At 46.2% G+C, this 144,179-nt stretch overlaps 2 protein-coding genes across 3 annotated transcripts; both read left to right on the top strand.

Moving 5' to 3' along the window:
* The first annotated feature begins 7,763 nt into the window (after positions 1-7,763).
* Positions 7,764-16,163, top strand: VAMP3 (vesicle associated membrane protein 3). The gene is made up of 5 exons (XM_088458917.1): positions 7,764-7,909; positions 8,111-8,237; positions 9,737-9,895; positions 11,274-11,325; positions 13,270-16,163. The coding sequence occupies exons 1-5, from the start codon at positions 7,764-7,766 to the stop codon at positions 13,287-13,289; spliced, it is 504 nt and encodes a 167-aa protein (XP_088315043.1). The 3' UTR covers positions 13,290-16,163.
* Positions 16,164-37,302: 21,139 nt separating this feature from the next.
* PER3 (period circadian regulator 3) lies at positions 37,303-83,634 on the top strand. 2 transcript variants are annotated; one of them, XM_088458920.1, is made up of 22 exons: positions 37,303-37,569; positions 48,478-49,018; positions 50,474-50,625; positions 52,121-52,236; positions 53,398-53,599; positions 55,336-55,384; positions 62,239-62,378; positions 62,820-62,898; positions 63,398-63,504; positions 64,479-64,635; positions 64,861-64,966; positions 67,670-67,798; positions 69,274-69,400; positions 69,627-69,771; positions 71,684-71,808; positions 75,949-76,152; positions 77,068-77,325; positions 78,887-79,635; positions 79,899-80,091; positions 81,406-81,583; positions 81,720-81,870; positions 83,027-83,634. In XM_088458920.1, the coding sequence occupies exons 2-22, from the start codon at positions 48,726-48,728 to the stop codon at positions 83,189-83,191; spliced, it is 3,825 nt and encodes a 1,274-aa protein (XP_088315046.1). In that variant the 5' UTR covers positions 37,303-37,569; positions 48,478-48,725; the 3' UTR covers positions 83,192-83,634. The 2 variants fall into 2 exon arrangements, with proteins under 2 accessions (XP_088315046.1, XP_088315047.1); XM_088458921.1 differs by lacking the exon at positions 75,949-76,152.
* The last annotated feature ends 60,545 nt before the right edge of the window (positions 83,635-144,179 follow it).

Raw genomic sequence — 144,179 nt, 5'->3', positions numbered from 1 at the left:
ATGGGGGAGGGTTCGGGGGGGATTTGCTGCAGGACGGAACGGCAGAGTAATATGGGGGCCTATTAAGGGGTTTTTTTTTTTGTTTTGTTTTTTCATAAAATTATGTAGAAACATCAGTTCATTATATTATGTGTAGGAGATTACAGACCGCAGTCTCCATTATTATCAATAAGGTCTACGGTCTGACCCCTATGTACCAAACCAAGAGTTTGGCACATTTTGTTTATGCCATCCTCAGACGGTGTAATGTGCTGTACGTCTATGGAGGCATAGTCACATGTTGGGGGGGGAATCTCCTGCAACCCTCCTTCTGCATTCGCAGTGTCAGATTCCCCCGAGGAGTTTTTCGATAAAGTGAGAGAATCCTCCGATATCCTGGGGATGTCACTCGCAGGGACATCCATTATCGTTACTGTTGTCCCTTAGTGCTTAGATGGGGTATATTTTGTTTCAAAAGAATGTCCTGCTGCGATGAGGACTAGTAATAATTGCCACAGGAGACCCGTCAGGCATTCGGCCGCAGCAGCGATTACACTGCATGATATGGCTGACCAATTATCGGATCACTCGGGCATATTGGAGGAGGTTTCATGCCCCCGACTGACTCATCATCAGTTGCAGACATACACTGTGCAGTTATCCGCCCGATGCGGCGATAATCTGCTGCTAGGACCAATAATTGCAGGATGTATGCCTGGCCTTAAGGCCCCCATACATCAGCAATCTGAAAACCACAATTGAACAATTTGAAGATTTATTGCCCAATCTTAGGATTTCCCAATCGAGCAATCTGCACCCATTCACTACAGATCTTTTTCAGTGATTTGCAGATCGATTGCAGAAAACACAGATCTGGCAATCTTGAAAGGCCCATCATTTTGTTAGAAACTGTCTGCAAATCTGCTGATCATGTCCATACACTAGCAATCTACAGCCCCAATCGATCTGTGAAATCCAACAGGTTGGACAATCTGATTAAACAAGTCCAATCCCTTTTTGGTTGCAATCTGTGAAGCCCATACATTGCAGATTTTTATACTCAATCGATTGCAAATTGCACGATTGCTGCAATCCATCTCTGATGTATGGGGGCCTTTAGGCACAGTGATTTGTAATCTTGGATGTGTGATTTCCTGCTGTGGAGATGTTAATGCAGAAACACGAGGGTGGAGGAGCATAGAAAATCACCTTACTGTTTTTGTGTGTGTGCGAGCGCGTCTTTCTTTTACCATTAAAGTTGATGACAGTCGATCATTTCCGTGTACTACACCAATCCTCCCAGCAGAGGGCGATCAGAGGTATAAAACCTCGCTGTCTCCTGTTGCGATAGCAGATGAGGAAGTTATAATAACATTGTAGAATGTAGATTTTTATTAAACCGAAGTTAATCTAATGACTCACTAGTGAAGAATATCTCGGCGTAACTAAGAGGGCTGTAAAGTAATTGTATGGGATAATATATGAAAGTTTGACACTTGTTTTATTCATTGTATAGGATTTTTGTCTATTAAATTGCACTTTCACATACCCATGGCTGTTACGGCGGATAATTTATGCAGTCAGGCGAGACAGAGCTGCAGCTTATTGCAGCAGTGGCGGAGAGCCGAAGTTAAACATACATGATACTTAGAAGGCTGCACAATACAATTAGTAGGATGGTCGCAGTGTCCCCTAAGCCGCAGCATGATCGGGGGGCGGGGAAGGCATGACGACGGCCGGCGTTACAGAAAAAGGAGACTTTCCGGGCCCCATTTACCGGGTGTGCTGCAGCCAGCAAGGATGTAGCTTCACTGGCCCCGGAGGCATGAAAACACGCTGAGTAACCTGAGTGTTACTGAGATGACCGATGTTTATGCAGATGATCACAGGTTGTGTCTTCGGGTGCAGCTGTGGATCAGAGAAGCCGGCAGTAAGATTCTTTCTACCACAGATGCCTCCTGCTTTTACATATATCCGCACAGCAGCTGCGTCCGTCTATGACTCATGGCGCCTATAGTCCTACTCGTGTGTGTGTGTGTGTGTGTGTGTGTGTACCATGTCATTCAGTTCTATGTTCCCCCTGTGTTTAAAACTTGTGTTTCTCAGGGTGCCATACACAGGACTCAACAGAAGTGTCACCAGATGCACAGATTTTATCTCCAAAAAGTGTTGTGCCCCCATATCCCAAATATTTGTATACTTTATACAGCACGCTTAAAGGCGCAGTATGTTAGGAGTGCGGGCTGCTACCGCTGACACAGGTACAAAAAAGATTCCAACTAAAGAGAAAAAGATTGTCTCGTAGTGCACATACATAAGTTGTAGAACATAACTTTTATTTCTCGTATACATATTTAAAAAAAAAAACCCAATATAAAATCAGACGGGGATGCAGTCTGGACACCGGCAGGCGCTATACCTCCCGCCGATATCCCGGCGTGGAAATCCCGACACACCGAACGAAGGGAAGCTGGGTGACTTAGTTCTAACTACGGGGGGAGGGTTAGGTTTAGGCACCACTAAGGGAGGGGTAGGGTAGGGGGAGGGTTAGTGTCCTTACCAGCCCCAGTTGGGATTTGCCTCCTTCGGTCTTCTGCTGTCTGTATATGATCCGGCGACTATTCTGCCGCCGGTATTACATACCAATTCCATCAGACGGATATAGAGAATGAGTGATAGAAAAAATATAGAAGTGATTAAAAATGTCTGTGCACTTGTACCTGCCTCCCAGTTATTATTTTTAAGTAACTTCTTATATGTAGAGAGGAGGAGAATATGTTCCCTATATATGATGTATTTTTGTGTACAGGGGTCCGAGTAGATTATTAAAGTGTTAAAAATTACTTTCTCCCCCTAATACGGGAAATCTCCTTTAGAATTGGTACAGCGGTATCTGTGCTTTGTTACTACACCAGCAGAGAACTAAGCAGCACAAGAAATAATCATTTCTACCTATTCAATTTATTCTCTGTTCAAGGGAAATCTATGTAAATAATAAGGATGTTGTAAACCATAAATAATTGAGACATATACAACTTATTTTACTTTTCCATCATTATCTCCCTTACCATTATGAAGCAGAGTAACACATCTGGTCAATATCCATCTTTTCGTACACTGGACTCAAACAGTCAACCTCATACGCCAGTCAGACACCTAACACACATGGGGGTCAATCCTATTAGATGCGAGCAGTTTTAACGACAAACCGGTACTGCAAATTGCATTTGAATCCAATTTCAAACTCTCATTCCATTATTTTAGGGGAATTTACATGTGTGCTTCATACATATACATACATATATAAAATTTATATATTTCACACTGAGCAGGGGAAGTGGGAAATTCTTTATTTCAAGCTAAAAATGTCAGGTGATTTTCTGTAAAAAGGGTTTCATGATGTGGGACAGGTATGTGGAGGTGTAAATGATGGGGGACAGGTACGGGGAGGTGTAAAGGATGGGGGACAGGTACGGGGAGGTGTAAAGGATGGGGGACAGGTACGGGGAGGTGTAAAGGATGAGAGAGGGGGTTTTGAACTTGTAGATGTAAGCTAAAGTGTGTTTTATCTATTTATTAATATATATTAAGATAAATCTGTGAGAAATTAAAGACTTCCTAAAGTGTCATCTCTCTAACTAAACACTGTTGGGTGGCTGGACTGGGTATGTGATTGTGAAAGGGAGTATTCTTGGGAAGGGGGTTTAGGCTGACCAGTACCTGGATAGGTCATTACAAGCGGTGAGGTCAGGAGATGCTGACCACTCCTCTGTCACTGCTAAGGCATCTGCTGTCCTGGGAACTGCTCCATAAACTACAGCTGTGCATGAAATACATCAATAAGGACCAATGGTGGGAATGGGTGAGAGGTGTCGGTAAGATCCTTGTGCATTTCACAGTAGATGTAGTTAGTGTTCCGGTGGATGAGAATGCCGGCTAATGAAATCCTGGCATCAGAAGCCTGACCCGGGACTAAAGATACTGACGCCAGTCTAGATCCTGATGCCACAATCTCGACAGCCGCCATCCCGATGAAAGGTACTCTGGGGCGTCTTAGCTGTTATAGGGGGGGTGTTTAGGTTAAGGCACCACGGATTGAGTTAAGCTTTGAGAGGGGGGGAGGTTCACAAGCTGTAGCTGTGTCCTCGCTGCTTGTACAAACCCTAATGTGCTTTAGGTCAACTCTATGCGTACTGAAGGATCTCTATATACCACCGAGGACTCTCTCCATTCTAGGTGCTGTATTGTTTCTTCAGTGTGTGTACGTTTTATACTTCAAGTACCTTTTTTATTGTAAACGAGTATATGCGGTAATAACCTGTTACTGCACCTGCAATAAACTGTACAATGTTCCTGAAAAGAACACGTGGGTTTGGGAAGGATAGACAGGGAGACCTGGTCATTTACATATGGAACAATCTGCACTGTACTTGGCTTTGTTTCAGCAGGTGAATAAAGCTCCTATGCAGTGACCTAATACTCTGAGTGCAGAGTGACTCATTAGTGTACTGTACTTCTGTGCAGGGTAGAAGGAGTCCTGCATCTCATTACCAGTTGATAAGAGAGGATTGGTTTCATAGGAGCCATAGGTGACCTGAGGTCATTACGTACATGCCAGTCCCTCAGCGCCCTTGGCGGGACGCTGGTGTCCGCGCCTCCATACGCAGCCCTTCTGGCAATTTTTAGCTGGTTTAGGCAGCATCTGATCCGGACTGACAGACCGGTGGTGATCATTATCTGATGGGTTGTGCTGGATTTATTTTCCTAGTATCCTGAATGAATAGACATCATTTAAAATACAGTATTTATTGTATGGGTGTTTTTTATTTATGTTTTAAAAAGAAAATATTTAGGAAGTTACAGTATATGGTCCATTCATAACAGCAGTCAGCTGATGCTGTTTGAAATAAATGATCTTAATGGTGCATACACACGATCAGATTTTTTCTTCAGATATGGACGATAACGATTTAAAAATCGTTCAGTCGTTCATATCTGAAGGAAAATCGTTCATATCTGACATGCCTGAACGATGGACGATCAACGATGCGCGTTCCCGTTTGTCAGATAACGATATCTGACATCTGATGGGTTTGCAGTCAGACTTGGACGATTCCATTCATTTTAATGCAGTCAAAAATCGTTCAAATCGTTCAAAACTTTGGTCAAATCGTCCAAATCGTTCAAATCGTTTAATCGTTCAGTCGTTCATCTGACAAATCTAACAAGTCTGACAAATCTGACCGTGTGTACGCTCCATTATACTGTAAGTACAGAATAGCTGCCTGGGTGTGCATGTATCTCCAGGCCACATTACCCAGGGGTTAGAAAAGACTGATGGCTTAGCCCTAAATACGTAGTTTACTTCTTGGTAGTAATTGTGGCACCATCTACTGATGAACAGGTCAGATGTAGGCAGCATCCCCGGGTATTGGCACGTTTTCCATTATCGGTCCAGTTCACCAAATACCTGTCTGCTTCCTTTTGTAGTGAATATATTCACCTGGATGACCCAACAATATGGCGTCCTCCACTGTATATAGTTAGCGGGCTCACATAGCATTGGCGCTATTCCTACTTCCGTTCATTTGTTTCCTAGTGATTAAGAGAAAACAAGAACTTGGCCATAATAATGTTAGATATTTCTTTGCTGATATTTCTGCCTTTGTTTTCTGGGGGTAATTTTATCATAGAAGTAAACCGGATGTATGGAAGACGGGCGGTGCTACGAGCATCATCTGCCGGGCTATGGTTTTGTAACTCTGCTCAGTACATTTGGTTTTTAACCACTGTGCCAGCAGATACCTTCCCTTAGGGCAGGGATGGGGAACCTCCTGCCCAGAGGCCTTATAAGGCCCCTCTGTATCATTTGGTCTGGCCCTCAGAGCTTTTATCTGCTAGCCTGATTTGGCTAGCAGGGTGCCTAGAATGGTACCCTGCAGCCAGAATCTATGCAGCAGTAGCGTTCCCGCTAGGCTGTTTTAGCGGGGCGCGGCGCCCTGCCCTCCTTCTGGAGGGCAAAAATCACCCTGCCCTCACAGCCTGCGGGAGCCGTTCTCACCCGCGGGACGCAGTGTCCCGCAGGTGGAGAAACATGCGGTGACCCGGTCACCGCCGGAGAATAGACGCCGGGCGCATGCGCCCGGCATCTATTCTCCCTGTCTGCAGGGCTTGGGGGCTGCCCGGCGTGTCCGTAAGTGCCGGGCACGCCCCCAAGAGTGACGAAAAGGGGACGCGTCTTATAGACATGCCCCCTTTTCCGATGACCACGCCCCCTTCTCGGCCGCCCTCTCTAGCTCCGGCGCCCTGCCTCCCGCTGGAGCTAGAGGGAACACTACAGCAGTGCTACTTGGAGCATCCTTACAGCTCCCCAGAACATCCTCAGGATTCTTCGGGCATTGCTGTAATCACTGGCGATTGTGGCCCCGCCCCCATGTGACGTCATGCGGAGGGGGCGTGGCCTAAACCAGACCCGCAAATAATGTTATATATATCAAATTGGCCCTCGGCAGAAAAAAGGTTCCCCACCCCTGCCTTAGGGTATACAGTATAAGAGCGTACAGTCAGTGCATGCGGCTGTTATGTAACTGGGGTGTATTACACGCTGTATTGACGCGGCCTGTCAGTGTGGAGGTGTGGCTGAGAACAGTATGCTTGTCATGTAGCTTTTATCATTGCTGCAATGTGTTATATTGAATTGATAAATAACATTAGACATGAGTTCCTAGCATTCCTCCAGACCAGTGATACTTGCATGTTGTAGGCACAGATGTTACAGTAGACTATGGAACTAGTGATCTCTGCGAGGCCTAGGGCGCTGGCCTTATTGGTGCAATAATCAGCCGTGTTCAGCTATTTCTACTTTCTTTGTGTGTGTGTGTGTGTGTGTGTGTGTGTGTGTGTGTGTGTGTGTGCGCGCGCGCCCTGTATAATTTCTGGATGTACTGTTAATGCGGTTTAGCCAATGCAATGTGAGGCCGGGTACACATTAGGTATTTTATTGGACGATATGTCGTTTTGAGGCGAATTGGAACGACATATCATCCACATCACATAGTGTGTACGTCCGGTCACGTGTTTCATTCATCACATTGTCTCCTTTCATGTGCTGCGCGTCAGATTGGAAGATGTCGTGAGCGATGTGGTGTATGCCGTGCAGTGTGTACGCTCTACCGGAAGACTACGAGTTATATTGGTCCAATCTTTCCTCTGAAGACGTCACCCTGAACTGCCAGTGATCTTTTAAAGATGGTTGTATTGTGTGTGTACAGGAACAACGATAAATCGTCTGCGACCCAACAATACGATATATGGAGCCGTCGTTTGGAGGATTGCATAGCATGTACGCACTATATCGTTTGTTCTGGGATGAAGGAAAATTGGAACGACCATCGGGATGTGTACCCGACCTTAGTGTGGTTGCTAAAGGCAGAACATGTAGACTCTACACAGATTTACATAAAGCGCCGATATCTGCTGCATCGTATGGTCTTTGCGCTGAGCGTTGAATATGCCAAAGGTCTAGATCCCCCTGTTGTGAAGGATTATTATATGTAGCATATCTGGAGGAGTAGTTAATGGGGTCACAGGGGGTGCCCAGCTTGAATGTATTGTGTGTGTGTGTGTGTGTGTGTGTGTAGGGGGGGGACAGGACAAGGGCAGTGTACTGTAGGTGCACTATAGTATGCTGTGTATTTCTCGTGCAATCATTTACTAGGCATTGTAAGGTGTGATGTTGTTACCTGCTAATGGGACTGATTCAGGCCTTTCGAGGTGGGGGAGGCATGTTGCCCCTGTTTGAGACGTGCCAGTGTCTGCGCCTTCTGCCGCAGCTTCACTTGCCCCAGCCTGAGGGTTTACTCAGACGAATACAGACCGTGAAAGCGGGACCTCACGATCCTTATGACTTTTTGGGTTTTAAGCAGGAGATGTCAGAAAAGTTACTTTAAGCCGAAGTGAGCGCAAGTAATCCCATGCAGTGGATCACTGAAGCTGAGACTCCTCCTGCTGCTGCATAGCATACAACTCTGAATCGGGCCCAATGTGAATAAGTCCTCCCCCTAATCCTGTTTTAAGCACAATTTTACACCCATTTGTAAAGTCCTTTTTTAAGCTGATCTTGCTTGGACAGTCAGTTGATACACAGGAGGCTGCACCTTCTAATCTCTTCTGGTTCTTTCAGGTCGTCACCTGCAGCGCCCGGCGATGGCGCTAACAGTAACAGGCGCCTCCAGCAGACGCAAGCTCAGGTCAATGAGGTGAGCCGCTCGTGTATGTGATCACCATTGTAATAACCGTTAACCCCTCTCCTACCAGTAGGGTTGCCACCTCACCCCTTTAATAAGGGGCACATGAATTACGGAGATTCTGTGGCTGGCTGACTTCAAGTCTCCGTTTCATCTAGTTTTATTTCAGCCACAGGACCTGTGTAATTCATGTGTCCCTTTTATTAAAGGGATGATCTGTCAGGTCTACCTGCCGTCACACATTGGCACAGCAGCGTCCTTTTCCAGACGCTTCCTTCATCATTTACATGTAATAGATCACGATGGTTGAGCACTGGCCGCCATGCTGGGGTTAATCTGTCTGACGTGTATTCATTCAGCGGATTTGCTTTGCCAGGCTGGGACGGGCATTGTCACGCTGCAAGCCTCACCACAGCAGTGTTCACAGACCTACTTCTGAGCAGGCTCTTTATCTCGCCTAATAAACGCGCAGGTTTGTCAGATCGGGCACGCAGCGAATTGGTTTCTAGAACGCACTTATTTTTGGAAAATCCTTTGTCCAAATGCTTATTTATTTTTAGCTCTGAATGAGATGAAACAAATCCATTTTCAGTCTTTAAAGTTTATTTTCACTTTTTTCTTTTTTAATGTCCTGTCCCTCGAATGACTATTTTCCTTTCCGCACGCTGTGCTGCAGATGAGCGTATTGATTTGGGTGGGTGGTGTGCGTTTTTAAAGAATGGATAGCCCCATTCATAATTTTAACGGTGGGTTTGTTTTTTTGTTTTGTTTTTCTGTTCCATTCATTTATTTTATTTTTTTTCTGACAGTCATTCATATGTATTGCTGCTTACAATGGGTGGAAGGCCCGTTCAAATCTCCATGACTCCTGCTTTCTGCTTTAGTAGAAATTTGGGCAAAGCGATTGAACTTGTGAGCCGAAGAGGCCATTAGTCCATCTCTATTAACCCTTTCTGTGCCACAAAGCAAAAAAATAAATTTCAAAAAGTGGGAAAAAAAAAAAGTTTGCTTTATAGTGTTCATTCTAGCACCCTGCACCTGTCACAACCCTTTTCCTACCTGAGGTGTTGCTCTATGCTCTGGTGCTTCTAGCACACTCTGGTCTGCATCTCAGCAGTTTGTTGCATCAGCTCAGTGTGCTAGAAGCACCAGAGCAGAGTGACACAACAGGCAGGAAAGAGCAACTTTGCGGGTTGTGACAGGTGCAGGGTGCTAGAATGAACACTGCTTTACACTAATGTACGTTGGACTTCACAACGCAACATGACCCCTAGATCACAAAACCTTCACACAGACAGCTAATGGTACATAAGGCCGTCTGATAGAGGGAGGAGAACCGTTTTTATGGGGGATTTTTATTTTATCCCCCCCTCCGTGATAAATATTTGAAGAACCCTACATTGTAATTGCAATTTGTGCAGTAGTGTTACATTGATCAATACTGCATGAGTGTGCTTTATGTCATTCAGATAATGTGTTTTATGATATTCTGTACACGCATGTAATGTTAGGTAGTGGACATCATGAGAGTCAACGTGGACAAAGTCCTGGAGAGAGATCAGAAATTGTCCGACCTGGACGATCGGGCCGATGCGTTGCAGGCCGGAGCTTCGCAGTTTGAGACCAGCGCTGCCAAGCTGAAGAGGAAATACTGGTGGAAGAACTGCAAGGTGAGGAGAGCTCTGCCCAGGCTTCTCAGTTCATATAAAAGTGATTATTAATGAGGGAATCTGCAAATGTACAATATATTCTCCGCAACATTAGTGTTGGTTATGATGTCTGCAGTGTAACTGTTCACCCATCAATTAAAATTGCAGTAATTGACATTAGAATTATCATCAGTTAATTCAGAGACCGTCGATGGCTTAGTGAGATGACCCATACAAAATGATAGTATAATAAATACACTTTCCAAAGTGACATCACATACACACAACCACACACAGTGACATCACATACACATAACCACACACAGTGACATCACATACACATAACCACACAAAGTGGGCAGGCTCAGCATTTTGTGACGGTCACAGTGACTGATGACACTGCAGGAATAGGAGGGCTCAATCTTGGTGGTGGGCTATGGCATATGAGGGACAAATGACCCAACAGGAAGTGGGCAGGCTCTGTCTTGGTGGTGGTTTATTGCACGAGTGACTGATGAAGGCACAGGAAGTGGGCAGGCTTGGTCTTGCTGGTAGTTTATGGCACAAGCAACCGATGACACCACACAAAGTGGGCAGGCTCTGTCTTGGTGGTGGTTTATGGCACAAGTAACCGATGAAACCACAGGAAGTGTGCAGGCCTGGTCTTGGTAGTGGTTTATGGCACGAGTGACTGTTGAAAGCACAGGAAGTGGGCAGGCCTGGTCTTGGTAGTGGTCTATGGCACGCGTGACTGATGAAACCACAGGAAGTGGGCAGGTTTGGTCTTGGTGGTGGTTTACGGCACAAGTAACCGATGAAACCACAGGAAGTGTGCAGGCCTGGTCTTGGTAGTGGTTTATGGCACGAGTGACTGCTGAAACCACAGGAAGTGTGCAGGCCTGGTCTTGGTAGTGGTTTATGGCACGAGTGACTGATGAAACCACAGGAAGTGGGCAGGCCTGGTCTTGGTAGTGGTTTATGGCACGAGTGACTGATGAAACCACAGGAAGTGGGCAGGCCTGGTCTTGGTGGTGGTTTATGGCACGAGTGACTGATGAAACCACAGGAAGTGTGCAGGCCTGGTCTTGGTAGTGGTTTATGGCACGAGTGACTGATGAAACCACAGGAAGTGGGCAGGCTTGGTCTTGGTGGCGATCTCTGCCACATAAATAAGTGAACAGATGACATCACCTGAAAACATTGAAATTCTCAATCTGTTGTAGATCAGGGGCTGCATGTTGGTAGGGATCTAGTTCATAGCTGGGACACTATAGGACATCAATAAAAGTGTTGCTGATGTCTCACTAGCTCTAAATTAAGTGATGAAGTAATGTATCCATGCACAGTACAATATACCGTAGCTAGCCTCAGCAGTAATCCTCTTTTCTTCTCTTCCTAGATGTGGGCAATACTAATAGCGGTAATTGTGGTAATAATTATCATTATTATTGGTGAGTATCTTCCTGTCACTACATGCTGCTTTATGTATGTATATCTGTAACGGGTTTGTGTCTGCACTGAATTGATTAGTCGGGGGGGATAAAATGGTGAAATGGTGTCTTATGTTTGACCATCTCTAGCGCAGGCTAAATATCTAGGGTCTGATTCTGACCCGGACAGATCCCGAGGAGATCTGCAAATTGCGTATGCGCCGTAGCATTTAATCACAGACTGCACTTGCACCGCACCATACATTTGCGCACGGACGGAGAATGCAAGTGCGGACGGATTGATCCATGCGTTGACGTAAATGGGTGGTAACTGGGCGGTGACCATGCTATCGCAAGGAACTGAGCGGTCTCGTGGGAGTGTCGTAGGCATTAATGCCGATGTCCGTGCTTGTACGTAGCGTGCGAGATGGGGTTCCCGATTTCATATTGATCTCTTGCCCCTGGCATGGAGTGGGTCGGTGAATCCCTATACTAATGGTGACTGCTGCAGGCGGAAAAACAGAGGGCGGGCCTGCTTTCCGCATGCAGGCGCACGGTTACTCGCCATACGCTGGCGGATACACTCATCGCCGTACGGTTGTAAGTGGGCTGCCGTGAGCGCATGAAAATGCGGCCGGGTTGTGTCCAACTCCGAATTGGGTCCCTAGTCCTTTCCCCATAGGTGCTCGAGCAGGTGTAAGCAACCTGGGGTGTGAGAATAAGCTGGGTATAGTAGTTCGACAACGACTGAAGGATCACAGGTTGCCGGATTCTGTGTTCGGGGCTTGGCGTTCCTTTTCTTGTGGGTTTTTCATTTCATTGCATTAAATATAAACTGATTGCTGAGAGTGTTCTCTGACAACCCATTGTATGCTGTTCTACCACTGGCTGATGTGGTGCCTTGTAGTTGAATAGTTCCCCAAAGTCTTAAGCTGCATACACACGTAAAGATTTTCTGTCCAACCATCCAACTAGTTGATTGGTTGGAATGAAAATCTGGTAAGGTATGGGAGTAACTGATGATCAGCAATTTGCTCCTAAATGCCAGAAAACTGATGGAAATGGTCGTCAGACAAGTTTGTTAAATGTTTGATCTAAACAATTTGTTCAAACAACATTTTTTTTGTCCATTTTCTGGCATTTGGGAGCAAATTGCTGATTGTCATTTGCTTTCATACCTTACCAGGTTTTCATTCCAACCAATCAACTAGTTGGATGGTTGAACAGAAAATCTTTACGTGTGTATGCAGCTTTAGGATGGCCAAATGGTCAGCAAATATCGGCCTGTTCATCCAATTATCGGCTGGTTAGGCCCATCGTCATACGGCCACACCCGAGCACCAATTGTCTGTCTGTCGGGCATGAAAAATCTTTCAGCCTACCGAACAGATGTGATAATTAGTGCTCCGATGTACTCTCCATCAGACAAACCATTATCTTATTCTACGACAGTGTTTCCCATCTCCAGTCCTCAGCGACCACTAACAGTGCATGTTTTCCAGATCTCCTAGTTGGTGAGATACTGAGGGGATATGTAAAACGTGCACTGTTAGGGGTCTCGAAGCACTGGGGGTTTGCAGTTTCCGATAAATGGTGTGTCTGTCTGGTGAGTTTGATCTGACAATGTATGGTCAGCATTACATATACATAATTATAGTGCTCTGGGCAATAGGCAAGGATATGATAGCTTCTATAAAAAATCCATTACCAACTGCCTACTAATGGCTTCAGGTGGCTTCAAGCCTCAATTGCTTTGTGTTCTAAAACGTTCGCTGATCTGATAGACATCCGTTTGGTACTGCTGGCAAATCCGGCTAGCTGGTAACCACATCTGACCTTGCATTGGTGGTGGTTGTTCATTGGGTTTTATGTCTGATAAATGGGAGACCAGCTGTGCTTGGGGCTTTATATTTCCCTCTGTCTTTTTTGTATATATTGAACTCTTTTGTCCTTAATGTTTTGTAGTGTGGTCTACGACAGGCTGAAGATGGATGTCGCCTGAAGCTGAGCAGTGATGAGCGAGTGTACTCTTTATCTTCTCTTGTCCTTTTAGTAGTTTAGGGCTCGTTTTTCTCTTGTTTGGTGTATAAGTGCCTTTACTGAGATATTTTGAACACTTATGATTTTACTTTTTTTTTTTTTTTTTTTTATGTAACAAACCACATTTGCACAGTCCTGAATATAACATTAGCGACTTTATTACTTTTTAAGTTCACCCTTTTCTGGGTCTGTAAAGATTTTCTGTATACATTGAGACTTACATCGTGCAATTGTACTACTGTATAGGCGCCTATGAATTCTTATGAGACTAATCAGGCTTAATGCGAGCCTGCCTTTTTTTCCTAAAAGATTTAACAAGGCTGCTATTCATACTAAAATAACATTCAGATGGTAAAATCTCAGAACATTCCAAAAATCTGCCCCTCGTTGCCTTGACTCTCCTTGATTTGATCGTTGCAAAATAGACTTAAGTTCTTAAATTGTAGGTTTTGTCCCTTTCTGGCTAGATATAATACCAAACGTCAAATGCCTTTTCACAATGGGCACGTTGGTCCGGTTTTTGCTCAGTAACTAGGCCAGGTTTTCCGCCCTTCTTCAGAAGAGTTGTCGTTAATGTAGGTTATTTAAAATGTAAAACACTGGTTGCTCACAACCTAGTGCATGATGCTGCCTTACTATGAGCTGATGAAATAACATGGGTTCTGTAACGTAGGGGGTCTATGTACTAAGTCTCGGAGAGAGACAAAGTGGATGGTGATAAAGTACCAACCAGTCTGCTCCTAACTGACCGTTTTCCAACACGGGCTGTAAAGTGACAGCAGCTGATTGGTTGGTACTTTATCCCCGTCCACTTTCTCACTCGCCAAGGTTTAGTACATAGGCTCCATAATAACTGTCGCAACACTTGCCAAGATCTGCACACTCGCCTTGTATAGGATGTTATGTACCAAAGTCCACTAAACACACACGATTACACACGCTCACTTTTTTTAATAGTTTTATATAAACTAACTTGAAGAGTGTGTAGTTTTTTATATATATTTTTTTTTTGCCCTTTTAAGCTGCATTTAACATTAGCACCTTGTGAATATGGGCTTGTTTGTTGCCAAATACATGTTCTTTATACAAGTACAAGGTCCATTGCTTTAGAAGGCTGATGCTGAAAGCAGATTACTCCTATTTAAAGCCATTTCTTTTTAAAACGCACAAAACTTTTTTTCCTGTGTAAATACAAAGTACCCCTTTATTCCCACCGTTCCTTTCGGGCATGGCGTAACTCTGGCTAATACAAGTGCCTTCACTGCCCAAACGTCCTATCGAAAATCTGCTCAGGCTCAAATGACGGATCCAACTAAAACTGAGAACAGAATAGTTTATGAAGGCGTTGTGTGATTGATGCAGCGATGTTCCCCCCCTATGAGTCATGAGCCGTTCATCCCATCTACAGGGGTCTCTGCATTCTCTAAAAGGTCCCATTCCACCTTCTGTTGAGGTCAGACTCTATGGTGACAAATAGTGACACCTTCCATGTCCCGTTAAGTGTATCTTCCTAGCGTCAGAAAGTGGTACTGTTCTAAATGGTCTGTCCCCTATTGGCTTAGCAGTGTTACTGAAAGTTCCCCCCCCCCCATAAAAAAAGTTAACTCCTTTGTCAGCCAAGACTTTCAATATTCAATATCATCTGTCCATAATATTATTTACTGCGGTTTGATTCAGGATTCTAAACCTAATGATAGTGTAACAGTAAATGTTCTGCACAATTCCACACGATGGGGTGTTTATCTGACCGCACCATTGCTGGAAATAGTGACTAATGCAGAAGTGAACGGCTCCTGTTGCCATCCTCAGTAACGGTCATGCTGGCTTGTCGTTTTACTTGTATCCAAGGCTACCTGCAAAGGCAGATTATTTAGCTGTTTGCTGCTTTTAGCTAATGGTGCTTGGACCAGTGCCTTCCTCTGAAACCATTATCAACCATTTCATAAATACATCTTTTTTTTTTTTCAGACAAAATATTGCAACTTCTCAATTGTTTTAGAAAGTGGGTTTTCTGCCATAAGTGCCTTGCACCAATAAGTGCCTGTAACTGCTCTTCTACTTGTGAATATTTAGTTGCCAAAGAAAAGGGGTGCGCTGGTTTTATCAATCTTATTTTGGCAGGTGTGTATAGCAGAATACACTTACTGAGCACGTATACACACCATTGAGCTCACACAGTGTATTATCTTCTAAGAGGTAGGAGGTCTCACCATGTGCTGGAGGGCGTTTAAACATGATTTTAGATTTAAGTGACTTCAGTGTCTCAGCCTTCTTTACAAGGTTCAGTGGTGACTAATTAGTACATCAGATTAATTCTTCATATCCTAGCTCTAGAGGGCTATATTTACGAAGCCAGCCGCCACTTCTCGGCGGGTTGGAGCTGAAAATTTTAAGCAGAACTGAGTGTAAACCCAGCGTAACGTACACTGAATATTAGTGCCGCTTTAAATCTTCAGCTCCAACCCGCCAAGAAGCTACGGTTTGCCGCTTCGTAAATATAGTTAGAGACTTGGTATCGGTTTTCGGGGAGGTGGGGTGGCTTAGGAAACTCTTATTTGGCATAGGCAACACCTGCCTATAAGTTGAACTAAAAGGGCTCCCAATCTTTGTTATAGTCGGAGCACCCACTTCGATCTCCTTTTGGTGGTTTTAGAAAGTTAATGTGGTGATAAAGCTGCTGGTAGAACCTTTAATCTGTGATTTTTGATACCCTTTTTTTTTTCATGAATGCAGGTCATTTCCTGTTTGCATATTTTATGTCTAAATTGTTGTTGTTGACTAACCTGCTTTTTGTTGTAATAAAGTCATTTCTGCAGTTATTGGTGTGTTCCCTGCTTACTTTCATATTCCAGTGTGTGTTTATAATGCTATTATTAATCTATAATGGGACATGAATCTCAGTTGTTACTCCGCACAATGGCTGATTTTGTTCTTGGCACAAAGGAGGTTCTAAGTGTTTACAGCGTCGCAGCTCAGACGGCGGTCGCCTCTGACACTGTATTCACATGGGTGTATTATTCTTTGTACACTAGAGGTGTCCGCTAGACTGCAGTACACAAACGTGCACCTAAGTGAGTGGCGTGTGCAGATGTGGGGCTTTTTTGGGGGTTGGGGGAGGAGAGTTACCAAGCCTTCTAAAGAGGACAAGAAGCCACTTAGATTCTAGATGTCGTATCTAGTAAATTCCATAAAATGACATCTGGGATCTGATTGGTTATCCACTTGATGAATTGCCCCATTAGTGTTGCAGGGCAAGGATCCTCCTCCATCTCCACGTCCCCCCTCCCCTGTACCCACCCTTGTTGCACATGTATCCCTTTTCCATGGTTTAACTAAAAAAAATAAAACAAACAAAAGGAGAAAAAAACAAAACCATTGGAACGAGATGATAAACGCAGGTCCGGAGTTAAGTTATATCGGGCTGCTCCTATTGGATGAAGTTAGGCCCTGATTCAGAGCCGGACGCTCTGACCAGAGCGCTCGCTCTGAATCAGGGCCCACCTCCATAAATATGGAGCGTCCTCCTGGACGCTCGTATAGCTGTGGGTCACCACCCACGGCCTATACGAGCGTGCAGGATGATGGTCGCGATGGTCTTGACCATCGCCAGTGCGAGCAGAAGCCTGCGGTTGAGTTTCTCAACCGCAAGGCCAGGAGTGATTTTGGCTCTATCAGCCAAAATCACTCCCACTGACATCAGTGGGGCCGGCTTCTGACGGTAGGCGTTCCCACGCCCCCCGGCACGCCCACCAAAGGGAGCGTGCTGTCAATCAACATCGACAGCACGCCCCCTTTGATCAGACACAACGAGCGAAGGAAAGTCCTTCGCTCGTCGCGTCTCGCGCATGCGCACGACGGAGCTCCCTCCGTCGTGCGCATGCGCAGTGCACACCATCGACCCACTTGCGAGCGGACAGCCGCTCGCGAGTGGGTCTGAATCAGGCCCTTAATGCGGGGCACGGTCTGTGTATTATTGTGGATTCCCTATAGTGTCGCTCACAGCTATCTATGGATTACGTAAAGTCTCTGATAACAAAGGGGTGTGTATAAATTTAGAAATGAAAAGGAAAATCCCTACTGCTGTATGTAATTCTCTCGTCTTTTGCATCAGTATATCTCAGGCTCTAACCGTCGCGTTCTGTTCTCAGTGTGATCTTATGCAGCACAGGATAAATAGATGACTGACCATCATTCTTTCATAACGGAGCTTTCTTGCTTCTCCCCTCTTGACACTAAGCGCTACCAATAGCATTTGTTTGCTTAAAATACGAGGGCTGATTGAAAAGTACTGAGACTGATATATTTTTTTTTTTATTCAGAATTAGAGAGAACCCCACAGGACCTGAACATTTTTTCTTTTTCAAAGTAGCGTCCTTCATATTCAAAAGGATGGGTACCTTCACATTTAATACATTTTTTGCAGAGTTTCAACAACGATTCAAAGACGTGCAGTAGACGGTTCTGTGACATCACCTTTAGCGTTGCAGCTGTGACATTTTCACTTCATCTGTTGAGAACTCTGCGTAGTTTTTTTTTTTTTTTGTTCTTGGTTGGGAATCCCTAGAAATCACAGGGTGCTGAGTCCGGGCTATATGGAGGGTGTGCCAGTGCTGTCCCATTAATTTCAGTCAGTGCTGCCTGTGCAACAGCAGCAATCATGTGGTCGGGCATTGTTTTTGGAGCAAAAACCACTGTTTCTTCTTCCTCCACTATGGGCACAGGGATCACTTTGGGTATAGCCTGGAGAGGGAGAGTCTGGCCACCAAATAGTTACTGATTTTATTCCCAGCAGCCCTCTGGCTCCCTCTCCACCATACCCAGCCAACAGTTTTAGTTTAATGCCGAGCAGGAGTGGGCACCATTTTGTGGGTGCTGCTTTTTAGTGGCCCCCTGTTATTTTTTATTTTATTTATTCTACAAACATTTTCTATAACATAGAGTGGGCAGTGCAGGGCGTCCATTGCCGCTATAACGACCCTAGCCCCGGTGGCGGCAGCATGGGCGACTGGGTTGGTGACTTCTGCCATGGGTCTCTGGGAGGGAACATTACACCACTGCTCCCAGAGCCCGCAGCCAGACACTGACGGGGGCAGGTATGAGCCGTTCCCTGCTTGCAAGGAGCCACATGCTCGTTGCTTAACACCGCCGGTGTGGAGACCACCGGTGGTGCTGGTAATGTTGGTCTTGGATGTCCCCAATCCATACACTAGACCACCAGGGCACCGACCAACAGGACACTGCTGTCAGCGATGAGGACTATGCCCGTGGGGTCCACACCAGAGGGGGGGAGTAGGGATTTTCCTCTTAGCCCATCCCCCCTGCACCTGGGCGAGCTCGCTCATAGCGGACAGCCTGTCCCAGTGTGTTCTCCATCTCCAGCTCTCACTTGAGCTAGTCTGGTATACATGTAACGCCTTCCTGCTCTATTTAGGGCTGGTTTGTTGATCTCTATTATTGCTCTTTGGTTCTGTACCTTGAATGTTGTTGTGTGCAGCATTCCTTAGGTACTTTATATTTATGTCCTAATAATTTGTGGATATATATATATATATATATATATATATATATAATGAGGCAGGGAGTGATCGCTAGGGCCTCTCATAACCATGTTACCGAGATACTGTTCTGGCTCCAGAGTTCCCGAAGCTCTCATATTGCTAGCTCCAACAGTACAGTGGAAGTTTCCACTTTTTTTTTTTTTCCCCATCTTTCCTCCCCCTGTTCATGCTCCACAAATCGCAGTTGAAAGGGAGCACGGTGTTCCACGTGGCTTGGCTTGGCCATGGCGGACGTAGTATGCAGCTCTTTCCGCCTCTTAAGGTGCATACACACGTAACTATTTTGTAACCAACGATTTTCTGTCAAGATTTTCCCTTCAAAAAATCGTTCACTTCTTCAAGTGTAATGAATGATTTTTACAACGATGAATAAAAATGTTCCTTCCCTTAATGAAAATCGTTATGATGGACGATGAACTACAAACGGGAGCGCGCTTGAGCGATTGTTCATCGTTATAACTCAGAAACTGTACGATTTTTTTTTTGTAACGATAACGACGTCGTTAACTACAAATCGTTCAAAAAATCGTTACGTGTGTATGCACCTTTTTGTCTGTGCTTAATGGGCCTTTCTCGAAGGTCTGTTTTTGGTCTCAGACCGAACTTCCACCTCGCTTTGCCGAAGTCGCTCTTTATCACCTGTCCTAAAAAGATCGTTTCTACTTCAGGGTCCATAGGGTATCCACAGGATACCTTGGGGTATAGGTGATGACATCAGGCACCATAGAGTTAAGTTTTCAGCCTCCCAGGATGCACTAGGGTCCCCCTCCTATACCCCGAGCCAAGGCATCTCAGTTTCGTTGGTGCCCGGCTCGGAGTCGGATGCACCTGTTTAGAGGGGGCTAAGGATAGCCCCTGAAGTTTTCTACAAGGCAGCTGTGGCTGCACATCTGGAGGTACAGCATGGACAGTCATTCTTGACGTCCATGCTGTCTTCCCTACACCCCCGCCGGTACCAGAAAGCCGGTACTGATCCGGGGATGCTGGTAGGCATCTGGGGTCACAGCTAGCGGTGACCCCAGATGTTTGGGACCATGGCCGGACTTAAGGGGGACAGCAGGTAAGCAGCAGGGTCCCGTGGTGGGTCCCTGCTGGAACATGGTCCGGAGTCCCCAGGCAGGGGGCTCCCTGGGGACTGGCTGCAGCATGGAGCCAGGTTACGGACCTGCGCTTCCACTACCCGCCTGGGACGGTAGCACTGCGGCGTCCCAGGGGTTAATTGCATGCCAGGGGAGCGCGCCTTCCCTGTACACAGCCGGCGTCTCCCCCGCTGCACACAGCCCTCTCTGCACCTGCCGATTGGCCCTGTGGCAGTGCTCCTCCCCCAGGCCGGGCACCTCTCTGCTACTCGGTGGCCATCTTTTATGGAAGCATACCTCTCCTCCGCTGGAACAGGCCCTGTGTCTGCGTAGTTGAGGATCAGCGCTGATAATGCAGGGATTGATTTCTTTGCATTGTATGTGACTGCTGCTAGCGTCTGCTGCCTGTACTTTCACTTTCTACCGTCAGCCTTTTCACTGTCCCTGCTCTTCTTCTGCTAAAGCCCTTGCGGTGCGGTGATTGCAGGGCGGTTCTCTCACTATACTAACGCGTATCAGTGAGAGGGGCCACATACTTGCCATCATGTCTGAGAGTGATTTTCCTCTCCAGCTTCTGTGTACTACGTGTAAGGTACCTTTAGCAGAGGGGGGAGGGTAGCGCAGAGGGGCTATGTCGGCAGTGTTTTTTATTGACTTGGCCAATTACTCTCTCGGCTCCGGTACAGGAACAGCCCTGGGCTTGTTTCGCTAAAGCGCTTACAACCCTAGTGGGCCAGTTAGCTCCGCAACCTGCGTTCCCTCAGATGGGATTGTCCCAGCAGTCAGTGGTGTCGTCACCCGTGCAGGGGTTCCCGAGACAACTGATGGTACCCCACAGTCTCCCTATTTCCCCTCCTCAGGTCTCTCAAGAGCCTGTATGGGTTAATTCTCTGACAAGTTCTGTGCAGCATTTGTCAGACATGTTACAAGGGGAGTCTGTGTTGCGGCCTCACAAGCGGCCGGTGGCGTCTCTGTCCACTCCTTATGAGGATGACGAGGGGACGACCGATGATGGGGAGATTCTGGATCTGTCGAACCAAGAACCTCTCCGTACTAAAGAGTCGGACGCTAAGTCTAAGGTTTATATACCTGGCCTTATTCGTGCAGTCCGCACAGCTTTAGTTATTGAGGATGGTGAACCTCCGGTATCAAAATCCAAATATGCTTTTTTTCAAAGATGTTAAGGGTGACGCCACAGTGTTTCCTCTTTCGGGTCAATTGGTGGACCACCTAGAGGAAGCGTGGAAACAGCCAGGCAAATGGTATCAGCCTCAAAGGCGTTTAGCAGTGGCGTATCCGTTTGCGGACAATTATTTTGCCGAGTGGGAATCTCCGCCACAGGTGGATTCCCATGTAACACGCCTGGTCCGAAGTGCCACGTTGCCCATGCCCTCCATGTCCTCCTTAAAGGATGCCACGGACCGTAAGGTGGAAATCTGCCTAAAGTCCGTTTATTCCCTTGCGGGGGGGGGGGGGGGGGGCAGCTAGGCCGGCTATGGCCATTTGTTGGGTTGCCAGAGCTATGGAGCGCTGGGCAGATACATTAGAGGCGTCCTTTGATTCCGACTGTTCGGCTGAACAGACCGAGTTGATAGGCAATCTCAGGGATTCGGACACTTATATTAATGAAGCGGCTTTGGATATCAGTACCCTGACCTCACGGATTTCTTCGGCTGCTGTGGCGGCTCGTCGCACGTTATGGTTGCGATCTTGGAAGGCTGACGCTGATTCCAAAAAGGGCCTGGAAGCCTTGCCCTTTAACGGAGAAGTCCTATTTGGTCCAGATCTGGACAAAATTGTGGCCACGCTGGCGGCAGCCAAATCAGCATGTCTCCCGTCTGCTGCAGTTCCGTCCAGCTCAGGTACGTCGTCCTTTCGGCCTTACAGGGCCCAGGGTAGGCCTAAAGCACAATCTTTTCCCCGACAGGCTGGCCCCAAAAAATCGGCCAAGCCCCGGAAGCAGGCCTGGAGTACCTAAGCCAGATGACAAGCCTGCGGCCTGACGGTCCGGGCCTCCCTTTGGGGGATCCCAAAGTGGGAGGCCGCCTGATGCAGTTCGCCCAGTGTTGGTCGGTCACCACGACGGACACTTGGGTTCTCGAGGTGGTTTCTCACGGGTACGCCCTCTCCTTCCGGCACAGACCCCCGTCTCGATTCTTCACCACGGGTCTACCATCAGACCGGAACAAAGCCTTGGAACTGCGGAAAGTTTTGCACACTATGCTCCAGGCTGGAGTTATAGTGCCTGTTCCATTCTCCCAGAAGGGCCAGGGTTTCTATTTCAATCTCTTTTTGGTGCAGAAACCCAATGGGTGGTATCGTCCGATACTCAACCTCAGAGCTCTCAACAAGTCTTTGCGGGTACCGAAGTTTCGGATGGAGACCCTGCGGTCCATCATTCTGGCGCTGGAACCTGGGGACTATATGGTGTCGTTGGACATACAGGACGCTTACCTGCATGTCCCTATTCTTTTGCGCCATCAACAGTTCCTCAGGTTTGCAATCCGCAACAACCACTTTCAGTTCCGGGCATTGCCTTTTGGCCTGGCGACAGCACCGCGTGTTTTCACCAAGGTGATGGCGGTCATGGCGGCTTTCCTGCGGCTGCAGGGAGTCCGCATGTTACCATACTTGGACGACCTTCTCTTGGTGGCAGGATCTCCAGAGCTCCTTCTGCGCCACTTGGACCTGACCATTGCGGTACTGCAACGGCACGGCTGGTTGATAAACTGGCAGAAGTCCACACTGATCCCGTCTCAGCGGATTCTGCACCTCGGAGCCTTATTAGACTCCGGACAGCAGAGGATCTTTGTGACGGGGGAAAAGATCTCTGCCTTGCAGTTGAGGGTGCGCAGTTGTCTGCAGAGCCGCCGGGTGTCTCTGCACTCGGCTATGAGGTTACTGGGCTCCATGGTGTCGGTATTCGACATGGTGGAATATGCCCAGTTTCACTCCAGACCTCTACAGCATCGGATCCTGTCCAAATGGAATGGACTGCCTCAGTCTCTAAAATACCAGACGATAGTGCTCACTCCGGAGGTTCGCCTGTCCCTAGCCTGGTGGTTGCAGACGACCCATCTCAACAAGGGTCGTCAGTTCTGGGTGGCGAATTGGGTCCTGTTGACAACGGACGCCAGTCTTCGGGGCTGGGGAGCAGTTTCGGGTCCACACTTGTTTCAGGACAGGTGGACTCAGGCAGAGGCAGAGCTTCCCATAAACACTTTGGAGCTCCGCGCGGTATTCAGTGATCTCCAGCAGGCACATCGGGTTCTCCAGGGTCGCCCGGTGCAGGTCCAGTCGGACAACGCTACCACCGTGGCCTACATAAATCGGCAGGGAGGAACCCGAAGTCGGGCGGCTCTCGTAGAGGTGTCCCGAATCCTGGTATGGGTGGAGCGCAATCTCCCGGCCATATCAGCGGTATTCATCCCGGGAGTGCTGAATTGGGAGGCAGACTTTCTCAGTCACCAGGACGTTCATCTGGGGGAATGGTCTCTGCACCCGGACGTCTTTCAACTGCTAGTGGACAGGTGGGGTCTTCCAGAGATCGACCTCATGGTGTCCCGGCACAACAACAAGTTGCCGGTGTATGGGTCTCGCACAAGAGACGAAAAGGCGTCTCTGGTGGATGCTCTGTCCGTCCAGTGTTCCGGTTCACTTATCTTTTTCCTCCGGTTTCCCTTCCGAGAGTAATCCGGAAATTCAAACAGGAAGGAGGGACGCTCCTGTTGATAGCTCCCGCTTGGCCCAGACGGCACTGGTTCTCAGACCCTCAGGGTCTGTCCGTGGACAGTCCTCTGCGGTTGCCGCTGCGTCCGGACCTTCTGTCTCAGGGTCCCTGTCTTCATCCGGACCTGACTCGGCTGTCTTTGACGGCGTGGCTGTTGAGACGGCCATGTTAAGGTCCAGGGGTTTCTCCAGCTCTGTAGTGCGAACCATGCTCAGAGCTTGGAAACCGTCTTCCGTGAGAATATACCATCGCGTGTGGCATACGTTCTTCCAGTGGTGTAGACCGAGAGGTTATGCACCTAGGGAATTTTGTCTGTCTAGAGTGATAGCCTTCCTACAAGCGGGACTCGACCATGGGCTTCGCCTTGCTTCTTTGAAGGTGCAGGTTTCTGCCCTGTCTGTCTGGTTCCATCATAGGATTGCTACAATCCCTGATGTGCGCACCTTTATGCAGGGCGTTTTGCGCATTCAGCCACCCTTTGTGGCACCTTGGGATTTGGCTGTGGTCCTGAGGGCTCTCCAGGGACCGCCGTTTGAACCACTGGGATCAGTGGAACTTTAAATGGCTAACAGCTAAGACTGTTTTCCTTCTGGCCATCGCTTCGGCCAGACGTGTTTCTGATTTAGGGGCTCTTTCTTGTAGACCCCCTTTCTTGATTTTTCATGGGAACAGGGCAGTGCTGCGCACTCGTCCTGAATTTTTGCCCAAAGTTGTTTCCTGGTTTCACATTAACTAAGAAATCGTTGTGCCGGCCTTTAACTCACCTGGTCTTTCAGTGGGTGAAGCCACTTTGGATGTGGTGCGGGCCTTAAGAACCTATGTTGACCGCACTTCTTCATTTAGGAAGTCGGATGCCTTGTTTGTCCCTTGTGGCTTCCGTAAAAAGGGTTGGCCTGCTTCCAAACAAACTTTGGCAGCTTGGATCCGTATGGCCATTTCAGAAGCTTATCTTCATGAGGGCCTGCTGGTTCCATCCTCTGTGAGGGCTCATTCCACTAGGTCTGTGAGTCCCTCGTGGGCAGCACGACGTTGTGCCTCTGCAGTCCAGATCTGCAAGGCTGCCACGTGGTTCTCTGTCCATACCTTTGTGAGGTATTGTGCGTTTGACACCTTTGCCTCTCAGGATGCTTCCTTCGGGCAGCGGATTCTCCTTTCAGCACAGGAGCGTCCCCACCCTTAAAGGATACTGCTTTGGGACATCCCCAAGGTATCCTGTGGATACCCTATGGACCCTGAAGTAGAAAATATGAGATAGGGTAAGAACTTACCCTTGTTATCTCTATTTCTACGACGTCCATAGGGTTCCACAGGACTCCCGCCCTGTCGCACCTGTGCTGCAGATGGGCTTTACTCTGGTCACCGGTTTTTCCATCTCCCTCTGGTGAGAATGTGATTCTTGTGTGTGTCCAGATCTTCTTTCTCCTCTGGCCTATGGCTTGGTACGTAACTGAGATGCCTTGGCTCGGGGGCGGGGTATAGGAGGGGGACCCTAGTGCATCCTGGGAGGCTGAAAGCTTTAACTCTATGGTGCCCGATGCCTGACGTCATCACCTATACCCAAGGTATCCTGTGGAACCCTATGGACTTCGTAGAAATAGAGATAACAAGGGTAAGTTCTTACCATATCTCATATTATTTTGCTAAGTGGGAATCCCCACCACAGGTGGATTCTCATGTGACACGCCTAGTCCGAAGTGCCACGTTGCCCATGTCCTCCTTAAAGGATGCCACGGACCGTAAGGTGGAAATCTGCCTGAAGTCCATTTATTCCCTCACGGGGGGGGGGCAGCCAGGCCGGCTATGGCCATTTATTGGGTAGCCAGAGCTATGGAGCGCTGGGCTGATAGTTTGGAGGCGTCTTTCGATTCCGACTGTTCGGTTGAACAGACAGAGTTGATAGGCAATCTCCAGGATTCGGCCACTTACATTAATGAAGCGGCTTTAGATATCAGTACCCTGACTTCTCGGGTTTCTTCGGCAGCTGTGGCAGCTCGTCGCACCTTATGGTTGCGATCTTGGAAGGCGGACGCTGATTCCAAAAACTGTTTGGAAGCATTGCCTTTTAATGGAGAAGTCCTATTTGGTCCGTATCTGGTTCCTCAGGTTTGCAATCTGCAATGATCACTTCCAGTTCCGGGTGTTACCTTTTGGCCTGGCAACAGCACCACATGTGTTCACCAAGGTTATGGCGGTCATGGAGGCTTCCCTGCGGCTGCAGGGAGTCCGCATGTTGCCGTACCTAGACGACCTTCTGTTGGTGGCAGGATCTCCGGAGCTCCTTCTACACCATTTGGATCTGACGATTGCAGTACTGCAACGGCACGGCTGGTTGATAAACTGGCAAAAGTCCACCCTGATCCCGTCTCAGAGGATTCTGCACCTCGGAGCCTTGTTGGACTCCAGTCAGCAGAGGATCTTTCTGACGGGGGGGAAAAGATCTCTGCCTTGCAGTTGAGGGTGCGCAGTTGTCTGCAGAGTCGCCGTGTGTCTCTTCACTTGGCTATGAGGTTACTTGGCTCCATTGTGTCCGTATTCGACATGGTGGAATATGCCCAGTTTCACTCCAGACCTCTGCAGCAATTGATCCTTTCCAAATGGAATGGACTGCCTCAGAGTCTCAAGTCCCAGACGATGGTGCTCACTCCGGAGGTTCGCCTGTCCCTTGCCTGGTGGTTGCAAACGACCCATCTCAACAAGGGTCGTCAGTTTTGGGTGGCGAACTGGGTCCTATTGACGACGGACGCCAGTCTTCGGGGCTGGGGAGCGGTCTCGGGTCCACACTTGTTCCAGGGCAGATGGACTCAGGCGGAAAAGGAGCTTCCGATAAACATCTTTGAACTCCGCGCCGATTTCAATGCTCTCCAGCAGGCCCATCGGGTTCTCCACGGTCATCCCGTGCAGGTCCAGTCGGACAACGCCACCACCGTGGCCTACATAAATCGGCAAGGAGGAACCCGAAGTCGGGCGGTCGTACAGGTGTCCCACATCCTGATCTGGGCGGAGCGCAATCTCCCGTCCATATCAGCGGTATTCATCCCGGGAGTCCTCAGCTGAGAGGCCGACTTTCTCAGTCGCCAGGACGTTCATCCGGGGGAATGGTCTCTGCACCAGGACGTCTTTCAACTTCTGGTGGACAGGTGGGGTCTTCCAGAGATCTACCTCATGGCGTCACAGCACAACAACAAGTTGCCGGTGTACGGGTCTCGCACAAGAGACGAAAAGGCGTCTCTGCTGGATGCTCTGTCCGTCCAGTGGACGTTCCGGTTTGCCTATCTCTTTCCTCCATTTTCCCTTCTTCCACGGGTAATCCGGAAATTCAAACAGGAAGGAGGAACGCTCCTGTTGATAGCTCCCGCGTGGCCCAGACGGCACTGGTTCTCAGACCTTCAGGGTCTGTCCATGAACATCCCTCTGCGGTTGCCGTTACGACCGGACCTACTGTCACAGGGTCCTTGTCTTCACCCGGACCTGACTCGGCTGTCTTTGACGGTGTGGCTGTTGAGACGGCCATGTTAAGGTCCAGGGGGTTTTCCAGCTCTGTAGTACGCACTATGCTGAGAGCTCGGAAACAGTCTTCTGCAAGAATATACCATCGTGTGTGGCATACGTTCTTCTAATTGTGTCGACCGAGAGGTTATGCACCTCGGGAGTTCCGTCTGTCTAGAGTGCTAGCCTTCCTACAGGCGGGACTAGACCATGGGCTTCGCCTTGCCTCTTTGAAGGTGCAGGTGTCTGCCCTGTCTGGTTGCAAGGTGTTCTTAGAATTCAGCCGCCATTTGTTCCACCGGTGGCGCCTTGGGATTTAGCTGTGGTCCTGAGGGCTCTCCAGGGACCGCCGTTTGAACCACTGGGCTCAGTGGATCTTAAATGGCTGACAGCTAAAACAATTTTCCTTCTGGCCATCGCTTCAGCCAGACGTGTTTCTGATTTAGGGGCTCTCTCTTGTAGACCCCCTTTCTTGATTTTTCATGGGAACAGGGCGGTGCTGCGCACTCGTCCTGATTTTCTTCCTAAAGTTGTTTGCCGTTTTCATATCAACGAGGAAATCGTTGTGCCGGCTTTTAACTCACCTGACCTGTCGGTGGGTGAGGTCACTTTGGACGTTGTGCGGGCCTTAAGGATTTATGTTGACCGACTTCCTAAACGAAGAAGTGCGGACGCCTTGTTTGTCCTCTATGGCTTCTGTAAAAAGGGTTGGCCTACTTTGGCAGCTTGGATCTGTATGGCCATTTCAGAAGCTTATCTTCATGAAGGCCTGCCGGTTCCATCCTCTGTGAGGGCTCATTCCACTAGGTCTGTGGGTCCTTCGTGGGCAGCTCGACGTGGTGCCTCTGCAGTCCAGATCTGCAAGGCTGCCACGTGGTCCTCGGTCCATACTTTTGTGAGGTATTACGCGTTTGACACCTTTGCCTCTCAGGATGCTTCCTTCGGGCGGCGGATTCTCCTTTCAGCACTGGAGCGTCCCCACCCTTGAAGGATACTGCTTTGGGACATCCCCAAGGTATCCTGTGGATACCCTATGGACCCAGAAGTAGAAAATATGAGATATGGTAAGAACTTACCTTTGTTATCTCTATTTCTACGAAGTCCATAGGGTTCCACAGGACTCCCGCCCTGTCGCACCTGTGCTGCAGATGGTCACCGGTTTTTCCGTCTCCCTCTGGTGAGAATGTGATTCTTGTGTGTGTGTCCAGATCTTTCTTCTCTCTCTTTCTTCTCCTCCTCTGGCCTATGGCTTGGTACGTAACTGAGATGCCTTGGCTCGGGGGCGGGGTATAGGAGGGGGACCCTAGTGCATCCTGGGAGGATGAAAACTTAACTCTATGGTGGCCGATGCCTGACGTCATCACCTATACCCTACGGTATCCTGTGCAACCCTATGGACTTCGTAGAAATAGAGATAACAAAGGTAAGTTCTTACCATATCTCATATTTTTTTGTTGTTTTCTTTTCCAGAGAGATCTGTTGTACCCTGTTACATGCCGAGTGGCCAACTTCAGTCAGAATTTCTTACCGAATAAGAGGACCTTGGGGAGTTTGGTTGGAAGCTTCTTCCCCCGATCATTTCAGCTATTTTGAATCCCCTTTTCTGCAAATTGCGGCCTTTGGCCCTCTTCCTGGGGATACAGGTCTCAGACCTGTCGTTTCTCCTCCAACAACTACTTCCGCGCCTACCAGAGGTTCGGATGTTTTTAGGGCGTCCTCTGTGTGCTATCACCATTTGTTCTTACCAGATGGCTCCTTCAAACCTTTCCTTGGTTCTTTGGACTCTTCAGTAAGTTCCCTTAGGAGTTCTTGATTCCTTGTTTGTGGTGCACATTGCCCATTCATTGGTTCACCGGGACAGCTGTCTTACTACTTGCCATTGCTTTGAGTGGTGGGTGTCTGTTTGAGCGCCTTGTCTTGTCACTCCCCCTCTCTGATCTTATCCTTAGATAGGGACATTCTGTGGCCTCGCTTGTTTTCCGCGTTCCGGAATCCTCACCAGAGGACGCATCTAGGAATGTAGGTAATTTTTCCATGTACCAACCCAGAGATCAGTTTCTCTGTGGTCCTCAAAATGGTATGATTTTTCACAAGCGGTGCTAGCCGGTTTCTGAACAGATTATCCTAGTGGCCCTGTTTGCTAGCTGCCACTTTCTGTGGCGGATCTCCTGCCCCTGCTGTGGGGACTGCTCATTACACTAGGTCAGTGGGAGACTCGGCGTGGTGTTTCTGAGGTACAACTGCCATGTGGTTATCTACCCACACTTTTTTTTTTTTTTTTATTGTATTATTCGTTTTTTCAAAGTGCTTTTTCGGGGTGTCTCATGTTATGTTTTTTTTTTTGTTTGTTTTTTTTAGCATTACTTTGATGCAATTAGCGTCAAAGGGGGTGTAAAAAGGGTTGAGGGGGGGTCGCCACAATTTTGCACCACAAAACCCCAATTCTGCACTTTTTTCCGCAGGGTGTCCATTGGCAAAACTTTTCCGCTTATTACAAGGCGCAAACTTTTCGCACCAGCAAAAAGTCGGACAAATTTGAACACAGGGATAAGTTGAATCGTCGAAAATTACGTCATCGGCGAAAAAGTTTCCAAATTGAAGACGGCCCTCAGTCACAAAACATTGAGTTGGAGCCCAGCGTATAGGGAGGTGACGGTGACATGGTATGCAGACATACAGGATTCCGGGGATAGCGGCTGCCAGGCAGTACAAACTGCGGCATGAAGGGCCCAATAGTGAAACCAATGTGCCCATTGCTAGTAGTGTGCCGCTCAAGAGGGCATGGACAGCGCTTTTTTGGGATTGGTGTTACAGGTCGCTATATCATACCGGTATGCGCAGAAGCGTCCTTGCGTAACTACCATCGATTCTAAGTCGCCAGATTTCTGCCTTTTGCCTTGTTCATTGTATATTTTCTGATGCTATGAAGCAAATTATCTTTGTTACAAAGTAACTATTTGACAAACGTAAGCAAAATATTCTGTCACTAGCACACCGGGTATTGCCCTGGCGTTTAATCCCTTACAGGCAGTCTTTTGCTTTTTTATTGATAAAAGGAACTTGCTCCGGAATGTGTTCCACGATGGGTGACAGCAAATTTGCAGGTATAGAACCACTTCTGACCCGTTTCGCTCTGGTATAGGGAGCTTTATCAAAGAGACAATAAAGAATATTTGGTCTCATTTAGACCAGGACGCAAGCGCCGATGCGCTCGCAACCGGAGCTCTCTACAAAAGGGGCGGCTGTCGATGTTGATTGACAGCTCACCCCGTTTTGTAGGTGGGCTGGAGGGGTGGTTTCAAAAATGGAGGCGTTCCTTAAGGATGTCAGTGGGGAGCTTCCTGCTCGATCAGAGCAGGAAGCTCCCTGGGGCTTGCGGTTGCCGAGACCCAACCATTGGGTCTCGTCGAAAGCCCAGATGGTCACAATGGTGTTCACCATCGCGACCATCAACCTGGTCAGTCGCTAAGCTGTGGGTGGTAACCCACAGCTTAGCTAGAAACCAGGAGGCCGCACCAAAAAAAAAGGAAGCGGCCGCCCTCCTTCAAAGAGAACGATCGCTTCTTGCGACTGCCTCTGAATGAGGGCCATTGTTCTGATGGTATTGGGGTATTTAGCTTTTCTAACTCGATGCTGGAGATAATCACAATATTGCCACCAGTTGCCCATGTGCTGCCTCGGTCTTGTAGCACCTAAGGGTACACCGGACCCTATGCAGGCACCCAAGCCGCATAGTGGTTGATATGGCCCTGCCGTACAATTAGGGATGGCCATTGACGGTTAATGGCTGATGTCGAATGTTTATCCCATCGATGGCGGGAGAACTAGATGGAGGGAAACCATTGATGGAAAGTATAGCTGTCCTTGCAAGTTATATCCCCGGCATCTAGGAGAAGTCTTTCACAGCAGTGGAAGACTTCCCCAGGGCAAGCTGACACAGCGTCAGCTTCCGGGATTGGCTGGGGGCTGCGGCGGAGAGATCGAAATATCTGTCTCTTGCCCCTGGAACCTCCATAGGCTTACAGTAGTTTACACCATCTGAAGATGGTGTAAACTACCTGTGCTAAACTTTTAATAGCTTCCCTTTTTAGAGTTTAGTACATAGGGGTTAGATCGTAGTCCCCATTGATAATAATGGGGACTGCGATTTTGAAGTGCTAATTAGCACTTTGATGGGGATTTCTGTGAAATAATCTGCATTGTGCTATTAGTACATAGCAACAATACATAAAATCAGTGGCGTCCCTCCCCGCTGTTCAGGGAGGGATGCCATGCCGCCAAAAAGGGGGTGTGGCCTCTCGGAGGGGGCGTGGCCTTGCTAACGTGACATGGCATCGCTGTCCAAACCCTGGCCCGTGCTGTGGGTATCATCACTCGGGTGGTGGGGGATGCTGGCTCCCTCACTGTGACAGGAGCAGGGTGCTGCACTTAATGTCACTGAGGGGGAGCCTGCACCTTGGTGCAACCCCTCAGCAGGTGACACCCGGATGTGCCCCGCATCCCCCTTGTGATGCCACTGCATAAAATTATGCAGAAGCTGCAGTTTCTGCATAATTTTATGTACAAAACAGCTTGATACATAGGCCCATCACACTGCTTCCTATCTCTTTCCCAAGTTGCAGCAGTGTAATTACTAGTACAGCTTGATGTTATACACCTCTGCACTGTGTAACAGCCTTCAGGGCTGTCATTTCTAGGTGAAAATAATCTAATTTGGTTCTGCGTAAGATACAGTCAGGTGGTTTGAATATCAATATTCTTTGTAATGCTTTAATATAAAGCATTTAGTCTATCACATAGAACTGAAAACTATACATCTGGCATCATCGGACTATCATGAATGGGAAATTAGCTATTGTAATGTATCTAGAGCGGAAATAATCATTCAAATCATCTACAAATGATAGGAGGATAAGTGTTATAAAATGACTGGGATAGCCCTCACATAATACACTGAATGTGCTTTGTGTTATAAATCCGGATCTCAATTATTACACTACGCAACAGGAGGTGAGTGTCACTTATCTATTCAGCATGCTCCTCTTCACACAAAAACAAAACTATTAAAATAACATAAAACCAAAGCAAAATATCATCCAGAGGGACACAATTCTGGCATAAAACATCAAACAAGCACAACCTTTACATACAGTCAGCTACTAGACTTTAGGGAGTATGGGCCTGATTCAGAGCCACTCGTAAGAGGCAGCTCGTTCGCTCTGAGCAATGTTTGCCCAACTGCGCATGCGTACGGATCGTTATACGCATGCGCGAACCAGTCAGTGCGGCCGAAATTCATGTGCTCGCAAAATAGCGAATGCCTGCTAATTTGAGTGACAGAAAGAGGCGTATGTGGGTGGTAACAGGGGAAGGTGCTTGAAAACGGGGAGTGGAGATCCGATCGCAGGCGTGCTTAAAGGTCAAAACGGGCGTTTTATGGGTGTGCATATTTAAAACAGCAGCGTCATTAACCACGTCACTGGGCTATTTTATAGCCAGAACTGCTCGCAAAATTGTGGTAGCAAAAACCAACCACAAGAATAGCGAGCAGTTCATACGCTGTACGATGTACTCGATTAATCTAATAAATAGCGGACATGACGTATGGTGCGAGCGGCCAGGGGGCGTTTTTATCAAATAAACAAGCGTATGTTTTGCGCGCTCGTTCAGACTTAGAGGTGGGAACAGACTGCAATTTACGAAGGGATCATTTGAATAGCCACCCCTTGTTTTTGAACGAACGACCGCAAATAGCGAACGGCTCTGAATCAGGCCCTATATTTGCTAAAGTGCAGGTTTTTAGAAGTTGAGATGTTGCCCATAGTAACCAATCAATTCTAGCTATTATCTTCTAGAAGGTGCTAAATAAATGATATCCAGGGCCAAATGTAATAGGGTGTCTGTTTTGGTAAAGTGCCAGTTTGGTGCTAAACTCGCAATTTTTCACAACTCTCCAATAACCAGCCCCGGGCTTTATAAAGCCTGTTCTGGTTCTAAAAATACAGGGGCCAAAATGCGTAGGGGGCCCCTGTATATTAAGAACCAGCACAGGGCTTTGTTGAGCTGGTCCTGGAAAATCAGGGGACAAAACAAGTAGGGGGTCCCCTGAAAATTCCAGAACCAGCACCGAACTCTTTCTAGCGGGGGGATAATGCCACAGCCAGGGAAAACCTTTCACCGGTTTCCCCGGCCAAAGCATTATCCCTGACCGCTAGTCAGTCCAGGCCGGGGATCCCTGGGGAGTTGGGGGACCCCCCCAATAAAGGGGTACCCCTCTCCAAGCCCGGGGCTATCCCCGACACCCTAGGGCGGTGGGTGCCGGGTTGATAGTGTAAAAATAAAGTTTGCATATTGTCTTTAGTTTCACGGTGTATGTTTGTTTATTTACGTATTTCTTTAGTTGTAGAACCACAAGTACCAGCAGGCCTTCCCTGCATGCTGGTATTTGGAGAACCACAAATACCAGCATGCGGGGCATTACGGGCCCGCTAGCACTTGTAGTTCCACAACTAAAGAAATACGTAAATAAACAAACATACACCGTGAAAGTAAAAATGTAATAAAACATACATGCACACTCACACATACTCACCTAGTATCTGAAGTAATCCATAGGGGTGTACCTGAAAAAAACAAAAAACACTCACCTCTCCTATGCGTCAATCACGTCCACTGGCAATCCAGGGGTTAAAATAAAAAAACCGCAAAAACCCGATCCATGCCGGACACAGCAAAGGTATGTGTGTACACATACCTTTGCTCCGCGTAAATGACCAGGGGCACACGTGTGCCCCGTCAGTGAAGGAGCCGCCAGCCAATCAGGGAGCATCTCCGTCGGAGCAGCTCCCTGATTAGCTGAATGCGGCCAGCCTGTGTCTCCCATAGACTTCTATGGTGACAATTCCCTATAGAAGTCTATGCAGGGAGCCGCTACATCGTAACCGCAAGATTGAGGTTAATCTTGTGGTTACATCAATGATTGGCTGGCGGCCCCTTCACTGACGGGGCACACGTGTGCCCCGGTCATTTATGCGGAGCAAAGGTATGTGTACACACATACCTTTGCTGTGTCCGGCATGGATCGGTTTTTTTGCGTTTTTTTATTTTAACCCCTGGATTGCCTACTTGGACAAGTGGACGTGATCGACGCATAGGAGAGGTGAGTATGTTTTTTTTATTTTCAGGTACACCCCTATGGATTACTTTGGTACTAGGTGAGTATGTGTGAGTGTGCATGTATGTTTTATTAAAATTTTACTTTCACGGTGTATGTTTGTTTATTTACGTATTTCTTTAGTTGTGGAACTACAAGTGCCAGCTGGCCCGTAATGCCCCGCATGCTGGTATTTGTGGTTCTCCAAATACCAGTATGCAGGGAAGGCTTGCTGGTACCTGTGATTCTACAACTAAAGACAATATGCAAACTTTATTTTTACACTTTACACTATCAACCCGGCACCCACCACCCTAGTGTGCCGGGGATAGCCCCGGGCTATCAGTCTAGGCCTAGGGTACCCTGGAGAGGGGTACCCCTTTATTTGGGGGGTACCCAACTCCCCAGGGATCCCCGGCCTGGACTGACTAGTGGTCAGGGATAATGCTTTGGCCGTGGAAACCGGTGAAAGGTTTTCCCTGGCTAGAAAGAGTTTGGTGCTGGTTCTGGAATTTTCAGGCGACCCCTACTCGTTTTGTCCCCTGATTTTCCAGAACCAGCTCAACAAAGCCCTGTGCTGGTTCTTAATATACAGGGGCCCCCTACGCATTTTGGCCCCTGTATTTTTAGAACCAGAACAGGCTTTATAAAGCCCGGGGCTGGTTATGCTTTTGGGGAGGGGGTGCACGTTTTGTTTTGTTGGTTTTTTTTTACACACACACACACACGCCATCACGGATCTCACTGATCTGTGATGGCTTCTCTAAAACTCGCACCTTTTAATGCTACTCGCATTAAAAGGTGTCAGTTTACATAGTCCTAAACTCGCAAATGCAGTAGCCTCGAGCTGAAAAGTTCGCAGGCTATTGAATTTGCGAGTTTCAGTACAAACTCGCACTTTTTGAAAGTGCGAGAAAGTGCGAGTTTGTACTGTTACTAAAACAGACTACCTATTACATTTGGCCCATAGAATCTGATTGGTTGCTATGGGCAACATCTCCACTTCTAAAACCCCCACACTTTAGTAAATATACCCCTATAAGTTACCAAAAGCTTACGTTAAAGTGTTATCCGACCCCCACACAACTATTTTGTGGGTTGTATTAAGTTTTGGTTATAACTGTAATATTTAGGCTATAACTCACTAAAAATTAGTAATGTCCCTTAGACACTCTGCACCTCTTGCCTCACAGATGTTGCTAGTTCTTAGTGAGTTGATAAGAGGCTTTCTCACACATTTTGTTTCAACTAACAAAATGGCTGCCAGCATTGTGTGGATGTAATGGACCTCCTACAAATTTGGTCAACCCATACCTCCCAACATCTGAAAATTAAAAAGCGGGACATGGGCGAAAGGCTGCTCCTAACTCTAAACGATGCCCGCTGCACCTACGATTGACAATTTTTAAGGTTCGATTTAAAAAAATAAATTAATAACTTTTTTGAAAAAACAACACAAAACTGAATTCAGCTAATGCAAATGGCTGAGGTAAACTGGGAATGATGACGCAAGCTACAGATCTGGTATCCACAGTTCAATTCGAGGTTTATGGCGGTTGCACTGTGAACGTTAGGAGCCTTTGAACCAGTGAAATCTGGTTTGAAATTGTCAAGAATCTCAAGTTTTAGGAGGAAGGACAATAAAATCAAGTGGTCCAGTATGTGCCAGAGAATGAATGACCAAGCTACGGAGGAGGTGTGCTTGTCACTAGCCTCCCCCAATCACCTCTGCCTTCATTCATACACCTGAAAAAATGCTCTGCGATCGCACACAAACCTGACAAGACAGCCATAAATGCACCTTATACACCTGGTAAGTGTCATTTTAGAATCTCTTCCTGCAACGCAAATTGTATTATTGGTACGTGCATGTAAAACAAGGCACAAGTCTTCCCATCCAACAATTCAGTGAGGGGAATGGGCAGCCAGGATGGGGGCAGTGAGGGGAATGGGCAGTCAGGATGGGGGCAGTGAGGGGAATGGGCAGTCAGGATGGGGGCAGTGAGAGGGAATGGGCAGCCAGGATGGGGGCAGTGAGGGGGAATGGGCAGTCAGGAAGGGGGCAGTGAGGGGAATGGACAGCCAGGATGGGGACAGTGAGAGGGAATGGGCAGCCAGGATTGGGCAGTGAGGGGGAATGGGCAGTCAGGATGGGGGCAGAGGGGAATGGGCAGCCAGGATGGGGGCAGTGAGAGGGACAGGATGGGGGCAGGCAGTGAGAGGGAATGGGCAGTCAGGATGCGGGCAGTGAGGGGAATGGACAGCCAGGATGGGGGCAGTGAGAGGGAAAGGGCAGCCAGGATTGGGCAGTGAGGGAGAATGGGCAGTCAGGATGGGGGCAGAGGGGAATGGGCAGCCAGGATGGGGGCAGTGAGAGGGAATGGGCAGGCAGTGAGGGGGAATGGGCAGCCAGGATGGGGCAGTGAGGGGGAATGGGCAGCCAGGATTGTGGCAGTGAGAGGGAATGGGCAGCCAGGATGGGGGCAGGCAGTGAGGGGGAATGGGCAGCCAGGATGGGGGCAGGCAGTGAGGGGGAATGGGCAGTCAGGACGGGGGCAGTGAGGGGGAATGGGTAGTCAGGATGGGGCAGTGAGGGGGAATGGGCAGTCAGTATGGGGGCAGTGAGGGGAATGGGCAGTCAGGATGTGGGCAGTGTGGAGGAATGGGCAGTCAGAATGGGGGCAGTGAGGGGGAATGGGCAGTCAGGGTGTGGGCAGTGAGGGGGAATGGGCAGTCAGGGTGGGGTCAGTAAGTGGGGATGGGCATACAGACGGTTCTGTCACTATTCCGCTGACTAGTACTACAATGGTGAAAGCACATAGTGACAGTAGTCAGGTAGGCCGCGCCCCTGTGGGCGGGCTCTCCTCGCCACGCCCCTGTGTAGCTGCTCGCAGCCTGTACATAACGTGCACGGACAGGTGACTGTCAGCCGCATCCCGGAAGTAGCGCCAATGGTCGCCTCGCACAATCTCTCCCGGCCACGCCTCCGCTAATCAGCGTGCGGCTCGCTGTAGAGCCCGTCCTATAGGAGGGCAGTGGGCGGTGCGCTGTCACGTTGCACGGGGAATGTGCGGTGTGTGTTCCCTGGCGGCCGCGGGGAGATGCAGAGTCACACGGGGATCGGGCAGTGACTGGGAGCGGAGTTCTTGTACCGGCGGCCAGGGTACTACAGAGGAGGCCTTAGCGACAGCATGAGACGCCCGGGGAGCTGGCACCTGTGTGAGTGCTGCTGGCCCATCAGCTCTGGTTATAGTGTTACTGTTATTTATTATATATTGTATTATTATTATTGTCACTGTTGTTGTTTATTATTGTTATTTATTATATATTGTATTATTATTGTCACTTATTGTTATATATTGTATTGTCACTTCTTATTGTTTATTATATATTGTATTATTATTATTATTGTCACTTGTTATTGATTATATATTTTATTGTCACTTATTGTTATATATTGTATTATTATTGTCACTATTCTTATATACTGTATTATTATTATTATTGTTGTCACTGTCGTTCTTATTATTGTTAATTGATGTTCTTCTTGTTGTTGCTTTACGTGTACTCCATATATGTTTATATGTAGTTGCACATCCACCCTCTGTATAGCAATGGGCAATCTCCTGACTGTCCGCACAGTAACTTTTCACCACTACATATGTAATAACATACAGAGAGCATTATACTGGGCAGTGTGAGATAATCCTGCTCACAGAAGTCCTATAGAATTTTATATATATATATATATATATATATATATATATATATATATATAATTTATTGCAATAAACCATGGGTGCCTCTCTCATGCATGGCTACGGCACTGGGAGCTGGTGCCCAGGCAGTGATTGCACATTGTTGGAGCAGTTGTTGTATGGCTATGTGACCCTGCCATTGTGTGTGCAGTGATACACTGGTTTAGCTGTGTTATTGCAGCACATGGCATTTCTGTGTGACCTGTTCCTGAGTCCCCTGGACAATGGGCATGGATTTATCCCCTGTAGCACATGTGTATAGCAAAATCCCATGTGCCTAGTGAGATGTTTGCAAACACAACAAGCGGTGACAGATTGCGCTTGCACAGGGTAGGAGGTGGTATTGTAAGTGCTCAATCCCCTCCCTACTGTGTGATCCCTCAGGATGTCAGAGGGGCTGCAAAGGTGACTGGATCATGTGGATTCCATGGAAAGGGCACATGACAAACATGCCCACTGGGCTACCCTGGCCTTCCTGGTTAGCTATGTCCCAAAGCATTGCTTTACCAGCACCTGGGGTACAAATGCGCAGCCATGTTGTTGCTACAGTCATCAAACCATAATAATGTATTTACTCCTATGCAACCTGATGCATCTTATTTGTTATGGTATATACCTCCTATACACCCCTCCTCTATGCTGCACTGTAAATGTTTGCATATTACCCCCTATACACCCCTCCTCTATGCTGCACTGTAAATGTTTGCCTATTTGCAGTGATAGCTGATGTATAGACGATTGTATCACTGTCTGATCTGTTAGTAACACGTTTGCTGGGCGCATGCTGATTGGAAATGTGCTAGGCAGTCTTTGTGGCTGATATATTAGTGGTGGCTATGCTTTCGAATGGATCTAACAAACAAAATTAGGCTTTCAATGAGGATGAAATATGGCTTCTGTGTTTATGCTGAGGATTGGAAGCTGAGCGATTGTAGTGTTCTGTAGCAAACACATGCAGGAGACTGGCACTCATTGCAGAGCCAATGAGAGTGCGAGTACGCTGTCAGCTCTCCCCATTGGTTCTCCACTGATTGGAAACTCTCAGCTTAGCAATTCACGTGAAGCAGACATGCTTTTCTAAGTCCACAGTCTATCTGCGCTGCACATGCTGTAGCTCCTCCCTACCATCTCTCCACTTCTGGATGCTTAGACCCTCCTGCGGGTACATGCATCAATGAGAAATTAATGTTTTGGGGATAAAACAATAGTTGTGAATGATCTTGAATTTAGTAACTGTTTCCAAATGTGACCACATTCTTTAAACAAAAATCACAGCAGCTCTGCACTCCCCATAACAAAACATTGGCATTTAGTTCATACTTTGATAAAATATAGTAGCTGTAACATTGCAATTTTTCCTGCTCACCTCTGTGTCATGTGAAGAAAATTGCAATGGCGGCTGGGTGCGGTGTGCCACTCTGGAATGTCGCATCGCAGACGTCTCATGTAACTGCAGTGTCCCCCTTAGAGGAAAGCGGGTTTTTTTTGCAGAATTTTCATTACTCCAATTATATACAGTACTTTGGGGTCTATTTACTAAGCTGTGTTAGGAGATGAAGTGAACGTTGATAAGGTACCAGCCAATCAGCTCCTAACTGTCATGTCACAGGCTGTGACAGGAGCTGATTGGCTGGTACCATATCGCCGTTCACTCTATATCCTAATACAGCTTAGTAAATAGACCCCTATGTGTCCCATTTCAGCGCCTAGTCAGCAAAGCTGATGCTGTAAACCAAAATAAAATACAACTTTTTCCCTCTCATAGGTTTCTTCCACATTCTTATATAAAAATTATGGATTTTATAGCTATCCAGGCCCTATATGTGTGGAGTTTGTGTTTTCTCCCCTTGTTTGCATGGGTTTCTCCAGGGTGCTACTGTTTCCTCCCAAATGCCAAAAATATTCCAGTAGGGTAATTGGCTTTGGGACAAAATGGATCAAAATTTCTTTGCATGTTGAGGGGATTTAGACTGTAAGCTCCTATGGGGAGTGAAAGATCCCATATGCTCTGTGCAGCTAGAGTAACATGTTTGGGGTTCTATAAATACCGTGTTTCCCCGATAATAAGACCTACCCTTAATTTTGAAACCCGGTCCAAATTAAGCCCTACCCCGAAAATAAGACCTACCTGAACTCATTTCCAGCTGGGAACGCTGCAGAGACCAGCATTCCCAGTCATGCAGTGCGCGGGTGACGTCATGACGTCACCCGGGCGCTGAGGATCCTGTGCGGCCGCGCCTGCTGGATCATGTTAGATCCAGTCAGCGTGCAGGTGAGAGCGACATCCCGGACGGCGGCGAGTCAGGTAAGTGCACTGCAATAAGGGACACTGCTACAGGGGGGGACCTGCATAAGCGGCACTTCCACAAGGGGGCCTGCAAGGGGGTGGCCTGCATAAGCGGCACTTCTGCAAGGGGGTGGCCTGCATAAGGGGCACTTCTGCAAGGGGGTGGCCTGCATAAGGGGCACTTCTGCAAGGGGGTGGCCTGCATAAGGGGCACTTCTGCAAGGGGGTGGCCTGCATAAGGGGCACTTCTGCAAGGGGGTGGCCTGCATAAGGGGCACTTCTGCAAGGGGGTGGCCTGCATAAGGGGCACTTCTGCAAGGGGGTGGCCTGCATAAGGGGCACTTCTGCAAGGGGGTGGCCTGCATAAGGGGCACTTCTGCAAGGGGGTGGCCTGCATAAGGGGCACTTCTGCAAGGGGGTGGCCTGCATAAGGGGCACTTCTGCAAGGGGGTGGCCTGCATAAGGGGCACTTCTGCAAGGGGGTGGCCTGCATAAGGGGCACTTCTGCAAGGGGGTGGCCTGCATAAGGGGCACTTCTGCAAGGGGGTGGCCTGCATAAGGGGCACTTCTGCAAGGGGGTGGCCTGCATAAGGGGCACTTCTGCAAGGGGGTGGCCTGCATAAGGGGCACTTCTGCAAGGGGGTGGCCTGCATAAGGGGCACTTCTGCAAGGGGGTGGCCTGCATAAGGGGCACTTCTGCAAGGGGGTGGCCTGCATAAGGGGCACTTCTGCAAGGGGGTGGCCTGCATAAGGGGCACTTCTGCAAGGGGGTGGCCTGCATAAGGGGCACTTCTGCAAGGGGGTGGCCTGCATAAGGGGCACTTCTGCAAGGGGGTGGCCTGCATAAGGGGCACTTCTGCAAGGGGGTGGCCTGCATAAGGGGCACTTCTGCAAGGGGGTGGCCTGCATAAGGGGCACTTCTGCAAGGGGGTGGCCTGCATAAGGGGCACTTCTGCAAGGGGGTGGCCTGCATAAGGGGCACTTCTGCAAGGGGGTGGCCTGCATAAGGGGCACTTCTGCAAGGGGGTGGCCTGCATAAGGGGCACTTCTGCAAGGGGGTGGCCTGCATAAGGGGCACTTCTGCAAGGGGGTGGCCTGCATAAGGGGCACTTCTGCAAGGGGGTGGCCTGCATAAGGGGCACTTCTGCAAGGGGGTGGCCTGCATAAGGGGCACTTCTGCAAGGGGGTGGCCTGCATAAGGGGCACTTCTGCAAGGGGGTGGCCTGCATAAGGGGCACTTCTGCAAGGGGGTGGCCTGCATAAGGGGCACTTCTGCAAGGGGGGGCCTGCATAAGGGGCACTTCTGCAAGGGGGTGGCCTGCATATGGGACACTTCTGCAAGGAGGGGGCCTGCATAAGGGTCACTGCTGTCAAAATTAATATAAGACCTACCCCGAAAATAAGCCCTATGGTGTTTTTGTTAACAAAAATAAAAAATAAGACAGTGTCTTATTATCGGGGAAACACGGTAGTAAGTGTATAGTACTTTGTTGTACATTCAGATATTACTATGTGATATGCAGCTAGGTAATTGGACATCTTATTCAATCTGTTCCAAGAAATAAATATATTCCTTCCCAAGTCACCTGCACCCTCCTCTTTTTTTGGGGGGGGGCAGTTCACACCTCCAGTCCACCTCCCATTTGTAACTTGTTTAATCTCCAGAGATGACCAATTTCATTCTCTGGTCTCCCGATCATTAGTGCTTATGTGGCCGTGGTAAACTACTTTATACCAACTTGTGCGTTTTAGTCGTTGTTGTTGTTTTGAATAAATCTATTTGCCTTGTTTCTTTTGTCATTTTTGATTTAACAATCTCACAATTGGTTTTAAAGCTGATTAAATTGTAGTCTGGAATAATGTGTTTAAGGAAAGGAGATTAAAAACCAAAACCATGATAGAAGTCCTGTATTTCAGGGCCGTTTTGAGTTTTATGTGTGGCGGTGAGTGATTGCTCGGTATTTTGTTCTATAGGGATAAAGGCAGCTCTCCTCGGTGCTGGTAATACGAAAATATTTGTATTGTTTATTATCACTGATGTTTTATACCAAGACAAACCATGAAAAGGCAAAGGGCCCGTCCAGCATTTAATGTCCTTGCTGACTTGTTTCAGTAATTCCCCTTTTCCACTGGCCAAAATACCCGGGTAATTGCTGTGTCAATGGGTAGCCACTCAGTGGAAAAGGCTCCTAGGAAAAAATCCTGGGTCAATTGACCTGGTATTTCTTCCCGAGTCTCGAGCAGGGTTTTACACAGGTAACCCGGGACTTCCAACCTGGGACCCTTTTACAGTATGCTGTTTGGGTGCTATTTGGAAGCTGTCTAACAGCTGTGATCACCGGGAACAGCTGTCATCACCGGGAACCTCCCCATATGGTCCGGTTTTACCCCATCCCCGCTTCATACGGGGAGCTGTAATCTCTTCCTGCTCGTCTCCATGGTGACAGCGGTGACATTACAGCTTCCCGAAAGGACCCCTCCCCTGGTCACCGGTCCGCTCTGGTCTAGCGTTCAGGGGAGAGCTGGAGTTTCCGGCGCTTGGTGATGACCTCATCTCCAAGTGCCATCGCTGCAACCAGGTCGGCTCTGCAGTGAGAATGGGGTAAATCCCCGGGTCTGACCCAGCTTGGAACAGTGTTCCAAATCCCGAGACAGACCCAGGATTTTGGTGGAAAAGGGGTGTTACAGAGTCTCTACCATCTTCGGAAGCTGAATGAATTGGAAACTCTCTTTATTGTACCTATAATACACTAAACCTTTGGTCAGGCCCAGAATTACTTGAACAGAATATATATCTACTTATACTTTTGTGAAAGTTACAAAATAACTTTTTTTGTCTTTTTTTTTTTGTAATTTAAATCTTGAGGCTTGGTGCCATATACAGATGTGACCTTGCACATCTTTGCTGCAGTTGCGTTAACAAGCTCCTCTTGGCACTGTGTCATGTATTGAGGCTAGATGTATGAGGACACATCTGTAGATGTGTTAGGAATATTTGAATGCTTGGTACTGGCATTGTGATCCCATTAGTAGTGTATGTTACTGTAACCTGGCTCAGGATCTGGTAGGCGGAAATCTCAGCCTCTGACTGGCTGCCAGCTTTGTGTCCTACCCGTAGGTTGCGTTATGGCACAACGTGAACACGTGCTATACTGAACACTTTGTACTAGTGTACTCTCTCTGTTCTGTCATCATACAAATATGTCCTCAAGTTAGTACCCAGTGCAGACGGCCAAGCACGTGAAGGGTATGTGTGTAATCCTCAGACATAGAATAGTATTTTTTATGACTTGCAAATCCTGCACGGAGCATTTGTGAAACTTTCGGTTCCCTATAAAGGTAATATTGTTTATTGCCATGAGATTTCTGCGTGCTGTTCTTGTTATTTTATGGTTAATCATGGGAGCTTCAGAGCACTCCTTATACACTTTATACACAACTGATTTGTATATCTAAAGGTTAATGTGGAATTCTTTTATGTTTATGTGTATATATGTGTGTGTGTATATATGTATATATATATATATATATATTGCCCTATTATTTGCGCAGTATTTAATTTTCTTAAATTTTTTGTATTTTTTTTTAACCCAACCTCCATTTCCCAAGCCGTCCCTGATATGCCTCTCATATTTGTTTCAGGTTGACAAAACTCCTGGTGCGAGAATTTAGGAAGGGGGTGTGCACATAGATGGCAGGCTGCAGCTGTTAATTGGGAAGGGGTGTGCTTTTATGTAAGGGACGCTGGGGGAGATGTATTATCATGTGTAACGATCATTAAATCTCTGGACCTGCTTCGCCCATTACCCTTCATAATTTGCAAAACCAGATTGGCGCCCTATCCAGTTAATAGCGGCGCCGATGAGGACCCCCGTCATTCAGATCACTTCCCTGTATTATTACACGTAAGGAGGGGTAACTAGTGTTCGTTCTAGGTCCGGCGCACTCACGACCGAAAAGGGGGTTTGTCTTTAAGACGCTCCCACTTTTTATCACTTGTCCGGGAAATCAGGACGACTATGGCGTCGTTTGCATATCGTCAAATGTGTACCCAGCTTTACACTGTATATTGCTCATGTTGAATTACAGAAAAGCGTTGTTTTAAATATTCTGCAATAACATGATTACATCCTGAGGTTATGTACGTACGTACGTATGTGTCTATGTATGTAGAGAATTTGTGCACGTAAAAATATTTTACCACATATTTTTGTTTTATTTTGTTATGAAGCAAAACATACAGCACTTTATCCCCTGGCAGTGTACTCTGAACTTCCCTGTAACTCTCAGAAAACTCAGGTGGCTGCAACTGTGTTTGTGATTTAGGTGCAGGAGGTTGGGCTGCTGCCGTTGGTACAGTACGTTCAGCCAGGGGGTGTGTTGTCCGACAAGATAAAAGGAACTTCTCATCTGTACTATGCCCATTACATAGTGTTACAGTACGTGCGGATAAAAATATCCTGAAAGCAGTAGGACAACAGCGAGCCCTAATAGCAAGATAATTACGTTCTCTTTTATCTCTCCTGATAGTCTAGGAAGTTGTTTGTTTTTTTTTTTATTCAATGTTCGTAATTATGTGGTGTTTATTTTTTTTTACTTTTGCTGAATTACCCATTATTCCCCAACAAACCTAATAATTAGATACAGCTCATGTTGCTTTTCAACTCCCACTCATTTCGCTTATGCTTTTGTATTTATTTTAGTATTGCGCTGTGCCGTCATCTCACCCATTTAGAGGAAAATAAAATAGAAATGGGAAGTCTACGTAGAGAATTAGAAATGACGGTAAAGTCAAGCTGTCCCATTGATAAATATAGAAACTTTGATAACCAGACATTTTGAATCCTGTTTGACTGTTTAATAGTCTAATTATGATCATTACGGTTTGTATTGCTTTCCTGTTAAAACCGTGTGTCATGTTCCCCAGACAAATAAGACCTAGTGTTGGGTTTTGCAAAACTTGGTTTATTTGAACACTACTCTGACTTACACCAGCCATACTAGTGCTTGTTCACCCTAATACACCCTCACCCTAATACACCCTCACACCTACCCTACTCCCACCGATACTACCCACACTGGTACACCCTCACACCTACCCTACTCCCACCTATACTACCCTCATACCCACCCTACTCCCACCTATACTACCCTCATACCTACCCTACTCCCACCTATACTATCCCCACACCTAACCTACTCCCACCTATACTACTCACACCTACCCTACTCACACCTACCCTACTCGCACTAATACACCCTCACACCTACCCTACTCCCACCTATACTACTCACACTAATACACCCTCACACCTACCCTACTCCCACCTATACTACCCACACTAATACACCCTGACACCTACCCTACTCCACCTATACTACCCACACTAATACACCCTGACACCTACCCTACTCCACCTATACTACCCACACTAATACACCCTCACACCTACCCTACTCCCACCTATACTACCCACACTAATACACCCTCACACCTACCCTACTCCACCTATACTACCCACACTAATACACCCTGACACCTACCCTACTCCCACCTATACTACTCACACTAATGCCCCTCACACCTATACTACACACTACTACACCCTCACACCTACCCTACTCCCACCTATACTACCCACACTAATACACCCTCACACCTACCCTACTCCCACCTATACTACTCACACTAATACACCCTCACACCTACCCTACTCCCACCTATACTACCCTCATACCTACCCTACTCCCAACTATACTACCCCCACACCTAACCTACTCAAACTAATACTCCCTCACACCTACCCTACTCCCACCGATACTGCCAACACTAATGTACTCTCGCACCTACCCTACTCCCACTCCCACCTATACTAACAATAATACACTCACACCTACCCTACTTCCACCGGTGCGAAAAGTCTTTGTTAAAAAAAAGGGATAACTTTTTTCACCATGTTTTACAAGGTGAAAAAAAGTGCAGAATTATTGTTTAGGGGTGCAGGCTTAAAAATAGCCTGCACCCCTGGGAGTGTCCCCTAAAAATAATCTGTGTCAAAAAATGTAAAAAAAAAAAAAAATCAGCACACCCCAAAAATTTTTTTTTACTTTTGGGGGTAATAAAAAAATGGGGAACTCCCTTCTAAAATAGCGAAATTGAATTCCGAAGTATGCGGTAGGTGCATTTGAAGAATTTAAAAAAATCACTTTATGGACTTGCACTCCTTTTCATGTACCCCAAATTTGATGGCCATAGTTATTTCCCCCCCCCCCCCCACCAGAAAAAAAAGCTAAGAGCTATTCTTCACCACCTTCTTCCAGGCGCATTCATGCTCCTGCGGCGGCTATTTAAAAACCCTGACTCCCTTCAGCAGGCAAAAAGGGGTGTACCCATAGTGATCCCCCATGTCTTCAATACTTACCCTTCCACCGTGTCCCGTTTTTGCTGATTCCTAATTGAATACGGGGATAAAGCGGGCACGCGCCCAATACTTTATCCACGTCAAAACCTCCGATGTGGAGCGAAAAGTCCAGCACAGACTTTTCGCTCTACATTGAATATGCCCCCCTTAGACTATAAATACTAATTCCTTCCCACAATTATTCCACACACATTTATGCACCCTCACCCCTACCCTACACCCACATTAATGCCACCTCACACCTACCCTACTTCCACTGATGCAAATAACACTTTTTTATGTCCACTCACACTTGCGCTATTCTCACCTACCCTGCTTCTACCTAATCTGCCAACACTAATGTCCCATCTAACCAGCGTTACTCCCACAATCTGTTGCAGTTATTCTACTTTAGACGAGTGAGTGACGCATCAATAGTGTAAAGAGTTCTGACACTAGATATTGTAAAGCAGCAATAGGCCACCTAATATACTCTGGGGCTGCATGAGTACTTGATACATTACCCTTAAATCTCAGTAATGAACACATTTTAATCAATGAGAGACACCTATATGTATCTGTAATCAGGAGACATTGTAAGCAAGTGTTAAAAACTGTAACCTGCAATTCTGTCAACCGCGCCAAAAGGGGGCCTCCCAGGGCTACACGGAGCCTCAGGGCAGCTTTGTATCTTCTCTCTAGCAAAGATTAGTAGGAGGAGGAGAAAGTTCTCAGCGCTGCCATCAGGACACGCTATAAAATGGACTTGTGACGTGTAGGATGGCAGCAGTTTCTTAGTATGTTCAGTTACTGTTGCAAATGACAAATTTACTTTCAAAATAAATAAACTAATAAGAGGCTCTGGCACAGATACCTGAGATTACTTTTCCCGGCAGACCGGTTATAGTGCCGTTCCATTCATAATTTGTTTCATGGAGTATGTAAGGGAGGGGCTAATACTATTAAGCAGTTTATTATGAAGACCAAATCCCATTGAAGCAAATTCTGCATCTGCGTTTTGCTGATTCACTGTAGCTCAGCGTTTAAAAATCGCTTCCTGCGCAAGTTTGCTTTATTCTAATTGGCCTTTACTAGCTTTCACTTACATAATAGCTGCGAGGGGAGAGCTAAGACGAGGATCACCGCTATGAATGACTGTAAGCTGCTAAGCCCTTTTATCCTGAGGCCAGAAAGTATCCACCGTACACTACACAGTAGCTGGCAGCATCACACCTATATGCGTCTTGTGAAATTCTTAAGCTCTCCATCCACTAGGCAATTAAACCTAGCGATGGAGCGGTAATGACGGTCGTTATCGCTCTATCGCTTGGTAATTGCCCACAAATTGGGCAGTAAAAGGTTAAAAATGATCAGCGAGGCGCGCGCCCGCTGGTCGTTTTTAACATCAATCATCACCCGAACATGACGGTCAACCTGACGACCGCCGTCAGGTTGCCATGTTCGGGGATGATTGATCTGCATTCACTGAATGTCTGAACGCGGGAGACGACGGCATCGTAATCGTGCCGTCCCCCCCCGCATCGTTAAGTGGATGGGCAGCATTGCAGTGCTCGTCGTCTTCTTCTCCCATCCTAGAGTAACACTGACCAATACGTTACGTGCGTTTTATATTTATCAGTTACTTTGTTTATTCAAACTCCTACTTTTGTTTTATTTTTAGGTAATGTAATATGCCGGCTGTGAACTCCTCCATCAGGGATTCTGGAATTCTGCAGAAACACTAACCCCACAGACCTTGCGATCTCCATTGAATCCGTTTTGCTCTCTCAGCCCTTTATGAAAGATTAGAATCGCATTTACAGACCTGAGAAGAGTGCCCCCTACAGGACGACCAAACGATCAGGCTCTTCATCGGCGTTTAAGGCCATGGTAAGCTGGGCGGAGAGTCAATAATCGACGACCGCTATCATGAGTGCCGAGACGCAGACTGGAGGCCTGATGCAGAATGAGAACTGGCCCGCGGAGGATAGCCCTCCTGATAAAAGCTTTAACTGTGAAGCGTCCGAGGAGCAGAACTCTGAGCACCATGAAGACATGGAGATGACCTCCAGCGGCAATGACTGTAACGGGCACGACTCTAGCGGCAATGACTGTAATGGGCATGAGTCCAGTGGAACAGACTCCCATGTTAATGAACCTAGGAGATCAATCAACTGTACTTTCCGGAGACCGAGCAAATCTACAGGAAGCAGCAATAACAGGTAACACTAACGATTGTTAAGAAAAACGACTGTTTAAAATATGAAAGATGTAATAATAATAATAAAAAAAAGCCATTCAAAATGTAAACTATATGTTTTGTATGGCGTATATTGATGCCGGCGCTCCTAGGATCCATCGAAGTTCCCCCAGTTCATTGCTCACTTCCCTGCTGACAGGCCTTTTTATACAGGTGCATACACACACAACGATTTTTTGAACGATTATCGTTCAATCGTTGATAAAACTTTCTAAGTTAAAACGAAGAACGATTATCATTCATGCGTGTTCACGTTTGTAGTTCAGTCAGACTGACCAACTCAACGATTTTCATTAAGGGAATATGCAAAAATCGTTTGTAGTTCAAAAAAATCATTCATTACACTTTAAAAAATCTGACAGAAAATCGTTCAGAAAATCGTTGATACCAAAATCGTGTATGTGTGTATGCAGCATTATACTTTCACCTGTGACTTTCCAATTCTCATTAGCAATCCTTCCTCTGCCACTACTTAGACTTGTAATTGGAAGCAGTGCCACACTTTGAGGTATAGGGGATCCCTCCTGATCAGCTGGTTAGTAATGGTGAGTACACACCTGACAGATATATCTGCAGATCACTCGATCTGCAGATATATCTTCAGATGATGGTCGTTCATACACACTGAACGCCCATCATCTGCTTGTGCCCTCGCGTCCCGGGGTGCGGGACCCGGCGGCCGGTGGGCAGGTCGGGGGAGTGTCCCGCCCCCTTCCTCGCGGCTGCAGCTGTGTGTGTACGGGCGGTCTGCAGATCGCCCGTACACACCTGCTGATGGACAGATATGTCTGCAGACATATCTGTCCATCGGCTGTGCAGCACAGCCAATGCGATATGTCTGTGAACGCCGACGTTCACCAACATATCGCAGGTACACACTGGCCGACGGACAGCAGATACATTACCTGATCAATTAATCGGCCAATATATCTGTCGGTGTGTGTACACCATTAGGGGTAAATTTACTAAAGTGAGAGTTTATAGAAGTGAGTTTTAAAAGTGATGTTGCCCATAGCAACCAATCAGATTCTACTTAACATTTAACTAGCACCTTCTAGAATATAATAGCTAGAATCTGATTGGTTGCTATGAGCAACATCACTTTTAAAACTCACTTCTAAACACTCTCACTTTAGTAATTATACCCCGTAGTCTCTGTATTTTAGTTTAATGCTGAGCTACAGACAAAGCTGTCGTAATAGAGAATAATAATGTAATCCTGATTTATGATTCATTATCCCCGATCCGATCTTTATCATGTAATCACATGCATCTACTACTACTGTTTCTTAACATTTGATTTAATGAGGATAATTTACCGAATAAAGAGGAAATAAACTCTCCAAAACGTTGCGTGCAATATCTTTTATAGCGACTGTAAAATTTTCCTTTTTTTATTTTGTTGTTGCCCCCAAAGCGAACAAATGGAGAGGACTCGGTCACATAAAGAGCTGATGAGTATGGTGCAGGAAATGAAGCGGCGCCTTCCGCCAGAAAAAATAAATTGCAGCAAGCCCAGTACGATGGACGCGTTAAACTACGCCTTAAAGTGCGTTCGGCAGGTCCAAGGTGAGAAATGGTTTTTGTTACGGTTTCACAGAAGCATCGGTCACTGAGGCATGAGGCACAAAGTTCAACTGGTCACGCGACCAGTTCAGCTTTTCTTCTAGAAAAGCTGAACTGGTCGCGTGACCAGTTGAACTTTGCTGTAAACTTTGCTGGAGCTGTAATCCTGGTCTGTGTTCGAATGTAGAATTAGAGGATTCTTTCCACATATAACATCTGTCACTGAGGCATGAGGTACAAAGTTCAATTTCGCAGTGAATGATTTGGCTGATTTCTCATGAATATTATGTCAGCTTTGGGAATAATTGTGCCCACTGCGAGTAATGGATGCCATACATCTGAAGGGGGATTGCGCGATCCTGCGATGGGATTGGAAACGCCGACCGGGGGCAATCGATGTTCTGCGATCCACCGCAGGATCGGTGAAATTCTACCTGTTAAATTTAATCGATCTGCCAATCGCGATCATTTTTTGATCGTGATCGGCGTATCTGTGAAATACAACCTGTTGGATTTCAGCGATCCTGCAATGCCGGGTTGCAGGATAGCTACATCGCGGCAATCCGTCCCTGATGTATGGGGACCTTAAGTCCTGTCCAGCTTTTAGGCTGTGTTTATTTTACACTACTTTCCATCCTATTCACAAATGTTGTTAAATTCAATATGTGCTGATAGATTGAGGATTGGGAAGGGGTTGTCCGGTAGCTCACCTGAAAATGAGCCCCCAAGTGGCTAAAGCTACGTAGGCTGCAGTCTCTCTGACTTGTTGGGTGAGCTGTCAAATGGGGAGCACTTGCGTACAGTCTGCAGGTATACTTTATTGCCATGCCATGAGGGGTTTGGGGCGATTTTGTTCTTTTGACGAGAAGTTGCAGGAAAGGGTTTACCTGTACTTTTTAACATCCATGGTTTGCATCTACTTATACAGATGTGTTCTCATACACCTAGCTTCAATACGCCATACTGTGCAAGAAGCCTGTTGCGAGAGAGCCACGCTGAGCCGTGTAGCATGGCAACTTTATCTTTACATTTGTATCTTACACCGCAGACACAGTGAAACACCACTCATTCTGTACCAGAGACGCCGGGCTGCAACTTTAACCATACAGGAATTAGTTTTAAATATGTACAAAGTCGCAGTTGAAGCACAACTAAGCTTGGCATAAAAAAAGAAAAACCACAGCTGTTGCATCGTCGCACTTCGTATACAGATTCAGACTCCGTCGCAGACAGATGTACAGGTGTCACTTATCAAATTAATCAGTGCAGTCTCATTTAGCGGTTTTGTCGTATTGCATTTTCGAGCAAAAAAGAAGTTCGGCACAGTCACACGGGACCTGGTGCGCCAAGAAGGAATGTTTGGTGAAATTGCGGCAAATTAGTTGATGAGGACACATATGTAATAATGAAATATTTGTACTGGCTCCCATAACTAATTTCCATCTCTGCCTGTGGCCGAATACAGCGCCCTATAATCTAGTTCCTTCTCATCCTACAGCGAACAGTGCATTTTTCCAGGTCCTTGGTGACAGTGGTTCCTCTCGAGTGGATTCCAACGTACACACCATTGAGGATCTGGAGACCATGACGTCGGAACACCCGCCAAAGAACACGGTATGGTCAGGAGTCTTGCAGACACACACACACACACACACACTTTTTCAGATCTGGCAGAAGATGATATAAAGTATTGTGTCCATCATGGGCAATTAAGAACAAGCGCATTACTGTAATATTTGAATAAAAGCTACTTGAGGCGCACCAGTCGCTAATGGTCGGTACTTACATGTAAGATGGAATCGTCATGCATCCTGCTAGTTTACAGAGAGCTGGCCCTGCCATTTCATGTTACATAGAGGATGCAAAAAATGTAGTAGAACCAGATGGTTCCATGCTTGGACTCGCGTAGTTATAACCCCCCAACCCCTGTGATACCAGCACTTGCACAACTCTCCAATGATCACAGCCAGGAGGAAACCATTCTTACATCGGCTAAAACCACAGACCCTCATACCTGACGTGCCACTTAATTCAAAGCCTAACAGTCCAGGCTTTAAAGATATCCATGGTTGAGCACAGGTGACTAATCAATAGACTGAGGTACTAATTAAGTCACCTGTGCCCAAGCATGATTATCCTTAAAACCTGGACGTGTGTGCCTTGAGGACCGAGTTTGGGAACCTCTGGCATAGAAGACTACTGGCGGCTTGTATGTTTGGTCAGCTTTGATCTCATCCAGTTTCTGAGCTTGGGAGCAAAGCAAAAAGACAGATTACTTAGCACCTGTAGAAACCATGTTGCAATGCAAGGGTGGGCCAAATGCATTTATTTGCATGCAGGCTAAACACTGGCTGCTTTTGCATGTAGCCCACAAATGCTGGACAGCTTTATTGTTACACTGCAATTTAAATTTAAGTTTGGACATGCCCCACTCATATCTAAAGCTTCATCATTTACATCTTCCCCATCCTGCAGTGCAGCAAAGTGTTACTTGCTTTGCTTCCAACCCTATCAGCCCCTATGTGTCTCCCAAGTCGGAGCTTCAACTGAGCGGGAAGGGATTGGCCTCTTAGGGATTCCTAAGCTCTCTGTGACATATTTTGCTGCAAGCATCGTTTTTGTTTTGTGATTCTTCTATAAATTCAATACAATTAGGATGCACATCCCAATTTAAATGCGAACTTTCGTATTCTGCATAAAAATGTTTACCAGTTGTGCTATAAATAAGATTTGTATTTATTTTCTTTCCCTAATTCTTTACATTTTTCTCCATAGGACACATTTGTGATTGTCTTCTCGCTGACCTCCGGGAAGATGGTGTATATCTCTGAGCAGGCAGCATACATACTGAACTGCAAGAAGAAGCTGCTGGACTCCTCGCGTTTCGTGGAGCTTCTGGCCCCTCAGGATGTCAGTGCCTTCTACAAGCACACAACTCAGTCCCATCTCCTACCTTGGAATATCGGAACAGAGACAGGTACAGCCCTGAAATTCGCTGCGTGCTCTTATTGTACCCCGGCGGATTTTAGATGCGGAATTGAAAATCTTATCCTTCACTGATCCCGTGTCAGTGGGTGTTTCTGTGTTTTGGGTCCCGTGTCAGTGGGTGTTTCTGTGTTTTGGGTACCGCGTCAGTGGGTGTTTCTGTGTTTTGGGTCCCGTGTCAGTGGGTGTTTCTGTGTTTTGGGTACCGCGTCAGTGGGTGTTTCTGTGTTTTGGGTCCCGTGTCAGTGGGTGTTTCTGTGTTTTGGGTCCCGTGTCAGTGGGTGTTTCTGTGTTTTGGGTCCCGTGTCAGTGGGTGTTTCTGTGTTTTGGGTACCGCGTCAGTGGGTGTTTCTGTGTTTTGGGTCCCGTGTCAGTGGGTGTTTCTGTGTTTTGGGTCCCGTGTCAGTGGGTGTTTCTGTGTTTTGGGTCCCGTGTCAGTGGGTGTTTCTGTGTTTTGGGTCCCGTGTCAGTGGGTGTTTCTGTGTTTTGGGTACCGCGTCAGTGGGTGTTTCTGTGTTTTGGGTCCCGTGTCAGTGGGTGTTTCTGTGTTTTGGGTCCCGTGTCAGTGGGTGTTTCTGTGTTTTGGGTCCCGTGTCAGTGGGTGTTTCTGTGTTTTGGGTCCCGTGTCAGTGGGTGTTTCTGTGTTTTGGGTCCCGTGTCAGTGGGTGTTTCTGTGTTTTGGGTACCGCGTCAGTGGGTGTTTCTGTGTTTTGGGTCCCGTGTCAGTGGGTGTTTCTGTGTTTTGGGTCCCGTGTCAGTGGGTGTTTCTGTGTTTTGGGTCCCGTGTCAGTGGGTGTTTCTGTGTTTTGGGTCCCGTGTCAGTGGGTGTTTCTGTGTTTTGGGTACCGCGTCAGTGGGTGTTTCTGTGTTTTGGGTCCCGTGTCAGTGGGTGTTTCTGTGTTTTGGGTCCCGTGTCAGTGGGTGTTTCTGTGTTTTGGGTCCCGTGTCAGTGGGTGTTTCTGTGTTTTGGGTCCCGTGTCAGTGGGTGTTTCTGTGTTTTGGGTCCCGTGTCAGTGGGTGTTTCTGTGTTTTGGGTCCCGTGTCAGTGGGTGTTTCTGTGTTTTGGGTCCCGTGTCAGTGGGTGTTTCTGTGTTTTGGGTCCCGTGTCAGTGGGTGTTTCTGTGTTTTGGGTCCCGTGTCAGTGGGTGTTTCTGTGTTTTGGGTCCCGTGTCAGTGGGTGTTTCTGTGTAATAAACCACCTGAGATCTGCAGTACAGCAGCTTTAGCGAATTATTGGACCCATGAGGTTTATTGCTATATTTGCTACAATATATTAAAAGCAGAGTTTAATACATATACCTCCGTTCTGAATATAGGCTTTTCAAGATCCATTATCTCTTCACACATATCCACTTTATAAGTATGAAGGGCGCTGGACTTACTGCAAGGCTGCAGCTCCTGGATTAAGCGTCCAGAGCTATCAATCACGTAATAAGCCCACGGCCAGCACATGTTAACTCCTGGGTTAAGCGCCTGGGGCTATGGAATTACCCCATGCTGTAAGCCCCAGAGAATGCACTTAACACTTGAAGTGCCCCATCTGGGTCTTGCCACGCTGCAGATCTAATTGAATAGCTCAGGGTAGACCTGCAGCCTTGCGGTAAGTCCCGGGGCTAATTGAATCTGCACCTAGGTATGTGTAATTGTACACTGCTGATTACTGTGAGATGACCGGATAAATATTTGTGGAATCTAATGTATGAATCTTTTTGTTTTTCACTCTTACAGCTTCACTTTATGAATATACTCAAGTCAAATCCTTTTTCTGCAGAATAAGGTAAGTTTGTGTTTGTATCACTTTTGAAAATGTGAATTGTGGCAAAACCAAAGCTTCTCTAACTGAAAAATGCATTGGTCTTCAGAGATAATGATTTGCCAGCTGTAAAAAATTGCTCAGGAGCTGTGTGTGCCTGCCTTTACCTAATGTCCCCGCTCTCCTCCTGCTCAGTCTCTGGTCAGGCCATGTTCCCCCCTCCCCCCCTGCCGGGAAAATTTCACATTTCTAGTGAGAAGTGCTTCAAAGCAAAACTAAATAAATGTTACTATGAACTTCAAACTGCTGTCACCAGGAGCAACGCGGGTGCCGGTGTGTTGTCTAGGAACGTGTCTGGATGCAGGAACCTTTTATATGCAGATAAAATCTTTAGATCTGACAAACAGGACCGTCTACGACTATAAATAATCTTCCACTGCTGCACAATCTAATTTTACACTTTTTCCGTCTTGGTGGTTTTGTTCTTATTTCTGGAGCTTTTCTCTATCAGCCAGAGACTGGTCACTTTTACTGTTGCATCACAGATCACTACACGATGCCTGTAGTTGGCACTTGCTGCGGTCTATAGTAAAGAGTCCATAATGGACTTTGTGAGGAGACCTGACTGTTGCACAAGACACTCATAGACCCACAGTGGGACCAGCACACTTTGCTGATGAGACCATTGTTTCATTGGAAAGAATTGTCTGTCTTGGGTAATATTAACAATTACGGCTATTCACATGATCTTGATACTACAGAAGTGTTGGGGGTGGGGGGGGGGGGGTATAAATATGTCAAAATCATCCTGTAGGTGGTAATACCCTTTTGTAATTGAAATCTCAGTAAGTCAGTGGTTAGTTGGAGAGTGCTCAGTTGCATTTTCTCGGTAAGAGGCTTCAGATTATACCGTTGCTGAATTTCTTCTCCTGGTACCATGTTATTGTCCATCATAAATTGTCTCTTGCACACTGATAGCAGCAGTTATGATCCATTCAGCATTAATTACCTTGTTAGTTTGCTGCTATTCACACCCTGCTTATTTAGGGCCTGAGGGCCTGATTCAGAGCCGGACGCTATTTGCGCTCGCTCGTTCAGAAAAAGGGGCCGGCTATTTAAATTGAGCGCTCGCTCTTTGCGGTCTGTTGACGCCTCTATGTCTGAGCGAGCGAACGAAATATGCGCTCGCTATTTTGTAAAGACTCCCCCTGGCCGCTCGCATCCTACTTCATCTCCGCTATTTATTAGATTAATCGAGTACATCGAAAGGCGTCTGAACTGCTCGCAGTGCTTGTGGTAGGATTTTCCTACCGCAATCATGCGAACAGTTCAGGCTAAGAAACAACCAAGTGACGTGGCCGATGACGCTGCTTTGTTAATTATGCACACCCTTAAAACGCCCGTTTTGACCGTTTGGCACGCCTGCGTTCGGATCTCCACTCCCCGTTTTCAAGCACCTTCCCCTGTTACCACCCACAAACGCCTCATTCTGTCACTCAAATTAGCAGGCATTCGCTATTTTGTGAGCACGCAATTTCCGACCGCACTGACTGGTTCGCGCATGCGTATTACAACTAGGGATGTGCAGGCTCGGATAGGTTCGAGTTTGCACGTTGAGTTCGGATTTTTCCCTCCAAAAAAACGGAACTCAGAAAGAGGCTAAACGTCATCTTACATGGACGAACATCATCATTCCTGGACAGGAATGATGATGTTCGTCCATGTAAGATGACGTTTAGCCTCTTTCTGAGTTCCGTTTTTTTGGAGGGAAAAATCCGAACTCAACGTGCAAACTCGAACCTATCCGAGCCTGCACATCCCTAATTACAACCCATACGCATGCGCAGTTGTGTGAACATCGCTCGGAGCGAACGAGCGTCCGCTTACGAGCGGCTCTGAATCAGGCCCTGATTTCAGCGTTGCACACAAGTCTGCTCTGCAGACCGACCTCCTGGCTATATTGGCAACTGCGCACGCATATTTTCAGCCACGATGGGCATCAGGGCTTCTGCGCGTAGGATAAGTGGGTGTGTAGACGGTATTGCAGGCTACACAGAGCTGCGTGCACGCAGAGATCCAGTGATATCAGGCGTATCTCTGTCACCAAGGATAGGGCTGGGGCAGGTCCGCACTGATGGAGAGGACGGCGGTTTTCACAAGCGTGTGAAGGAGGGCGGCTATTTCTATCCGTGTACGCAGAACCAGGCCCTTTTATTTCTATATGCGGACGCTAAACTGCCTCTGCTGCAGAGGGATAGTCATCGGGTGACCAGTGATTCCAATTCATCTAATGGATACATTTGTTTAAAAAAATAAAAAATAAAATTGGTGTTTGATATTTTTTAACATCTAATATTATTTTATGATGTCATTTATATTAAGTTATTACAGTAGAATAATCCTTTTTCAAGCTCCTAAATTAAGTTGTTAATGTTTACGAAGGTTTAAATGAAGGAATAGTCATTACGCCCTAAATTTCTGTGATTTCATTGAGACCGAGGCTGGACATGGGGGCAGGATCCTGACATTACTTAACGCCTCAGACATGGGATCATATATTGCCCGTTGCTTCCTTTAATCTCCTATTCCCTACAATTAGAAACCGATGGATTCCAAGAACTGGCGCAGAATTGCTAATTAGTCATGTTGGTGAAGACGGGTGTATTGAATGGTGGCATTATGTAGATGTCTATAAGTATGGATTTTTTGCTTTTTCCTTTACACTTAATCCATGCATGACATTAAATGGTGCTTATGATGTTACACGCTGAGCAGAGCATGGAATTGCTGTATAAGTCTGGAACCTTTGCTGTTCACCTTGACTGCTGCTGGTAATAAATGTGCACCCTCGCCTCCCAGAGATGGAAGCTACAGTTACATAATCTGCTTTAAACCAGCAGATAGTGAGTTACTGCATTGCAGCAGTCTGATCCTTTCCAGTTCTATTATTCACCTATTCTGATGCCAGGTCCTTGTTCATTTTATTGCTTCATACCTAATACCCCCTTCACTGTTGTAGCAACCCCCACCAATAATCATGCAGGTGATACTTCACTCCCCCCTTTCCCTACCTCTTTGAACAGAAGAGAGCACATCTAGATCTAGCGCATATTTTGGGTACTATGCTCTCTCTCCAGAAAAGTCACATTATAGAGCGATTCCCGATCAGTGTGTGATTATGTAACAGGGAATGCCGGGACACCCTTTGCCGCACGTTGAAAAGATTAAAACAGTCGGTTATTTAATTACGGAGAGTCACATGGCTGCATTTTGGCATATTATTGGTGATTTATGTATTGAACGACCCATCTTTCTTGTAAGCACGACTCACTGAATGTTGGCAGAATGGTATAGGCTGAATCATTCGGCAAGGCAGTGGTACCAATCGCAGTACTGTGCCGCCTGATCCACCCATTTTGAAGATTTTCAAAAGCATAGTCGGCCACCACATTGAATACATCCCATAGCACTTACAATTATAAACTGTTTTATTGAGGCAGGTTTTATCATTCACAGAACACACCTAGAAAGTCCCTGCGGTGTGGTGTCTATTTGGATTACGAAGGTCCAGTTTTACCTGACCCACTACCCCCCATCCGGCTACGAAAAAATTCTGGGGAGAACGCCATTCACTCCTATGGAGAGTGTCCCCGAGTGGCCACTCCTTATAAAGGGGCTACCGAAGGAGCAGTTGCAGCGTTTTGACAGCGGATTCTCCTCTGATTTGCAGCTTCAAAACCAAATAGGTGTCAACGGCGGATGAAAAATGACTGTCAGAACCCCGATGCATAGTAAATACTGTTGTTTTTTTGTAGACTGTCAACCGTAGCAGCACCCATTGGTTTGGAATTGAAGCCCAGACTGGCGCTTAAGGTGCCCCCACACACAGCGATCTGCACACGATCCCACGAGGTGTGCGCTTTCCCCTGAACCCTCCCCCGGCAGCTCCCCGGCAATCCTACACACGATTTGGAGTAAAAAATGTCCAATCTGACTTAAGATCTATCGTGCATCCAGTGCATTGTGTCCCAGATTGGCATATCTGCCCTACAGCACGGCAGATCTGAAGATGCGATGTACGACGAGCGGGGACGCGCATTGGCATCGTGATCGTGAGTGGACACTCACAACTTGGGCATATTTTACACGATTTGTCATCACGATTTGTCGAAATCGGGTAAAATATCGCTATGTGTCTGTGGGCAGCTTTAGTAAAGTTGCCCCTAAGACCATTATTTTTTTTAATACATTATATAAATTTTGTGCAGTTAAAAGTAGCCCTTTTATATCCTTCATGTAATCTACTTCTCTTTCACCAGCCTCGCTAATTAGCCTATTACATATTCTTGATCAGGTCAGCGAAAACTACAAGGTGTGCTTCATACCAGGGTCTTGGCCACCTTTTTGGAAACTGAGCCATTACGACAGAATCTTGTTAACGAAAGTGAACGTTTTTATTTATTTTTTTTCCTTTCAGTAAATCTGTTGCGTCTTCATATCCATGTGTTCTCAAAAGAGATGAAAATTAGAGGTGATGCCTCCAATTTCCGGGGCCGCACAAAATAACTGAATAAGCTTCTAACACATTTCTGTTACACAATCGCGTAACAGTAACACTTTACACAGAATGGCAGTTCCTGATATAATCAGAACTAAATATATAACCTTATGCTGAAAAGATGGGCGACCTGTCGTGCTTGCCTTTGTGCGTACAGGAAAAGAAATACAGGCAGTTTGGTCAAGGACACTAAACATCGGGCCTAATGCGTAGGAATTGATTAAAAATAGATCTAGTCTGAAAATAATCTCATTATCACCACTATTACACATTATTTCTGCCACCGCCACAAGTCCAACTTCTCGTACCAATCTATTCACTGCGTCTACTCTTCATTCTGTGCTTTTCAGCCCTGTCATTCTATGGTCCGACATTAGATACAGATTGAAGCTAGAAATGAAAGGTAATGTAGTAAAAGCTGCAGGAGAGCGTACACAAGCTAATAAATGAGTTGTCTGGAGATTGGAAATCCCAATTTAAATCCTCCCCAAATCATTTCATTATGTCCTTTTATATTTCTGTTGCAAAGGGGAATTTTCGGCTGCTGTGCAAACGGGGTGTAGTTAGTATCTCGGGTGTCGGCGCTCAGAATGCCGACACTGGAATCCCGACACCAGTCACAATCCTGACTGCTGACACCCTGACGGTAAGTATTGGTGCTAGGGTTAGGATTAGGCTGCAGGGGAGTGGGGTTAGGGTTAGGCTGCAGCTGAGTGGGGTTAGGATTAGGCTGCAGGGGAGGGAGGTTAGGTTTAGGCTTCGTGGAGGGGAGGGGTGGATTGGGGTACTTACTGGTAGGTGTCTGTATCCTTACTCTGTCGGGATGCTGGTGTTGGAATTCAGTGCAAACAGGAGTTCAGCAGTGCATAGGAAAAGATCTCCCCCCTTTTTAAAATGTGACCCCTATTAGACTAACAAAATGATCTAGCAGCGTGGCATCATTTCTATATTATTCCTCTTCGGAGTAAGATAACACGCTGATTCCAGTTTTCTAGGAGGCTTTGAATGTGTGGTTTTTTTTTTTACTAGTTCTCCAAGTCGTGCGTTTCGCAATTTGCTCTGCAGCAGGCATAACCATCCTGGGTGATATGAGGCTAGAAAACAAGCCAGACTAAATCCAGGACACTACACACGTGTTCATGCAATGCACTTGTTGTTAAGTGTGACTGTGGCAGATCATTCACACACTGGGAAGAACTGCATCAAGTACCTGCCCAGCATTTCCACTCCTATGTACAGATGTGTCCTTATACACTTGGCGTCTGTACGCCATACGGCGCGGGACACACCCAGCGCAGCTGTGGGGCTCTGAGAGGTATAGAGTACTGTGCTTTCCTTTACATTTGTGCCTTATTCACATCGCGGTCGCAGCAAAACACCTCTCCGTATACTAGAGAAGCTGGGCTGCGTCTTCAATCGCGCTGAGGGGCACTGTTTGGTGTATCAGAAGCCGCAGTGTATGAGGGCACATCTGTAGGAACCGTGGTGCCCGGATCACAGAGACCCCTGAAACGTGCTAAGCAGCAGAGCAAGTTTCTGGGGAAGCTTGTGCTTGTCTGCTGTCCCAGAAATTCCCTAAGATGGGATGTAGTCAGTATTCCGGTGAACAGAATGCCAGCGGTCAGAATCCCGGCGGCTGCACTGCCAGCGATGAGGGTTATGCACTGGCTGTGGCGGCTTAGGGTTAGGCTGTGGAGGGTTAGGGTTAGGCTGCTGGAAAGGTGGGTTAGGGGAAGGGTTAAATTACCTTCATGCGTCGGGATTTCCACCATCAGGATTACGCTTTTGGGATTCTGACCACTGACGTGATCAGCACGGGGTTGGCATACCCAACCTCTAAGGCAGGAATGTGCTAGAGAATTGGTGCAGCATGCAATTATCTTGTTTTCCATGATCCAGTGCAATCTTGTGACCATTTTAATTAATATCATATATATATTTTTTTATATTTCTTCCCATAATACAATGTTGTATCTGTAGTTTGTCAGCAACAGATCTATATAGTTTGCTTTGCTAGCTGTACTCTTTATAAATCATCGCCCTATGACATAATGTGCTACATTGTGGAGGAACAGGAGTTGAAGATGGCCTGACCCCAATGTACTTACAATCTAAGACATGCGGGGGACTTGTGATGTGATTCGGGGGAACATGGAAGCTACTATTGGCTCCTGTAAAGCAGTTGTTTAAAGGCAGCGTCATTTTCATGCCAAACATCTGTTGTCATCTGTTCAATTCTGCTCTGACTTGTATAAGTTCACCACTTGCCTTTTTACTTTGACATTACATTTTGCTGTAAATTTTAATTCTTTTATTCCAGAGGTGGGAAAGACCGGGATCATGAGGTCCGATACAATCCCTATCGAATGACTCCGTATTCCGTCAGAGTTCGCACGTCTAATGTGGAGCCAGAAGCCTGTTGCCTCGCTCTGGTGGAAAAGATTCACTCTGGATACGAGGGTAAGGCTTGTAACCCCACTGTCGCTTATTTCTCCTTGCACGGCTGGGTCTCTACTTAACAACACAGAGATAAGCACTCGCAAATCTAAATAGGTCATATCCTCTCTGATCGGCCCGGCAGCAGAAAATCTTATTCCTATGTTCTCAGTGAGAGGGGGGTTATACTGTAACTGAGGCTTTTTAGAGTATGGAATGGTGCAGACAGAACTGTTAATAATGTGCGAAAATCTAATTATACCGCCACACATTTCCAGTTCCCACCAGATAGCCGTGTCACGTGTTTTGGAGTGTCGTCCAGTACAATACATGGCGGATTAATTTAGTAGAGGAAGTTAACAGACACTGTATATAGACGATACTGTTTAGTATCGCAATCGTTCCGTAAAAGTTGCAAGTTTTCAAGGCGCATAACGTTTATGATTTCTGCGCTGTGTTTTTCAGCTCCCAGAATTCCCCTGGATAAACGTATATTCACCACCACCCACACGCCTGGCAGCGTGTTCCTTGAAGTGGACGATCGGTGAGTGGTTTTGTGTTTATCCTATTAGTGGAAGTAATTGTTGGCTCTCCACTGAAAAAGCTAGTTTGCATTCAGCCATTATTAAAGTAGTCAGGGGGGGAGATGTACCAAACCTTGGAGAGAGCGAGAAAGTGGAAAGAGATAAAGTACCAACTAGTCAGCTTTTAACTGTCACTTAGAAGCTGATTTGATTGGAACACCATATAAGATTAGTAACGAGTGATAACAAGCATATCACTCATTAATAAATGGGCCCTTAATGTCTCTCCGCTTTATTTCTTTCCAAGATTTGATGCATCTCCCCCTCAGTTCTTTTAAGTGGAGGCTTCTAAATGGATTTACTGGAAGTAATGTAGAACCTGAATTAAAGGGCTTCTTTATGATTACATTATGAACGTGAAATAGTTGATGGGAAAGAGGATATTTTAATTTTGTATTTGATGCACTTCACCCATGCCTATGTAATAAATGTGTATTATTTATATTTCTCTCCTTTCAGCGCTGTACCATTATTGGGCTACTTGCCTCAGGACTTGGTTGGAACATCTGTTTTAATGTATTTGCACCCTGAAGACCGTCCTCTAATGCTGGCCATACACAGGAAAAGTAAGTCAGGACAATTGTAATTCAGAGACTGCAAAGAAACCAGTCTTTACAATCGTCCAATCTAGTCCGGGCAAGAGGGTAGAACATTTTAAAGGACCAATATCCCCCCCCAAAAAAATATGTAAATGCTTTTTATATGTAGTCCAATGGGGAAAATACATAATTTAGCTGTTATTGGTCATTCCACTGCTGCTGTTAATAAAAATGAAACATTTGATAGAACATTATATCCCCATCCTTTTACTGACCGCTGAAGCATCTAAATGGGCCTGATATTGGTTAGAAAATATAAAAAAAAAAAAAATTTAAATGTTCTATATCAATGTATTTAACTGACAAGTATGCAGTTCTCATTAGTTATTCTGGGGTTTATGTATCAAGCAATGAAAAGAGTGGAGAAGTTGCCCATAGCAACCAATCAGCACCTACCAGGGGCGTATCAATAGTGGGTGCAGGCCCCTGGGGTCCAGGGGGGCCCACACCGCACACCCTGCACCCATATTTTTAATACTTAGCGCCGACGTGGGACTCCAGAGAGGTATCAGTGCTGCAAAGATCACCTGGAAAATTGGCGGTGCGTTTTGCGCATACGCAGTAGGGAAATCGCCGGGGAACTGGCTGTCGCGCCATTTTCCCAGTGACCTGTGCATGTGCAGTAGACTCTGGCCACATACTAGTGCCCAGAGTCTACTTCTGCTGCGCAGTGCGCTTCCGGTCGCCGGAGAGAGAGGAGGGGTCCCTGAATGGAGACTACCTATCATTTTATAGACTCTACTTGATAAATGCTACTACAAAGCTGATTGGTTGCTATGGGCAACTTCTCCACTGGTCCTCTTCTCTGTGCTTTTCACAGCTTGATACATAAACCCCTCTGTTACTTCTGAGATATTTATGGTAACTGAAATGTTTAATGTTCACCAAAAGGATCAGTTTCTAGAATGTTATGTAATGTTTTTTCTCCCTCTCCCTTTTAGTCCTAAAATATGCCGGACAGCCGCCATTTGAGCATTCCCCCATTAGATTCTGCACACAAAATGGCGATTACATCACATTGGATACCAGTTGGTCCAGCTTTGTCAACCCCTGGAGCAGAAAAGTGGCATTTATCATTGGTCGACACAAAGTCAGGACGTAAGTACTTGTGCTGCGAGTGAAGACCTTTTTAGAATGTCATGATGATTCACCTTTTCACCTGGCCTTGACCAGCAAACGATTAGAATGTACCATGTCCTATGCAAACACAATTTATGATCCTATTTTGCTACTCCGTTTGCTAAAGTCTTCACCTTTCCTGTACATAAATTAGCAAGAGCCAGAATACGCTTTATAAACGGCGCACACAACTTTCTGTTTTAGGGGCCCTCTCAATGAAGACGTCTTCGCAGCCCGAAGCACAGAAATTAACAACGTTGACAAGGAAATTAAAGAACTACAAGGACAGATTTACAAAGTGCTGTTACAGGTACACGTCTAATAAAAATCATATCTTAAGGAACATTTCTGATTAGTAACGCCGTGCTAGAATGTGATATCCCCACTGGGGGGGGCACTTTCTGCTGTCTTTTCACAAGTAAGGCTGGACAATTGAACCCATGGGACAGCTCCAATTTAAATGATGACATACTGTAAAATATGGAACCAAGTTGACACAGAACTTTACAACTACTTCACCACCTGTGTAAATGTACCTCCGCCAATGTACCACCTGTGTACCAATGTACCTCCGCCATAATAAAACAAGAGCTCTCAAATCCATTGGATTTGCCAGACTGTGGTCCTGGGAATGAAAAATTGGTGTGATGACCGTCCACTAGTTGTAATCTCTTCAGAATAGAAAGAGCATGTTTAATTACTTGAAATCAAAGCAGTACGAGTGGATCCATGAACAATTTATGTAATGGTAATTAGCGGGCTACTTATTATCGGAGCCAATTTGCATTGGATGCATGAGTCCTGAAAATAGGGCTCCTTATTGGTGTCAGAGGTGAATCTTCAGTGCCTACAAGTTACTACCGTAGTTTTTAAAAGTTTAGTAAAGTTTCATGAGTTATTAAATGTTATCCTTCTACTTAATAGAAGTAATGATAAAATTTGGGGTACTTTTATGGGGTTCGATAATTGTGTACACTGAAGAGGTTCGCAACCGGTAGAAGCGATTTCCTGTAACGTTTGCCTCTTTTTTTTTTTTAAATCCCTCTTTCCGTTATATCAGTCTACCTAGCCAATAGCTCTGTAGTACGTTCGTCCTGCATTACAGTATTGTAAGACGTTCTGCACGACAGTCATTTCACAGCTATTTCTTGATGACGTTTCAGACGTTATTATGTAAAATAAATGAATAAATGGAAAGAATGATTTTTGGGTTTATTTAGGCCACATCAATTTTCCGAGGCAGCCAGTGAAAGGTCCTCCTTTGTTGCTTCCGTCCAGCATCATTGTGACAGATAATTTGCCACCGCAGGAAAGAAAAGGGGCATTACATCACTATTCCGCAGGACAATGCAACTAAATCCCTTTCTTCCAGCGGATGTCATAGAAATGCTGACCGCGCTCCGTCCTTTCTGCAGACGGAATCCAGTGACTCACACATCACATGGCTTTTCTGGTCCAGCTCTCGTCTGTGCTGTGACAGACAAACTATTTCTTATTTTTATTTTTTTGCTTTGATATGTTTTTCTCACTAAACTGCATTGTTGTCTGCGAATAATAGGACATGTGTTTAAACCACATGGCAGATTTAATAATCTAACCAATAGATCCAACGGATAAAAAAAGATCATTTCTGGAAGATACTGTATTTGTGCTACTTTTTCAAAGTACAGATTGTTATCGTTATCGATGCTTTTATATCTGTGTGCGACTGACCCTGAATATGTATACAAAGTTGCGCAATGCAACGACCGCCAAGTTCCGTTGTGCTTTGTATATATAATCAATCACACCCAGATATACAAGTGTTGCATATCAAATTAATCCGTGCAGTCTTGTGAATCGGTTTGTCGCATCCAGGTTGCGACTAAGACGCATTTTCCGGCGAAAAAGACGCTCAAAAACAATCTCGCACAGGACCAGACGGTTCACTTGCGCCGGGTCTCACGCGCAGCATTGCGTATTGGGGCTAGCTGTATTAGGACACATCTGTAGTTTTTGGTCTGTATTAAAGCAGTACTTCCCATTGAAAACTAATCCCTCTCCTATGGTGGTTACAATTCATTGTTACTGTACTATACTATAGTCTATCATATCTAGCACATAATATTGAGTAAGGGGCAGCATTTTGGAGATGTGCGTAATCAGACTCGTTAAACGGTGGCTACGCAGAAGTAGTGTGGTCTCCTTGTCCGTTTATATCATGGCCTGGACTGGGTATGTAAATAGGGGCACGGTTAATTCTGTAGTGTACAGATTTGGGGAGTTTAGTGCCTTACGGCTCTCCTACAGTTAGTTTTCACATTTCAATATTTATATGATCTTTTGCTTTTATAACTTTATAAAAAGTTTTCCTCCTCTTGGATAGCTTTGCACATTGTGGCCAGTGCTTCCAGGCATGGCTGAGCATTATGGGAAATAAGGTTGTGTTCAGTCTAGCACCCTGCACCTGTCACAACCTGTGCAGTTCCTCCTGCCTGGGGTGTCGCTCTCTGATGCTTCTAGCACACTCTGGTCTGTATCTCAGCAGTTTCTTGCATCAGCTGAGTGTGCTAGAAGCACCAGGCAGGAAAGAGGAGCTGCACGGGTTGTGTCGGGTGCATGGTTCTAGAATGAACACTAACAAGGTTCTGTAATACTGCTCCTCTATAATCCACAATATGGCTGCATCTACTATACAGTATCTCAGTGACAGCACTGGTTCCTAGTGTATTGATGGGGTGTATATTCATGTATACTGGTATACTCCACAATATAGCTGTCTCTGTTATATCTCTGTGACCTCATTGGTTCCTAGTGTATTGATGGGGTGCATTTCTAGGAATATCAACCCAGCCTATAAATGGGCCTCTCTTTAAGGACAATTGTATTAACCATTCAGTATACATCATTATATTTTGTTTTTGTTTTCTTCTGCTTTAAGACGTGTTCCCAGTGTCATTAGTTCCTTTATGTTTCATATATTTCAGTTGGTTCCTATGTACTAACCTTTGCTGTTGTCTCCTTTTTTGTTCAGCCTGTTCATAACAATGGTTCCAGTGGGTATGGGAGTCTGGGAAGCAACGGTTCCTACGAGCATTACATAAGCATCGCTTCCTCTAGTGACTCCAATGGGAACTGCGTGGATGAGACCCACAAAGAGCCGGTAACCCTTACGCCCACAATTTTTATAGGACATTTAATGTTTTACATTGATCTTAGAGCCTAATATTTGGCAACAGAATCAATAGTCGGTGACTATATCTGTGTCTGTATTAAAGGAGCCCTTACCTTGTGTGTGTGCTGAGGAGATTAGACCAGGGGATCGTCCATAATCATACATACGGGGCGATTCAGTTGTTTTGTGCGCCCCATGCTGGGCGTCTTTCAGAATAGACGCCCAGTGGAGGAATTCGATTGTTTCTCCATTCGGGCACCCATTAGTATTTTCATCTAAAAGCAACACTGGTTTACCTGAGCAAAACGGCTAAACCAATCTAAAGAAGTGGTTAGAGCGCCAAAACAACACACTTTGCACACGTCTCTTCTCTCACATCAGGAGGCTGCGAGGGGAAATGTGTCCCCCCCCCGCAACCTTAGGTGTCCGACTGGAGCAACAATTGGATTGCTTCATTGGGCGCCCGTTCGTATAGAGGGGGGGTGCAGGGGGACATGCGCTATCCAGGCGCTGTTATGGCCATTGGCCGCCTCACACCTTCCCATACCCAACATATTGTTTAAAAACACAGTAGATGGGAGTGAGCGGAAATGCCACATCTCCTGCCTCCAACACTCTACACCAGCCTCTGCCTATCACATAACCAGTCTCTGCCCTACCGTTGAGTACATGCCACCCTGTGCCCTCACCATCAGATTACAGTGATGCACTGATAGGTAGGTAGGTAAACAAGCCTTTGTATAAGGAGCAACCTATGCCTGACTTCCCACTCTGCCCCAGTCCCATAGTGTTCAGCACTGTGCTCCGCTATTGGTACTGGTGTGGCTGACCGCTGCTCGCGCTACTATAACCAGTCCGGACGATTCATTGCTATAAATTCCTGGACGAATGTGGAACTTAACTAAAGGCTGTTTTGGTGAGGGCTACTTGCCGGGCAACCTGCCATAAAAGTGCACCAGAGATGAGACTAGAGCTCTCCTGCGGGAGAAACCATACAGGGGGGCTTTCTCCAGCGGCCACGGTGTATTATACGAGCCGCCATTTCCATAGAGTTTTCAGATAATGTTGTGCGGGATGAATCCCAATAGTTCACTAGTGATCTTAAGAAAAATGTCTCTTCACTAAATCAGAGACCGTCTTACACCGTTATTCCTGTTGGTTTCATATGTTGCAGAAGATCATATATTATCCTCCAAATTTATAATCCTGGCGGGAGGTTGGGCGGGATATACTTCCAGCTGTGTCTGTGGTGCAGCTGGGTATTGGGCCGTGTGTGCCCTCATGTATTACCCCAGCTCTTTCTGTCTAGACCTGTTCCATGCCTCCCAGCAATGTATTTATATAATCTGGCAGAGATGTTCATTCGTCTTGCCCTGGGACCTAGATCTTATCTCTGCATTATATACCATTCTATCCAGACGCCATCTTATGTCTTTACAAAACTTTTTTTTGTTTGCTCTTAGATGACTTTAAAACAAGTATGCACAGACATTAACCGCATCAAGAATCTAGGGCAGCAGGTCTATATCGATACCAGGAGTAAACCTCTGCCCAAGAAACGGGAGGTGCCAGACAAAGATCTTCCGAAAGGTGAGAACATCTCGGGTTTTTACGTTTGGCTGGCCAATAAATTTCTCGTCTTGAATGTTTTACATATGCATTACTATTTTACTATTTTATATTTCTGGGAGACCTTTTAATTGACATTGTAGAGTTATCGCTTATGTTTTAATAGGCAAAAAATAAACCATAATGACCCTGCGTCAGTGTAGTGACCAACAATTTAACCAACGTTCTCTAATTCTCTCTTATATAGCAAAACCAAATCCAAATACATTTCCACGACCACAGCAGGAAAACGTAGCGATGGATGGACATGCAGCCTCATCCTGTGACGCATCCAGGAAGGGCCAACACATACCCTCCTACCAGCAAATCAACTGCGTGGACAGTATTATCAGGTAAGGAGCTGCATTGTCCTCACCGACTGGCTACGCCAAGGCCTTTCTCCTGTTCCGGTCTTGTTTTATCATGTTAAGGTGGTGGCCAGGCACGGATCACGTCATGCACTATGGAAGTATAGATGTTATAGGCACTACCTTAAATAAGGGGGTTCTCCAAAGTAGCAGAGCAGAATCGTGAAGGAATAGAACAGGCGGAATTTGTCATATGCTCAGTTCTGAGATCTGGCCCTGAGTTCTGTTAAAATAACAGTTGTTTGTGAAAAGAACATGTAGAGAACCCTTGTAAATAAAATGATGGGCTGAATATACAGAAATTCCAATCATCATGAATGTAAACTCCGTTTGCTGGTAAAATAATTTAAAATTTCTGTCCCCATAAGCATCGCCCATTCTTAATGAAATATAGATTACCCTTTTATAAAATGTACAGTTTATATAAACCTAATTAAAAAAAGTGTTTTGCAAATTTTCAGCTCTATATACAGAGGATTTTTTATTTTCACTTTTAAATTTAGACATATTTAAATGTTTTCCCCAGTTCTTCTTCACTTTGTGTCCTATTTCGGGGGGATAACTGGCACATCCACTGTACCAATAGGGGGAATTAAAGGCAGCTTCCTGTAACCGTAATATGACAGCGACATGAAATGCTAATTACAACAGTTTCTTTATGTTTTTAATACTCAGACTTCTAATCCAGGGCTTTACAAATGCCTGGAGCCAGGCTGCCAGTGCTCCCTAACCATTTACTGATGGCTCCTAACTATAATGATACCAGTGGTGCCATCCTCCTAGATGTGACTGTCTGGATCTTGAATTGTACATTAATTTTATCAACCCCCTACAGCGAAGTAGGTTTATAGAAGGATGACAAGTCCACTTGTAGCTGTCATATGCAAGAATCTCATTGGTTAGGGTTGGCAAAATCATATAGCATCTGAATATAGTTACGGCGTGTTTTTTTTTTGTTTTGTTTTTTTTCCCCCTCTGATAATTAATATTAGACAGAGATGGTAAATGTCTCTTCCTGATCTATATTTTCTGAATGTATAATATAGCTTTGCATTTGTTTATCCGATCTGGGTAAAGTTTAGCAATTATGAGGCCGTCTGTGCAGAGAAGAGATTTGTATGTATTTATTGTCAAAATTAAGGAGACCCCACCAAATCCATTTCATGTTGAAGGTAGTTTAAAAGAACTTCGGCAAAACTAGTTGATCTTGAATATAGAGCAGCCATGACATAAATGATTTGTAATGTCCTAGATTGGGGAGATGCTAATTTTTAGAAATATATCCTCATTTTGTGTATACTGAGTTGGCATCCGTTGTAGAAAGGGTCTAGTGATATTTGGCTTCAGGGTCTTAGTAGTTTTATAACGGACTTGCCTCTGCCCTGACAGTGGGCTGCCAACACCCGTTTTCTTGCCGTTTTGGCGTAGGGTGAAACTGCTTCAAATCAACCAACTGTTACAGCGAATGTGTCTTTGTAATGCGGAAACATCACAGTGACATTAGTACATTTCATTATGAACTTCTCTGCAATGAATATTGATGGCAAAACGGAGACGGTCACCAATTTTTCTGGCTCTTTGAACAGAAAAAAAAAATTATAATTTTTTTAAAAAAGGCGTATGGGGTCCCTAATTAAGTAGAGCAAAACAGGCGCACAGTCTGCGCAACATTCTAATTTTATTTACGTATCTTAATTGTGACATGTCTGCTTTTAACATGCCTTTTGATTGGGAAATAGAGCTGTGTTATCAGGACGCTAATAGCAGAAACTTGCTCTGTACCTTTCACACATTAGTTCCCCTCAGTATGATGCATTCTGCTAATGATTGGTAAGGTCACAACCTCCTCCCCAGCTCCCGACACAGATTACAATCCAGTCATGTTTTGTCTTGACAGGTACCTGGAGAGCTACAACATCCCGGCTTTAAAGAGGAAGTGTCAGTCCTCCAGCCACACCACCTCCTCCTCAGAGGACGACAAGCAGGGTCTCCCGGGGCAGAATGATCTGGAGGGTTTGGAAGGTAAAATATTAATTCTGTCCTCCATAACATTAGCTGCTCAGTTGTCCAAATACAGAAAAGTAACATGACTTGAAGTGTTTGTGCCACCAGGATGTATTGTAGCGATGGTCTTTTCTTCAGAATGCAGTCTATATAAGCAGGTGCTTGGGATGTCACTTATAGTGAGGTAGTTCTATTCCCTGACCAACTAGGCTAGACCCCAGCTGGACATGCATGCATTAATAGGCTGTACTGGCTAAATGTACAGATGTTGCCATAACTGTGACCCAAAAATGACCTTGATGACTAATAATCATTCTAGCGAAGTGGGCTGGCTCCTGGAGTCAACCTGGAGCGTGATCAGGTCGAGCGTCCGGATCGTGTGTGGTCACCAGAGGCGAGCAGGGCATTCTGAGGCTCCAGCTGTAGTGTCTTCAGACAAGAGTTAGATGGACTTGGTCATTAGGTCAACAATCAATATGTAGACATGCATTTAGGTTGACAGGGTTAAAATGTCGACACTTACCATGTCAATGCCAAAATGTTGACGACTTCCTGTTGAAGGTCAGACAAAAAATATATATATAGCGTGCTGATATTCTGAATGTGTTGACATTTTGATCATGTCGACCCAAATCTGTCTACATATTGATTGCCGACCTAATGACCATGTCGGCGATCTGACTGTTGACATTCAGGACATGTCAACGTTCTGGTGTCGTCATACGGAATGTCGACCTTCTGAAAGTCGACAAGTCACCCATCAGACCATCATTTCTGAGGTATTAGCTGTGAGCGGAGCACAGTTCCTAATGTCATTATTTCTCCCTATGCAAATATAAAGTAGGGAATCCATTCACGGGATCGGTGGGATTTTAATCCCAAAATTGGTGCCTCCAATCCCGTGACTTTCGGGATTAAAATGCGCGTTTTTGGCACAGTTTGTCTAAAGCTTGGGGTTAGCACTGAGCACTAGTTCAGTCAGCTCAGACGCTGCCCGCAGGCCTCGTAGGGCTGTACGGCTGCATGTTACATCATAAAAGTTACGCTGCGCAGCCACACACCACCCCGCCCCCTTGTATGGCCGCTCCCGCCCACACTGGATTCTGTGTGCTGTGGGCGGCCGGCATTGATTAACTGAAAACAATCTCAATCCCGAATCCCAGGATTGAGAAAATGAGCCAGGATTGGTTTCCCTAATATAACATTAACATTCTATACAATTCATGTTTAGACCTCAAAGACCATCGGTCATATCATTAAATGGTGAAGCAGCCCATGGTGAAGCAGCTGTTTAATGCAGTGGAACCATTTAGACATTAGGGAGAGCTGTTTCAAAGGTTCTAATGTGTGGGGAAGTTATGCACAGCAACCAATAAGCTTCTCCTTTATCATTTCATAGAATGTACTTGATAAATGCTAGCTAGAAATTGATTGGTTGCTATGGATAACTCTCTCACTCCTTAGATAGTTGGATACATCTACCTGCCCCCTTCCTTCCAGTGTTTTTCCCATAGTTATGGTGCTGGATGGGTGAATATTCAAATACAGTGAATCGCTCATAGGATGGAAGCATAACACCCCCCCCCCCCCCCCTCTCCTTATTTGTTAACGTGTTTAATGCAAGGACAATCACATGCTCGGTACTTTACTAGCAATCCAGGCTGTATTCTCCCCTCTCCTAGTCCCCTCCACATATAACAGTACATTAGTTTATCACATAGTGCAGAGGGTCTCATTCAGACTGTACGCTCGCAAGCGGGTCGATGGTGCCCAAGTGCGCATGCGCACGACGGAGGGAACGATGGTCAAGACCATCGCGACCATTGGGGCTTGCGACGAGACCCTAAGGTTGGGTCTCGGCAACAGCAAGCCCCAGGGAGCTTCCTGCTCTGATCGAGCAGGAAGCCCCCCACTGACATCACTGCTGATGTCCGTACGGCCGCCCACAAAACGGCATCCGTTTGTGTAGCCACCCATACTACCCCCCCCCCCCCCCCGCCCCGCCTACAAAACGGGGCAAGCTGTTGATCACCATCGACAGCCGCCCCTTTTGTAGTGAGCTCCGGAGCGAGAGAATTTTTCTCTCTGGGGCCTGCGCACGCTGCGCGTGCACAGGGCCTTAACATCGACCCGGTTGCGAGCGCTCAGCGCTTGCGACCAGGTCTGAATGAGGTCCAATGAATCATAGAGGGAATCATACACGTTCTTTTAATAGATATTTTAACATTAATTCTTTAAGACTGCCTTATGACGAAACGCTTTAAAGGGGGAATTCAATTGTTTGCGTCTGGCGTCTCACTAATGGGTGTCTATTGGAGCAATTCAATTGTTGCTCCGATCAGATTCCAACTAGTATTTTACAAGCCCGAAAGCACCGGGTTTAACTGCGCAAAACGGCTAAACCCGTGTAAAATCCTGAATTGGGCATCCAAACTGGACTTTTCACACTTTTTTATTTTTTTTTTCTCGCACCTTCGGAGGCTGCGGCTGATGGTAGTCTGATTGGAGCAACTATTGAATTGCTCCGAAAGACACCCATTAAGTTGACACCCGATGCAAACAATTGAATTCCTCCCCCTCCTAAAAGCAAAAAGTATTCAATGTTCCTTTAGGGAAACATTGAAAACTTGAGACTCTCAATCATCTCCCCATAAGACTGAGTTTGAGAGTCTAATATATCTGTATGTTTGATCGTAGGTCTGTGCCTTTGTTTGAGGGGACAGTCTAATGGTGGGTACACACTACACGATATGCTCCCTGAGCGATATTGTGTAGTGTTGTCCCCGGCAGGCTGTGCTCAATGTCGTTCATGACATTGAGCACAGCCGCTGAACGATATCATTAACGATATCGTTCAGCGCCGGGCTCTCTCCCCCATTCTCTGACATGCAGCAACCTGACGAGATCGTCAGGTTGGCCTGCATGTCCGCCCGATGAACGATGATGACGAACGACCCGCTGGAATGCGCGTCGTCGTCATCGTTCATCTTTTTGGGGTTAAAAATGGGCGATAATGTGGACTACTGAACGATATCGTTATCGTTCAGTCGTCCACTTTATCGCCCAGCGTGTACACACCATAAATGTTCTTTTAAATTAGATCACTTCTAATATACCAGAGTGGTTTCCGGTGGGTCTGATTCATTCATCTTACGCTTTTACAAAAATTCCTAGTACACAATAGAACAACCAGTTACACCATTAAATGAAAGTGTTGTTTTTTTTCCTCCTGTATGTATTATCTTGCCTATTCTTGTTTTTTCCCTGTAATAGATGGTCCATGCAAAAAATTGCTTTTCGATTTGGAACCAAGTTTGTTTACTAACATCAATTTGTTGAAACTGATCACAACCAATCAGGTGTTGGCTTTCATTAGTCTGTCTAGCTCCAAATAGATATAAGCGGTTCTCCTGGTTGGTGGTTGTTGGTTACGGCACATTAATGCTAGAATGCTATAAAAGCCTGCAAAAGTTTTGTCTGATTTGTTTCTGTCCCTCATTTATACTCAATACGGCTGAACACCAAGATGTCGCTATAAGGCTCTTCTGCACATGTGATAAGTTGTCCTTTCACTTTTTTTTAAAGTGTACCTGCCACCTACACACAGCCTGTTTTGTTAGCTGAAATATTACTTGAGAACGCAACTTGTTCATAACTGGAAAACCAGTAACATCACCTGAGGCATGAGGCACAAGTGTGAGGCATCTGGTACACTTTGATCACCTACATCCGCATTGTTTTGCTTTATACAAACCTGAAAGCTTATCACTATGTGCTGGAGTAAAGGAAAAAAAGGACAGATCAGATCTATATACAAAAAAAAAAAAAGAATAAAACAAAAAGAAATCTGGTAACTTTTATATTTCGCTAAATGGACCCCCATCACCAGGCATTATGCTCTCATAGATGTGACTAGTCAGTATTGGGTCACTTCATCAAAGGTTTCCTACAAACAGATCTTTAGCGGCGAGATTATACGCAAGTTTTTAAATAAACTATTCCTTAACTGGGCTATTTTGTTTGTTAAACTTGCCGTTGCATCTCAAAGCTTGGCAAACTTTTGATGAGGACCCATCCGGATTTTCCAAAAGTCAGGAAAGAACTTGATATTATCCTTCAAACTCAAGTGTCCTCGAATTTGTCTTGTATCGTTGCAAGATGTTCCTGTGTTAACCGCGCCAATCTCCACGAGCCAGTTATCCGCCGAATCGATGGTCCCCACCGATGCTCAGACAACAGCCGCTGTGGTGGGAGCTCCACTGACCGATCTGACCCTGTCCATCAAGGCAATGAGTGTGGTTTCAGTCACCAGCCAGTGTAGCTACAGCAGTACCATTGTACATGTTCCACAGCCAGAGTCAGGTACCTATCGTGGTTGCATATACTAGAGGATTTCATAATCGCATTCTTTTCCCGCAGTTTATACCATCTTGGTACGTTTTGCCTTCGGAGAGAATTGCCTATGTCAGTTTTGTCTGCCAGTATTTGCTCAAGATATGAGCCTTACCTACCTAATAGAATATATGAGAATGCCCATTGGCAAAACCCTTCTGGATTTAAGGGAAATCTCATACAAAGAAGGTCAATCCTTCAGGATATTTGGAAACCGTAATTGGTTTATAACGCGTTATGATTTTTACAGTAGCAAAATAGAACAGTGGGCTAAAATCATAAAGCACTCTGTAATGGGCTACAATGCAAGTTTCCACTTTTGAAGTCCAAAGTTCATTGATACTACTTTTTCTCTCTCCAGGATTGTCTTCTATCTCTATTTTTTTTTTCTTTTTTTTTTTTTAATCTGGCTGAATATACTCAAATTTCTACGTAATGAAGCGGTTTTACAATTTAACTTCCAAAGCCAGGTTTCCAAAAATAAATATAATTATATAACAACTGTTATATAATGCATAGTGCTTTTTGTTAGGGGTTCATACAAAAAAATCTTGAAATATCATTTTGAATTGGAGACCAAAACGACTACTGATTTCATAAGCAAATTTTTCTAAAAAAATTTTTACATAATCTTTTTTTTTTTTTTTTTTTTGGTTTTTTTTTTTTATTCGTTCCTGGATGGCTTAGAGTATTTTTATTTTTTCCACTATCATTTTGTTTGTCTGTTTGTGATCTGACTAGATATACGTTTTATTGTTACTTTTTTTTATTATTATTATTATTTATATTACTGTATTGTTGTAAATATAAAAAATATTATTTTATTTTTTTTAGATTAATTAAAATAAAAAAATTGACAAAAAATTTCTGTTCCCATATGTTCAGAGGTCACCGCTATAGAAGATGCTACAGGTGGTAGTGAACAGATTGAGATGAAGTCCTCTCAGGCACCTGGTGCCGCCGTAGCTACGGAGGAATTTAAACTAGTTGGATTAACAAAGGAGGTTTTGTCTGCTCATACCCAAAAAGAGGAGCAAAATTATGTGGATCGGTTCCGGCAGAGGATCCTGCAGTCTCCTTACAGTAGCTACCTCAAGCAAGACAGCCGTAGCAAGGCCTGTTCCCAAGAACAAGATATACAAGGTATCTGTAACTTATGTTTGGGTCTCCACCATTCTTCTAATCTTTCAAACATACATCTACCAACTTATTGGTGGTTCATGTTTGCAGTAGAAAAATTTAACTGTCCCAAAAGCACAATAAATAAAGTAGCTCTGTGAGCCCTTGTATACAAAGAGAGACACTAAATTCTCAAAATGACAATTAAATATTAGAGTATACAATAATATGTGCAAAATAATGTCCCTTAAAATAAGTAAGTGGAGATGTTCAATCAATTTTGCCTGTTGTACAGGAATTGTTCTTCATAGCTCCATTCATGTAAAAGACGTGTGTGTCTGTGTGTGTCTGTGTCTCAGTCTCAGTAGGAAAGGAATGGTGGCAATAAAACTCCCAAGAAGGGTATGGGGATGTTCAGTAAATAAGGTGACACACACTGGAATTCCCCCAAGATTCAATGCTTACAAAATAAATTTCATAGGCCCATTGCCAGGGGTGACAAGAGAGAGGGTACTCTTTCCCAGGGTTTGTTGGAGGGGCCCGTTGGGAGCCTGAGTCAGTTGCACATCAGACGAGGAAAGAGAGGAGACTGCTGCTCCTCACTGTGCTGTGTGCCGGGCTGCGGAGGGTCTGGGGAGGCCGCTGAGCGGCAGCAGTCTTCTCTCTCTCTCCCCCTGCATGGTTCTCACAGGATGTTGTGATTCTGGCTTTGGATCACCACAGGTCTGCAGAAGAAGAGGGCCATCTTGGTTCATTGGATCTACTTAAGGGTTTGCAGACCTATTTTCAGTCCACAAGACGTATTATTTTATTTTTTTTGGTCATCTATGATGCTCAGAAAAGTAGTTGGTTGACTTCCAAGGAGTCCATTGCTAGATGGATTACTTCCACCATTCATCAGGATTACAGAGGGGCTGGGCAGTCATCTGTTTTCACTTAGCATACCCACCCTTAGAGAATGCTTTGGGATTCCAAAAATGTGTCCTCACTGTTCCTCTGTTGACAGGACTAAGAAGAGGATTTTTGTATTTACGTTGAAGTCGTTTTGGGGGACACTGGGCACCCGTCCTTTGCGCTCTAGTTCTGTTGTTTTCATCCTAATTGCTCTTGGCATCATAGGGTAAAGGGGGAAAGAGTATGGCTAAATGCCCGCATTCCTCCTGTACCCACTATACCCTATAGTGTTCCCAGTGGCCCTCAGTAACATAAAGAACCAGTACAAAGATCCTCTCTCTAGCGATTATTTATTTTTACTACTATTGCTTCTCTCCTGCAATCACAATGCAAAGTCAATGGCTTATGGCCACACAAGTGAGCAGAGCAAGACATACAAAGTAAGACCTGGTTCTCTTACAGAAACATAGAGAACTACACACACACAGAGGAGGGTTCCACATCAAAACCAAGATAAATGTTCATTTCAATTGTGATTGGTGTCGCTTTGATTTACAGACAGTCATTTTTGTTCTATGCGTTTTTTAAATACAATGTCCCATTTAAAGGCAATTTACATGTTCATAAACTCATCTAATGTTTATAACTGGGAGCTTCCAGAGCATATCACTGATTGGTTTTATTTCCACAGGAGAACATTCTTCTCCGCAAGCTTCACCTGCTGCTTGGAAAAAAGGTAGAAAACAGGGCAAACACAAGAGGCAGAAACCCATGGAGTCATCGGACAGCAATGGTTCTCACCCCAACTTACCGCCACGACCAAGAAGGCAGGGTCCTCTGCCGCAGTCTTGGCCACCGTCTGAAGTATCCCATCCAAGCCCCTCAAACATGGCCTTTGCTCCTCCGGTGATGATCCCGATTCAACCAGCCTATCCTATGGCTGGGTTTCCACTCCCACACATGACCCCCACTGTGCCAGGAGACTGTACCACCTCTTCCGTAGCTCCTGAGTCTTTACCACAGACAAACGTTTCCTACAACATGCAGCCATTCCCAGCTTTCCCATCGCCATACATGGGTACACTCATGGCTGTTATCCTCCCCAACTATAACATGTATCCACCAATGAACCATCAGATACCTCAGCCTTTCTTCCCGTCTCAGTACCCCTGTCCACCTTCTTATCCGTACACTGGAATGCCCAGCACCCCCCAAAATGTGCCCTCACAGATTCCTACAGACTTTGTGGACCCAGCGTCGCGGGCATCTTCCCCCATGTCAGCGGAGGGACACCATGATGTACAAAGCGAAGATCCACATCTTTTCAGTAACTCGAGAAGCAGCTCTCCATTACAGCTAGTTCTTCTTCAAGAGGAGTTGCCAAAACCAGCAGAACCTCCGGAAGGAACCAAGATAGAAAGCCAAGCAGACCTCAAATGTGTAAGTATTGCTGCCTAATGTGGGATTGTTTTTGGAAACGCATTGCTCCCTTCACCATGCACCAAAATCAATGCAGCACCTTAGTACTGCTCCGGTTTTTTGGGGTAAATGGTGAGATCCCGGGGCTCTATATACAGTAGTCCGCAGAGCCCTTTGGAGGCAGACGGAATCAAAGTGTACATGTCTTATGATGTATGGTAACGATACCCAAATTACGTGGTGTGATTAAGTCATTATAGTAAGCAGATTGTTTTTACTTCCAGGTGGACACAGCCGAGGATAGTGGGAACAATGACAGCCACTCTGCTTCTAGTGAACTTTTTGACCTCTTGCTGCAAGAGGATTCCCAGTCTGGTACTGGGTCCGCAGCCTCAGCAAGCGGATCGGCAAATTCCAGCTCCTTGGGGTCTGGCTCGAACGGTTCTACCTCAAACGGGACCTCAGGAAGTGGCATAGGTATGACAGGCTTGAAAGTTTCAGGTTGAGGCTAAATAGTAATGTAGTCATTGTAAGTATCCATTATCCTAGTCGAACAATGCTCAAACAATGGACCCGACAACACCATATAACTTGTCATGCATTGAACTGTATACCAGACTGTTTGGTATCGGTGAATAACTGAATAAAGAACGTACGTTCTAGGTGTCATTAAGGCTGGACAAATCGCCTTAGTTACAATGGTCACATAGCAATTCTATGGGTAAGTAACACTGGGACTAGGCTATGTCTGTATCTGTTTCAGCCCTTCCATTAATATTAAAACTAGTCGATTCGGTTTTAGAGAGTATTTTTACAATAACAAATAGAATGCCTTTTGTTATGGATTTTTTTTTTTATATATTTCCAGTTCAAACCATTGTTTGGGTATTTTACTAAGATAATGTTTGTAATATGTTTTACAGGTAACTTGTGTGTGTGCTTTTCCATCGCATTCTGTTGCCAAGAGTGACCGTGACATTTTATTTGCGTAATACTCTTTTGTTTGGTTTGTATTCCCATGAAGAATAATATCCAGACATTAGCAGGAGACTGCAGATCACCCTCTGTGGGTTTAAGCTATTTGGGTCCTGTCCTTCTCCGGTCACTCTACCAATGCAGCAGTCAGCTACATGGTATAGAGTTTCACATGGTTTTGCGGTTCTCGGTCTGTAGCTTAATGAGTCTAAAAATATGATTTGTTAGTCTTGTTGTTGTAAGTCGGTAAGAATATAAAACAAAATGACTTCACTCCGTTGGTTACCCACCTTCAGTAGTTTCTGCATGTAATCCCCTGTGCCGTCCTTGGAGTACCTGCATTTTGGATATTCTTTACACAATAAATATCCCAGCATTCTTTTGTGGATCTTTGGCGCTGTGCCTCCTGTGCCCAATACATGGGGAGTAGCAATGTCAAATTGCCAGGTGAGAATGATCGGGTAACAGTCTGCCAAGGGCGGTGCAGGCGTGGCACTTCGAGTTATCGGCCCAAAAGGGGGCGAGCACCGTTGCAATCTGGAATATAGTGTGAAGTGTAAGCAAACTGCTGAAGGGAGCTGGCCAGGAAGGAAAATAGGCTCTGAAATAGGGATCATCTTTCCCTATAATGATCAAAGTCCATATTTGCAGTCTGATGAGCAGAGCCAACGGAATATCGTCATTGTTATTAACTGACATTCTAGCCCGGGATAGCGGTGACCTGTATAATTATGAGCCATAAAACAGTTTAGATTTATCTATATTACATGGTTTTTATTTTCTTTTTTTTTTTTTTTTGTCTATTAACACTTTAAGGGAGTAGTAACAGCAGCAACTATTTTGCTAGCAAATCCTCTGATACCTCCAAGAAGGGGCATAAACGTCAGGAGGTTGCGGGATCCGACTCTTTCCCCAACGGCGGCGGAGATTCTATATGGGCTATGATAGACCGTACACCTGCTCCTGTTATGATGACCTATCAGCTTCCTGAGAGGTAAGAAAAGAACCAAGTACAAAACAATGCATATATCCCTGTGTCCAATCCCAGCCCTCTAACAGGTGTACAGGTGTTATGTCTTAGGCCCAGGTTTTGCCTTTATTCATTATCCCCACGCTTTTCCGTCTTATAGGGATAAAGAGACAATATTGAAAGAAGATCTAGAAAAGCTGGCGGCTATGCGTAACAAGCAGCCCTGGTTTACGGAACAGCAGAAAGAGGAGCTGGCGGAAGTACATTCCTGGATTCGAAATCGCACAATCCCACAAGAGATAGACACTCAAGTAAGGAAATTGGTTATGGGTATACGCAATAAGGATGAGCTTTACTTAATGATCTCTCATGATGAATTCCTGCAATGGATATTGTTATTCATACATCGCTTCAAGACCAGAACAAATGTCCCTATGAGTTTAGGTGACCAGATCATGTCGTCTACATGGCAAACGTTAGTCCACGGAATTAAATGTCAGACCAAATCCAGTGTTTGGATAATTCTAGCACCATAGAGAAGAGCTAACTGCATATGCGGCCATGCACATTCTTACCCTCTACGTTACATGTGCCCCCATTCTCACTCTGACCGCCCTGTACTCTGCCGGTGCCCCCATTCTCACTCTGACCGCCCTGTACTCTGCCGGTGCCCCCATTCTCTCTCTGCCAGTGCCCCCATTCTCACTCTGACCGCCCTGTACTCTGCCGGTGCCCCCATTCTCACTCTGACCGCAGTGTACTCTGCCGGTGCCCCCATTCTCACTCTGACCGCCCTGTACTCTGCCGGTGCCCCCATTCTCTCTCTGCCAGTGCCCCCATTCTCACTCTGACCGCCCTGTACTCTGCCGGTGCCCCCATTCTCACTCTGACCGCCCTGTACTCTGCCGGTGCCCCCATTCTCACTCTGACCGCCCTGTACTCTGCCGGTGCCCCCATTCTCACTCTGACCGCCCTGTACTTTGCCGGTGCCCCCATTCTCACTCTGACCGCCCTGTACTCTGCCGGTGCCCCCATTCTCACTCTGACCGCCCTGTACTCTGCCGGTGCCCCCATTCTCACTGTGACTGCCCTGTACTCAGCTGGTGCCCCCATTCTCACTGTGACTGCCCTGTACTCAGCCAGTGCCCCCATTCTCACTCTGAACCGTCCTGTACTCAGCTGGTGCCCCCATTCTCACTCTGAACCGTCCTGTACTCAGCTGGTGCCCCCATTCTCACTCTCGCCTCATCCCTCATTTTACTTTGGCATTATAGAGCACTACAGAGGCCAATATATGAGGAAGACGGGGAAGGGATTTATTGTCATCGCTGATTCCTAGCTAAAATGAAAAGTAGTTTTCTGAGAAGTTCCTCAGGCGAATATTTTTCCTGTGATATGACACGTTTGATATTGAATTGTTTTTATAGTTGCGTCCTAGAATCTGATGAATCTCTTTACACTCTACAGGGATGTATCGGCTGCGTGAAGGGCGTCACCGCGAGCAACGAATCCGAAGAGGAAAAAGATAACTGTGCAGAAGGAGACTCCGCCAAAGTTACCATTCAGCCGCCACCACCACAGCAATCGCTGCGCCTGGACAGTCTTTGCCATGCGGGACACACAACAAACTGAGACTTTGAATTTGTTTGTAAATAATTTTATTTTATTTTTTTTTTCTATCAAGTTTTATTGAAGTCCGTTTACCAGCACACCAAGGAACAGGAAGCCTCGCGTTCTTTCTAGAGTCTTTACAAATCTGTGAAAGAAGCAAGTGACTTTTATTCTCCTTGTGGTACGCCCGGCGTTGTGACAGGACACTCTACTGCCCATTTTGCAGCTAAACCTTCGTTTTATGGACACAGCTGTTACATTTCATGGTGGACCTGCGCACTCTCGTCTTGGAATACACACCGTTACCGTCCATACGTTTTCCAGATCTCGGTCGCTTTCCTTGTGCACTTTACGGTTTAAATTTCTCCTTTCTATAAATACCACCGACATTAAAGGAAGTACTAGGAAAAATGTGGTTTAAAGACCTTTTTTGTTTCTATTTGTAAATTGCTATGTTGATTAAAATGACCTTTAGAAATAAAGTTGGTTTAATGTTTTATTTTATTACGCCCTGAAAGTGGTGGTGACGGAAACCTGGTAGTGGGTATTTTATGAACATTTTCTGTTACCACTTTATCATACAGGGAATGTATAAATGTGTTTATTACACACACACAACATGGGAAACAAAGTGCTACGATGTAGTCCCACTTCCAGACTGAGCCACCTCAAACAAGCACTATATATTAAGTGTGGTTGGGTACGGGATGCTGGCACTCGAGATCCCGACAACTGTTAGTAGGTATCCTAACCCTCCCCCTCTCCCTACCGTAACCCTCCCTCACCGGTGCCTGAACCTAACCTCCCCCCCTCCCCCTAGTGCCTATCCCTAACCTCCCACACCCTAAACCTAACCCTCCCCCAACTCTGCTTACCTTTTGGATGCCGATGCCGGGATTCTGACAGGTGTTAGGATTCCGGTGCCGGTATTCTAAGCGTTGTATCCCATTAGGTGTTTCTCTGTAATACATCTACAATTTTAGGTCTAGTCTATGACGTCATCAGCAGGGGCTGGCTGGCAACTTTCTGCCTGGGGGGGGGCAAACAAGAGCAAGTGGCCCAGGTTTTCTAACAGCAAATGCAATATTAAAAATGGGCGTGACAATGTTGGGGGTGTGGTTTGCATAATGTGGGTATGGGTACACATGGGAAGGTACTGTGTGCCTCTATTACAGTGTAAGCAGGTATAAGAGGAGAATAAAGAAGGAGAGTCAGGTAGCAGCGCTATGGTCCCTAATAAAGTGGCCAGACAAACAAGATCCACTCCTCTTATGATGCCAATGGAGGGGCAATGCTGCCTAGGGTATGAGACCCCCCCCCCCTCCCTTCAGTGTGTTGGATGCACTGGCTCAGAGTTTTGCAGCACCTGTTATGTGACAATGCAGGGCCACAGCAGGGTGAACTGAGATTGCGAGGGCGCCCACACATATATGCATTATTGTGGTCCCCACCTACCCAGTAAATGTTGTCGTCTGCTCCCTCCCCCAATGGTTAACTTACCTGCTCCGCTCGATTGTCTCTCCTCTCTGCTGCTCAGCTCCTCCTCCAGTCCAATCTCACCCTCTTCAGCCGCCGGATCCCTCTCCTGTCTCCAGGCTCTGACTGACAGTGACAGGTAGCAGTAGCCAGCAACTAGATCCTGGTAGGCAGACAGACATCGCAATGTCAGGGCATCACATTCGCGACTTTGCTGATTTAGGTGCCGTGTCTGGGAATAGTAATGAGTGTCAGTGCTCTGCCTCAGCGGGGAAACAAAGTTGCTGTCTTCTGGCAGCCAGGAACTGCTGCTACCGGGCTGTAGGGCTATAGTGTGTGGCGGGGTCTTGAGCCCCAGGTGACCGTCTCATGGTCGCACCGCCACTATGACCCTGGAAGTTTGTGCACAAGCAGCAGACACACTCCCCCCTGGTATCTGGTTATGATGACAGGATCTTTTTTAACCTGTCATCACCGTCCCCACTGTGCTTCCTGTGTTGTGGGCCAGCCCCCAGAGTAACAGCACTTCAAGTTGCACAGGCAGGAGGCTCCGAAACGCCATTCGTGATGACATAATTTTTCAGAAGACATTCAGGAACGCCATTGCTAGGGCACCCTGTTTTTCAAATGTAAGACAAACTTTTTTTTTTTTTTTCTTTTTCCAGGTGCTTATTAACTGATAGCCCTGGGTGTGGTCCTGTCTCTTTAAGGCAGGACCCAGTTTCATGTTTAAAATGTATGCAAGCTTGAGCCAAAGGTGGCAGATCACGTTTATTTATCGGAGAATCAGTGTAGGGACTGGCCAGATGGGAACGACCGTGAAGCGGTGGCCACCTTAACAAGTTATTGCAATATTTTGGAACCAAATTCCCTATGTTTAAAGGAGTTGCAGTTTGAAAAGCATGTGAGTGCCGAGTTTGTATGATATTTTTTATGTAGATGGTGTGGTCACATGCCAAGGGCACCCCAGATGGTTGAGTGCCGTGGATTAAGCCTGTCGTGTGTGTGTGTGTGTATATGTATGTATGTATGTATGTATGTATATATATATATATATATATATATATATATATATATATATATATGTGTGTATATATATATAGATAGATAGATTTCTATAAACCTATGTTTGAGATGCCGACTAAACTCCTGGTGCCAGAATTCCGAACTGCGGGCACAAGACCTGATATGGGGGCAGCCATTTTCTTATATCCTCTGCTATAGCTACTTGGATCTCTCTCGCAGAGCAGTGGCCAGGGAGCAGAAGAATCCGCGGCCTGGCGGCCCTAGAATACTAAAATTGTACCGGCCTGGGGGGCAGATGGCACCCTGCCCCTCGGCCCTGCCTACCCCACATTCTAACCCTATGTGCCTAACCCTAACCTCCCTTCCCGGGGTAGGCCTAAACCTAACCCTCCCCTTCCCCTGCGGCTTACAGCTAAGGCGCCCGCTGTACTTATGATCGGGATGCCGGCTGTTGGGATCCCAATGTCAGCATCTCTACTCATATCGGGATTCCGGCGCCGGTCTTCTGTCCGCAGTTCGGAATTCTAGCACCGGGATTTAATTAGTCGACTTGAGTTATTGAACGACTCGCTAGCCTCATAACGTAGGTGGGTGTTTTGTTGCTACAGATGTGTCCACCTACATCTATCCTCCGTGTGCTACAAGTCAAGTTACACAATGCGTGAGCACCGATTGACTCGCTAGCACCGAGCGTCTGTCCGTGCGACTTTTCCCTTAAAATGCGTCTTCTTGGCAAAGCGATGCAGATAGTAGCACACAGAATATAGGCATGCCACCTATCATTGTAATCAGCAGAAGCGGCTTGTGTGTCCTATTCACATCGTTTTGCTAATAAGATGCATTTTAGGGGAAAAAAGTTGCATGTAAAGACACTCGGCGCTACCGAGAGAGCTGTTTAACGCACAAGGAGGCTAGATGTATGTGGCCACATCTGTGCATTGTGTTTTGCAGATGGTGTGTCCCTGTCCTGCCTGTTCTGGGCCTGGGCTGTCATTGCCTCTGGCTTTAAGATCCCTGCAATAAAAAAAATGTTGGAACAGAGAATTCGGTGTGCAGGCCTAGGAGGACCTCTTCTACAGCACGAGGGAGATTCCCGTAACGTTCTCCTCGGTGTTGTCAAAAAAGCAGAGTCCAGTCCTTGACTCCGGTAGTGTTGTGACATGTCCTCGCATGCTCTGATACAGTATGGGGCTCAGCGGTTAGCAGATCTGATAAGAGGCTGTCCCGGAGAAGAACTTGTGGGGTCTATGTACTAAGCCTTGGGGAGACAGAGTGAGTGGATGGAGATAAAGTACCAACCGATCAGCTCCTAACTGTCATTTTTCAAAACAGCCTGTAAAGTGACAGGAGCTGATTTGGTTGGTACATAAAGTGGAGAGAGAGTCTCTTTCTCCAAGGTTTAGTACATGTGCCCCTATAAGTGACATGATATCTATCGCTTTGGTGCAATTCCTGATATTGAGCATGCACGGCCATTAGGTCACCCATGCGCAGAACCAGTTTGCAAAAAAACTGGCGGCATCCGTGTACCGGAGACTGCTGGAGAGGGAAGCACAGAAGAGAGAGCCCAGATCTCAGAGGTCGCATACAATTTGGCACATGGAAAGCCTGCCAGTGTATAGTAAGAACTTTAGGATTTGGGAAGCCCCCTGTAATTCAGGACTTCATGCACTGTGATTGCCCAGGTCCTAAATATCATGTCGTTGTGAACATCAGGCCACTACAATAAAGGATAACGGCATATAGGCTAAACATGCACTGTCACACTGGGCACATAGGCTAAATATGCACTGTCACGCTGGGCACATAGGCAGCATCGGGGAACAGTGTCAGGGAACCCGCTGCCTTTGGTACTGAGAAAATCCATATGCGGCAGGAAAGTGAATGAGCCTGTAACATAGGAGGATTGGCCCCACTACTGTCGATCTAAGTATATCCCAGTGGCGGGCTGGGCCGGGGGGCAGGGTGCCATCTGCGCCCCGGGCCGGTACAATTCAGGGCCGTCGATGCATTTTTTTATTTTTTTTTACTGACTAGCAGCACAGCGCCACCTAGTGGCCGCTGGCAGTACTGCAGGTGATCGGGGAGCACATGCAGCAGCCGTAGCAGCAGGAACACCTTCAGCCCTGGGGAGGACAAAGGTGCAGGGGGCGCACAGTGCAAAGCCGCTTGCTGAAATGCATGTAGCTGCTGCCAGTGCCTGGTAGCCCTCTCCCTGCGCCGAATACTAGCGGCTTGGCTGTGGCACCTCCTCATGACGTCACATAGGTGCTGACGCCACTCGGAGGGTGGGGCCGCCTGGTGACTGATGTTGTCTTTCGGGTACGTGAATGTCACCTCCTGCGGGCTGTTGGCTGTTGCTTACCACTGAGCCTCAGGCAGTGCTACTCTAAACTACAAAAGGTAAGCAAGCACCGACAGAAATAATTTTGAAAGCAGCTATATATATATATATATATTATTTGTGAATACTGTGGTCTGTGTGTGTGTGTGTGTGTACACAGGGGTAAATTTTCTTAGGTGGCCATCTAAAATCAAAGATACCTGTAGATCCCACACACACACACACACACATATATATATATATATATATATATATATATACATACACACACACACACACACAAACAGTATACACACCAATTGTTTTGTTTAGGGGTGTGTGGGGCCCAAAACATCGACTATTATATATATATATATATATATATATATATATATATATAATAATTTCAATACAGTTTGGGCCTAGGGTGAGTGTGTGGTGCTTAGCGTTAGGGCCAGGGTGAGTGTGCGGTGCTTAGCGTTAGGGCCAGGGTGAGTGTGTGGTGCTTAGTGTTAGAGCCAGGGTGAGTGTTTTCAAAGCAGCGAGTGGCTGTAACTTCCCTTTATTGTCCCTACCCTCAGCCCCTCTGTAACACACACTCAATATTCCTACCACTTATACTGCCTGTCACTCTCATTGCTTCTCATTTTCCTGTCACTCAGTCACATTAACCCTTGTATAACTCTCACTGATCCTCATATTGTCTACACTCATCGTTTACTGTATTCCTGCCAGGCACACTATCACTCACGCTAAGCAACACCCACTCACCCTGGCCCTAACGCTAAGCGCCACACAGTCATCCTGGCCCTAACGCTAAGCGCCACACACTCACCCTGGCCCTAACGCTAAGCAACACACACTCACCCTGGCCCTAACGCTAAGCACCACACACTCACCCTGGCCCTAACGCTAAGCACCGCACTCTCACCCTGGCCCTAACGCTAAGCACCGCACACTCACCCTGGCCCTAACGCTAAGCACCACACACTCACCCTGGTCCTAACGCTAAGCACCACACACTCACCCTGGCCCTAATGCTAAGCACCGCACACTCACCCTGGCCCTAATGCTAAGCACCGCACAGTCACCCTGGCCCTAACGCTAAGCACCACACACTCACCCTGGCCCTAACGCTAAGCACCGCACACTCACCCTGGCCCTAACGCTAAGCACCGCACAGTCACCCTGGCCCTAACGCTAAGCACCGCACACTCACCCTGGCCCTAACGCTAAGCACCGCACTCTCACCCTGGCCCTAACGCTAAGCACCGCACTCTCACCCTGGCCCTAACGCTAAGCACCACACACTCACCCTGGCCTTAACGCTAAGCACCGCACACTCACCCTGGCCCTAACGCTAAACACCGCACACTCACCCTGGCCCTAACGCTAAGCACCGCACACTCACCCTGGCCCTAACGCTAAGCACCGCACACTCACCCTGGCCCTAACGCTAAGCACCGCACACTCACCCTGGCCCTAACGCTAAGCACCGCACACTCACCCTGGCCCTAACGCTAAGCACCGCACACTCACCCTGGCCCTAACGCTAAGCACCGCACACTCACCCTGGCCCTAACGCTAAGCACCGCACACTCACCCTGGCCCTAACGCTAAGCACCGCACACTCACCCTGGCCCTAATGCTAAGCACCACACAGTCACCCTGGCCCTAACGCTAAGCACCACACACTCACCCTGGCCCTAACGCTAAGCACCACACAATTACCCAAAATGTTACTGTCACACACTAACACTGGTGCTAATGCTGGGCATACACTATACAATTATCGGGGCAATCCACTTGATATCAGCGGATCACCCTAATAATTGTACTGTGTGTGCGGGCGACCGAGCGTAAAATATTTATCGGTCGGGCATGCCAGATCGTCCAGCATGCCCTTCGAATGTGATATTTTGTAGGTTAAATGTCGGCTTCATTAGGCAGTGTATGCCCAGCCATGGCCGACTGACAGACATTTCCCCTGTTCCTTCCCAGTGAAGGAACAAGGAAATGTTGCCTCTCAAGGGCCAGAGCGCAGATCTCGGGCCAATACCCTGTGAGATGTCTACAGTGTATGCCCGCGATATCTGCTGGGTGTCAGGCTGCCAGATACACTGTCTATCGGTCTGACAGACATTTTATCTGGCAGTGCATGCCCAGCAAAGTAACACACTGTAAAATCACTCTCAATTTTCTCCATCACACAAAACGAGCAGGAAAGAGGGGCAGAAAGGAAACAAAGAGAGGGACAGGAGAGCAAAAGGGGAAAAAACCAAGATGGGATTGAAGAGAGAGAGACAAAGTAGTGGGATCGGAGAAATAGAAATAGTGGAGGGAGAAGGGAGATATGGAGAAGAGACAGAGCGGGAAGTGAAAGACGGAATAAGAAGGGAAAAGTGGGGAGGAGAAACGGGGGTGGAAGAGAGAGAAGAAAGAGAGTTTATAAGAATTAAAAAGAAAGCCAGGCAATGCCGGACATTATATCTAGTGTGTGTAAATGCAGTGTATATATTATGTGCAGTATGTTTTTAAATGTCAGTCCTTTTGTGGATATTGTTTTTGCTGTAATGTTGTGTTTTTGGAAGAGTATAATAGCCGAATCCATTCTAACTTAGTATACTGAAGGCGGATACACATACACACACACACACGCAAGATCAACACTAAAGGGTCTATGTACTAAGCCTTAAAGAGAGATAAAGTACCAGCCAAATCTGCTCCTGTCATTTTACAGGCTGTTTTTGAAAATGACAGGAGCTGATTGGTTGGTACTTTATCTTCATTCACTTTAACTCTCTCCAGTGCTTAGTACTGTGCATTGTGATTTGCAGTGACTGATAGTCACTGATGCTGCTGTGTGCTGGTGCATCCCGTGGCTGAGGGCAAGGGGGAGACTGGGAGCTCCTCTCTCTATTATGCTCCAGCGCCTGCAAGTTGAAGTGGCCGCAACCGGTAGTTCCACTGTGTGAGTCTGACAGGTCAGGTCAAACTTTTGTTAAGCGGCATGGGCAATGCATATGTGTTTTATTTTTTTTCCTGTGAGGGCCATTGCGTTTGATTTGTTTTCCTGTAGGGGACAATGGGGCAGATGTATGAAGCTCTGGAAAGTGATAAAGTGCAGAGTGATAAATGTCCAACCACTCAGCTCCTAACTGTCATGTTACAGGCTGTGTTTGCAAAATGACAGTTAGGAGCTGATTGGTTGGTCGTTTATCACTCTCCACTTTATCACTTCCCAGAGCTTCATACATCTGCCCCAATGTGTTTTATTCTTTTCCTGTGAGGGCTATTGCGTTTTAAGTGCAACCTCTAGTCAGGGTTAACAACACCAGAGCCACTTGCTTGTGTTGCCCCCCCAGGCTGAAAGTTGCCAGCCACTGGTATATCCCCTATGCAGCCCTCCTTCCATAAGCTGCATATTTTTGCCATTGCGCATGCGTATAAGCTGCGATCGCAGGCGCACATCGGAATCCATCGCAGAGTGAGTGTCAGATTGTCAGCTTTTGGGAGGTGATTGGAGAAACGCAGTTGCGCCTGTCCGTTCAAACACCGTTACATGGGCGTGTGTAACTTAGCCACCGCTGCGAGTGCATGCGCAGCTCTGCGTGTCCGAAGAGCAACCAAGGCTGCGGCGTTGTGTGCGCGCCATCGCAGCTGCAATCACATTAGCGTCCATCTCTGACCAGGACATCACTGACCTGAAGGAACAAGGCCGCAGGCCAGAGCAGGGAACCACAAGCGGAAAGAAAGAAAAAGACATTATTCCATGTGAACATATCCCCATTTATTATTAGGATCATTATATTGTCCTTTCATATATATATATACAGTATATATTGCTTTACCAGAGAAGCCACACTTTCATACTAACACTACTATTTCCATGACTATGCCATACAATAGTGGGGGACATGCACTAAAGCCTTGGAGAGTGATCAAGTGGAGAGAGATAATGTACCAACCAATCGGCTCCTATCTGCCATGTTTTTGGCTGTTTGAAAAATGATAGGAGCTGATTGGCTGGTACTTTATCGCTCTCCACTTCACTCTCCAAGACTTAGTGCTTCTCTCCCAGTCTTTCACTTTGTAGGGTGATTCAGAGGTGGATGAAGATAAAGCTCAAGCGCATGACATTTTACCTCTGCGCATGCCTCCGCCATGCACTGTACACGTGTCCTGACGTTTTACCTCTGCGCATGCCTCCGCCACGCACTGTCCACGTGTCCCGATGTTTTCCGCCGTGGGAGGCTACCAGTTGCGTCTGTATCCCTGTCTAAATAGTATACGTAGTTGCACTTAGACCTGCGGCCATAGTCACTCTGATAGTGTGTTTATGTGCACATATTGGCAGGTTACTGACACAGCGGGTGGACGTCTTGCCTCTGAATCACCCCCAATATCAGCATACTACATCTATAATATGCCTATACATATATATTATTATTACTATAAAAACAGAGAAGTAATGCACACTCAAAAATAATGTGAAAACTGGGTGCACAGACATATAGGATTGTATAATAGTAACCACGAATGGGGAGACCAGCACACCATATAAAGTATCAAAAAAAGTTTTTATATATAGAATGCATGTAAAAACATGAACATTGGTGTCCAGAGATGAGTTTTCAGTCACATAAAAACGTGCATAACAAGATATACTTATTGGAATCTTGTGTGAACAAAACACTGGCACCAAATGTAATGTAAGCCGCCTTAGTAGATGGACAGCCCAACGGCCGTTTCGGTGCTCAGAAGCACCTTCATCATGGGGCACCTCCTCCACTGAGGAATATAGCCCGCTAACAAGCATTTATACATCAGCAAGGCACACCCTCCTCAAATCAAGGGCAACAAAACCGCACTCACCTGTGGCAAAACTGTATACGCTCTGGTAGTCAGGGAGCTTGCCGCCAGACCAGCACGTGTAACAAGTGGAACGCACTGCTAAACCAGCGTGCGTTCCACATACAGGAAGTCGGACCTGCACGTGGCAACACTGTAAGCCACTGGACTAAAAACAGCATCCGGGCTCTCCATTGGAGTGCGTCACTCTCTTTCAGTGCGCTCCAGCTGCCGGAAGTGAAAAGAATCACCATCGCGCTGTGAACCGCACGACAACCAGCAAACTGTCAACTCAGCGTGCTGTGGTCACGTGTGGTCTTGTGGTAAAAATAAATGTAAGGAGCACACTAAAGCTGGCCACACATCTAAAGATTATCTGTCCAACCAGCCAACTAGTTGATTGGTTGGAATGAAAATCTGGTAAGAAATACAATCAGCAATTTGCTCCCAAACACTGGAAAATGGACCAAAACTGTTGTTTGAACAAATAGTTTATATCAACCATTTAACAAACTTGTTTGAATTACCATTTTCATCTGTTTTCTGGCATTTAGGAGCAAATTGCTGATCATTATTTACTCCCATACGTTACCAGATTTTCATTCCAACCAATCAACAAGTTGGCTGGTTGGATGTAAGTTGGTCTAGTGTGTGGCCAGCTTAAAGCCCATTAGCCTACCACTATCCAATTTTCTTAGACAGTGTAAGGAAACCTTCATATTATATATATATATTGTGCATGTTTGAGAAAATGACAAATATTCTAAATATTACACAGACCATTATCTTTCATAATATTAAATCATACCTCATACTTTTTGATTATAGTGAGAACTGAGTTTTAGCCCATTTTTCCCTATAGGGATGTGAAGTATTTGATATCCCACATTATTAATTTATTTTAGTTGTTGAGAATTTTAAAACAGGAAATAATTACTAACATTTAGGTAAGAGATTTGCTGTCCCGTGATATTATATAACTTCTTATGCAGGATGCTCATTATCACAATGGTATTACAAAACAGTAGTTAATAAGCATAATGCACCATATAAACAATCGTGCACATTGGCGCTGTACTGTTAATGTGAAGCAGGTTACGTTACAGCGTGCTGTATGGCTGAGCGCCAGATATCCTCTGTAATCCATGCTGATGATTTGTGTGCACTGAAATGGAACCAATCAGGTGACTGGATGATGAAATGCAAAACTAGCTGTGATTGGTCCAGGCTCCCTTAGGTCGTGGCACCTTGTCCGTGGCTAATTATACCTGGCCCTAAGAATATTTGCTGGCTCATACACCTGTGTATTACTTTACCTCTCCGGAATAGTTAGTCACTTATACAAAAGGCAAATGACCCAATCTGATTAGGGCTATTCAAGATTTATAAGAAGGAAATTAAATAATGAAAATACACAGATGATGCAATAGCAGTAATAGGTCTATTTACATTTGGAAATGATCAATATTGGCCAATAACAAGTTTACTAATTTGTCAGTGTCACACTACTCACACATACACTGTACGTCACACTGATATTATACCACTTTGCTAATATGTGTGAGACAACACCTATAGGAATGTTATTGCATATCTAATGAAATGATCTAAAATTCCTATAGATAATGATAATAATAATATTCTGAAATAGGGTCCTATTTCAGAAGGAATGGGATTGTTATGCCAGCGGCTGTTTAGCCTCCGGTTCAAATCCCGATAAGGCTAGCCCCGCAGGACAGAATCCCAACAGTGGAGGTAAGTAACCCTAACCCTCCCCTCTCCCCCCTTAACCCTAACTCTTCCTTAGGGGTGCCTAACTTCTCCCCTAGTGCCTAACCCTACCCTCCGCCCATTAGTACCTAAACCTAACCCTTCCCCTAGCCTAACCCTAACCTTCCCCTGGGGGGTGCCTAACGCTGAGTCCCCCCGGGGTGCCCTAAACCTTATTTGCTCTTGAATTGATTTTCCTTATCCTGAGGCACATCATCCTGATACTGCTACTTCTAACTGCACACACAGGTAGTGATAGGAAGTAGATCTCTTATCTTATAATGGCAGTTATGAACTTATGATAAGATTAGGGGGTAGATTTATCAAAGCTTGGAGTGAGATAAATTACTAAACAATCAGCTTCTGAGCTTAAAAAATGAAAGTTGCTGATTGGTTGGTACTTTATCTCTCCCCAAAGCTTGATATATCTCCCCCTATAGCTTATATCATTGCATTACTCCATTTCCTAAGAATAGGTCCTGCAGCCATCCCAATCTGTCACTTGCATGTCTGTGATTTCACAATCCCGCTACCCTGCAGGCATTCCTAACTGCCACCTGCATGTCTGTGATGTCACAATCCAACTACCCTGCAGACATTCCTAACTGCCACCTGCATGTCTGTGATGTCACAATCCCACTGACCTACATAAAGGATGCCCAGCTAATGCCAGCCACTTTGTGGTGACACTTTGTTCCACACTGATACTGTGAGCGATTTCTGCTCAGTTTGACTTTGTATATTGAACGACTTTGGATTCCAATAAGGACTCTGATACCATCTTCGGATGAAGAACTTGAATACCATCTTCGGGTAAGGCCAGAGTAACAACTTTTGACCTGGCACACAGATCACTGCCCCTTTAGGCACCTTGGTCTTATCTCCAGATTTAAAACAAGGAATGAGACCATAGTACAAAAAATTACTATAATGCCGCCCTCCAGGGAATGTGTCATCCAAGAACTGAAGCTTCTCTACTCACCTGTGATAAAAAGATGCCTGCCTGAGATCATCGCCAGGATGCCATTGGGAAGCCTTGTGCATAAAATCGGCATGATAAAAAATGTCCTCAGAAAGAAGCTGCATCGCTTGGCCATTACTGATAGACACATGGTCTTGGATTTTATTTGCCACGTCCTAGAGGTAAGAATGGACGTGAGCAGCTTATTTAAAACTATTATACCAGTTGTGGTAAAGGCAATGACGGAGGCAGAGGGTGTAAACAGTGAGTGCGTTTGGCTTTCTGCCAGCAAACTGCTTTTCTACATAGCCAAGGACCACATGGAGACCACCGTTGAGGAGCTTGTGACTTCTGTTCAGACCTGCTCCTGCTACGCGCGGCCATTATCTGCATATACCACCCTGGCTGCAATAATATCCTATCCCACCGTGCCCTTCATGCAAAAGGTATATTTGTTATCTCAGATATGTACAGACATGGAAACTGTATCTCATCCTGGCACCCAAAGGATTCTTTCCATCTTCATTAATAATATCGCTGTTGGCTTTGGACGTGATGCTATGAAAGAACCCAATATTAGACAATTGTGCACAAGAGCCTGCACTATCCTCGCCAACTGGGAAACACAGAACTGGGATTGTCCTGAGGTCATAGAAATAATCGCCACCACCAGAGAACAAGTGAGATTTACTGACTGACTATCTGCAGAGCCTTGCACCTTCCAGCGGTGATGTGACCAGCATGGGCCAGGAACCCAGTGTAAGACTCATTACTTATGGCCCCGAAGCAATATATGAGAAAATTCCATCTGACAGATTCCCTAATGAGAATGAAGGTGCTGACGACTTTTTTGGAAATGTTGTGCGGACCGGGTTGTGCAGAGAAATTGTGGGTCTTATTAGACCACTGTGTAACTCATCTGATTTAGCAAACAAACAGACCAGTGTCACAATTTGTGCAGCTCTCGTGGCATCTCCAAACACTCTACCTGCAGACGTACGTAAAGTTATCCTCAATGACTTATTACACACGATGGATGGTGTTGATATCCATACTCACCTGAAGGTTTTCGTGTGCATTGAAAATTTCATAAAGACCTTTCCCAACATGGCGATGCAATTCAGAAAGGCGTTTACAAAACAACTTGTGCGAGAGCTGAAGGAAATAGAAAATCAGACATCGGTCCCTGTGGTCCTGAAGACTCTACTGGCTGTTGTTCAAGTGCATAAAAGCAAAACCTTTCTGCAAAATAACAAATATAAACTCCTTAGCCTCATCACAAGATTTCTCTGTTATGAAAACCAAGTCATCCAAATCCATGCAACCAGGCTGTTTGGCGAGCTGGTCCAGCGGTGCAGAGTGTTTTCACTTAGTCCTGTCACCAGACTTGTTAGGGAACATTGCTGCTCACTAATGGTGAAGCTCCAGAGCTACAACACGGAACTCGTATCGGCTGCAGTGGTCTGCTTCTCCCAGTGCCTTCCACACCTGGGCTGCAAGACCATCGCCCTGGAGGAGGGAAGTGAGTGCTGGGACATAAGATACATACATTCCATTTATCTAACCCTAGCAAGGAAACATCTTCTAAAGACTATGTTATCCAAAGCAGCAGAAGCTATGCACCTATTTGCAGATATTGGGGCAGTTGTGAGGCACATTACAGCTATGAAAGACTTCATATCGTACAACGAGCTCACTCCAACTGACTTAGGAGACATCTGGAAATATCTGCAAAGGGCAATGGTGCATGATTCAGATACACAGGATGCTGCGACAATGGCATCGCGGTCGCTTGGTGAGAAATGGCCGTGTCTGGGCACAGTAACAGAGCAACAATATGTATATGGATGAATAATGGTGGACTGAGGAGGAAGAGGAGGCAAACAAGAGCATGTCAGTGTCACCTTCCCAGTAAGAGACCCCTGCAAGTTCATCCTCCACATCCTACAAGAGTGCCAACCAGCCAGCACCCAACCAACATTCTGCCAGAGCCAGGGCCAGGCAACACCCAGCATGCAAGACCTTACAGTAAGTTACTTCATCAGACTTTTAAAGCAATATAGAATATATGTTAGGACCAGTGCTGATGTGTTATAGGGAGGAGAGTTATATAAAGATGGGATAGAATGCCGGATGGAGATATTAAAAAAAAGTTATATTTTCACTTTTTTTTAGTGCTCCCAGCCAGCATCCTGCCAGAGTGCTGACCAGCCACCATCTAGCAAGATGGCCAACCAGCCATCATCCAATATACAAGATTTTCAGGTAAGTTATTTGATTGGACTTATGAAGTCATATCAATTATAATATGTGCTATTATATAAGTGCTGATGAGTTAAAGTGAGGACAGTAAAAACAGAATATTTGATATAGGACCGGATGAATACTGCAAAAGTGCCAACTAGCCAGCACGCTGTGAGGGTGCCAACCAGACAGCACCTAACTTACATCCCAAAAACGAGCTGGCCAAGCAACGCCCAGCAAGCCATGTTTTCAGGTAAGTTATTTGATCAGACTTATAGAGCGACTAGCTGAAGTACCCAGCATTGTCCGGGTTTATATCTTCAAGTTATTAAGTTTTATTATGTGATTTAGTCAACATCCATCCAGTGTAAGACCCAGAACAGGCTCCCCGGGTCAAAGTTCTTCCCAGTGCACTCCGCCATGAGGTCCGACAGGGACCACAACCACTCCATTAGGCATCCCAGACCAATTCCCACCCCTCTTTGAAGTTTTCATCCAAATCCATCCAGTGGAAGGCCCAGAACAGGCTCCCCTGGTCATAGTTCTGCCCGGCGCATGCTGACCGCATTTCCCATACCCCTAATGGGAAATGCGGTCAGTCCAAATTTATTAAGAGTAAAATATCCCCTGTTATAATTAAGGATTGAACTCACTGCAGAATCAATCCAAGTATTGGAGACATTCATTATGCCTCTTATACTTAATTATCATTTCCGAAATGCTGCTCTTTTTGCGGACACAGCTTTTCGGAATAAGAGGAGTTGTCACCCGCTGCCTTGCCTCTTCGCAGCCTGTCATGAAGTTGTGCATGCATATACGTAAATAGACTTTTTCTCATGTTTCAAAACATATGTACATTTTTGGACTTTGCAACGTGTATTAACTTTTTTTTTTTTAACAAAAGACGTCCCCTTAGATGCACCCCTGCCAGACCTGGGATGTTGGAAGCCACCTCTGGTGCTGGGTGCCTTCCTGTGTGGTGTAGTTACAGGTGTAGCCTGTGATTCCAGCATCCTTAGGAATGTGTCATGGAGGCTAATATTGGATTCCCTAATTTGTTCTAGGCTGTTTGATGTTATACAAACTTCAGCCTGGAGATTGGTTAAGCTGCGATTCCGCCTGTGTGCGCTCTTATTAAGATTAGAGAGCTGTCGCGCTTGGGTTGTAAAGTGGGAAAATTGTTAGATTTTCAAACATAACAGCGATTGGTAAAAGATAATGTCTGGCTGGGTAGGCGGAGGGCTAGGGATTATTTGTGGTTGCAGAGTTTGTACTGCGGGGGTGGATGGCATTGGATCTGTAATGGGAGACATTCATAGTGTATACATCTCCTCTCCTGTCTGTACAAGTTCCACATCAGAGCCTGGATCCACATTTTCTGGGTGATTGTCTCCAGAGCCTATGGCCGACAAGAAGGTAAGTATTGTTGGTTCAATAAAACTTGCAATGTCCAAACAGTATTACGCTAAGTTTGCCCATTAACTAAGTGGAAAAAACCTGTTGTTTAGTTACAAATATCTTCCACCACATTTAGGGGTAAATTTACTAAAGTGAGAGTTTTTAGAAGTGAGTTTTAAAAGTGATGTTGCTCATAGCAACCAATCAGATTCTAGCTATTATCTTCGAGAAGGTGCTAGTTAAATGTTAAGTAGAATCTGATTGGTTGATATGGGCAACATTATTTTTAAAACTCACTTCTAAAAACTATCACTTTAGTAAATTTACCCCTTAGTGTAAGACTCATCAATGTCATACTTTGAAGTCTGTCTGCTTTAAATTATAAAAACAAATTGCACTGAATCACCTATGACCCCCTAAAAAGTTGTCGGTATCCTGATTAAAGGTTGACACAGCATGATGGGAGAACCTCTGTCCCTGCTCCATAATTCTCCCCATGCCTGCTGCTTTCTGTCTTCTTGAGGGCAGTTAGGGAAAGTAAGCTGGTCAACTCTAGGCTCCAGCTATTTTTAATATGCCTCCGTTTTCATGATCATGCAATGTGTCCTGTACAAAGCTTGTTAGTGTGGTAGTGTAGGCCCTTAATTGTGCAGTGTGCAATGTTAATGGTTTCTTTTTTTTTTATCACAGACTCACCAACAAGATGTTGGGGAACGAGGGCCTGAAGTCTCCCCAGATGAGGCCAACAGGGACATCGTTGGTGACTCGGCAGGTGGGAGACATTGACGGCACCTTGAAAGTGGTGTAGATGACGGATCCACAAAAGAAACATCCCAATAATCACAAAACAATATTGGATTATTGTACGACGTACAAAGACCATTTGTGAAATTACCAACCTCCTCTTCCTCCTCATCCTGTGGCTGGCTCCTGGCCTGTCTCTCTGATGGAGGGGTTGTGCTGTAAATAATGTAAAAAAATATAAAACATTACTAAAACTGCTTTGTCAGTATACATGCCATGCTTTTTTTAAAAGGTAATCAGGCCCTTTTCAGGATTCCAAAGCATACTGTACATATACATATTGTGGTTAATGTTTACCAGAAACTGTTACAAATCTGCCCGGTAGAGTATGAGTGGTGACTCTTGGTGACGTGAGTAAGGGTGCAAATTAAATTTGAAAAATTTAAAAAGTAGAAGAACTGGAAAGTTCTAGAGGTTTAACAACAATATTAGCCCATACATGCCGGCAGGGCGGACTGACCATCTGGCAGTTCTGGCAAATGCCAGAAGGGCAGATGGGCCGGTCCAGCCAGTGCTGTCGAGGGGGTCAGCAGCAGGTCTGGATTACCTGCTATGCAACATAAACGGGCGTCTAGGCTTGATGTATGTAATTTTTTTTTTTTTTTGAATGTAGATAAAGCCTAAAATGTCTGCCGAGCCCGGAACCTGGAGATCGGGGAGGGTCCCGAGCGTCAGCGCTACCGCAGTGCGGCCCTGTTGCGTAAAGTACAGTGCAGCTACAGCCAGGACCAGTGCCGATCATGCACACTGCTCAGCAGCTTATCTCCTTGGTTGCACTACAGTCAGTGTCCAATGGGAGGTGGGAGGCGGGCAGTGATGTCACAGGGAAGTCTCTGGAGCTCCCGGGCAGGTCTGTCATTCAGAGGGAGTCAGCCAATAAGCATCGGGGGAGGGGCGTGGCATCTCTGTAATGAAAGCTCCCATGAGCAATGCACTGTTAGATTGAGAGCCCGGAGAAGTTAGGAGGAGGGTGGTGCACGCGTGTAGCATCTCTCTGTATGTGAAGCTGGAAGCCCCTATGCCATGAGCCCTGTCTGCTTGTCAGAAGAAGCAGCTGAAAGCTCTATATTTCCCCTTAGTGCACTGGAGACATGAAAGAATGCACACTGTAGGTGAGTCATGTAATGGAACTTGCACAGCGTATTACCTTAGCAGTGTGAGATGTATGGGTCACAATGCTGTTAATGAAAGAGAAGTTCCAAACATTCAGATTTTTTCAGCATTTTCGTAACAAGAACAACTATGGCTCCAGCTAACTTCATATAGACAGCTCTAGTTATATAATTGGCCTCCTATGTTTCTTAGACCAGACATGACTTCACTAGTTGTAATAATCAGCAATCACCTTCATACCTAAATACTACTACTGCCTTTAGAGTGAGGAACATTATGCCACTAGGTTTAATTCTAGTTCACCTATTGCCCAAGGTGCTCTGTGACTGTTGTAACAGCATTCATTATCTGTGTGTGTAAACGGGATCCATCCGCTTGTTCAACGTTCATAATGTGGACATGCTGGATATAGCCATCAGTATGCCAGCGTCTATATACCAGCAGTTAAAATGCAGCTTAAAGCATTTTAATGGTGTTGGCAGTACAGCTAAATATTCTGGTAAAGCAGCATGATTACAGTTATACTGGCAACACTGTGAAAAAGCTTTTGTGTCCATTTATCAAGGATCGCTTTTGCAAAGTGATCAGGGCATGCCAGTAACGCCCCTGATCGCATTGCAAAAAGCGATCTCTTCGGCCAGCTGTATCATCAGGGACACGGGCTCCGAAAGGAACACATCCCTGCGATGTCTCTGGAGAGCTACCGGCCAGTGCAGGGGGTGGTGCGCATGCTCAGTCCCATGGACTGCACATCCGCCATAGCCGGGGAGGGTTCCGGCGGATCCCTTCGGTGGCTACAGTGGCTAACGTCCTCTTCAGATGGAGTTAGCTGCCGGGGCCAGTATCTTGAATGCATCGCATTCCAGATGTTGGTAAATTTGGCAGAATCGCATCCCCCACAGAAACCTATGTGGGAGGCGGTTGTCAGCGGTAATGGAGGGATCACAGCAGGTATCCAAGATAGTGATACCTGCTGCGGTCCCTCCTTAATACATCCGGGGGATACTTAGTATTTGAGGTAAACCCCCGAACGGGTGTTTTCAGGGATTTTACCTCAATTACATTTTGATAAATGAGCCCCTTTAACCTGCATTTTAACTGTCGGTATACTCGTACCGCATACTGATGGCAATCTCCAGCATGTCCACATTATGAATGTAGATATGCAGACTGCATACCTTGGAAATGAGCTGCACTGTGCATGTAGTTCATCTTACAATTTAGATTTGAAATGAATGTGCTATACATTGTTGTGATTTCTAGTCAGCATCAATTCAGATTATACAATTGTATTTAGATACTGTACAGTATGATACCATCTTAAAGGGTCTGACACGATATCCCGGTAGTGACTATCCTTACGGACAAATCTAGACAAAATTTTGTGAGTATTCTAACTAACCCCTACTGCAGCCTAACCCTAACCATCCACTACCGTAGCCTAACCCTAACCGTCCCCTACTGCTGCCTAACCCTAACCGTTCCCCTACCGTAGCCTAACCCTAACCATCCCATGCCAATACACAGAAGGTGCCACGGACCAGACACTGCGTGTGTGTCTGCACACCCTGGGACAGGTAAGTGTATAGCGGGTAGCGCCGCGGTAGCGGGGGGTTGCTGCGTTAGCGAGTCGGGGCTGGTTAGGTGCGTGAGGGTTTGGTTATAATGCGCAGCAGTAGCGGTGTTGCTAATAATTCAAAGTCTGGTGGTGCTAAAAGTAATGTAATTTGCTGCCGCCGCCCCTGCGGACAGGAGATCAGGCTCACATGGAGGAGCAGAAGCCAGCAGCAGGCTGGACAGCGGGGCAGAGTGACAGAATAGCGCTGTGAATGAGAGTACTGCAGCGTGCCTGGCCACACAGTTCCCATCTTTCTGCCTCTAATCCCACCTCCTCTCCACATCTAATATCCAGTGGTACCCAGCCCCTTCTCCTGTCACTGCTTACTCCTGTGGTCCCTAGCTCCCCCTCCACCTCCTCCTGTACATGGCTCCCTCCACATCTAATACCTGGCACGCAGCCCCTTTTCCTGTCCCTGTTTACTACTCCTGTCCCCGGCTCCCCACCTCCTGTCCCCGGCTCCCCTCCACCTATAATCTCTGACTCCCCGATTCTTCCTGTCCCCGGCTCTCCACCTCCTACTCCTGTCCCCAGCTTCCCATCTCCTACTCCTGTCCCCAGCTCCCCACCTCCTACTCCTGTCCCCAGCTCCCCATCTCCTACTCCTGTCCCCAGCTCCCTGCCTCCTACAGCTGTTCCCAACTCCCCTCCACCCATAATCTCTGACTTCCCGATTCTTCCTGTGCCCAACTCCGCTCCACACATCAAGAAGAAAATCTTTTTGGTATGTTTTTACAATGTATTTAAATTTTATTGGTTCATGGTTTTTCATAAAATAACGCAGTTTCTGTTTAATCTTATGTATCACCGCTATGTAAGAACAGTCACAGAAATCTCCTGCAGAAGACTAACTACACAGCAGACAGCAGTCCCCATTATTGTCAATGGGTACTGAAGGCTGACATCTCATGTACAAAACTGAGGCTATTGGGGGTATCAGACAGACATTCTAGGGGTATGTGGGGAAGTGTGGTGGCATGTGGGGAGCTCTAAAGCATAAATTATGATGGGACTACAAATGGACAGGTAGGACTCATTTTTTTTAAATGGCGGGTCCCTGGGACCACATTTTCTCGCTCTGCACGATCACTGGTAACTGTCCCCTACCACAGCCTAAAGGAGCATACACATGGTCAGATGTGTCAGATGAACGATTTTACCTACGATTTGAACGATTTCTGACTGCATTAAAATGAATGGAATCGTCCAAGTCTGACTGCAAACACATCAGATGTCATATATCGTTATCTGACCAGCGGGAATGCGCATCATTCATTGTTCATCTGACAAACTTGTCAGATATGTCAGAATTTCCTTCAGATATGAACGACTGAATGATTTTTAAAATTGTCATCGTTCAGATCTGAGGAAAAATCTGACCGTGTTTATGCACCATAACCCTAACTGTCCCCTACCGCGGCCTAACCCTAACTGTCCCCTACCGCGGCCTAACCCTAATTGTCCCCTACCGCAGCCTAACCCTAATTGTCCCCTACCGCAGCCTAACCCTAACTGTCCCCTACTGCAGCCTAACCCTAATTGTCCCCTACCGTAGCCTAACCCTAACTGTCCCCAACCGCAGCATACCCCTAATTGTCCCCTACCGTAGCCTACCCCTAACTGTCCCCTACCGCAGCTCCTCCTAGTGCCAGATTCTGCTGCTGGTATTATGACCATCTGGATCCTAAGTTATACCCCCATCCCGCTGGGTCTGAAAGACTTGTGCTAATAACCCATCATCCACCCGAAGGCCAATAGAGACCCCCAGGGTTGTTACCAACCTCTTCCTTCCTGTGTGGCCTAATGTTTATAAAGAGTACTACTGTGTGGCATAACATGAACGGATTCTGTGTGGTGTAACGTGAATAAAGGACACTACTGTGTAATGTGACTAAGGAGCACTACTTTGTGGCTTATTTGAATTGGGGGTACTATTGTGTGGTCACGCCCCTTCCCAGTGAGACCACAACTGTGGGGGGGTTTTTTGGCACGCACCTTGGGGGCGTGCTCTCCTTACTTCAGTTGTAGATGGTGGCATCAATGCTCTTTATATACAAAAGGCACCAAAATGAGCAGTTACGACTCTGCTTTGGGGTGTACAAATGTGTCCACCTATGTGTTCAGCACCCTAAAAAAATCCTACAGTGAACATTATCTAATCCTCTACAACTGCAAAACCAGGGCTTGGTCAATTTGGAAAATGCCTTCTGTGTTTCTCTGTTTGTGACCTACACCAATAAAGTGCCAGCTTTACCTAACAGAGACCAATCAAATACCAATATGTCTGACTATGGCACATGTATAATTCCCCTGCAGAATGAGCTCTGTTGTGTGTATTTTAATACAGAGAATGATGTACACTTGTATGTTATTCGAATATAAATTCTATTTCTAAGAGCACAGACTAAGAAGTGGGAGGAGTCAGGAATAGTAAGGGGAGGAGTCTATGCCAGGAGCCAGGTGCTGCCGCGAGGTGGGCCTGTGTGCTTTAAATGCCAGGGCCTATTTTTAGTCCCTGCATGCCGGTGCAATGATAATGCTGCAGCATTATTTAGAAGTGTGTAATTCATAGTTAAGAAGCACAAAACAGGCAGCAGTGTAATAATTATTCTTTATATGAGTAGAGTATGGCTGTTTTTTTGTGAGTAGAAGTTCTTATATAAAACATACATTACAAGCAGTATTTATTTACCACAACATATACACTCACCAGGCCACCAGGGGGCATCGGTGTCACACACGTGCAAGCAGACGATGACCTCAGGTGGGATAATGCTCTTCAACGGCTCTTTATAATCCAGGTAGTCGGCCTGGTATGGAGAGCCTGATCCTGAGTTCTCCTCACTGCGACAGACATGTCCCTCAGCATTCACAGCCTGCACACTCTCCTTCCAAATAGCTGTTTTTCACCACATAGAGCATACATGCCTACCCTCCCGGTTTTCGTGGGAGGCTCCCGATTTTTCGGGTAAACCCCCCCTGAAGTGGGCAGAATGGGGAGAATATTAGCGGGGATCAGCGGTTCTGAGCATTGGGGGTGGGGCCTAATGACGCAAGTTTATGAGATTTGTGTCATTTAGCCCCGCCCCTAGTTTAAACACGCATTATCGCGCTGAATTCCCATGAGGGGGTGGGGCTTAATGACACGATCCGGTCACCCCACCCCCAACTCCGCCTACCTGCTTCACCTCCCCAGGCTTTACCCGGGGAGGAATAGTAAATTGTCGGGAAGTATGATAGAAGAGACGTTCCACACAGTTTTGGTCTTCCTCCGCTGGGTGGACACATCATTCACAACATCAAGTTGTTCCTCAGTAGCCACTTTCTCAGTCTCACTCTCTCCCTGTACCTCCCCAGCCCTAGACATCCTCCTCTTCCCCTCCCTGGACATATACAAAACAAGAAGAAAAAAAAAACATGTCTACACTACATCTCTATGGAATCGGTGTGATTTACCGCTGGACCCCTGGCGGGTGGTTCAAATCCCGACAGCGGCAGCCCGACAAGGATGAAAATCCCGATCGTCCCTAGGTAAGTATTCACTAACCTAATTCTACCCCTAACGCTCTCTTAGGGGTGCCTAACCCTAATCTTCCCCCCTAGTGCCTAAACCTAATCCCCCCTTCCCCGCCGCCTGAACCTAAGTCCCCCCGGGGGTGCCTAACCCTAACTCTCCCTCCCCCTAGCCTGACCCTAACCTCCCGGGGGTGCCTAACCCTAAGTCCCCCCCGGGAGCCCTTTACCTAACCCTCCCCCCCCCCCTTGCGTTGTCCACGCTCGGCACCCGGCATCACTTTAATCGGGATGCCGGGCGCCGGTCTCGGAAAAAATGACAGGCGTCTGGCATTTAACCCTCGCCGGGATTAAGCATTCGGGAAGCCGGTTGTCGGGATTAGGTCCTCCGGCTTCCCAACTGCATACACTCTCTATAGCCACTCACCACACACACCACAGTCACACACAGTGACAGGACAAAATTAAATAAACGATGAAGAGAGAAAAAAAAGACAACAAGTAAATGCGCAAAACTACTTACACACCACAAGCAGCAATCTCCAACCAAACTCCTGCAAATCCCTTCCAACAACTCCTCTCTCCCAACTGTACACGTGTCCCGATGTTTTACCTCTGCACATGCCTCCGCCATGCACTGTACACGTGTCCCGATGTTTTACCTCTGCACATGCCTCCGCCATGCACTGTACACGTGTCCCGATGTTTTACCTCTGCACATGCCTCGGCCACGCACTGTACATGTGTCCCGATGTTTTACCTCTGTGCATGCCTCTGCCACGCACTGTACACGTGTCCCGATGTTTTCCACCGTAGGAGGCCACCAGTTGCGTCTGGATCCGTGTCTAGATACGTAGTTGCACTTAGACCGGCGGCCATAGTCACTCTGATAGTGTGTTTATGAGCGCATATTGGCAGGTTACTGACACAGCCGGTGGACGTCTTGCCTCTGAATCACCCCCAATATCGGCATACTACATCTATAATATGCCTATACATGTATATTATTATTACTAGCTAGTTATATAGTGCACACCTATTCCGCAGCGCTGTACAAAGAACAATTGCCCATACACATCAGTCCTTGCCCCAGTGGAGCTTCCAATCTATAGTCCCTACCAAATGTACATGTACAGTTGTACACGCATAACACTAAAGCATACACACATTCTTATCATTTAAATCCTTCACTTCAATGCCCCTCCAAACGATGGTCGATGCACGGGCACGAATGGTCGTCATCGACTGTCGCCCGGGGAAACCGGGATACATGTTTTGACCATGTTAGCCTGTTTATCGCGGGTAGTTATAGGTTAATGTATGTGTTGGATATTCAATAACGATCATCCAACACATGCAGAACTATTTTTTTCTTCGAAGCCCATTAACCTACCAGTATACAATTTAATTAGATAGTGGGAGGAAACCTTTATATAAAATATATATATATATATATATATGTAGCCTCCCAAACACGCTCGGCACTCCCGCTGTAATTAATAGAAAAGTCCTGGGTGCCTTCCCCAAATGGATATCCAAAGTACAAACACGTAGATATAGGCGGCACTCTCTGGGGGTCATTCAGATCCGCTCGTGAGCGGCAGTACGCTCGCAAGCGGGTCGATGTTCCCCACTGCGCATGCGCACGATGGAGGGAGCTCAGTCGTGCGCATGCGCGAGACCCGACGAGCGACGGGCTTTCCATCGCTCCGGGTCTCACACCAAAGGGGGCGTGTTGTCAATGTTGATTGACAGCACGCCCCCTTTGGTGGGCGTGCCGGGGGGCGTGCCTGCCAGACGGAGGCGTTCCCATGGGAACGCCTACAGTCTGGAGCCGGCCCCACTGACATCACTAGTGATGTCAGTGGGAGTGATTTTGGCTCTGATAGAGCCAAAATCACTCCAGGGCTTGTGGCAGGGAGACCCTACCGCTGGGTCTCCGTCGCAAGTCCGATGGTCGCGATGGTCAAGACCATCGCGACCATCTTTTTGGACGCTCGTATATGCTGTGGGTGGTGACCCACAGCTATACGAGCGTCCAGGAGGACGCTCCATTTTCATGGAGGAGGGCCCTGATTCAGAGCGAGCGCTCTGGTCAGAGCGTTCAGCTCTGAATCAGGCCCTCAGTGTATAAGAAAAAAATAAGAGAGGATTCCCAGCCTCTTGCTCGTTCAACGTTTTAAATTTATTCAAATTTGAAACGTCGAACGAGCAAGAGGCTGGGAATCCTCTCTTATTTTTTTCTTATACACTGAGGGTGCCGCCCATATATACATATATACAGTGGTGGCCACAATTGCGGACACTTTTTGAAATTTTAATGTTTTCAACTTCGAATGCTTATAAAAACTGTTACACTTCATGTAGTGCAATGATTCATATATCAAATGAAAGGAAATTTAATGCTGAATTAAACACAGTAAACAGAGGTCAAATATTTGCATTACAAGGGAAGTTGTGCAGTGAAAACAACACTTAGGGTGAAAATCCCTGTGTACTTATGATGTTACTGTCCTATCAGTATTTCGTTGGGTATCCTTTATTTTTCAAGACAGCAGCACAGCGACGTGGCATTGAGCCAACCAGTGTTTGGAGCTCTTCCTTCTTTATTATGTGGTGCCATGAGATAATCATAGCCTCAATTAATTGTCTTTTATTGGACGGACGCCTCAGATGTACCAGTTTTTTCAAATAGAACCACAAATGTTATTTGGCGTTCAGGTCTGGGCTGTTTCCTGGCCATCCCAGCACCTGTATGTCATTATCCATGAATCACTGTTTGCATGTCCGTGCAGTGTGGCAGGGAGCTGAATCCTGATAGGAAAAAAATGGGACATTATCTGGAAAAAGATCCCTGATAGAAGGTAGAAGTTTGGTTGTAGGATGGTGTCAATGTACGTTCTGCTGTTGTGCCATCTATGACATAAAGGCGGCCTACAGCAACTGCTGTCATACATGCCCAGATCATAACACTTGTAGGATTCTTTGTTGTCACTTGAATGCAATATGGATGTACCTCTTCCCCGATGCGATGTCTCCGATATTTTCTCCCATCACTGGCTAATATTGATATCTTAGTTTCGTCACTCCATAGCACTTGTTTCCACTGACCTTCTGTCCATGTAATGTGTTCTTTTGCCCACTGTATTCATTTCTGCCGCTGCTTTTTATTCAGCAATGGCTTTTTTTGGGGAATCCTACCTTTTAGGCCAACCTCCGTTAGTCTTCTCCGTACCGTTCTTGCACTGACAAAAACACCAGTTGCACTCAGGTCACTGCTAATGACCGCAGATGACATCCATCTGTCCCTGACGCAAATTAGTTTTATTCTCCTATCATCAACAGCTGTTGTGCACTTTTTCTGGCCTTTTCCTTCTTTGTTTTGTATAGATTGTGTTTCCTGATAGCGTAAACAAAACTTTCGTACTCCTGATGTTGTCACATTCCCACCAACTTCTCTCGCAATTGCTGCATACGAAAGACCATTTTCATGTAACACCACAATCCTGGATCTCCTCCTGGCTGACCAGTCACCACTTTGCCTGGACGACATTGTTGTATTTATTTTTTACACCGTCAATAGCACTAAACAATACACACAAACATCCAACAGTAATTACACTTCAGTAACCAACTTTATTCTGCAAAATGAAACAGCTGAACTGACCTTTCCCACCTCTGAACATGACCTCGCACCTGCTCATAAATAACAGCTGATTGGTCCTCAGAACGACGATTCTGATTGGCTGGTAGTAGCTGTTGCTACAATCCGCTTTTTGAATCTCACGCATCTGTGCTTCTTTGTCTGCCTGAAAGTAGCATAACTTCCCTTGTAATGCAAATATTTGACCTCTTTTTATTGTGTTGAATTCAGCACTAAATTTCCTGTCATTTGATATATGAATCATTGCACTGGGTGAAGTGAAACAGTTTTTATAAGCATTCAAAGGTGAAAAACCTTAAAACTTCAAAATGTGTCCGCAAGTTTGGCCACCAGTATATATATATATAATTTGTGCATGTTTGAGAAAATGACAAATATTCTAAATATTACACAGACCATTATCTTTCATAATATTAAACATTACCTCATACTTTTTGATTATGGTGAGCACTGATTTTTAGCCCATTTTTCCCTATAGGGATGTGAAGTATTTGATATCCCACATTATTAATTTATTTTAGTTGTTGAGAATTTTAAAACAGGAAATAATTACCAACATTTAGGTAAGAGATTTGCTGTCCCGTGATATTATATAACTTCTTATGCAGGATGCTCATTATCACAATGGTATTACAAAATAGTAGTTAATAAGCATAATGCACCATATAAACAATCGTGCACATTGGCGCGGTACTGTTAATATGAAGCAGGTTACGTTACAGCGTGCTGTATGGCTGAGCGCCAGATATCCTCTGTAATCCATGCTGATGATTTGTGTGCACTGAAATGGAACCAATCAGGTGACTGGATGATGAAATGCAAAACTAGCTGTGATTGGTCCAGACTCCCTTAAGTCGTGGCACCTTGTCCGTGGCTAATTAAACCTGGCCCTAAGAATAGTTGCTGGCTCATACACCTGTGTATTACTTTACCTCTCCGGAATAGTTAGTCACTTATATAAAAGGCAAATGACCCAATCTGATTAGGGCTATTCAAGATTTATAAGAAGGAAATTAAATAATGAAAATACACAGATGATGCAATAGCAGTAATAGGTCTATTTACATTTGGAAATGATCAATATTGGCCAATAACAAGTTTACTAATTTGTCAGTGTCACACTACTCACACATACACTGTACGTCACACTGATATTATACCACTTTGCTAATATGTGTGAGACAACACCTATAGGAATGTTATTGCATATCTAATGAAATGATCTAAAATTCCTATAGATAATAATAATAATAATATTATGGGAATGGGATTGTTATGCCAGCTGTTTAGCCGCCAGTTCAAATCCCGACAAGGCTAGCTCGGCAGGACGGAATCACGACAGCGGAGGTAAGTATCTCTAACCCTCCCCTCTCCCCCCCCTAACCCTCCCCTCTCCCTCCCTACCCCTAACTCTCCCTTAGGGGTGCTTAACCTCTCCCCTAGTGCCTAACCCTAACCTCCCCCCATTAGTACCTAAACCTAACCTAACGCTGAGCCCCCCGCAGGGGGGATGATGTGCCTTATCCTGAGGCACATCATCCTGATACTGTTACTTCTAACAGCACACACAGGTAGTGATAGGAAGTATATCTTATCTTATAATGGGAGTTATAAGATTAGGGGGTAGATTTGTCAAAGCTTGGAGAGAGATAAATTACCAACCAATCAGCTTCTGAGTTTGAAAAATGGCAGATGCTGATTGGTTGGTACTTTATCTCTCCCCAAAGCTTGATATATTTCCCCCTATAGCTTTTATCATTGCATTACTCCCTTTCCTAAGAAAAGGTCCTGCAGCCATCCCAATCTGCCACCTGCCTGTCTGTGATATCACAATCCCACTACCCTGCAGGCATTCCTAACTGCCACCTGCATGACAATGATGTCACAATCCAACTACCCTGCAGACATTCCGAACTGTCACTTGCATGTCTGTGATGTCACAATCCCACTGCCCTACATAAAGGATGCCCAGCTAATGCCAGCCACTTTGTGGTGACACTTTGTTCCACATTGATACTGTGAGCGATTTCTGCTCAATTTGACTTTGTATACTGAACGACTTTGGATTCTGACTTCCAATAAGGACTCTGATACCATCTTCGGATGAAGAACTTGAATACCATCTTCGGGTAAGGCCAGAATAACAACTTTTGACCTGGCACACAGATCACTGCCCCTTTAGGCACCTTGGTCTTATCTCCAGATTTAAAATAAGGAATGAGACCATAGTACAAAAATTTACTATAATGCCGCCCTCCAGGGAATGTGTCATCCAAGAACTGAAGCTTCTCTACTCACCTGTGATAAAAAGATACCTGCCTGAGATCATCGCCAGGATGCCATTGGGAAGCCTTGTGCATAAAATCGGCATGATAAAAAATGTCCTCAGAAAGAAGCTGCATCGCTTGGCCATTACTGATAGACACATGGTCTTGGATTTTATTTGCCATGTGTTAGAGGTGAGAATGGACGTGAGCAGCTTATTTAAAACTATTATACCAGTTGTGGTAAAGGCAATGACGGAGGCAGAGGGTGTAAACAGTGAGTGCGTTTGGCTTTCTGCCAGCAAACTGCTTTTCTACATAGCCAAGGACCACATGGAGACCACCATTGAGGAGCTTGTGACTTCTGTTCAGACGTGCTCCTGCTACGCCCGGCCATTATCTGCATATACCACCCTGGCCGCAATAATATCCTATCCCACCGTGCCCTTCATGCAAAAGGTATATTTGTTATCTCAGATATGTACAGACATGGAAACTTTATCTCATCCTGGCACCCAAAGGATTCTTTCCATCTTCCTTAATAATATCGCTGTTGGCTTTGGACGTGATGCTATGAAAGAGCCCAATATTAGACAATTGTGCACAAGAGCCTGCGCTATCCTCGCCAACTGGGAAACACAGAACTGGGAATGTCCTGAGGTCATAGAAATAATCGCCACCACCATAGAACAAGTGAGATCTTTACTGACTGACCATCTGCAGAGCCTTGCACCTTCCAGCGGTGATGTGAGCAGCATGGACCAGGAACCCAGTGTAAGACTCATTACTTATGGCCCCCAAGCAATATATGAGAAAATTCCATCTGATAGTTTCCCTAATGAGAATGAAAGTGCTGACGACTTTTTTGGAAATGTTGTGCGGACCGGGATGTGCAGAGAAATTGTGGGTCTTATTAGACCACTGTGTGACTCACCTGATTTAGCAAACAAACAGACCAGTGTCACAATTTGTGCAGCTCTCGTGGCATCTCCAAACACTCTACCTGCAGACATACGTAAAGTTATCCTCAATGACTTATTACGCACGATGGATGGTGTTGATATCCATACTCGCCTGAAGGTTTTAGTGTGCATTGAAAATTTCATAAAGACCTTTCCCAACATGGCGATGAAATTCAGAAAGGCATTTACAAAACAACTTGTGCGAGAGCTAAAGGAAAAAGGAAATGAGACATCGGTCCCCGTGGTCCTGAAGACTCTACTGGCTGTTGTTCAACTGCATAAAAGCAAAACCTTTCTGCAAAATACCAAATATGAACTCCTTAGCCTCATCACAAGATTTCTCTGTTATGAAAACCAAGTCATCCAAATCCATGCAACCAGGCTGTTTGGCGAGCTGGTTCAGTGGTGCAGAGTGTTTCCATTTAGTCCTGTCACCAGACTTGTTAGGGAACATTGCTGCTCACTAATGGTGAAGCTCCAGAGCTACAACACGGAACTCGTATCGGCTGCAGTGGTCTGCTTCTCCCAGTGCCTTCCACACCTGGGCTGCAAGACCATCGCCCTGGAGGAAGGAAGCGAGTGCTGGGACATAAGATACATACATTCCATTTATCTAACCCTAGCAAGGAAACATCTTCTAAAGACTATGTTATCCAAAGCAGCAGAAGCTATGCACCTATTTGCAGATATTGGGGCAGTTGTGAGGCACATTACAGCTATGAAAGACTTCATATCGTACAACGAGCTCACTCCAACTGACTTAGGAGACATCTGGAAATATCTGCAAAGGGCAATGGTGCGTAATTCAGATGCACAGGATGCTGCGACGATAGCATCGCGGTCGCTCGGTGAGAAGTGGCCGTGTCTGGGCACAGTAACAGAGCAACAATATGTATATGGATGAGTAATGGCGGACTGAGGAGGAAGAGGAGGCAAACAAGAGCATGTCAGTGTCACCCTCCCAGTAAGAGACCCCTGCAAGTTCATCCTGCACATCCTGCAAGAGTGCCAACCAGCCAGCACCCAACCAACATTCTGCCAGAGCCAGGCAACACCCAGCATGCAAGACCTTACAGTAAGTTACTTCATCAGACTTATAAAGCAATATAGAATATATGTTAGGACTAGTGCTGATGTGTTATAGGGAGGAGAGTTACATAAAGATGGGATAGAAGGCCGGATGGAGATTTAAAAAAAAAAAAGTTATATTTTAACTTTTTCTTAGTGCTCCCAGCCAGCATCCTGCCAGAGTGCTGACCAGCCACCATCTAGCAAGATGGCCAACCAGCCATCATCCAACATACAAGATTTTCAAGTAAGTTATTTGATTGGACTTATGAAGCCATATCAATTATAATATGTGCTATTATATATGTGCTGATGAGTTGAAGTGAGGTCAGTAAAAACAGAATATTTGAAATAGGACCGGATGAATACTGCAAAAGTGCCAACTAGCCTGAGGGTGCCAACCAGACAGCACCTAACTTACATCCCGAAAAAGAGCTTGCCAAGCAACACCCAGCAAGCCATGTTTACAGGTAAGTTATTTGATCAGACTTATAGGGCCGTATTCAATTTGAGGCGTGTTTTTGGCGGAAACTTTTCGCCGATGATTTAATTTTCGGCTGTTTTTATTATACTCCGTATTCAATTTGGAAGACTTTTGGCCTAGGCAGAAACTCAATGCAATGTAATAGGCGGAAAAGTTTCGCCTATGAATAGCAGGCGGAAAAAAGTACAGAATTGGGATTTTGGGGTTCAACATTGTGGGAACCCCCGTACAGCCCCCCAAAGGTAAACTGTGTCAAAATAAATAAAAAAAACACTTAATGACACCCCAAAAAATCACTTTGAATTTGAGGACGAAAAAAAATGTTGGGGGACAAAGTTAAAAACCAGTGAACTTGACTCTGGGGGGGTCCCCAAGTATACCCCAGGTGTTTTTTTCATTGCAGGTGCTTGCGGAAGGTGGATTTTTAAAAATGTTTAAAACTTAACTTTAGCAACTTTAAAATATGCTGGCCCCCATTTTCATGTACCCCAAATTTGCTGGGATAAGTTATTTTCTGCAAAAAATTCTCCTGAATACTATTCTGCACCACTTATACAAAAACGCTATTTAGCAGCTATTGAGCCCATTTAAAAACACCAAATACCTTCAGCAAGCCAAATTGGGGGGTATCATAGGGAAACCCCCATGTCAGAGCATCTTTTGGGGGGTGTCAGGCTGATTTCCCCAAAACTGACATTACTTTCCGCTTGTTTAAGTTTCCCGGGTCCCGTTTTCACCTACTTTCAAATTGAATACGGAGATACGCGGGTACTTGCGCGATACTTTTCCACCTGCAAAACACGCAATGTAGGCGAAAAGTTCGGGAAGTGAAAAGTATCGCAGCTCGGCTCAAATTGAATACGGGCCATAGAGTCACTAGCTGAAGTACCCAGCATTGTCCGGGTTTAAATCTTCAAGTTATTAAGTTTTATTATGTGATTTAGTCCACATCCATCCAGTGTAAGACCCTGAACAGGCTCCCCGGGTCAAAGTTCTTCGCAGTGCACTCCGCCATGAGGTCCGACCGGGACCACAACCTGTTCATTAGGCATCCCAGACCAATTGCCATCCCTCTTTGAAGTTTTCATACAAATCCATCCAGTTGGAGGCCCAGATCAGGCTCTCCGGGTCAAAGTTCTGCCCAGCGTGCCAGGGTCAAAGTTCTGCCCAGCATACACCAACGGGAGGTCCGACCGGGAGCTCAGCTTCCTAGTAGGACTTCTGGGGTACAATGTTACCACTCTGTGAATTTTTTGTCCAAATTATGTGATGATGTCCAAATCCATCCAGTGGAAGGCCCAGAACAGACTCCCTTGGTCAAAGTTCTGCCCGGCGCATGCTGACCGCTTTTCCCATACCCCTAATGGGAAATGCGGTCAGTCCAAATTTATTAAGAGTAAAATATCCCCTGTTATAATTAAGGATTGAACTCACCGCAGAATCAATCCAAGTATTGGAGGCATTCATTATACCTCTTATACTTAATTATCACTTCCATAAAGCAGCTCTTTTTGCGGACACAGCTTTTCGGAATAAGAGGAGTTGTCACCTGCTGCCTTGCCTCTTCGCAGCTTGTCATGAAGTTGCGCATGCACATACATAAATAGACTTTTTCTCATGTTTTAAAACATATGTACATTTTTGAACTTTGCAACGTGTATTAACTTTTTTTTTTTTTTTAACAAAAGACGTCCCTTAGATGCACCCCTGCCAGACCTGGGATGTTGGAAGCCACCTCTGGTGCGGGATGCCTGCCTGGGTGGTGTAGTGACAGGGGTAGCCTGTGATTCCAGTAGGAATGTGTCATGGAGGCTAATATTGGATTCCCTAATTTGTTCTAGGCTGTTTGATGTTATACAAACTTCAGCCTGGAGATTGGTTAAGCTGCGATTCCGCCTGTGTGCGCTCTTATTAAGATTAGAGAGTTGTCGCGCTTGGGTTGTAAAGAGGGAAAGTTGTTATGTTTGAAAATCTAACAGCGATTGGTAAAAGATAATGTCTGGCTGGGCAGGCGGAGGGCTAGGGATTATTTGTGGTTGCAGAGTTTGTACTGCGGGGGTGGATGGCATTGGGTCTGTAATGGGAGACATTCATAGTGTATACATCTCCTCTCCTGTCTGTACAGGTTCCACATCAGAGGCTGGATCCACATTTTCTGGATGATTGTCCCCAGAGCCCATGGCAGAGCAGTGGGTAAGTATTGTTGGTTCAATAAAACTTGCAATGTCCAAACAGTATTACGCTAAGTTTGCCCATTAACTAAGTGGAAAAAAACTGGTGTTTAGTTACAAATATCTCCAGAGTGGGCAAAGCCTACATTATAGCCTCCATTTTGCCAAAAATCTCTTCCACCACATTTAGTGTAAGACTCATCAATGTCATACTTTGAAGTCTGTCTGCTTTAAATTATAAAAACAAATTGCACTGAATCACCTATGACCCCCTAAAAAGTTGTCGGTATCCTGATTAAAGATTGACACAGCATGATGGGAGAACCTCTGTCCCTGCTCCATAATTCTCCCCATGCCTGCTGCTTTCTGTCTTCTTGAGGGCAGTTAGGGAAAGTAAGCTGGTCAACTCTCGGCTCCAGCTATTTTTAATATGCCTCCATTTTCATGATCTTGCAATGTGTCCTGTACAAAGCTTGTTAGTGTGGTAGTGTAGGCCCTTAATTGTGCAGTGTGCAATGTTAATGGTTTTTATTTTTATCACAGACTCACCAACAAGATGTTGGGGAACGAGGGCCTGAAGTCTCCCCAGATGAGGCCAACAGGGACATCGTTGGTGACTCGGCAGGTGGCAGACATTGACGGCGCCTTGAAAGTGGCGAAGATGATGGATCCACAAAACAAACATCCCGATAATCACAAAACAATATTGGATTATTGTACGATGGACAAAGACCATTTGTGAAATTACCAACCTCCTCTTCCTCCTCATCCTGTGGCTGGCTCCTGGCCTGTCTCTCTGATGGAAGGGTTATGCTGTAAATAATGTAAAAAAATATAAAACATTACTAAAACTGCTTTGTCAGTATACATGCCATGCTTTTTATTTAAAGGTAAACAGGCTTTTTTTAGGATTCCAAAGCATACTGTACATATACGTATTGTGGTTAATGTTTACCAGCAAGTGTTACAAATCTGCCTGGTAGAGTATGTAGGAGTGGTGACTCTTGGTGACGTGGACAAGGGTGCAAATTAAATTTGAAAAATGTTAAAAGTAGAAGAACTGAAAAGTTCTAGAGGTGTAACAACAATATTAGCCCATACATGCCGATGCAATGATAATGCTGCGGCATTATTTAGAAGTGTGCCATCCATAATTAAGAAACACAAAACAGGCAGCAGTGTAATAATTATACTTTATACGAGTAGAGTATGGCTGTTTTTTTGTGAGTAGAAGTTCTTATATAAAACATACATTACAAGCAGTATTTATTTACCACAACATATACACTCACCAGGCCACCAGGGGGCATCGGTGTCACACACGTGCAAGCAGGCGATGACCTCAGGTGGGATAATGCTCTTCAACGGCTCTTTATAATCCAGGTAGTCGGCCTGGTATGGAGAGCCTGATCCTGAGTTCTCCTCACTGCGACAGACATGTCCCTCAGCATTCACAGCCTGCACACCCTCCTTCCAAATAGCTGTTTTTCACCACATAGAACATACATGCCTACCTTCCCGGTTTTCGTGGGAGGCTCCCGATTTTTCAGGTAAACCCCCCCCCCTGAAGTGGGCAGAATGGGGAGAATATTACCGGGGATCGGCGGTTCTGAGCATTGAGGGCGGGGCCTTATGATGCGTTTCCATGAGAATTATGTCATTTAGCCACGCCCCTAGTTTAAATACGCATAATCGCGCAGAATTCCCACGAGGGGGCGGGGCTTAATGACACAATGCGGCTGCCCCACCCCCCAACTCCGCCTACCTGCTTCATCTCCCCAGGCTTTACCCAGGAAGGAATAGTAAATTGTCGGCAAGTATGATAGAAGCGACGTTCCACACAGTTTTGGTCTTCCTCCGCTGGGTGGACACATCATCATTCACAACATCAAGTTGTTCCTCAGTAGCCACTTTCTCAGTCTCACTCTCTCCCTGCACCTCCCCAGCCCTAGACATCCTCCTCTTCCCCTCCCTGGACATATACAAAACAAGAAGAAAAAAAAATCACATGTCTACACTACCTCTCTATGGAATCGGTATGATTTACTGCTGGTCCCCTGGCGGGTGGTTCAAATCCCGACAGTGGCAGCCCGACAAGGATGAAAATCCCGATCGTCCCTAGGTAAGTATTCACTAACCTAATTCTACCCCTAACCCTAACATTGCCTTAGGGGTGCCTAACCCTAACCTTCCCCCCAGTGCCTAACCCTAATCTCCCCTTCACCGCCGCCTAAACCTAAGTCCCCCGGGGGGGTGCCTAACCCTAACCCTCCCTCCCCCTAGCCTAACCCTAACCTCCCAGGGGGGTGCCTAACCCTAAGTCCACCCCAGGAGCCCTAAACCTAACCCTCCAGCAACCCACCCACGTCTGTCCGCGCTCGGCGCCCGGCATCACTTTGATCGGGATGCCGGGCGTCGGTCTCCTGGCGTCGATAAAATGACAGGCCTCTGTCATTTAACCCTCACCAGGATTAAGCAGTCGGGAAGCCGGTTGTCGGGATTAGGTCCGCCGGCTTCCCGACTGCATACCCTCTGTATAACCACTCCCCACACACACCACAGTCACACACAGTGACAGGACAAAATTACCCTTGCGCATGCCTCTGCCACGCACTGTACACGTGTCCCGATGTTTTACCTCTGTACATGCCTCTCCCACGCACTGTACACGTGTACCGATGTTTTACCCTTGCGCATGCCTCCGCCACGCACTGTACACGTGTCCCGATGTTTTACCTCTGCACATGCCTCTGCCACGCACTGTACATGTGTCCTGATGTTTTACCCTTGCGCATGCCTCTGCCACACACTGTACACCTGTCCCGATGTTTTACCTCTACACATGCCTCTGCCACACACTGTACACGTGTCCCGATGTTTTACCTCTACACATGCCTCTGCCACACACTGTACATGTGTCCCGATGTTTTACCTCTGCACATGACCCTCCCACGCACTGTACACCTGTCCAGATGTTTTACCCTTGCGCATGAATCTGCCACGCACTGTACACGTGTCCCGATGTTTTACTTCTGCGCATGCCTCTGCCACGCACTGTACAAGTGTCCCGATGTTTTACCCTTGCGCATGACTCTGCCATGCACTGTACACGTGTCCTGATGTTTTACCTCTACACATGCCTCCACCACGCACTGTACACGTGTCCAGATGTTTTACCCTTGCGCATGCCTCTGCCACACACTGTACACGTGTCCCGATGTTTTCCGCCGTGGGAGGCTACCAGTTGCATCTGTATGGTGATCCCCAAGAGCCCGCAATACTGTAGCTCTGGTAACTTTACAGGTTTGGAACAGTGGTAATTCTCTTCAGAGAGGCAAGTTCCCCTACTATATAGATCTTAGGACCTTATTCAGAGGCGGCCGTACGGTCTACGACATCTTCCCATGGGAACGCCTCCCGTCAGAAGCCGGCCCACTGACATCACTAGTGATGTCAGTGGGAGTGATTTTGGCTCTGATAGAGCCAAAATCACTCCGGGGCTTGCGGTTGAAAACCTCAACCGCAGGCTCCGGCTCGCAGTTTTGATGGTCGCGATGGTCACGACCATCGCGGCCATCAAACTGCACGCTCGTATAGGCTGTGGGTGGTGACCCACAGCTATACGAGCATCCAGGAGGACGCTCCATTTTTATGGAGGGCGGCCCTCATTCAGAGCGTGCGCTCTGCTCACAGCGTACGGCTCTGAATGAGGGCCTTAGTCTCAAGATTTAAGTCAGCCACAGGTATTAAATATAAATTTATAATTCAACACAAATAAATTATCTTTACTATTTCGTTACATTGCATGTCCACCAATTTATCCAACACCTTATAACATAACATACATTACACTATTTTTCAATATGCCAATATACTGTACTATACAGCACAACTTCTATCACTTGTCAGTGGAACTAAATAACTTTAATAATGTTTGTATACTGCAGTATAAACTATTTCAGTACAATAAAATGTCTCTAGGGTTCAAACCCAAATTATGAGCTGGAAGGTGCACATACATTAGTCCCAGAGCCTGCAGGAGTTTGTATAGTGCTGTAGATAATGCTCCGGATTGTTTACATCTACTGTATATGATGTCACTGTGATTGCCAGTGGCAGAAGGCAACCCTTTGCAGACCCTCCAACATGACCCGTTCCATTAGGTACAAAATGCTCTGCTCCTGGACTTCCCTCTTAATTGATGATTGCAGACACCTGTGCTGATACACCCTTCTCATCAATTACCTAGTTCAACACAGGTGTCTGCAATCATACATTTGGTGGGAAGTCCAGGAGCAGAGTGTTTTGTACCTAATGGAATGGGTCATGTTGGAGGGTAGGCCTTTGTACTTTGCACATTTGTCACTATATAATATGAGATATGGTAAGAACTTACCCTTGTTATCTCTATTTCTACGAAGTCCATAGGGTTCCACAGGATACCTTGGGGTATAGGCGATGGCGGCAGACATCCAGGCACCACAGAGTTAAATTTTCAGCCTCCCAGGATGCACTGGGGTCCCTCTCCTATACCCCGCCCCCGAGCCTCAGGCCACTCAGTTTCGTAACAAGCCATAGGCCGGAGCAGGAGCAAAAAAGAGAGAGAAGACAGTCTGGAACACACAAGAATCACATTCTCACCAGAAGGAGACGGAGAAACCGGTGACCAGATCAAAGCCCATCTGTAGTACAGGTGCGACAGGGCGGGAGTCCTGTGGAACCCTATGGACTTCGTAGAAATAAAGATAACAAGGGTAAGTTCTTACCATATCTCATATTTTCTACTTCAGGGTCCATAGGGTATCCACAGGATACCTTGGGGATGTCCCAAAGCAGGGTGGGGACGCTCCTGTGCTGTAAGGAGAATCCGCCGCCGAAAGGAAGCATCCTGAGAGGCGAAGGTATCAAAAGCATAATACCTTACAAAAATATGGACAGATGACCACGTGGCTGCCAATCACCGCTGAGGCGCCACGTCAAGCTGCCCACGAAGGACCCACAGACCTAGTGGAAGAGCTTTAATAGAGGATGGAACAGGAAGACCTGTGAATCCATCCTGCCAAAGTTAGCGCAGTGGCAGGCCAACCCTTTTTATGGAAACCAGAAAGGACAAAACCGAGAGTCTGATTTCCTAAATGGACTGGTACGGTCAACTTAAATTCTTAGCACCCGTACCACAGCCAAATAGGCCTCACCAGCAGACAGGACTAGGGAAGTAAAGGCAAGCACTACCCTGTTCCTAGGAAAGATGAGAAAAAGGGAGGTCTACATGACAGAGCCTCCCATTCTGAGATCCTACTGGCCAAATTAAGAGCTAGAAGGAATACAGTCCTAGCCGTAAGCCATTTGAAATCCACTGAGCCCAGTGGATCAAAAGGCGGTCCTCAGAGAGCCCTAAGAACCACAGCCAAATCCCAAGGAGCCACAGGTGGAACAAAGGGATGCTGAATATAACGTACACCCTGCACAAAGGTGCGGACATCAGGAAGAGTAGCAATCCTACACTGAAACCATACTAACAGGGCAGAAACCTGCACCTTGAGGTAAGCAAGGCGAAGACCATTATCTAAGCCCACCTGTAGGAAAGCCAACCTCTGGATATCCGGAATACCCGAGGAGCCTAGCCTCTAGGGCGACACCTGAAAGAAAGTATACCATACCTAATGGTAAATTCTTGCAGATAAAAACTTCCGAGCTCTTAGCATGGACAGAGCCCCTGTTAACTATAGAGCTGGAAAAACTCCTAGACCTTAAGAGGGCAGTCTCCACCGCCACACCGTCAAGGACAGACAACCCAGGTCTGGGTATCAGCCAGGATCCTGAGACAACAGGTCCGGGCGTAGAGGCAACAGCTTCGGAGTGTTAACTGAGAGGCTCCGAAGATCTGAGTAATAGTGCCATCTGGCCTACGCTGGAGCTATCAGCAGGAGCGTGCCTCCTTCTTGCTATTCCTGGAGGAAGAAGGGATAACGGAGGGACGAGGTACACAACTTGGAAGGTCCACTGGGCCTACCTACGTCTATCAGAAGAGTCTCATCTCTGAAAGGCTCCACTTGTTCACCAGAAGATTGAACACCTCCTGATAAAGAGGACATTTCCCTGAATGCACGTCTTGACGGCTGAGAAAGCCTGCTTTCCATCTGAGGATTCCTGAATGAACACTGCCGATGACGGCAGGGATATAGCCTTCCACCCAAGCCAGAATTCGGGACACCACTGTTAGTGTCGCCTGACTTCGGGAACCTCCTAGGTGGTTTACATAAGCCATCACGATGGCGTTGTCAGACTGTACCTGCACGGTATTTCCGTGGAGGACCTGTCCTGCATGCTGGAGAACCCCGAATACTGCTCAGAGTTCTCAGATGTTTATGGGAAGCGCAAAAACTACTGGTGTCCACCTGCCCTGGAACAAGTGTGGACCCATCACTGCTTCCCAGCCACGGATACCGGCATCCGTCGTCAGAAGGACCCTGTCCGAAATCCCAAAGGGGGTGCCCCTTGTTTAGGTGAGCTTTCTGCAGCCACCAGGCCAGAGAGAGACAAACCTCCGGGGAAAGCCTATTGACTTTATCCTATGGGGCAACCCATCCCATCCGGAGAGGATCAAGTTCTTTAGAGTGAAGCTGGGTACTCTTCACCATGTCGAACAGCGACATCCTGGAACCCAGGAACCACATTGCCAAGTGAATAGACACTCGGCGACTCTGCAGGCAACTACGTACCTTTGCCTGTAATGCAGAGATCTTTTCCTCAATCACAAAGATCCTCAGATGTTGGGATATGGAGCATCCTCTGTGAAGAATCAGAGAGGACCATTTCCAGTTTATCAGTCAGCCCTAACGTAGCAACACAGATATTGTCCATTACATATGGCACTGAAGTATCTCTGGAGACTGTGGCAACAGGAGATCACTCGGATAGGGTAACAAGCGGACCCCCTGCATCCGCAGGTGGGCTGCCATAACTACCATGACCCTGGTAAATCGTGAGGCACGGAGGCCAGACCAAGGGGCAATGCCAGAAACTGGAAATGCTTATCGACCACTGCAAACCTGAGGAAAACACTGGTGTGCTAAGAAAAGAGGGATATTCAGGTAGTCACCCTGAATATATCCAACGACACCACAAAATTCCCAGGCTCCATTGAATGATGGAATGCAGGGTCCCCCTCCCGAACCGAGGAACCCTTAAGAATTTGTTGAAGGATTCGAGGTTGAGAATGTCCTGGTAAGACCCATTGGGTGTCTGTACCAGAAAGAGGATGGAGTAATACCTCGTTCCCCTTTGGGGCAACGGAATAGGTACTATAACTCCTGCCTGGAGCATAGAGTGTAACACCCTCAAAAATTACAGGGCCTTGTCCTGAATTGACAGAAGACCTGTAACGAAAAACCATCTGGGAGGCTTTTACCGGGAGGAAAGGACATACCTTCAAGAAAATACTTCTCTTACCCCAGTGTCCGTGGTGGTCAGACACCAGCACTGGGCGAACTGGAGAAGCCGGCCTCCAACTCTGGGGGCTCCCGAGAGGAGGCCCGTCCCGTGAGGCTGAAGGCTTATAGTCCAACTTGGGAGTAGGACGTCTTGTACTCCAAGCCTGTTCTTATGGCTGAGCAGATTTCCTGGCTACTGACTGTCTTGGAAAGCTGTATTTTAGACTTACCCTGGCCTCACAGGGCCGAAAAGACAAAGTCCCATACCCTGATGGGACTGTAGCCGATGGCAGACACGCAGACGTAGCTGCTGCCTGCAGGGCCACAATTGCGTCCAGACAAGGGCCAATCAGGACTTGTCCCGTAAAAGGCAAAGCATTCCAAATGGAATCTGCGTCCGCTTTCCAAGAGCGCAACCACAGGGAGCGGCAAGCCGCTACTGCTGCCGAGGAGATTCTGGAAAGGAATAGGCTATATGAACGTGGCAAAGTCTCTGAGAATTTGCCACTATCCACCTGCTCTGCTGGAGAGTCAGTGTGCAGAGATCCAGTTACCTACTCAGTGTTCCATGGCTCTGGCCCCCCAGCACATGGCCATAGCCGGCCTGGAAGCCCCTCCAGCAAGGGAATATTGGATTTTAGATATATTTGCACCTTGCAATCTGGAACCTCCTTCAAAGAGGACCTGGAGGGCATGGGCAACGTAGCACTCCTCACTAGGCGTGTAACATAAGAATCTACCCGTAAAGGTAACTCCCATTCGGAAATGTAATTATCCGCAAAAGGGGTATGCAAAAGGTCAACCGTTTTTGAGGCTGGAACCGCTTACCCGGATTTTCCACGCCTCCTCTAAATGATCCACCTGACCAGATAGAGGGATTACAGTGGCAACACCCTTATCCTTAAAGAAGGCATATTTGGATTTAGCCACGGGGGATATGTAATAACCAAAGCCGCACGGACTGCCCGTAGAAGGCCAGGTATATAGACTTTAGACCCAGACTACGCCTCCTTTGCACTAAGGGGCTCGTGTCTGAAAAAGTCAATAATGTCACCGTCATCAGACGTCATGTCTTTACCCGTCTGAGACCCGAAAGGCTGTTTAGAAGGCCGAAATGGTGACTCCCCCTGTAAAACGTCCATCAGGTGCTATACCATTTGGACAATAAATTCACCCACACAGGCTCCTGCGAGACCTGGGGGCGAAAAACAGGATACACTGGGGTACCATCAACTGTCCAGGGACCCCTGCATGTGATGAGACCACCACAGGCTGCGATAACCACTATGGGGAAACGCAGGGGGCGTTGCCCACAAAGGCTGTAAGCATCTTAGCCAGCCGAGGGCGGTCCCCTTTTTTGTGCAGGCACAGTGACAGAAATGGGGCGTGATATATAATACAACATGCCCTCCATAAACCCTCAGCGTTTACATATCCCTCCGCTAACTGCACATGATATCAGTACATTATAGCTGGAAGAGGATATCCTCGTTCACTTTCCGACATGAGGAGTGTGAACGGAGCGTATGTGACCTCCCACACAGAAAAACCACGTTTACTGTGAGGTAATAAACACCCTGCGACACCGCACCGCAAGGGCTGTAGCAGAAGAACAGGGATAGGAAAAAGGCTGACAGTCAGAAATGAAAGTACAGGCAAACAGCGCTAGCATTTAAGTCACATACAATGCACAGATAACATCCTGCATTACAAGCACTGCGATCAACTACACAGACCAGAGCCTGGTAGGAAACAGTGCTGCATACACTGACCTTAATTGAAGGAGAGGTATGCGGGGGACCCGGACCGCAATGGCATCTGTATCAGCTTCCAGCAGCGTTTGCCATCCCCAGCACATGTAGTGAGAAAATGGCCGCCGAGGAGCAGAGAGGAGGCCAGCCCGGGGGAGGAGCGCTGACACAGCCCGCTCAGACTGCTGTGGAATGGCACTGTGCAGCGGGGGAGACGCCGGCTGTGAGACAGGGAAGGCGTTCTCCCCTGGCGTGCTATCAACCCCTGGGACGCCGCGCTGTACCGCACATGCTGCGGCCCGCTGTCCCTGGTGGTCTAGTGGAAGGCGCAGGATCAGTACCTGGCCCCACGCGCAGCCGGTCCCCAGGGACCCGCCGCTTACCTTGTTCCCCGTGCATCTGGCCACAGTCCAGGTAGCCAGGGATCACCGCTAGCTGTGACCCCAGCTACCTACCAGCATCCCCGGATCGGTACCGGCGTTCTGGTACCGGCGGGGTGTAGGAGTGACAGCATGGACGTCAATACTGACTGTCCTATGCTGGAGCACTCTAGTTGTGCAGCCACAGCTGCGAAGAAATCTTCAGGGGCCTTAAAAAGACCCCCCTCTGTACGGTGCGACTGGTCCGGCCAGGCACCTACGAAAACTGAGTGGCCTGAGGCTCGGGGGCGGGGTATAGGAGAGGGACTCCAGTGCATCCTGGGAGGATGAAAAATTAACTCTGTGGTGCCTGGATGTCTGCCGCCATCGCCTATACCCCAAGGTATCCTGTGGATACCCTATGGACCCTGAAGTAGAAATATGCATATATATCTCTATTGTAGTCACTTTAATGTCACTTTCCAGGTAGGTATTATCTTCTGGAGCCCGGTGTGATCCTCACATGTGGCTGTTACATATATTTTATATTGTATCTCTTCAGTGTGCCTCATATATTGCTATGTACCAGTGCAGGAAGTCCATTCATATGCTCTATATGCTGAATACAGGGGCTGCAGCACTATAACCAGCTCCCTGGGTACCTTTCACATCAGTCTCAGACCAGTCTGCCCTCTTCCCACCTCTGGGGTCTGTCGCAGGCATCTTAAAGACTGCCTCAGGGCTCTCCACCTTCTGAGAGCTGCAGAGCATCCATCTTCCTCTCTGACCATCACCTCAGAGTCTCTTTGAGTAACTGCTGTTGACTTCCAGCTATCACATGTCTGACCACCTGACACTGGTCACATGACCTGCTGCTGACCTCCTCAGTAGCTGCAGAGATTGCTGGAAACTGTGTCTGCCTGTGTAATGGCTTCTACATGTGCTGTAGCGCGCTGCACTGTGTAAGACATAATAACTCACATAGCAGGGTACTACATCTGTATCCGTGTCTAGATACGTAGTTGCACTTAGACCGGCGGCCATAGTCACTCAGACATTCTGATAGTGTGTTTATGAGCTCATATTGGCAGGTTACTGACATAGCCGGTGGACATCTTGCCTCTGAATCACCCCCAATATCAGCATACTACATCTATAATATGCCTATACATATATATTATTATTACTAGCTAGTTATATAGCGCACACCTATTCCGCAGCGCTGTACAAAGAACAATTGCCCATACACATCAGTCCCTGCCCCAGTGGATCTTCCAATCTATAGTCCCTACCACATGTACATGTACACGCATAACACTAAAGCGTACACACGTTCTTATCATTATCATTTAAATCCTTCACTTTAATGCCCCTCCAAACGATGGTCGATGCACGGGCACGAATGGTCATCATCAACCATCGCCCGGGGAAACCGGGATGCATGGTCGATTTTGACCATGTTAGCCTGTTTATCGCGGGTCGTTATAGGTTAATGTATGTGTTGGACATTCAATAACGATCATCCAACACATGCAGAACAATTTTTTTCTTTGAAGCCCATTAACCTACCTGTATACAATTTAATTAGACAGTGGGAGGAAGCCTTCATATAATATATATATATATATATATATATACAGTGTTGGCCAAAATTGCGGACACTTTTTGAAATTTTTATGTTTTTCAACTTCGAATGCTTATAAAAACTGTTACACTTCATGCAGTGCAATGATTCATATATCAAATGAAAGGAAATTTAATGCTGAATTAAACACAATAAACAGAGGTCAAATATTTGCATAACAAGGGAAGTTGTGCAGTGAAAACAACACTTAGGGTGAAAATCCCTGTGTACTTATGATATTACTGTCCTATCAGTATTTCGTTGGGTATCCTTTATTTTTCAAGACAGCAGCACAGCGACGTGGCATTGAGCCAACCAATGTTTGGAGCTATTCCTTCTTTATTATGTGATGCCATGAGACAATTATAGCCTCAATTAATTGTCTTTTATTGGATGGACGCCTCAGATGTACCAGTTTTTTCAAACTGAACCACAAATGTTCTATGGGGTTCAGGTCTGGGCTGTTTCCTGGCCATCCCAGCACCTGTATGTCATTCTCCAAGAACCACTGTTTGCATGTCCGTGCAGTGTGGCAGGGAGCTGAAGCCTGCTGGGAAAAAAATGGGACATTATCTGGAAAAAGATCCCTGATAGAAGGTAGAAGTTTGGTTGTAGGATGGTGTCAATGTACTTTCTGCTGTTCAGTGTGCCATCTATGACATAAAGGCGGCCTACAGCATCTGCTGTCATACATGCCCAGATCATAACACTTGTAGGATTCTTTGTTGTCACTTGAATGCAATATGGATGTACCTCTTCCCCGATGCGACGTCTCCGATATTTTCTCCCATCACTGCCTAATATTGATATCTTAGTTTCGTCACTCCATATCACTTGTTTCCACTGACCTTCTGTCCATGTAATGTGTTCTTTTGCCCACTGTATTCATTTCTGCCGCTGCTTTTTATTCAGCAATGGCTTTTTTGGGGGAATCCTACCTTTTAGGCCAACCTCCGTTAGTCTTTTCCGTACCGTTCTTGCACTGACAAAAACACCAGTTGCACTCAGGTCACTGCTAATGACCGCAAATGACATCCATCTGTCCCTGACGCAAATTAGTTTTATTCTCCTATCATCAACAGCGGTTGTGCACTTTTTCCGGCCTTTTCCTTCTTTGTTTTGTATAGATTGTGTTTCCTGATAGTGGAAACAAAACTTTCATACTCCTGATGTTGTCACATTCCCACCAACTTCTCTCACAATTGCTGCATACGAAAGACCATTTTCACGTAACACCGCAATCCTGGATCTCTTCCCGGCTGTCCAGTCACCACTTTGCCTGGACGACATTGTTGTATTTATTTTTTAAACCGTCATTAGCACTAAACAATACACAGAAACATAAAACCGTAATTGCACTTCAGTAACCAACTTTATTCTGCAAAATGAAACAGCCAAACTGACCTTTCCCACCTCTGAACATGACCTTGCACCTGCTCATAAACAAATAGCTGATTGGTCCTCAGAACGACGATTCTGATTGGCTGGTAGTAGCTGTTACTACAATCTGCTTCTTGAATCTCACGCATCTGTGCTTCTTTGTCTGACTGAAAGTAGCATAACTTCCCTTGTAATGCAAATATTAGACCTGTTCATTGTGTTGAATTCAGCACTAAATTTCCTTTCAAGTGTGTGTGTGTATGTGTGTATATATATATATATATATATATATATATATATATATACACACACACACAGAGGAGTAGCGTGGAACCATGGCACCCGGAGAAAGTGCATGTCATAGCGCCCCCCTCCCTGTACTGAACTGTGCCAGTGGGGTATAGCCAGCCTGTGGGGGAATACTGAAGTGAAGAGAAAAACAGCAAGCAGTGGCAGTATCATGCTGGGCATTGAGGTCCCAATAGGGGAATATAATGCTTCGGTGATGCACTATCTGACAGTAAGGGGTAGCTGCTTTGGCACTGCTTTATTTATGTACAGCTCCTAGGATCTAACTTTTATCTCATTTGAATCATTGTTATTAGTCAGTAGAGGAGATTGTATTATATATTCTGATCATTTAACTGAAATAGACAGAATACATGTGCTAGAGTGAGATTACACAGGGTGCACAGCTTATTACTGCAATTACTGCCCCAAGCAGCTATCACTGGAGTGGGGACACCTATAGGAAGCTCCATTCTCAGCTATGCTCCTACTTAGCAAATATACATTGCACCTATATTACTGTGTGTACTACTAATCATGTTTTGTCTACCACCATTATTATTAAATAAGGTCTCCTAATACAGTATTTTTTAAAAGATCTTTCAAATACCACTGAGTGGTCATGCCTGGGAACACCTCATTACTTTATATAGCAAAGCAGTGACTTTTTTGAAACTCATACCTGCCAATAAGAAAAGGAGAGGAGAGGGGTGGTGACAGAAGCCAATAAGAAAGGAGAGGGGAGGGGCAAAGTGCCAATCAGAGAAGGGTGGTGACAGAAGCCAATAAGAAAGGAGAGGGGAGGGGAAAAGTGCCGATCAGAGAGGGGTGGTGACAGAAGCCAATAAGAGAGGAGTGGGGAGGGGCAAAGAGCCGATCACATGGTAGAGAGGGGAGGAAATTATAGAGGTGAGAAGTAAATGTAATCAGTGCGACAGGAAAGGGAAGGTGACAGAAGATGATCACAGAGGAGGGGGGGCCGGAGGGGAGATGACAGAAGATGATCACAGAGGAGGGGGGGCCGGAGGAGAGGTGACAGAAGATGATCACAGAGGAGGGAGGGCCGGAGGGGAGGTGACAGAAGATGGTCACAGAGGAAGGAGGGCCGGAGGGAAGGTGACAGAAGATGATCACAGAGGAGGGAGGGCCGGAGGGGAGGTGACAGAAGATGGTCACAGAGGAGGGAGGGCCGGAGAGGAGGTGACAGAAGATGGTCACAGAGGAGGGGGGGCCGGATGGGAGGTGACAGAAGATGATCACAGAGGAGGCGGGGCCGGAGGGGAGGTGACAGAAGATGGTCACAGAGGAGGGGGGCCGGAGGGGAGGTGACAGAAGATGATCACAGAGGAGGGAGGGCCGGAGGGGAAACAATCTGGGCAGCCTGATTGAGCATGAAATGTAGAAACAGATCTCAGATCCGTAACTTATTTAGGATATAGAGCAAACAAACCGAGATAAAACGAATAGGTGGTCGTCATACTGTGCAGCTCCCTATGAATTCCGGAAACCCTGAATGGCACCCTCTCTCCATTTTGGCGCCCGGAGGTCATGCTCCACTGGAACCACCCTCGCTACTCCCCTGGGGATGTGAAGTATTTGATATCCCACATTATTAATTTATTTTAGGTGTTGAGAATTTTAAAACAGGAAATAATTACTAACATTTAGGTAAGAGATTTGCTGTCCCGTGATATTATATAACTTCTTATGCAGGATGCTCATTATCACAATGGTATTACAAAGTAGTTAATAAGCATAATGCACCATATAAACAATCGTGCACATTGGCGCGGTACTGTTAATATGAAGCAGGTTACGTTACAGCGTGCTGTATGGCTGAGCGCCAGATATCCTCTGTAATCCATGCTGATGATTTGTGTGCACTGAAATGGAACCAATCAGGTGACTGGATGATGAAATGCAAAACTAGCTGTGATTGGTCCAGGCTCCCTTAGGTCGTGGCACCTTGTCCGTGGCTAATTAAACCTGGCCCTAAGAATATTTGCTGGCTCATACACCTGTGTATTACTTTACCTCTCCGGAATAGTTAGTCACTTATACAAAAGGCAAATGACCCAATCTGATTAGGGCTATTCAAGATTTATAAGAAGGAAATTAAATAATGAAAATACACAGATGACGCAATAGCAGTAATAGGTCTATTTACATTTGGAAATGATCAATATTGGCCAATAACAAGTTTACTAATTTGTCAGTGTCACACTACTCACACATACACTGTACGTCACACTGATATTATACCACTTTGCTAATATGTGTGAGACAACACCTATAGGAATGTTAATGCATATCTAATGAAATGATCTAAAATTCCTATAGATAATGATAATAATAATATGGGAATGGGATTGTTATGCCAGCTGTTTAGCCGCCGGTTCAAATCTCGACAAGGCTAGCTCGGCAGGACGGAATCCTGACAGCGGAGGTAAGTATCTCTAACCCTCCCCTCTCCTCCCCCTAACCCTCCCCTCTCCCTCCCTACCCCTAACTCTCCCTTAGGGGTGCCTAACCTCTCCCCTAGTGCCTAACACTAACCTCCCCCCATTAGTACCTAAACCAAACCTAACGCTGAGTCCCCCGCAGGGTGCGCTAAACCTTATTTGCTCTTGAATTGATTTTCCTTATCCTGAGGCGCATCATCCTGATACTGTTACTTCTAACTGCACACACAGGTAGTGATAGGAAGTATTTCTTATCTTATAATGGTAGTTATGATAAGATTAGGGGGTAGATTTGTCAAAGCTTGGAGAGAGATAAATTACCAACCAATCAGCTTCTGAGTTTGAAAAATGGCAGTTGCTGATTGGTTGGTACTTTATCTCTCCCCAAAGCTTGATATATTTCCCCCTATAGCTTATATCATTGCATTACTCCCTTTCCTAAGAATAGGTGCTGCAGCCATCCCAAACTGCCACCTGCCTGTCTGTGATGTCACAATCCCACTACCCTGCAGGCATTCCTAACTGCCACCTGCATGACAATGATGTCACAATCCAACTACCCTGCAGACATTCCTAACTGTCACTTGCATGTCTGTGATGTCACAATCCCACTGCCCTACATAAAGGATGCCCAGCTAATGCCAGCCACTTTGTGGTGACATTTTGTTCCACATTGATACTGTGAGCAATTTCTGCTCAATTTGACTTTGTATATTGAACGGCTTTGGATTCTGACTTACAATAAGGACTCTGATACCATCTTCGGATGAAGAACTTGAATACCATCTTCGGGTAAGGCCAGAATAACAACTTTTGACTTGGCACACAGATCACTGCCCCTTTAGGCACCTTGGTCTTATCTCCAGATTTAAAATAAGGAATGAGACCATAGTACAAAAAATTACTATAATGCCGCCCTCCAGAGAATGTGTCATCCAAGAACTGAAGCTTCTCTACTCACCTGTGATAAAAAGATGCCTGCCTGAGATCATCGCCAGGATGCCATTGGGAAGCCTTGTGCATAAAATCGGCATGATAAAAAATGTCCTCAGAAAGAAGCTGCATCGCTTGGCCATTACTGATAGACACATGGTCTTGGATTTTATTTGCCATGTGTTAGAGGTGAGAATGGACGTGAACAGCTTATTTAAAACTATTATACCAGTTGTGGTAAAGGCAATGACGGAGGCAGAGGGTGTAAACAGTGAGTGCGTTTGGCTTTCTGCCAGCAAACTGCTTTTCTACATAGCCAAGGACCACATGGAGACCACCATTGAGGAGCTTGTGACTTCTGTTCAGACCTGCTCCTGCTATGCCCGGCCATTATCTGCATATACCACCCTGGCTGCAATAATATCCTATCCCACCGTGCCCTTCATGCAAAAGATATATTTGTTATCTCAGATATGTACAGACATGGAAACTGTATCTCATACTGGCACCCAAAGGATTCTTTCCATCTTCATTAATAATATCGCTGTTGGCTTTGGACGTGATGCTATGAAAGAGCCCAATATTAGACAATTGTGCACAAGAGCCTGCGCTATCCTCGCCAACTGGGAAACACAGAACTGGGATTGTCCTGAGGTCATAGAAATAATCGCCACCACCATACAACAAGTGAGATCTTTACTGACTGACCATCTGCAGAGCCTTGCACCTTCCAGCGTGATGTGAGCAGCATGGACCAGGAACCCAGTGTAAGACTCATTACTTATGGCCGAAAAGCAATATATTAGAAAATTCCATCTGACCGTTTCCCTAATGAGAATGAAGGTGCTGACGACTTTTTTGGAAATGTTGCGTGGACCGGGATGTGCAGAGAAATTGTGGGTCTAATTAGACCACTGTGTGACTCACCTGATTTAGCAAACAAACAGACCAGTGTCACAATTTGTGCAGCTCTCGCGGCATCTCCAAACACTCTACCTGCAGACGTACGTAAAGTTATCCTCAATGACTTACTACGCACGATGGATGGTGTTGATATCCATACTCGCCTGAAGGTTTTAGTGTGCATTGAAAATTTCACAAAGACCTTTCCCAACATGGCGATGAAATTCAGAAAGGCGTTTACAAAACAACTTGTGCGAGAGCTGAAGGAAAAAGGAAATGAGACATCGGTCCCCGTGGTCCTGAAGACTCTACTGGCTGTTGTTCAACTGCATAAAAGCAAAACCTTTCTGCAAAATACCAAATATGAACTCCTTAGCCTCATCACAAGATTTCTCTGTCATGAAAACCAAGTCATCCAAATCCATACAACCAGGCTGTTTGGCGAGCTGGTTCAGTAGTCCTGTCACCAGACTTGTTAGGGTACATTGCTGCTCACTAATGGTGAAGCTCCAGAGCTACAACACGGAACTCGTATCGGCTGCAGTGGTCTGCTTCTCCCAGTGCCTTCCACACCTGGGCTGCAAGACCATCGCCCTGGAGGAGGGAAGTGAGTGCTGGGACATAAGATACATACATTCCATTTATCTAACCCTAGCAAGGAAACATCTTCTAAAGTCTATGTTATCCAAAGCAGCAGAAGCTATGCACCTATTTGCAGATATTGGGGCAGTTGTGAGGCACATTACAGCTATGAAAGACTTCATATCGTACAACGAGCTCACTCCAACTGACTTAGGAGACATCTGGAAAATATCTGCAAAGGGCAATGGTGCATGATTCAGATGCACATGATGCTGTGACGATAGCATCACGGTCGCTCGGTGAGAAGTGGCCGTGTCTGGGCACAGTAACAGAGCAACAATATGTATATGGATGAGTAATGGCGGACTGAGGGAGGAAGAGGAGGCAAACAAGAGCATGTCAGTGTCACCCTCCCAGAAAAATACCCCTGCAAGTTCATCCTGCACATCCTGCAAGAGTGCCAACCAGCCAGCACCCAACCAACATTCTGCCAGAGCCAGGCAACACCCAGCATGCAAGACCTTACAGTAAGTTACTTCATCAGACTTATAAAGCAATATAGAATATATGTTAGGACTAGTGCTGATGTGTTATAGGGAGGAGAGTTACATAAAGATGGGATAGAAGGCCGGATGGAGATTTAAAAAAAAAAAAGTTATATTTTAACTTTTTCTTAGTGCTCCCAGCCAGCATCCTGCCAGAGTGCTGACCAGCCACCATCTAGCAAGATGGCCAACCAGCCATCATCCAACATACAAGATTTTCAAGTAAGTTATTTGATTGGACTTATGAAGCCATATCAATTATAATATGTGCTATTATATATGTGCTGATGAGTTGAAGTGAGGTCAGTAAAAACAGAATATTTGAAATAGGACCGGATGAATACTGCAAAAGTGCCAACTAGCCTGAGGGTGCCAACCAGACAGCACCTAACTTACATCCCGAAAAAGAGCTTGCCAAGCAACACCCAGCAAGCCATGTTTACAGGTAAGTTATTTGATCAGACTTATAGGGCCGTATTCAATTTGAGGCGTGTTTTTGGCGGAAACTTTTCGCCGATGATTTAATTTTCGGCTGTTTTTATTATACTCCGTATTCAATTTGGAAGACTTTTGGCCTAGGCAGAAAGTCAATGCAATGTAATAGGCGGAAAAGTTTCGCCTATGAATAGCAGGCGGAAAAAAGTACAGAATTGGGATTTTGGGGTTCAACATTGTGGGAACCCCCGTACAGCCCCCCAAAGGTAAACTGTGTCAAAATAAATAAAAAAAACACTTAATGACACCCCAAAAAATCACTTTGAATTTGAGGACGAAAAAAAATGTTGGGGGACAAAGTTAAAAACCAGTGAACTTGACTCTGGGGGGGTCCCCAAGTATACCCCAGGTGTTTTTTTCATTGCAGGTGCTTGCGGAAGGTGGATTTTTAAAAATGTTTAAAACTTAACTTTAGCAACTTTAAAATATGCTGGCCCCCATTTTCATGTACCCCAAATTTGCTGGGATAAGTTATTTTCTCCTGAAAATTCTCCTGAATACTATTCTGCACCACTTATACAAAAACGCTATTTAGCAACTATTGAGCCCATTTAAAAACACCAAATACCTTCAGCAAGCCAAATTGGGGGGTATCATAGGGAAACCCCCATGTCAGAGCATCTTTTGGGGGGTGTCAGGCTAATTTCCCCAAAACTGACAGTACTTTCCGCTTGTTTAAGTTTCCCGGGTCCCCTTTTCACCTACTTTCAAATTGAATACGGAGATACGCGGGTACTTGCGCGATACTTTTCCGCCTGCAAAACACGCAATGTAGGCGAAAAGTTCGGAAGGTGAAATAGTATCGCGGCTCGTCTCAAATTGAATATGGGCCATAGAGCGACTAGCTGAAGTACCCAGCATTGTCCGGGTTTAAATTTTCAAGTTATTAAGTTTTATTATGTGATTTAGGGCCTGATTCAGAGCCGCTCGTAAGCGGCTGCTCGTTCGCACTGAGCGATGTTCGCACAACTGCGCATGCGTACGGATTGTAATACGCATGCGCGAACCAGTCAGTGCGGCCGAAAATCGTTTGTTCGCTATATAGCAAATGCCTGCTACTTTCAGTGACAGGAGGAGGCGTATGTGGGTGGTAACAAGGGAAGGTGCTTGAAAACGGGGAGTGGAATTCAGAACGCAGGCGTGCTTAAAGGTCAAAACGGGCGTTTTTTATGGGTGTGCATAATTAATACAGCAGTGTCATTGACTACGTCACTTGGTTTTTTTTTAGTCAGAACTGCTCGCAAAATAGCTGTTGAAAAAACCAACCACAAGAATAGCGAGCAGTTCATACGCTGTTCGATGTACTCGAATAATCTAATAAATAGCGGACATGACGTATGGTGCGAGCGGCAAGGGGGCGTATTTTTCAAAATTTCGACTGCAAGTTTTGCTCGCTCGTTCACACTTAGAGGCGTGAACAGGATGCAAAGTGCGAACGGTTCATTTGAATAGCCACCCCTTTTTTTTAAACGAACGACCGCAAATAGCGAGCGGCTCTGAATCAGGCCCTTAGTCCACATCCATCCAGTGTAAGACCCAGAACAGGCTCCCCGGGTCAAAGTTCTTCCCAGCGCACTTCGCCATGAGGTCCGACCGGGACCACAACCTGTTCATTAGGCATCCCAGACCAATTGCCACCCCTCTTTGAAGTTTTCATCCAAATCCATCCAGTGGAAGGCCCAGAACAGGCTCCCCGGGTCAAAGTTTTGCCCAGCGTTCCTGGGTCAAATTTCTGCCCAGCATACACCAACGTGAGGTCCGACCGGGAGCTCAGCCCCCTAGTTTGTCTTCTGGGGTACAATGTTACCACTCTGTGAATTTTTTGTCCAAATTGTGTGATGTTGTCCATATATACATCCAGTGGAAGGCCCAGAACAGACTCCCTGGGTCAAAGTTCTGCCGGGCGCATGCTGACCGCATTTCCCATACCCCTAATGGGAAATGTGGTCAGCCCAAATTTATGAAGAGTAAAATATCCCCTGTTATAATTAAGGATTGAACTCACTGCAGAATCAATCCAAGTATTGGAGGCATTCATTATGCCTCTTATACTTAATTATCACTTCCATAATGCTGCTCTTTTTGCGGACACAGCTTTTCGGAATAAGAGGAGTTGTCACCCGCTGCCTTGCCTCTTCCCAGCCTGTCATGAAGTTGCACATGCACATACATAAATAGACTTTTTCTCATGTTTTAAAACATATGTACATTTTTTAAATTTGCAAAGTGTATTAACTTTTTTTTTTTTTAACAAAAGACGTCCCTTAGATGCACCACTGCCAGATCTGGGATGTTGGAAGCCACCTCTGGTGCGGGGTGCCTGCCTGGGTGGTGTAATTTAAGGGGTAGCCTGTGATTCCAGCATCCTTAGGAATGTGTAATGGAGGCTAATATTGGATTCCCTAATTTGTTCTAGGCTGTTTGATGTTATACAAACTTCAGCCTGGAGATTGGTTAAGCTGCGATTCCACCTTTGTGCACTCTTATTAAGATTTGAGAGTTGTCGCGCTTGGGTTGTAAAGAGGGAAAGTTGTTATGTTTGTAAATCTAACAGCGATTGGTAAAAGATGATGTCTGGCTGGGCAGGCAGAGGGCTAGGGATTATTTGTGGTTGCAGAGTTTGTACTGCGGGGGTGGATGGCATTGGGTCTGTAATGGGATACATTCGTAGTGTATACATCTCCTCTCCTGTCTGTACAGGTTCCACATCAGAGCCTGGATCCACATTTTCTGGGTGATTGTCTCCAGAGCCTATGGCAGACAAGAGGGTAAGTATTGTTGGTTCAATAAAACTTGCAAAGCCTACATTATAGCCTCCATTTTGCCAAAAATCTCTTCCACCACATTTAGGGGTAAATTTATTAAAGTGAGAGTTTTTAGAAGTGAGTTTTAAAAGTAATGTTGCCCATAGCAACCAATCAGATTCTAGCTATTATCTTCTAGAAGGTGCTAGTTAAATGTTAAATAGAATCTGATTGGTTGCTATGGGCAACATCACTTTTAAAACTCACTTCTAAAAACTATCACTTTAGTAAATTTACCCCTTAGTGTAAGACTCATCAATGTCATACTTTGAAGTCTGTCTGCTTTGAATTATAAAAACAAATTGCACTGAATCACCTATGACCCCCTAAAAAGTTGTCGGTATCCTGATTAAAGATTGACACAGCATGATGGGAGAACCTCTGTCCCTGCTCCATAATTCTCCCCATGCCTGCTGCTTTCTGTCTTCTTGAGGGCAGTTAGGGAAAGTAAGCTAGTCAACTCTAGGCTCCAGCTATTTTTAATATGCCTCCATTTTCATGATCTTGCAATGTGTCCTGTACAAAACTTGTTAGTGTGGTAGTGTAGGCCCTTATTGTGCAGTGTGCAATGTTAATGGTTTCTTTTTTATTTTCACAGACTCACCAACAAGATGAGGGGAACGAGGATCTGAAGTCTCCCCAGATGAGGCCAACAGGGACATCGTTGGTGACTCGGCAAGTGGCAGACACTGACGGCGCCTTGAAAGTGGCGTAAATGACGGATCCACAAAACAAACATCCCGATAATCACAAAACAATATAGGATTATTGTACGAAGGACAAAGACCATTTGTGAAATTACCAACCTCCTCTTCCTCCTCATCCTGTGGCTGGCTCCTGGCCTGTCTCTCTGATGGAGGGGGTTGTGCTGTAAATAATGTAAAAAAATATAAAACATTATTAAAACTGCTTTGTCAGTATACATGCCATGCTTTTTTTAAAGGTAAACAGGCCCTTTTCAGGATTTCAAAGCATACTGTACATATACATATTGTGGTTGATATTTACCAGAAACTGTTACAAATCTGCCCGGTAGAGTATGAGTGGTGACTCTTGGTGACGTGGGTAAGGGTGCAAATTAAATTTGAAAATTTTTAAAAGTAGAAGAACTGGAAAGTTCTAGAGGTTTAACAACAATATTAGCCCATACATGCCGGCAGGGCAGGACTGACCATCTGGCAGTTCTGGCAAATGCCAGAAGGGCCGATGGGCAGATGGGCTGGTCCGGCCAGTGCTGTCGAGGGGGTCAGCAGCAGGTCTGGATTACCTGCTATGCAACATAAACGGGCGTCTAGGCTTGATTTATGTAATTTTTTTTTGGGGGTGAATGTAGATAAAGCCTAAAATGTCTGCAGAGCCCGGAACCTGGAGATCGGGGAGGGTCCCGAGCGTCAGCGTTACTGCAGTGCGGCACTGTTGCATACAGTACAGTGCAGCTACAGCCAGGACCAGTGCCGATCATGCACACTGCACAGCAGCTTATTTCCTTAGTTGCACTATAGTCAGTGTCCAATGAGAGGTGGGAGGCGGGCAGTGATGTCACAGGGAAGTCTCTGGAGCTCCCGGGCAGGTCTGTCATTCAGAGGGAGTCAGCCAATAAGCATCGGGGGAGGGGGCGTGGCATCTGTAATGAAAGCTCCTATGAGCAGTGCAATGTTAGATTGAGAGCCCGGAGAAGGGAGGAGGAGGAGGGTGGTGCACGCGTGTAGCATCTCTCTGTATGTGAAGCTGGAAGCCCCTATGCCGTGAGCCCTGTCCGTTTGTCAGAAGAAGCATCTGAAAGTTCTATTTTTACCCTTAATGCACTGGAGAAATTAAAGAATGCCCACTGTAGGTGAGTTATGTAATGGAACTTGCACAACTTATTACCTTAGCAGTGTGAGATGTATGGGTCACAATGCTGTTAATGAAAGAGAAGTTCCAAACATTCATATTTTTTCAGCATTTTCGTAACAAGAACAACTATGGCTCCAGCTAACTTCATATAGACAGCTCTGGTTATATAATTAATTGACCTCCTATGTTTCTTAGACCAGACATGACTTCACTAGTTGTAATAATCAGCAATCACCTTCATACCTAAATACTACTACTGCCTTTAGAGTGAGGAACATTATGCCACTAGGTTTAATTCTAGTTAACCTGTTGCCCAAGGTGCTCTGTGACTGTTGTAACAGCATTCATTATCTGTGTGTGTAAACGGGATCCATCCGCTTGTTCAACTTTCATAATGTGGACATGCTGGATATAGCCATCAGTATGCCAGCGTCTATATACCAGCAGTTAAAATGTAGCTTAAAGCATTTTAATGGTGTTGGCAGCATAGCTAAATATTCTGGTAAAGCAGCATGATTACAGTTATACTGGCAACACTGTGAAAATGCTTTTGGGCCCATTTATCAAGGATCGCTTTTGCAAAGTGATCAGGGCATGCCAGTAACGCCCCTGATCGCATTGCAAAAAGCGATCTCTTCGGCCAGCTGTATCATCAGGGACACGGGCTCCGAAAGGAACACATCCCTGCGATGTCTCTGGAGAGCTACCGGCCAGTGCAGGGGGTGGTGCGCATGCTCCGTCCCATGGACTGCACATCCGCCATAGCCGGGGAGGGTTCCGGCGGATCCCTTCGGCGGCTACAGTCGCTAACGTCCTCTTCAGATGGAGTTAGCTGCCGGGGCCAATATCTGGAATGCATCGTATTCCAGATGTTGGTAAATTTGGAAGAATCGCATCCCCCACAGAAACCTAACCATAACTGCTCCCTACCATAACCTAACACTCCCCTATCGCAGCCTAACCCTAACGCTATAGCTCATATTTTACCCACAAATGAGGACCAGGACCCACTTTTACAAAATGAGAGCGTCCCTGGGGACACGCTCCGCTGATGGCCAATCCACAGGCTACTGGTAAGATGATTGATGTCTCCCCCCTGGCTCAGCTACAGGGAGGACTATAACATGGGGTGGAGACAACTGCAACTTATACGTGACGACTGGTGTGGACTGCCCCGGCATGTAGATTGTAACTGTGGCACGGCCCCCCCGGGCTTGAAGACGGCACTCAGCCAATACACAGAAGGTGCCACGGACCAGACACTGCGTGTGTGTCTGCACACCCTGGGACAGGTAAGTTTACAGCGAGTAGTGCTGCGGTAGCGGGGGGTTGCTGCGTTAGCGAGTGGGGGCTGGTTAGGTGCGTGAGGGTTTGGTTATAATGCGCAGCAGTGGCGGTGTTGCTGATAATTCAAAGTCTGGTGGTGCTAAAAGTAATGTAATTCGCTGCCGCCGCCCCTGCGGAGAGGAGATCAGGCTCACATGGAGGAGCAGAAGCCAGCAGCAGGCTGGACAGCGGGGCAGAGTGACAGAATAGCGCTGTGAATGAGAGTACTGCAGCACGCCTGGCCCCACAGTTCCCATCTTTCTGCCTCTAATCCCGCCTCCTCTCCACATCTAATATCCAGCGGTACCCAGCCCCTTCTCCTGTCCCTGCTTACTCCTGTGGTCCCTAGCTCCCCCTCCACCTCCTCCTGTATAATCTCTGACTCCTCGATTCTTCCGGTCCCTGGCTTCCCACCTCCTACTCCTGTCCCCGGCTTCCCACCTCCTACACCTGTCCCTGGCTCCCCACCTCCTACTCCTGTCCCTGGCTTCCTGCCTCCGACTCCTGTGCCCAGCTCCCCTCCTCCTGTCCCCAGCTCCCCCCCACCTATAATCTCTGACTTCCCGATTCTCCCTGTCCCCGGCTCCCCACCTCCTACTCCTGTCCCTGGCTCTCCACCTCCTACTCCTGTCCCCGGCTTCCCACCTCCGACTCCTGTCCCCAGCTCCCCATCTCCTACTCCTGTCCCCGGCTCCCCACCTCCTACTCCTGTCCCCAGCTCCCCACCTCCTACTCCTGTACCCAGCTCCCCATCTCCTACTCCTGTCCCCAGCTTCCCGTCTCCTACTCATGTCCTCAGCTCCCCGTCTCCTACTCCTGTCCCCAGCTACCCATCTCCTACTCCTGTCCCCAGCTCCCCACCTTCTACTCCTGTCCCCAGCTCCCCATCTCCTACTCCTGTCCCCGACTTCCCACCTCCAACTCCTGTCCCCAGCTCCCCATCTCCTACTCCTGTCCCCAGCTCCCCATCTCCTACTCCCGTTCCCAGCTCCCCTCCACCTATAATCTCTGACTCCCCGAATCTTCCTGTCCCCGGCTTCCCGCCTCCTACTCATGTCCTCAGCTCCCCATCTCCTACTCATGTCCCCAACTCCCCATCTCCTACTCCTGTCCCCAGCTCCCCACCTCCTACTCCTGTCCCCAGCTCCCCGCCTCCTACAGCTGTTTCCAACTCCCCTCCACCCATAATCTCTCACTTCCCGATTCTTCCTGTGCCCAACTCCGCCTCCACACATCAAGAAGAAAATCTTTTTGGTATGTTTTTACAATGTATTTAAATGTTATTGGTTCGTGGTTTTTCATAAAATAATGCAGAAACTACAGTTTCTGTTTAATCTTATGTATCACCACTATGTAAGAACAGTCACAGACATCTCCTGCAGAAGGCTAACTACACAGCAGACAGCAGTCCCCATTATTATCAATGGGTACTGAAGGCTGACATCTCATGTACAAAACTGAGGCTATTGGGGGTATCAGACAGACATTCTAGGGGTATGTGGGGAAGTGTGGTGGCATGTGGGGAGCTCTAAAGCATAAATTATGATGGGACTACAAATGGACAGGTAGGACTCATTTTTTTTAACTGGCGGGTCCCTGGGACCACATTTTCTCGCTCTGCACGATCACTGGTAACTGTCCCCTACCACAGCCTAAAGGAGCATACACATGGTCAGATGTGTCAGATGAACGATTTTACCTACGATTTGAACGATTTCTGACTGCATTAAAATGAATGGAATCGTCCAAGTCTGACTGCAAACACATCAGATGTCAGATATCGTTATCTGACCAGCGGGAATGCGCATCATTCATTGTTCATCTGACAAACTTGTCAGATATGTCAGATTTTCCTTCAGATATGAACGACTGGGGGACAAAGTTAGAAACTAGCGAACTTGACTCTGGGGGGGTCCCCAAGTATACCCCAGGTGTTTTTTTCATTGCAGGTGCTTGCGGAAGAAGGATTTTTAAAAATGTTTAAAGCTTAACTTTAGCAACTTTAAAATATGCTGGCCCCCATTTTCATGTACCCCAAATTTGCTGGGATAAGTTATTTTCTGCAAAAAATACTCCTGAATACTATTCTGCACCACTTATACAAAAACGCTATTTAGCAACTATTGAGCCCATTTAAAAACACCCTATATCTTCAGCAAGCCAAATTGGGGGGTATCATAGGGAAACCCCCATGTCAGAGCATGTTTTGGGGGGTGTCAGGCTAATTTCCCCAAAACTGACATTACTTTCCGCTTGTTTAAGTTTCCCGGGTCCCCTTTTCGCCTACTTTCAAATTGAATACGGAGATACGCGGGTACTTGCGCGATACTTTTCCGCCTGCAAAACACACAATGTAGGCGAAAAGTTTGGGAAGTGAAAAAGTATCGCTGCTCGTCTCAAATTGAATACGGGCCATAGAGCGACTAGCTGAGGTACCCAGCATTGTCCGGGTTTAAATCTTCAAGTTATTAAGTTTTATTATATGATTTAGTCCACATCCATCCAGTGTAAGACCCTGAATAGGCTCCCCGGGTCAAAGTTCTTCCCAGTGCACTCCGCCATGAGATTCTGCCCGGCG

Source organism: Taudactylus pleione, unplaced genomic scaffold (assembly GCF_031769625.1).
Source record: "Taudactylus pleione unplaced genomic scaffold, aTauple2 ptg000871l, whole genome shotgun sequence".
Taxonomy (NCBI): Eukaryota; Metazoa; Chordata; class Amphibia; order Anura; family Myobatrachidae; genus Taudactylus; species Taudactylus pleione.
This window is presented reverse-complemented; position numbering and strand designations above follow the sequence as displayed.

Coding starts and splice junctions, on each gene's coding strand:
- PER3 (XM_088458920.1), top strand. CDS start 48,726: ATGAGTGCCGAGACGCAGACTGGAGGCCTGATGCAGAATGAGAACTGG. Junction 53,600..55,335: donor GAATATCGGAACAGAGACAG/GTACAGCCCTGA, acceptor TCACTCTTACAG/CTTCACTTTATGAATATACT. Junction 81,584..81,719: donor ACCTATCAGCTTCCTGAGAG/GTAAGAAAAGAA, acceptor TCCGTCTTATAG/GGATAAAGAGACAATATTGA.
- VAMP3 (XM_088458917.1), top strand. CDS start 7,764: ATGTTGCCCCTGTTTGAGACGTGCCAGTGTCTGCGCCTTCTGCCGCAG. Junction 7,910..8,110: donor TTGGGTTTTAAGCAGGAGAT/GTCAGAAAAGTT, acceptor TTGCTTGGACAG/TCAGTTGATACACAGGAGGC. Junction 8,238..9,736: donor CGCAAGCTCAGGTCAATGAG/GTGAGCCGCTCG, acceptor ATGTAATGTTAG/GTAGTGGACATCATGAGAGT.